At 45.5% G+C, this 106116-nt stretch overlaps 4 protein-coding genes across 6 annotated transcripts; 1 reads left to right on the forward strand and 3 right to left on the reverse strand.

Annotated features, from left to right (window-relative positions):
* The first annotated feature begins 772 nt into the window (after positions 1 to 772).
* PHGDH (phosphoglycerate dehydrogenase) lies at positions 773 to 4562 on the forward strand. Of its 2 annotated transcripts, none has more exons than XM_030496433.1 (12): positions 773 to 1038; positions 1287 to 1438; positions 1622 to 1687; positions 1767 to 1821; positions 1910 to 2008; positions 2112 to 2244; positions 2322 to 2470; positions 2689 to 2841; positions 2972 to 3104; positions 3446 to 3573; positions 3767 to 3998; positions 4271 to 4562. In XM_030496433.1, exons 1-12 carry the CDS (start codon positions 901 to 903, stop codon positions 4423 to 4425), a joined length of 1593 nt encoding a protein of 530 aa, XP_030352293.1. In that variant the 5' UTR covers positions 773 to 900; the 3' UTR covers positions 4426 to 4562. The 2 variants fall into 2 exon arrangements, with proteins under 2 accessions (XP_030352293.1, XP_030352294.1); XM_030496434.2 differs by having other exon boundaries at positions 776 to 1038; positions 3770 to 3998; positions 4271 to 4555.
* A 507-nt stretch (positions 4563 to 5069) lies between these two features.
* Positions 5070 to 8496, reverse strand: HMGCS2 (3-hydroxy-3-methylglutaryl-CoA synthase 2). Its single transcript, XM_030494644.1, has 10 exons — positions 8330 to 8496; positions 7636 to 8075; positions 7289 to 7414; positions 6822 to 6986; positions 6583 to 6751; positions 6327 to 6497; positions 5734 to 5840; positions 5505 to 5630; positions 5304 to 5424; positions 5070 to 5211 (listed from the first exon to the last, which is right to left on the reverse strand). The coding sequence occupies exons 1-9, from the start codon at positions 8440 to 8442 to the stop codon at positions 5318 to 5320; spliced, it is 1524 nt and encodes a 507-aa protein (XP_030350504.1). The 5' UTR covers positions 8443 to 8496; the 3' UTR covers positions 5070 to 5211; positions 5304 to 5317.
* Positions 8497 to 9423: 927 nt separating this feature from the next.
* Positions 9424 to 11281, reverse strand: REG4 (regenerating family member 4). The gene is made up of 6 exons (XM_030494645.1): positions 11205 to 11281; positions 10388 to 10475; positions 10171 to 10268; positions 9954 to 10091; positions 9773 to 9878; positions 9424 to 9610 (listed from the first exon to the last, which is right to left on the reverse strand). The coding sequence occupies exons 2-6, from the start codon at positions 10449 to 10451 to the stop codon at positions 9537 to 9539; spliced, it is 480 nt and encodes a 159-aa protein (XP_030350505.1). The 5' UTR covers positions 10452 to 10475; positions 11205 to 11281; the 3' UTR covers positions 9424 to 9536.
* A 2781-nt stretch (positions 11282 to 14062) lies between these two features.
* Positions 14063 to 100847, reverse strand: NOTCH2 (notch receptor 2). 2 transcript variants are annotated; one of them, XM_030494643.1, is made up of 33 exons: positions 100679 to 100834; positions 90535 to 90616; positions 80063 to 80322; positions 79030 to 79365; positions 72407 to 72529; positions 56790 to 57023; positions 55794 to 55949; positions 54515 to 54703; positions 53254 to 53367; positions 51985 to 52098; positions 48388 to 48621; positions 47759 to 47869; positions 45899 to 46091; positions 44196 to 44341; positions 43570 to 43689; positions 43307 to 43459; positions 40288 to 40516; positions 37672 to 37873; positions 34959 to 35112; positions 33735 to 33919; positions 32761 to 32893; positions 30484 to 30729; positions 28445 to 28557; positions 27354 to 27883; positions 26232 to 26579; positions 25870 to 26012; positions 24997 to 25207; positions 24302 to 24398; positions 23646 to 23814; positions 19218 to 19519; positions 18713 to 18860; positions 18113 to 18210; positions 14063 to 17806 (listed from the first exon to the last, which is right to left on the reverse strand). In XM_030494643.1, exons 1-33 carry the CDS (start codon positions 100758 to 100760, stop codon positions 16463 to 16465), a joined length of 7299 nt encoding a protein of 2432 aa, XP_030350503.1. In that variant the 5' UTR covers positions 100761 to 100834; the 3' UTR covers positions 14063 to 16462. The 2 variants fall into 2 exon arrangements, 1 of the variants encoding a protein (XP_030350503.1); XR_003992611.1 differs by lacking the exons at positions 14063 to 17806; positions 18113 to 18210; positions 18713 to 18860; ... (17 more) ...; positions 45899 to 46091; positions 47759 to 47869 and adding an exon at positions 49538 to 49695 and having other exon boundaries at positions 48534 to 48621; positions 100679 to 100847.
* Positions 100848 to 106116: the final 5269 nt, after the last annotated feature.

Here is a 106116-nt window from a genome sequence, read left to right on the forward strand (position 1 = left end):
GTGAGGGTTTGGCCCCATGAGCAAGGGGATGCCCTCCATCCCTTGCCATGCACAATGCTGGGCTGTGCCAGCAGCCATCCCCATGGGGTTCCCATGCTGTCCCACCTCGAGGGCCAGCAATTTCCCCTGCAAGGTCACTGGATGCAGCCACGTGGCTCTTGCCCCATGGAGGGCGTTTGCTGGGTGGCTCCCATGCACCCCACGTCATTGGAGCCGGTGGCCAGGGCTGACCCCCTGCCCTGTGCCCATTATCGGGGGCATTGCTCAACACTGGGCGCGATGTTGGGAGTGGGCAGGGGCCATGGCACTGCCTCAGCCGCGTGATGTGGGGTCCGGAGAACCCCTATTCCTGGGCGAGCTGGGGGGGCATGGCCGGGCTCGCCATGGGCTTGGACCAGGCTGCTCCCCTGCCAGTGACACCCCTAGCTTTGGAGTGAGCCATCTGCACCACCGCTCCCCTCCTGCTTTGCAGTGATGTGTGGGGTGGGGAAACTGAGGCAGGGCCGCGGTGGGGACAGGCTGCCCCCTGCCCCCCCCCAGCTTCGTGGCTCCGCGGCCCGGGGACGGCGGGGTCCTGACGGGACACCCGCTCCCCTCGCCCTGGGGCTCTGGGGAGCCCGGCACAGCCCTGCCCCTCTCCCCCCCGCTCCCCTCCTCCCTCTCTCCTCCCTCCAGGGGGTGTGGGGGCCCCAGGCAGGCTGAGGCGGGGAGGAGAATGGAAGGAGGTGGGATTATGGAGACGGGACCCAATGAGCCCGAAAAACGTGCCCCGCTCGCAGCCCTTTTAGCGCGGCGGACGGGCAGCAGCAGCCTCCCGACGGCGGGCGGAGAGAATCGGCACCCCCGGCCCGCCCCATCCCGGCCGGTCCCCAACCACCTCGGCCGGTCCCGGTCCCCATCATGGCGCTGGGAAAGTTGCAGAAGGTGCTGATCAGCGACAGCCTGGACCCCTGCTGCCGGGAGATCCTGCAGGCCGGCGGCCTCCGGGTGCAGGAGAAGCCCGGTCTGAGCAAGGAGGAGCTGCTGCAGGAGATTCGGGTGAGTGCGGCCGGGCTGCACCCCTGGGGGGATGAGCGTCGTGGGGGGGCGCAGCAGGGCCCGGCTGCCCCGGGTGGCAGCGGAACCCCCTCGGTCAGCGGGGCTGGTCCCCGCCTCCCGTCTGATGCAAGAGCCCGGCCGGTTTCGCGCGGCGGATCCCAGCCCCCGGCAGAGGCTGTCCCCAGCCCGCGACCACCCCGGACCGCCAGCCCTGGCGCTGGTCCCACCCGCCGTGTCTGTCTCCTCAGGACTGCGATGGGCTCATTGTCCGCTCGGCCACCAAAGTCACGGCCGACGTGCTGGAAGCGGCGGAGAGGCTGCAGGTGGTGGGCAGAGCAGGTACCGGTGTGGACAACGTCGACGTGGAGGCGGCCACCAGGAAGGGGGTCCTGGTCATGAAGTAAGAGCAGGAGCACGGGGGCATCGCTGCCGGCGCTCCTGGGGAGACAGGGGAGGCTTCAGCAGGGTGCCCTCCCCACCCATGGCACCCCCTGGCACCACCCTGGGGATCTCCATCCTCACGGGGTGCAGAGTGCCATCAGCACAGGGGCGACACACTAGTGACACTGCTCTCCATCCCCAGCACACCCACTGGGAATAGCCTCAGTGCCGCCGAGCTCACCTGCGGGATGATCTTGTCCTTGGCCAGGTGAGCACAGGGCAGGATGGGGGGACAGATGCAGGCCCCACTGCCCCTGGCCCTGCCCTGACTGCAGCCTCCCTTTTAGGCAGATCCCGCAGGCAGCTGCCTCCATGAAGGAGGGCAAGTGGGACCGTAAGAAGGTAGGAGGCAGGCACAGCGCCTTGGGCAGGACCGGGTGGTGGGTGCCTGTGTGGGGTGTGCTCGCTCACTCTCCACTTTGCACCCCAGTACATGGGCATGGAGCTGAACGGGAAGACACTGGGCATATTGGGGCTAGGGCGCATCGGCAGGGAGGTGGCCACACGCATGCAGGCCTTTGGCATGAAGGTAAGGAGCTGGGGCAGGGAGGAGCAATGGGGAGCATGGCCTCCCCTGGCCCGGTCGAGGGCACCGTGCCAGGCTGCAGGAGCAAGCACCCGCTCTGCCTCAGACCATAGGCTATGACCCCATCATCACCCCTGAAACCTCAGCCACCTTCGGCGTGGAACAGCTGCCACTGGAGCAGATCTGGCCCCACTGCGACTTCATCACGGTGCACACGCCGCTACTGCCCTCCACCACGGGTACAGGGCGGCTGCCAGTACAGCGGGGGATGGGTAGGGCCGGCAGCCGCTCACTGCTCACAGCACTGCTTCCGCAGGGCTCCTGAACGACAGCACCTTCGCCAAGTGCCGCCGTGGTGTGCAGGTGGTGAACTGCGCCCGCGGTGGAATCGTGGACGAGGGTGCACTGCTGCGGGCGCTGCGGTCAGGGCAGTGTGGTGGGGCCGCCCTCGATGTCTTCACGCAGGTGAGCAATGCCGGGAGGACCCCCCGAGTATGGCTTTGTCTCAGCATCTCCTTAACTCTGCCCAAGTCAGGCCAGGGCAGCTCAGCAAACCCTGCGGCACCGGGACCAGGCACAGCCCTCCCAAGCTTCCCTCCTGGCAAGGGAGGGGGGGTTGAATGCCCCCACCAGATCCTAGGTGGATGCCAGGGGCTCACAGTGGGATGGGACTGTGTTGGCAGGAGCCCCCGAAGGACCGCGACCTGGTGAACCATCCCAACGTCATCTGCTGCCCGCACCTGGGGGCCAGCACGCAGGAGGCACAGAGCCGCTGTGGCAAGGAGATCGCCATGCAGATTGTGGACATGGCCACGGGAAAGGGACTGGCTGGCATAGTGAGTCCCCCTGCAAGGCACCTGACCTCCGTGCCTCAGTTTCCCCACGGATGTAAAACACGGATGCACTGGGAACAACCACATGCACTTACTGGTGGGTTCTCATGGCTCTCCTTGCTCTTCCTCGCAGGTCAATGGCCAGGCTCTCAGCAAGGCTTTTGCACCCCAGACCAAGCCCTGGATTGCTCTGGCCAAGGCCCTGGGCACAGTGCTGCGCGCAGCGGGCAAGCAAGCACAGGGCAGCGTCCAGGTCTGCACCCTCGGTGAGGCTGCGCCCCGTGCCCAGTTGCAGGGACCCTGATGGGTGGACAGTGCAGCAGGGTGTGCGGGGATCCATTGGGCTGGGCGAATGGGAGGGCGGCCAGGAGAAGAGATGGACAGGAGGGTGGTTGATGATGGGATGAGAAGGTAGTAGGAGAATGGGGATGTAGGGGTATGGATGCGTGTATGTATGAATGGGTGCGTGGATGGGTGGGAGGATGGGAGTAGGGATGGGTAGATGGGTGGGTGGGTGAAAGGACCAGCCCCAGGCTCGCTGCTCCAGTACAGGGCTGACCTCTCTGCTACTGGCCCATTCACATCCTGCTTCCTCCCTGTGCACAAGGAACGTTCCTGCGGGAGGCTGGGAGCTACCTGATGCCTGCTGTGGCTGCGGGCATGCTGGCTGGAGGGGTGCAGAAGGAGGTAACCCTGGTGAATGCCCTGCTGCTGGCGCAGGAGGCTGGGCTGAAGGTGCGTGGACACCCTGGGCTCCACACGTCAGCCTGGCACACCCAGACCCTGTCCTTCCCCATCAAGTGGTGTGAGCCTAAGGCCGCCCCTCAGGGCTGCTAACGCAGCTCTCAGGCTGGAGTGTATCCCTTGGGATGCCTCCTGTGCCCTGCCATGCCCAGGAGCTGGGCACTGAGCAGCCACGTGTCTCCAGCAGGTCACGACCACACACAGCGACGTGGCCCCCGAGCCTGACAGCAGTGCTGGCTTGGTGCAGGTGTCCCTGCAGGGCACCCCACACTGGGTAGCAGGGACGGTGCAGGGCAGCACCCCGGTGCTACGGGAGCTCAATGGGGCCACCTTCAAGCAGGCAGCCCCACTGGCTGGACCCATCCTCATCTACAGAGCCAAAGCCTCCGAGCCCAGTGCTCTGCCGACGCTTGCTGGTGAGCCCCCACATTGGCCCTGAGCTGGGGGGGGCAACCTGGGGGGAACCCACATCTGCCTTGGAGCTGAGCCCCTGCAGCAGCAGGGAGGGGACAGATGTTGCATGGAGAGACTGGATGGGGGCAGGGGGTTGGGGGCTGTGGGGCAAAGGACTTGGGGGGAAGGGGGAAGAAACAACATTGTGAGTGTTGGGGTGGGCAGAGCCCAGCTCCCCACTGGGTGCTGGGGCAGTGGGCAGCCCGTGGCCCCTAACCCCTCTCCTCCTCTGCAGGGCTGCTGGGGAAGGTGGGGGTCCAGCTCCAGTCCTACCACAGCTCTGGCGTGGTGGCGGGAGAGCAGTGGAATGTTGTGGGGCTCTCAACTCCGCTGTCCGACCTCGGCGAGCTGAAGCCACATGCCACGGAGGTGTTCCAGCTCCACCTGTAGGCCCCGACTGCCGGCAAGGGCTCTCCCCCCAGCCACAGCACCTGGACCACCCCCCACAGCTGGGGGAGCATCACCCCCATATTGGGCTTGGGGTGGCCCCACGCTCAATAAAAGGTCCGGAAGGAGAGAGCATGTGATGCCTTGTCTGTGCAGTTCCTTGTCCTCAACCCAAAACTTCCCTCCACAAACCTCCCTCCCTCTGTCCCCTGCTGCCCCAGCCCCTCTGCTGTTTGCTCAGGGGTGCAAAGGTCTCCGTGGCTGTTGGGGCCCTGCCAAGGTCCCGTCTGATCACAGTCCTGAGTTGGGACACGGCCCAGAGAGCAGGCAGTGCTCCAAAGGGGCTGAGCCCTTCCATGAGGCCCCATGTCACCTGCCTCCTCCAGCCCTCTGAGTTTTCCTGTGGGGCTGTTGGCATCTTACCACTCCAAACTGGAGACTGGGGACCTGGGCTTTGCTTGGCTCCCCCAAACATCAGGGCATGCTCCCATCCTGGGGAAGTAGCGCGTACTGAGGCATATGTCCAACTGGGCAAGTGGCCATGTTGGATGCCAATGGGATAAATCCTGTAAGAGGCTGCGATCCAGTCCCAAGATGGGTTGAAGGAAGGGCCCCTGGGTGGTAGGGGACCACTTGTGACCAGGAGCCAGAGCTGGGCTGCTGCCCCCTCTCATCTGTGCCTTTATTCCCTCATGCTGCCTAGGTGTTTGCAGAAAATGCTGCCGTCTCCACCCGACCCGGGGCCTGAGGTGCTGCTGGCTGCTTCCCAGCCATCCAAGATGAGGTGTCCTGCAGAGGCCAGCCCCAGGGTGAGCAAGGTTTGCCAGTGGGGAAGAGGGGATGCCAGCAGGGAAGAGAGCATCGCCCTCCCCAGGGCTCACCATTCTGGCCCCTCCTAGATGGGCTTCCTGGCGTACTGCCGGCGGTACTTGGCATCCACTCGTGTCAGGTACCAAGTGCCGGGGAAGAGATCTGCCTGGGAGCCGTGGGGAGTGTGGTCGGCTGCGGGGAGAAGATGGTGATGCTCAGCGGGACCGCGGGATCCTGTCAGGGGGGTGTTGGATCCCCCCAGCACCACTCACCCAAGTGATGGGTTTCCTCCCGCTGCTTCATGATCTCAGCGAAGTTCTGAGGGGCCACACGCTTGCGGGCATCTAGGCGAGCCGGGAGATCAGCCAGGCTGGAGACCAGCTTGTCCAGGGGCGAACCTGCCGGCGGGCACCCCCCGGGTCAGATGGTACAGCCAGCGGCCCCGGCCCTGCAGCCCCACACTGCCCGCCCTTCCCAGGCCCCGTCTCCCACGAGGCTCACCCGGGGCTGCATCCTGTGAGACGCGGAAGGAGAACATGCTGGCAGCCAGCCCCGAGCCATAGGAGAAGGCACCGATCCGGGAGCCGGCCAGGTCCCGTGCTGAGGACCTGCAGTGAGAGGTTGGGGGGGTTAGAAGGGGTTTGGGGCTGGGGGTTGTGTAGGGTGCTGCCTCCTGCCCTGTTTGCAGGCCAGAGGGTCCTGGGACTCAGGACTGCATTGCAGAGGGTGAATGGCCCTGGACTGCAGTGGTGCCGGGAAGCCCCAGCATGAGGCTTTCTTCCCGACGGGTGCCTGGCTGTTCCCATGGCTCCTCTGCTGCTGGGTCAGCCATTCCGCCGGGCATGACAATGAGGTTTTCATTCTCACAGCACCAAAAGAAGGGCTTTATGTGAGCTGGGATGAAAGGGTTGGCAGGGAGTTGGCACAGAGTGGGACACATCCACACCAAGGGTTATGTGCAATGAAAGTGCCAGGTCTCTGCTGGGGAAGGGAATACGTGCTGGCACCTGCATCCCCAGCCAGCCAAGCCAGAAACTGCCCTCCCCAAAATTACACCCCCCCCCAACCCTGAGCCAGCTTTTTGGGGGACTCACTGTGCCAGGAGGGAGGCCAGGCAGCCATACATGGACGGTGTGTACATGTTGCCATTGCGGGAGGAGAGGAGCAGGGAGGGCTTGGTTTTCTGGTTGAAGATCTCCTGGCTGGCGGTCTGGAATGCCTTCTCCACATCCTTGCTGGTGTAGGTGTCCTCCAGCTTCACACCGCTGCCCAGAGAGAGGATGTCTTGAACCCCACATAGGCACGTCCCCAGCTGGGCTGGGTGATGGGGGACATGGCACGGGGACCCACCGAAAGGGCTGCAGCCCCTTGTAGAGGCCGGTGGCTGTGTCGGGGTTGGGGGTGGCCAAGAAGTCATTCAATAGCAGCCGCCCCACTGACTTCTGCACCAGCTTGCAGAAAGGTGTGTGGAAGATGATGAACTTGAAGTCATCAAGGGTGAAGGGACGCTGGATGCCGGCTGGGAGGCAATTTGTGGCCATCAGCATCCAGTGGGATGGCATGGGCACCCCAGGGGTACAACTGCTTACCCTGCTTCCACTGGCTCTCTGCCTTCCGGCGGTACACAGCATAGCAGCGGTCCAGCGCCCGCAGGTAGCACTGGATGGAGAGCTGCCCGTCCACCACCGGGTACTCAGAAGACAGATCTGGCTTGTAGAAGTCATAGGCATGCTCCATGTGGGTTCCCCGCAGGCCTGGGGGCATAGGGAGAGCCAGCTGTCAGGGAGCACTGAGGGGTCCCAGCCAGATGGCAAGCACCCATAGGTGCTGCCTGCCATGCCAGCCCAGCTATCCACCAGCCTCCCTGGGCTGCTCCATGGTGCCCACAGGGACATGGCTGCTGGGATCCTGGGATACCAAGCACCAGGCAGCCACCAGGGCTGGCAGAACCAGTGCTGCTGGAACTGAGCAGCTCTGTTGGGGTTGGGACATGAATGTATGTCCCCTAGGGACAGCACCCATCAGCTTGCCATCCCCAGGGCCTCACGACACCAACCTCTTTCCAGCACCAGCGGGGCATTGGGTCCCACCAACATGGCAATGGCACCGGCACCTCCCGTGGGCCGCGCGTTGCCTGTGGCGTAGACGGCGATGTCCCCACACACCACCACAGCGTAGCGACCTGAGGGAGGACAGGGGGGCCGGTGGGGCCATCGGTGGATGGAAGCCTCATGGCCAAGGTGGACAAACAACAGGCATGATGGAGAGCTGGGAGGGGCAGCAGCTCCCTTTGAGGCTTGCTGGGGCATCTCTGCGTTTTAGAACACCTCCTGCCCCCTTCCCATGGCACCCACCCAACATGCAGCCCCCCCATTCCCATGGCACAGTCCCTGCCACACGTACCATCCCAGGCGCTGGACTCCACCCAGGCAGCTGCATTGAAGAGTGAAGCCGTGCCCCCATAGCAGGCGTTGGTGGTGTCGATGCCCTCCACATCGGTGTTGCCCGAGTCATGGAAAAGCTGCATGAGGACGGTCTTGACGGCCTTGGACTTGTCAATGACGGTCTCAGTTCCCACCTCCAGGCGGCCAATGGCATCCCAGGAGAGGTGCCCGCGCTCCACCAGCCGCTGCACCACCGTCAGGCACAGGGAGTTGATGTCCTCGTGGGCAGCGCAGAAGCCCATCTGCTGCTGGCCCAAGCCCCGTGTGTACTTGCCAGCCTCCACACCATCGTACCGCTCCAGCTCCTCCTGCTCTACGTACTGGGCAGGGAAGTACACCTCCAGCGCCAGGATACCCACGTCCTTGGGCCAGGTGCCTGTCCCGGCAGTGCTGGAGAGACTGCGGGGCAGAGGGAGCAGTGATGGCCCCATGGCAACCCTGAGCCTTGGCTACAGGTGGTGACCCCAGGGAGGTGTCACCAATGAGCATCACAGGCCATGAGCACCCCAAACCCCTGCTGTTTCCCTGTGCCCAGCAGCCCTGCAGGGAGGAGGGAGAGCATCCCCTTTCCCAGCAAGGTTTAAGAGCACTGCCAGCTCCCTGACCTGCCCCTGGATGTGCCCCCAGCCCAGCCAATCCATGTGGGTGCTCACCATGCTCTCTGCACAACCATGGCATGCTGGGGTCCCCAGGGTGCCCACTCCGGCCCCGGTGATGTCCGCCTTGCCCCCCAGCAGCGTGCGGCACGGCCAACCAAGCGCAACATCTTCACCCCGCTGCTGCACAGACAGTGGGACGGGATGGAAGCAAGGATAGGCCTTGTGTGGTGCTTTTATAAACTGCGCAGGCGGCACGGCACAGCCCTCCCGGCCCTTATCAGCACACCGGACCCTGGCGCTCAAAGGTCACCGAGCGGCAGCCCACACAACAGGGACAGCCAAGCAAGTGCTGGCTTCGGAGGGGGGAACTTGCAAGATGTCTCTGTCTTGCACCCCAAAGCCTGACGATGTGCTCGACTGGAAGCAGGGCTGGGCAGTGGGACGGGCTCTCCTGCAGCCCCGGCTCCCCATGCCATGTGGCGGTGTCAGCTCCAGTGCCCGTGGCTCACCAGCACGGCTCCGGTCACTGTGTGGTGTGCGAGGTGCTGGGTGCCCTCCCCAGCTGCCCCGAGCTCCCAGGGCAGGAGCAGAGGGCAGCCGGGGCTGTGGTGCCAGCACCATCCCTGCCGCCTGGGACACTGACCACCTCCGTCACGTGCCACAGCTCTCGGGGGTAAAAAGCCCGTGGCTGGGTGGGGGCAGAGCCATCTTCAAAACTTCAAAACAGCAAACAGCCACGTGATGCCTGTGGCAACATGGTGTGACACAAGAAGGGACCTTTGGTCCCAGTGCTGCTGTCAACGTGGCCATGGGGCAGCATTGCAGCCCCCACACCCCTGTGAAGCCACCTGCACCCGGGGGGGTGGGCACCCATCATCCATCCCCCCATGTGCACACTCACAACAGCTCCGATCCTCACCCACATCCATGCCCTGCACCGCAGGGACACCTGTCCCATTTGGCACAGAACGGCTGGGGATGAGCAAACACTAGAGCCTGGCTGGGAGAGCCAACAGCCCTGCAGCTCCTGGGACTCACCCCCAAACATCTCTGCCAGCACCTGCAGTGCTGAAGCTCCAGGAAGCTGGGAAGCTCAGGTGGCAGCACCTCCCTCTCCCAGGGCTTTGCACCAGCACCAAGCTCACACAGCACTTGCACACTTTTTTTATAGGTGTATTTTTAGGAGTTGGGGAAGAGGAGCAGAGGTGGCAAGGGAGGAGCATTACTGGTGTGGGGCCCACCATGGGCCCAGGTGCTGTCCTCAGTGAAAGGGTGTGAACTTGCAGATGTAGGGATGCTGCTGGGCACAGTCGGTGCTGGACCACAGGGTGAAGCCTGCCAGAGAGATGGGCTGGGGGTTCGTGGGGCCATGGCAAGGACAGGGGCAGCAGCTCTGCCTGCCACAGCCCCCCAGGGAAATGGGATCCGGAGGAGGGAGTGGGAAAGATGCTGGTTGAGTCCGAGCACTGGAGGTGGATGCGGGGTGCAGGCACTCACCGCTGAGGTGGGTCAGCATGCCGCAGGTCCCCCCGTGGGTACCGTTCCCGGACAGCCCGCTGGTGATGCTGTACTCGTCCCCACTCACCCACTGCCAGGCCTGGCTCTGTGCAGGGGCAGGAGTCAGAGCCATGGCCCCGCTGCCCACTGGCCCCCGCCTCCCTGCTGCCCCCAGCCTCACCTGGTGCTGGTAGCGGAGGCCGAGCCAGACGGGCTGCACACGCTGATAGTAGGAGATGACCCTCTGCAGGGTGGCTGCTTCCCGGGACTCCTCCACCCAGGCCAGGTGGGCACTGGCATGGCTGGCCTGGCACTGTGTCTGCAGGGACAGCCAGGAGTGCCAGGGCATTCCCAGGAGATGGGGGCACCCAGCCACCTCCGTACCCCGGCAGCCTTACCTCAGCCTCATCCCAGCTCTGGGATTGACTGAAATACTTGAAGCAGCTGAGCTTGTAATAGTACCAGCCCTTGGGGCAGTAGCCTATGTACCGGGCACCTGCGGAGGGAGAGGCACATGGAGGGACGGGGGACAGCCAGCCTCACCAGTCAGAGGGGACCATGGTTCCCTCCTGGCCCCACTGCAGAAGTGGCTGCCACCCAAGTCATGGAACTTACTGGCTGGCTGCAGGAGCCCCACACAGCCCAGCAGCAGGAGGGAAAGTCTGATCACTGCCACCATGCTCCTTGCTCCTGGAAGCGTCCCCTGTAAGAGTCCAGAGGGTCACACCAGGCCCCTCAGGGACAGGGGATGCTGCCTGTGCCCAGAGGGTGCAACCCTGCCCTGCTATGGACTGAATCTGGCTCCTTTCAGCCCGCTGGAGGAGATGGCAGCCCTGGGGCTGTGCCTCCCTCTCCCCTCCCCGGCACAGCTCACTGCCCTGTGTCAGCACCCCATCCATCCACAGGCATGGCTCGGGGCCCCTACTGCAGGGCAGTGTCCTGGCCCACCAGTCCCAGCCTTGGCTGGGTGAGCCAAGCTGCTCTGTGGGGACATGGGAACATGCTGCCACAGGCATAGGTAAGGGAAAACCAGCCCTGCCCTGGCATCAGGCAGCAGCAGCAATGGCACAGGCAGAACCGCAGCTGGTAGGGCTGCAGGGACTACATACACAGCATCATTGTCACCCCCTGAGCTCACAGCACTGCCCAGGCTGGGAAGGCAAATCGACCACATCAGCACCATTCCCCTTTATCTGCAATAAGCTCTGGGCACTGGGGCCTATTTGCAGACTCAGCTCATTTTCCCCTCAAAGCAGCAGCGACAAAAGTCAATGCGGGGCTGAAAATTGCATTGTTGCAGCCTGCCCCAACCAGCAAGGGCAGCGCTCAACTCCCCTGGGAGCTGCCAGGGCTGCCACAGGCTCCTGCTCACCCACCAGCCACTGTGGAGCACCCCAAGGCCCCAGCCGCACTGTGAGGGTCCCATCCTCACCTGCTCTCTGGAGATCGGGAGGAATAACGGCTTCTTGTGGGCTGCGGGGAGCTGAGAGCTGCCCTTTATAGCCCAGTGCTCACCAGCACCAGTGTTTGCCCAGCTCAGGTGGTTCCCACCATAAAAATCTCAATGCTGACTCCCCTCCATCCCCCCTACTTTGCTGGAAAGATGCCCAGATCTCTGCTCTGTTTGCATTCAACTCCTCTCCAGAAAAGACAGGAAGAACCTCTCCTAGTTGGTCAATAAACCCCCTGCAATTAGCGTTGATCACCAACGTAAACACAGAGAGAACCTTGCAGCAGAGAGCAGCCTGGCACCAGGCAGGGATGCCCGCTGGCCCAGCTCTGGCTGGACTGGGGGCTGGCAGGGGTGAGCCCTGGGGAAGCCGGCGCTGATCCTGGCCGGAGCATCCCTGCAGCGAGCAGCTGGGCCGTGGGTACCACCCACTGGCATGGCCCATGTCCCTGGCCAAGGGATGGCACGTGGCCAGGCCCTGCGCCCTGCCATGTGTCACCTACACACCGCCCTTGTTTGAACTGCCTGGGAATGTTTGTCAGGAGGATGCAGGACACAGGGATGAGGGAACAGCCTGTGGCCGGGGGCTGGCAGATGCCATCAGATAGTGGTGGGGGTGCCCGGCCCCCACGCCCAGCAGTGACGCAGGGCTTCATCAGCCTGCGTCCTGTGGGAGGAAGAGGCAGGGCCTGCAGCAGCAGCCCCCCGCTGCCCCTGTCCCACAGGTACCTGCAGCCCTGGTCCTGGGGAGGCTGCTGCTGGCATGGAGCAGCACAGGGGGGCCACCCCTGCCCCAGCAGCCAGAACTCTTCAGCAAGGTCGGGAACAGCCTTCTCTGTCACTGTCCCTGCTCCTCACCCCAGGCTGTCCTCTTGCACCCGTGGGAGGAGGATGAAGCTCATACACCCTACTGCTTTGACCATGCTGCTGTGCAGCGCCACTTTGCTGGCTTCTAACATAGCAAAGCAGCTTCGAGAGCTCCTCACGCTGCCTGTCCTGCAGCCTCCTGCAAAGCTGCCCAGTGCCCTGCTGCTGCCAGCTATGGCCAATGCCTGTCTCTCCTTCCTCCAGCCCTCTCAAAGACCCTTGGAGGAGGCCACTTGGAGCTACTCAGGAGGTAGCTACCCACAGAGGATCCATCCCCAGAGCTGAGCCCACCTTCCCCCAACATGGAGGGCTTGCAGCAAGCTGAAGCTGTTTCTGCTGACTTCCCGGCTCAAGCCATATCCCCTGGGGATCTCACACTGCTCCTTTGTGGCAGCATCTACCAAAACACGAAGGCAGCAAGTACTGCTACACCCACAGGGAGCAGCTCCAAACCAGCATGCAGAGGCAGGTTTGGCTCTTGCCCTGGGGTGGGAGGAGGATCAGACCCATCTCCTTCACCCACACAGCCAGGCTAGAGCTGCTGCTGCTTCCCAAGACCACCCAAGGCTCAGCCAGCTTGCTAGGCACCCTCCAGCATCAAGGGGGTAAAAGCCGCCTTGTGTCCCAATGCAGCTGCTGCCTGCTACTTTTTCTCCTTGGAGACCAGCTGCTCTATCTAATGGGAAACCCTTCAAACACGGCAACCCCCAGAAGACAGGATTCACTCTTGTTTTGTGGAAAACCATGAAAATGTTCCCCAAAGGAGCCTGAAGCTACTCCATTACTCCTCAGTTAGGTAAGGAGTGCCCCAGCTCCCTGTTTGTCTGGTTCAACTAGGCTTACTTGGGTGCAACACAAGTTTTCACAAGCCCCTCGTCATCCTGGGCAGGGGAAGAGGCATGCGCCATCCCTGAGGAGATGCAGTGTCAAGCCTCGACCTGAGCATTGTCAAACTTGATGCACCTGTGCCAGAGACACAGCAGAGCTCGCTAAACTTTGGCACAGATGTGCAACCTGTGCGAGAACATGGATGAAAGCCTCCTGGAGGTTTGTACTTGCCAAGCCGGCTCTACTGGAAGATAAAGGAGATGCGTTGTTTGAGTATTAAACCTTTAAAATGCCCCCAGCAGCTTTATCCCTGCTAGGCATCGTAATTCAGCTACTAGCTCCATCCCAGTCCACTGTGAGAGCTGGAAACTGGCCAGGTGAGCACTAGTGGAGCCCAGGGCTTCAGTGGCACCTCCCTGCTCAAAATACAGGAAGGCAGCCATCGTCAGCTTGCTCTCAACTGTTCAAGTCAAACTTCAGTTCTGAAAACAGCATGCAGGAGCCATGATTCCCCGTTTCAGAGGCTGGGAATTGCGCATCTTCATGCACCAGCTGCCAAGACAAAGCCAGGGAGGCAGCCCCAGCTCCAGGGATGAGGGTCCTCCTCCCAGCTGGAAGAACAGCAAAGGAAACAAGCAGGACCTGGAAGGAGCAAATCTATGGCTCCACTAACCACCACCTGACCCACGCTTGCTCACCACCTTTCTAAAAGCCACACAAAAGCCCCAGCCCTTCTCCAGCTCCCAGACTCCCAGGCAAGTGAGAGCTCCCATTCAAAGCATCTCAAAAAGGCCACAATCCAGTCCTTCCCCATCCTTCCCAGTAAGCCAGCTGCTTGGCTGCTGGTTACTGTCCCCTTCTCAGCTAACCAAGACCAAGCATCCTCCAGCCCCAGCGAGGATGTTTTCAGCTCCCAGGCACAGCTCCCTTGGATGGAGCCAAGAACTGGGGCTCATGTGCTGCGAAGCCACAGCACAAGAGCACCCCTGAGGCCCAAAAGCTCTCTCCTGATATGGACTGCACAGGTGCGAATGAGCCTTCACTCGCCAGGGGTCTGAACAGCCATCGAACACTGATGATTCATTTATAATCCAGTGGCTGTGCCATGACAGCCAGGAAGACAAATGAAAACAGCAGCACACAGACACTGGGCACATACTCTTTATTCTGGGGATAAAAATTGCTTATACATTTTGCAGCAACTATTTTCATAAAAGACTTTATAAAAAATGTAAAAATAAGCAAATATTTTCCATTATTAATATAGGAAAATGCTGCTGTGTGAATGGTTACTCTACAACTTATGAGATAAAATACCACCTTAAGGAGATATTATCTTTACAAGTAGTTAAAAAAAAAAGAAAGGCAGAGGGCCATCGTATTAACATGCCAGGCATGAAGCCGGCTTCATTCCACAGAAAGCACTCATCTTGTAAAAGGTAGCCACATATTTAAAAAGGCACTTGGTTATTTGGGGCTAACAAGGAAAAGCCCTTTGTTTCTTTAGCATTGATGTAGCAACACTTCATTATTTGCAGTGAAACATGTACCTGGACAGAACCCCAGGAGCTCAGAGGCTCCTGCCTGGAGATCCGAGTCAGTTGCAGCTAAACTTCACAGGACGCACTGCAGCAAGCGTGCCAGGGAACACTGTGTGCATCGTAAAAAGCAGTAACTTCAGAGTTAAAAACTTCAGCCCAAAATGACGGCCCCGGGAACCAGCTCCTCCTGAGGCCCTGCCTTCATGTACCATTGAGTGGAATCAAAAAAAAAAGCTTTTGCTCTTGATTAAAGTGGAAAGAAGCATCGGAGGAAATACTGTACATGGTAGGATGCTGAAGGGCCACTGCTCGGAGGGGAGCAGCCTTCTCTGTCCTTTGGCGGCAGCCGACAGCCCTGATCTCTTTGGAACATGTGTCTGCAGGGTTCCCCTGAAGAGGTAGGAGCAAACCAACCCCAGAAATGTTCACTTCGGCTGCTGACTGGTTCAGAGCCCTTCAAGGAAGCATTACTCTTGTGGACAAAGCAGAAGGAGCGGTTGTTTTCCTAAGGTCAGTGACAGCTGGCTTCCGTAACTCCAAAAATCTTGGGGAAGCTGCAGTACAAATGGCACTACCGTCCCACAGAGCACATGGGGCATCTCGGTTGGGAAATCTCAATACGGGCTGAAGCTGAGAGCAGAGGACAACCCCAAACCTGTTAACTGAACTGCATCAGGCAACCGTTTCTGAGCTATTTGGCCTGCTGCTTAAGGTCAGCTCCTGGCTTCAGGCATGCTGCTCCTGCTGGAAGCCTGCTCTGGAGTCAGTGCTGCAACTTCCTTGATTAGAGGGGAAGACAAGGCAGCCCTGTCCCAAGGCTAGAGTGGACGGGACACTTTTCAAAGGGCTGGACATGGTTCCTGACACAGAAGGAGACACACTGCAAACATGTAATTACATCCTTGACACTTTTTGATAATACCATGACAAGGCAGCATATGGTACCTGGAGGACAGGGGACACAGCCACCCTTGGATGGAAGGGCAGCGAGTACTGTGCAAGAATGCTGGGAGCTTGTGTTACAAGGTTTTGAAACACTCATCCTCATACCAAGAGTTTCCCGAAAGGCCTGTATGGATTGCAGGGCATCTCTTTCGGCATGGGAGCCCGTGAAGGCAGTCATGGACACACCTGGCAGGACGGGGGCATGGGGAGGGTAGTGTGTCAAAATGGTCAGGTGTGTCTCAGGGAAGACATACAACACCGGAGAGATGTGCCTACAGGCCACCGCGGGGGGAAGACCAGGTCGGACCAGCGTTTTTGGGAGCAGGGTAAAAAAAAATACAACCAACAAAAAGACCTAAGAGAAGACTATATGTATATATAATCTCATAATACCCAGGGGGCAGGCAGTGAGAACGCTAAGGGGTGTTAGTGGGTCTGTATAAGACAAAGACTCTGGAAGAAGGCAGGGTGAAGCTGTGTGACAGAAGGTGTCACTTGACCTGCAGGTGTTTCAGGAAGTCCGGCTCACTTGCTGAGCAAGGGCAGCCGAGGGAAGGAGGGGGCTAGGAATGTGGGTGCAGCTCTGAGCTGTGTCAAAACAAGGCAACTTGAACTCGAGGAGAACTAGTAGAAGGTGCTTCAGAGAGAGGTTACATGGGTAACAGAAGTAGTAACAAAATAAGGATACACAGCTGGTTTTGGCTAAATTTCTGGAGAAATGACCACGAGATGCATTAAGCTGAAGAGCTGTCTCCCCAAAGAAATGGTGGAACATATTTAAAAGCAGACTGGAGAATCCAGTGCAGACAGCAATCACATCCAAGGTGCATGGGAGTTGGTTAGAAGTGACCCAGTTGGTCTTCTCCATCACCAGCTTCTACAGTTCTCTGTTTAGCATAAAAGCATACAACGCCTACAGTGACCACAGTCCCTCCAACGAAAGAACAGCCTAGGCTCATTAAGACTCTTGGATACTAAAATGGTTCTTCATTTTCATCCTGGAAGACCTTCATGAGTTCTGGAGTCCACTTTTTAATTGGGCTTTACTTTGGCCAGCCTTCAGGCATACACCTGCATGTTGTTCCGCTGCTGCTCCGTCATGTGAGCGGCTGCCGGCCCGCGCTGGTTGTTACTGGGACTGGTTGCCACATCAGACCAGTCAGAGGCAGAGTGTGGGGAGGAGCTGGACCACTGGTCTGGAGATTCAGGTGATGGAGTCAGGTATGGGTGCTCCCCTTGTAAGTGCCGGTTGTGGCTAGGAGTCCGTTCTGTGGCCGAGGAGTAGCAGCTGTGCTGTGAGGGCGGTGTGGGGTACTTCCCCATCGAGCTCTGGAACTGGTGGTAGGCCGGGAGGACTGTCTGAGCCACCTGCCCGTCCTGCTGAGGGATGGCAGCCATGGAGAATGAGGCACTGGGCAGCTGAGCTAAATCCGGTATCTGGTACATGGAGCTAAGAGGACCAGCCATGTTCTGAGCGCAGTTTGACTGGGCCTGCTGTGGCAGTGCTTGCTGGTTTATGCCACCCTTGGGAACCAGCTGGAAAGTCATGATAGGGGGCAGAGACTCCCTGGACACTCCCATGTGCTTTGTATCTGCTTGAACTAAACCGCTCTGCTGAGAAACAGTGGGGTGCGAATGCATCACCTGCGGCACCATGCCAAACATCTCGTTGTACTGGGACTCATTCACCTCCATCCGGTTCATCCACTCAGCAGAAACGTTGGCTGGCCGGAGCCTGCCGAGCCCACTGTTAGGAGGGGTGGTTCTGTGCTGTGAAAGCAGCTGGCTGACAGATGGGAGCACTGTGCTGGATCCACGACCTAAGGGCTGCATCTCATGGAGGTTGGAGAAGGACATTGTGTGTGCAGCCTGCACAGATGGAGCGGTCAGCAGTGAGCTGGGTGATGAATGCAACACCCCTGGTGACGGCATCACGGGAGACGATGTTGGTTCGGATGCAAAAGCATGGGGTGATTCTAGGGAATCAACTGGTGACAGGGTCACTGAGCTCTCCGAAAACTGCCCTTTGCCCTCACTGAGGGACTTCTTCCTTCTCCTCTTTGCATCTTTGGTGAGGTTTGTGGGCATGATGCCTTTGGCATTCGGTTTTCGTGACTTCTTGCTTAACGAAGTGTGCTTCAGATTGAGGAAGGACCTATTTGGGCCACAGATAACCGGGGAGAGAGCAGAGTTCAGCATGGCACCCGGGTGCCCAGCGGGGCTGTGCGCCACATTGTACTCGTTGAGAAGCTGCACAATGTCGTGGTGCATCCGGTCCTGGGCCACATCTCGGGGCAGGCGGTCCATGTGGTCCGTGATGTCTCGATTGGCAAAATGGTCCAGCAAGATTTTTGCTGCTTCAAAACTGCCTTCCCGTGCAGCAAGGAAGAGTGGTGTCTCCTCCTGGAAACACAAAGAATAAGTATTTTAGTGGCTTCACCGTGTGGGAACTGTCTTACAGCTAACAATCCCTTAATGGTGCGGCAACACCTGGAGGCACTGTTTAATGCAGTGTCACATTAATTGTCTTCTGGAACAACCAACCCACCCTCACAGATGCCCACTGAAAAAGGTGTATTACAGGAGATGATTTTATAAATGGCAGTGGAGCACAGAGGCTAAACTATTCCTCCAGGAAGTTCACTACCAAGAGCAAAGGGATGCTTTGAGTTAGGAAGCACAGCCAAGCTGAGCACACCCAAACCGTACCTTGTTATCCTGCATGTCTCTGTTGGCTCCATTTTTCAGCAGCACTAGTGTTGCTTCCACGTTGTTGACAGCGGCAGCCCAGTGAAGAGCAGATTTACCTGCAAGGAAATCCAACAACTTCAAGTGACAAACCAATGAGCTATTTTCTAAAGCACCAAGATGGACAGAGCTTACTGAGGGAAGAAAGCAACTGCAGTGCAGCTCACAGCACATGAACATGTCCTTAAGTCACATTTCCACTTTGGAAACCACCATGCTGTGACATACCCCTCTGTTACCAAGATGCAATGGGACTTCCAGCACTTGCTCTGGGATTTTTTTATCTTTTAAAAAACCTATCCAGAGAGTCATGTCTGCAGTCCAGAAAATCCCACACATCCAACCCCGTATTTCCGCTTCTCTCCCACGACTGTCTAAACAAGCCCCTGCGCAGCAGCCTGCAGTCTATTCCTGCTGGGAAAACTTCCACCAGAGAGCCCAGTATCTGATTTAGCCACAGAATTTATGAGCAGCCCACGCTCTGGGAGAGCAGAAGCCCACCCCTCCTTGCTCACACCATGACAAATATTTGCCCAGCCCAGTATGTCGTGTTCACATTACCATGGTCATCTACGGCGTTCACATCTGCCTGGCAATTAATTAGCTCAGCCACCATTCCTTCCACAGCCAGACGTGCAGCCAGAATTAACGGGGTTGTTCCATCATTCATCCGAGCATCCAAGTCCGTCACTCTGTTACGGATCAGGATCTGGACAACAGGGAAGACAGAGTTTTTTCAATACCACTATAGACCAAAACTAAGGATTAAGCAGAAACTCAAGAGAAATTTTATAATGCAAAAGCAGCCTGAGCACTGAAATGTAAGGACCCAGATAACAGATGACAGAGGCAAAAAGACCAAATAAATACATGCCAGATGGTTCACGCATGCTGAGTTCTTCGAGCTATGAATATCTGAAGAATCTGGATGTAAAATACAGTTTCACCTGGCCATCACACTGTGGAAGGCATGAAGCAAGGCTGTAAGTGAACAGAGTGCAGCTTGGGCTGGCTCATGTAATTACAGATCACAGCTAGTCCCAAGTGGGTTCTTTAGTTGCTGTACCTGGAAGACGCCCTGGGCGTCAGCAGCTACAGCTGCATGCAAGGGAGTCCGCCCCATGTTGTCCCGGGCATTAGCATCCGCACCAGCATCCAGCAAACGTTTCGCAGCATCTGCTCTTGAGTAACGGGCTGCTAAATGCAGCGCCATCTCCCCAGTGCGGTCTGTCTGGGCCTGCAGGTTGGCGCCCTGATAGATCAAATCTGTTATTATATTCGCTGAGGAATCTTCTGCATCCTCATCCTCCTCGCTGATATCGGAGCTGCCCACACGCAGAGATGCCAACATAAGTGGAGTACATCCATCTGCAACAGAAGAGGTATCATAGTAACCTGGTGACAGCAAAGGAAAGGAAACCATCTCACAATCCTCTCCCTTTGAGCACCTACAGCTACAGGCAATCTCTCCAGTCAGTTTAACCCAGACCTGTTCTCTTATCATAAAGCCCAATGGAGTTAGTGAGTTGTTTTCTTTCCAAGCTGGTCATTAATACCTACCTCAACCCCAACAGAACTAAGATACTTCTCAAGTTGAAAGATCATTATAAGCCAAAAAACGTTTGCTACTCAAAACATAGAGGCTAGCTAAATTCCTAGAGAGAAGCAAGGGCTATAAAATTCAGAGAGTTCAGATGGTTGAGTGTAACTATTCACATGGATGTTCTAATTGCATACCTGGGGAAAAGAAACAATTGACACAAATTATTGAACAACTAGCCACTGATTATTGGTGGCATTTTGTAGGTATTAATCTGAAGTGAAATGCAAACAAAAGCCTTCACATTTATTACACACCAAGGTCTTCATGAGAAGGACACTGAAGTTGTTGCTTTTAATAAACATCCATGACCAGAGCCCTAAAACTGATCAAGCACACTCTGAACCTTCACAGAAGTACACCATGTAGGAAGGGACCAGGGAACAGGACCCAGTATTATTCACTAGTGTACCAGTAGCATCCTACACATGCACAAGCACTGAGATGCTTCAGTTTCAGCAGACTTTGAACATTACAAAGTATTCACTACTCAAAACCAAAGACTTCAACTACAGATGCTAATGCTTGCTTACTGATTTTTACTGTTTTACTCCAAACATCACAGACATGTAGAAAGTAAGGCGGACTAAGATGGCAGCAAGAGCAAACCACTCTGTGCTAAGTGCTCCACTGGAGCTCTGCAAAGGTGAACACAAATTTTGCTTGTCCAATGTGGCTTGCAAAGCTAATGAAACTGAAGACAATCTTTTGGTAACTGCCTGATTTCAGTTGGACCTTACAGACACAGCTTCACTGCCTGCACACCTCTCAATCTACCACGCACTATCTGCACTGCGTGAAGCGTGTGAGCCTTGCTTCCATTTCCCAACTTCTGACCACCTAGCTTTCCCGGATCTCTCCTTTAGAGCAGTTGCAAAACTTTCTAGCAATCTATCGTTCTACCATAGGGAACAGTGTCGAGCAGCGGCAGAGCACAGGACTGCGGCCTGCAGGTCTGCTCTCAGCGAGGCTGTCATCAGCAGAATGCCCGCTCCTCCTAGTGGCTTACAGTCACAGCACACACAGGCTTTCACCGAGCTGCTTTCTCAGAATTTGTTGGACGGCAGCGAAGTGTTGACGTATGGGCCTGGGTTCAATTCCAAGATCCAGTCCTGTCTGTAGACCCTCTTGCCTGCTGTCCAAGGCTATACCTCCTTTTGTGCTTCTCCCTCCCACTGCTGGCTCTGCTTCCTTGTCCCAGATGAATACTTCTCAGTATTCAAGTCAGGCTGTGGTCTCCTCCGTACTGCCCTGACACAAAGAGCAGAGAGATGGAGCACAGAAAGGAACTTTCCTTTTCTCCAGCACTACAGCCCTGGGAAAACCACTCACAGGAAAGGTCTTGCTTGCTCCATCACTGCAGTTGTCCTGGATGATCATGCCTAGCTGCTCTGCAAGGACACAGCTATAGTATGCATTAAATCTTGGAAAAATTAGCTGCAACCCTCCAAAAAAGTCTCTCAGGTACATGCAGCTCTTTTCAGAGCTTTGTAAGTTGGCCACACATGGGTAGTTTTATGAGTCTAGCAAAAAGCACATTCAGCTAGACTGCCACAATTAAGTGCTTGATGGACTACTAGGAAAAAAAAAAATGCGGACACAATGTCTTTTTTTCTCCCTCCAGCTTGTTCTCTGAAATAGCTGGAAAAGCACCCAAAAGGATCCAGCTGGAGGCAGACACACAGCATGGAAAATTCCAGTCTGAACCACTGAAGTTTTAGTAACTGAAAAGAGGGGCATATAATAGGGACAGTTCATCAGTTTTAATTATAGGTGGTGTTACCAGTTATGTCTATAATTGCATTACTCTGGTTACACGCTCACAATAACTCCGGTAAAAAGAATGTCTTCACCACTCGGGGGGACACAGAGAAAGAACAGCATAGGGAGACAAAGGTGACAGGAGTATTTTATAAAGACTCTTCTGTTTGCTATCTTTCAAGATGACAGTCCTCGAGTAAATGTAAAACTCGGAGCCAGATGATAAAGGCAGAAGTTCACCATATAGATACAACTGAAGGACTTACACAAGTACAATATACTGAAAGCTGGGATGCAAAGAACCCACTGACAAAGTCTCCAGGCAATACTTCCATAGGAGATTGGACCTCTTGGATCCCTCTAAACTCGAGAGACCGCAAGAAGGTGCTGGATTAAGAGAGGGAACAACCCCTTGGTACTCAGGCATTTCAACTTGTCCCTCCTCTCTCTAGAAAATATCTACTGTTCTACCTGCCACCTGGACTTGTGGCCAGGATCTAACTCACCAGCTTCAGATGGCTCTAGCCCAGACACCTGCACCCGAATCAGTCAGCCTCAACACCCTTTGTAATTTGGGGCAGCAAAGCATTTCTGGAGTGTGAGACCTCTAGCCTTCAGGAGACTTCTGCTCCAGACACAGATGAACTGCCTCTTAGAAGTGCCTATTTCTTTCCTCTGCCTGCAAAGGAAGAGGAAGGTGGCCAGGGCAGATGAATAGCTACATTAACTGTGAGGAATCCTACCCTTCCTTACTAACCAATTACTCTAGCACGTCTCAGACTTTTTGAATGATTTCTTCCCCTGACAGCAACTCAGCTGCTTGCTTCTGACGCCACAGAGGGGGATCACTTACAGCAGCTTGCTGCAAGCTTCACAGTTGCATCTGAATGGCAGGAAAGCCATTCATAGGTCAGTATTATTCCATTGCTATTGTTGGACAAAGCTTTTGTGAAAATCTGAATGTGAAAATAAGCAGTCTGAAGTCTTAAGAATGTTATTGCCTGCACTTGGAAAGCTTTCACCTTGCCACACAACTAGAAGCTTCAATGGGGGAAATAAAGGAAAGCTTAAATTTGGCAGAAACTGCTGGTTTATGTTCTCACACTCGTTACACAGAAATCCCTCCTTCCCTGTGCTTTGCATTTAGGAGACCTAACGGGTCAATGAGCAGAAAAGACAATGGAAGGGAACTGAGAGAATGGGTCTAGTCATCATTAAATTGCATGGAAATATTCCCACAAAATCCAATGAAAAGCAATTGCAGCAATATAATCAGAATCACCTCTCCACGTAAGAGCCATGCTTGCAGCTCTTCTGACCAGGATAATGTTGTTGGTCAACCCTCTCCTCTCAGAACACAGGAATTGGTTATTACCAGATGACCTAGTCCCTTACCAGGTTACACAGCCTTAGTGCTACACTTATAAAAAGCAGCAGCGCATTCTTACTGCATCTAGTCATTTGAGATTGAAGAGACTGTGTGCATGTGCGCATGTTAAAGTTGTGTTATGACTTCAGTAAGCTGATCACTGTAAGCTGAAGATATAAATGAATGAATTTAAAAAGTCATTAACAATCTTGCTGTATTGCTGCTCTGTTCCAGCACAGATGTTTCACACACTGCAAATCAGGCTATACTGTCTGCCAGAAGTCATCTTATTCAGGAAAAGGCCATCCTGCTTCCACCCTAGAAAACAGACACCTCAGGTATAAACCCTGCTAACTTGGTCCTTAGCAGGCCGGCACAAATCTCTGCAGTGATCTAGCTGGAGAAGCTGGGCGTTATTTCTGGCACAATTATGCATTCCAAATTTCTGCCGCAATGGCATTCTGACAATATGTTTTAGGCATGCATTGTTATAAAGGAGAACCTATAGCTGAACTTCCTGCAGGTGCTTCCTAAGTGAACTCTTTTTCTCCTAGTTACATGATACTCCACGTGGTATAAACCATGACCCAATCTATCCAGCTTTCTTTTCTGGAACACACATGAGCTTTCCTTGAGTACCATAAAATTTCTGCTGATGTTCCTGTATACTCCACAAACTTTTTAAATGTTCACAGTCCCAGCCACTAGAGACAGGGAAAGTCGGTGCCTGGCTGGCAGAACACATGGGCATTCAGACTACTGACCTGGTCCTCTGACATTGACATCCAGAACATCCACTTCTTGATCTGCTTGAGGTGGTGTAAGGGCTAGTGACGTGCTCCCACAGACATCTGCTGCCTCCAAGTGCTGCTGTGTCCACTGGCGCTGATCTATCTGCTCATCACCTTCTGGGAGCAAGGCTTGATCCTCAGCCTGAACACAGGAAATAAGCAGTTACTTCAAAATGCTCATCAGGAGACCAAAGACACTGAACGTTCTTGGGGTTTTCTTAGTTTTGTTAGAGGTTTTGGTTTTGACTTGGTTTTCTTTGGGGTTTTTTTTTTGGTGGTTGTTTTAGGCTAATGATGGTCTCCATTTACCTCTGCTTGGCATTCTCAGCTACACTCCCACCATATGTTATGAAGCCTGAACTGCAAGACATTACACCACTGTTCATGTTCCCTTTTGATGCAGGAGGGGCTGGGTAGGGAGGGGACACTGGAACAGAAGTTATCTACTTTCTTTACTGGCCTGTGGTGGCAGTGTTAACCTGAAGATTTGCTCCTCAGATATCATTAGTTACCAATTACAAATGCCTGAGCATAGAGAGGCTTTGAGCAATAGGCATACTCTGCAAGTTAATGCAGCTATTTTCCTCACTAGCAGTTTCAGGTGATATTCAAGCTCTTGAGCTCCTTACCTTTGCTCTCTTTGGCTGAGGTCCACCATCACCCGCCCAGTGTTCAGTTGGTCCAGAATCTGCCAGGTTACCCTCTGGTATCTGGACTGACAGATTTCTAACAAACAAGAAGAACATATCACTTTTCAAACAGAGCAGGTGCTACTACTGATACTTACACTAGCCTACAGAGAGCAAGGATGGGATGCTTGCAAATTTGGTAGCTTGCAAATAGAGGGACTAAGAAATTAGGAATCTCAGGCAGACAATGGTGGCATTAAATGCACTTAGAACTGCAAACTTGGTTAATTCAGTGGAAAGTCAAAAGTGCATATATGGGATTACTCTTCTGAAGCTTTCCATTATTTCTGAGTTGTGTCTTTAACGCATTGAGCTACATGTAGTAAAAGTTCATTGTCACCTATCAACCTAAGAATGTCTCACCTATTATACAAGGAAATTAGGCAAACAGTACCCAGCTGCTGAACTAAAGAGTGTCAAAAACCCAAACATAACCAGGAGATCAGATTCCTTACCAGCATTTTATAGATTACAGTTAAAGTTCTTCTGTCCAAAACAAATGTATTAAAATTTAGAGAAACAAAGCCAGCTTTCTCTAAGGAGTTAAGTGCCTTTAGTGGAAAATTTATATACCATGTTCAAAAGCCTCCAACACACTAATAAACACACTCTCAGTGGCCTAAATGCAAACTTACTTGAGTCCAACAGCATCTTCCCCAACTGGCTCTCTGCGCTTATGATTACTAGGATCCCTGCGCAGAATAAAGCCCTCTGGGAGCCACAGCGAACCATGTTTGCGCTTACGCTTTGCCATCATCACACCCAAAAGAAGGATTAAGAGGATGATCAAAGCTGCCACAGCAAGTAGGTAAAGCAACTGGGTCTTCGGTGGTAACAAGGGTTCACCTAAAAATTCCAGTTAAAATACAATGAGATTAACAAAGTGGAGACAACGATCTTCAATCTACATACTTTCTTTTTTCACTCACTGTCTCTTCCCCACAGAGAGTACATTGTCTCTATACTGTGATGCATTTAGAGCAAAGGCTTGAGGAAGTTTAGGCTTTGCTGCAACTGTTGTAAGAATATACCCTGTCTTCTCAAAATATTTTTTAGAGTATATGACTGCTGAACTGAAGATCTTTCTCCTTTCACAGGAGTATTGCTGACTGAAGACAGGCCACACTCAATCAGTATAGAGAGAGCTGATCTACATAAAGATACATGCATGACTTAAGAGTACCTGAATGGCTTTTAGTGGAGACCAGATCACTGCAGTGTGTGCACACTGCTGTAGCACATGAGAGATTAATGTTTCTACAGGTGAACTATGACTAGGCTCCAAACTTACATGTCCTGCCTTACTAACCAGATGTCCACTCAGAGCAGAATAAACATACTGCACATATATACTTCTATAACTAGGGATGAACAAGTTAGCTTCCAGAAACTCTACTAAACAGTGAGACATACTAAGATGATGATCAATAATCTAAGTGTGAATTTTGCAAGCCCAGGTTTGATGACTTCCTTCCTCCACAAGCAATTTTCTCTCTGCAATTACTTACTTTGGACAGACACGAAAGGATATGGCAACATGCCCTTGATAGCCTGAGCGGCTAAGAGAGCTGCAGCAGCTTCTGTGTTCTGAAAGCATTGCTCTGAATCCTCTGCACACTGACGGTTGTCAATCTCCAGGAACACCCTGGTGCTGCAGAGACACAGTAAGAGGCCACAGAAGTCAGCAACATTTTTGCAAATGCACTAGGTTAAACTGCAGGTTTTTAAGTTAGTCTTTCCACCCCAGCACTGAATTTGTTCCCATAAAAAAACCAGACTACAGACCCAGAAGGTCCAGAATGCCCCAGACACCTAAAAGCAAGACCTACCAGCATAACAATGCTAGAGGAACACAAAGGCATCCACTCACCCAATGACCTCTTGCTCTAGTTCTCTGTGCTTGCGAACGACCACAAGGGATCGCCGACTCCGTGCTGCAGATTTCTCCCCATAGTATGGGAATACCATGGGATTTCCCTGGGAGTCCAGCTTGATTCTCAGATTGGTGTGCAGGAGAGTTCCCAAAGTGCGCAAGAAGCTGCGAACATCACCCAGCAGCTCGTCAGGAGGCATCAAGACCACAATAATCAGGGTCCCTTCAGCCAGCTTCTCAGCTTTGTCGCCAGCACAGTCCAGACCATCCCAGCCACACTCCTCACTATTACAGCCCTGGTCACAGCGGCCATCTGCATAGTGATCTGCACAATACTTGTCGTACCTAGAACAGTGAAAGGGTTACAGGCAGCATATAGGACATACACGTTCTGTACAGTGTATCTGCAGTCCAGGGACCAAAGCCTTACATTCTTCATAATAATTTGAGGTAAAATAATACCCATACTCAGGATATATGGGGAAGAAATACAACCCCGGACAAGCCCGCAATTTGGCAGGGTAGAATTAGGAAGCACACAACACCTCAAGAATATGTGGTTCAATTCTGGTGTCAATGGAAGAGAACTGCTTATTCTGTTCACTAAGATAAAGCTGTAACACCTCTTGCCTCACTACGGGAGAATCATCACAGCAAAGCTGCAACATTTATCACAAATGAGGAGAAAGAAGTGCCACGACAAACAAGCTAGAAAGCACTTTCAGAGGTAGCAAATACAGCTGGGATAAAAACAGAGGTATTGCTGATATGGAATGAAATTCAGGATAGGAGGCAGTACTATTAAAATCCAGTACCAGGTGAAATGTCTCCTATTTACATTTCCAAAGAAAGCAGAGCATTTCCATCAAGCATCAGCATTGCTTAGGCTACCAGCTTAGTTCATTGCATACAAATTCCAAAACTTCTTTCCAAAAATAGACAAAAAGTACACAAAACAGCAGAAACTCCCTTATGCCAAACTTCCAGCAAAAGCAAGGACCAGCAACAGAAACAATGGAAGAGATGGGAGCAGCAGGCACGAAGTGTACCAATTACTGAAAGTACTAGCAGGAGATATATTAATGACACAGAGAAACTGTTCTCAGGATCAAGCCTTACTTGCATGTTTTGCTATTTTGCTGACACTCAAAGTTGTCAAACAGGCACTCGGGCGTGTTGCAGAACTCGTCACATTGTCCATTGAAAAGCATCCAGCAGCGCAATGAAGAGGAGCAGTTGGCCCAAGGATCTTCCATTGTCAGGGAGCAGTCACCTCCATCCCACTGGCAGGCATGAGTGTTACAGTCTTCATCACAATAGCCATCTTTTGCTTTTTCCGCACACTGGGAATCCAAACATCCTCGGGGCTCTGGACTGAAAGTTACGGGCTGTTCACACTGGCTGCCTTGGGTGTGAACAGGGCACTGACAGTAATAGTAAGGAGGCTGAGAATGAGGGTGGCAGCTTCCCCCATTCTGGCAGGGGGCACTGGCACAACCCGTGTTTGTCTGGCATTCCTCTCCCACAGATAGCTTGGGGCAATAGCACCGTGGACCAGAAGATGTCTGGATGCACTGCTCCCCTTTCTTGCATTTCACTTGTCCACAAGTACTGTGGCTGCTGAATTCACATTTTGCTCCAGAATAACCCTATGGAGGGGAAAAAAAGCAAAACAATCAAGCTCGCAAACTTATTCTTCAACCCTCTGAGGGCTGGAGGCTAGAGGAAAGGGGCAAACCCTTTCTCCTCCATAATTCCTCTAGCCTTATGGCAGGAGCCATGATTTTCTGATCTAGCCTCAAGGATAAACTAGGAACTTACAAGGCTCCACTACGTTTTGAAATGGGCTTAGAAGAGCCATGAACAAGGTGAAGCTTGAAGTAAGCAACAGAGAACACAGGATAGCAAAAAAAAAAGGTCAAAATGTAATGCTATGTTTCAGACAGAAAAGCCAGCTGTCATGCCTCCACAGCAGAATTGCTGGGGGCAATGACAGGCAGCATCGCTCTCCTAGGGCACCTGGAAGCCCTGGGTTTCCCAGCTAAGCAGATAAACTAAAGGATATCCGTAAAGAGCATCCAAGGAGACAGCTTTGCAAGCAGTACAGAAAGATAACATTCACCTACAGTGGACCAGTGAAACTAATGAGACTGTAGCCGGAGAACTCTACAGCTGAGGCAGTCAATCCAGTTTCAGGAGATGGTGCTTACCGGAGGACACTGGCAGATGAACCCATCCGGCATATTGCTGGCAACAGCACAGGTACCTCCATTCTGACAAGGCTTCCGAGGACACACATCTATGACACTCTCACAGTGACGACCTGAGATGTGGACACACAGGGAGAAGAGAGCAGAGAAATGTGCACGTGTGCACATCAAAAAGCCATCACAAAGCAAAACAGGTAGGAAACATCTCTTCAGATAACACATGCTCTTTTAGTAGCTGCCTAAGTAGTGGTAGAGGAAAGCACAACCCAGAATCCACGAGGTGTATCCAGAGAAGCCCACCTTGTCTGCCTCCTAAAAAATGTGTGTGATCCACCATAAAGACAGAACCTGTTGCTGTCATCCCCAAAGTCAGCCAGGCACAGAGGTTGAAGGTGCTGTACCACATCAGTTTGGGGGTTCCTAAGATTTCTTTACTTTTTGGGGATGCGCAGTGAGTCCAAAGGGACATCACACTCTAACCATAAATGCACAACCCTCAGGACCAGATGCAACATGAGTGAATGAGACAAGCAAGTGGGCTCTCCTCAGAATTGATCAGCTAGACAGAGGTCTTACTGTACTGACTAGCATTTGCAGCAGCTCCCAGACTCAAACTCTGACATGAGACTTTAAAAAGATGAGGATGACTTAAGCATGACTTGGATCCCCTAGGAAAACATTAACAGAAGTCTATACACATGTGCAGCCAAGACAGACTGCTTGCAGACAGGAGCAGGCAGGGCATGATGGCCCACGGAGTCCTGGCATCCTATCAGTCACAAACCACAGCAAAGCCACGCCATCTCCTCCCAGGCAGAAGGGTCAATGTGGAATGCACTGAAGATGAACAGCTAGTGGAAGAAGAATGCTCCCCCTCTGTGCCTAACATTTCCAGACAGATTTCATGTCTGAGACACAGCAGCTCTCCCTGCTCCTCCTAAGGTGCAGCACTCTCCACACTGCAACTTCCAGCAACCCTTCCATGAAAGCCAGAACCAACATGAGGCATAATCCATAAAAGCAACCTTAAGAGACAGACTTAAATACAAATCTGTCTGATAACCTGCACTGGTGTCCCACTAGCTAGTCTGGCTCCACTTCCCTCATAAGTCACTCTTTTAGGAACTTTTTTAGTCAGTCTAGGTAATGCATTCAAAACTACTACATTAATTCTTTAGAAGTATGTCTTTGTGATTTCTTTGCATCTGACAATCACAAATTTAGTGGAAAATCATAGCAGCTTTACATTTGAAGGAAAAAAAAGAGTAAAAACTACTGGTAAAGCATGTAGAGAAGGTCACTGGTAAGCAGGGAAAGTGAAAGGTTTCAACAGAGGAAAACTGAATACACAAGAAGTTAAACTGACATGGAAACTGGAAAGCTGAAAGTTAAGACACATCTGGAGACTATTAGCCCAAGCTTACGCCCAGTGGGAGGCAGAAAGCAGAATAGCTGCAATACTAACAACGAAGAGACCTAAAGAGAGTGAGACATAAGTTTTCTCAGTGTGAAATTCTTGCAAAGTTGTGATTTAAAGTTGGATTGTGGAAGGATCACATCACTAAGCTAGGAATGTACAGTCTGTCTACGCGCACAGTATTCCATTCTGACCACATCACCAATGTAAGGAAGGAAGGGAGCAAGGAGCAGAAAAGGAGGCCAAAAGCTAATTATAGACACCATGATTTATAGAGAAAACTCATATGCTGCTTTGCAAAAGGAAAATCCATGGAGAAGCTGACAGTTGAACAGTTACACTTCAAATATTAGAAATGTGAAATTATGAAGGAGAGAAAAGTACCACAGAAAAAAAATCCCGGCAGCCAGGTGTCTCAGGAGATTCCTTTGTCTGAGACAGCTCTGGAAGCCAAATTTCTTAGAAGGTTTAAAAGATTGTTTTAAAAACTGAGATATGGTGTAAGGAAATCATCAGATATTGTAAGGGGAAGTGACTAGATAACATGACTGCCAGAAAGAAAAAGAATGACCATTCTTCAAGATATTACTCTGAAATTGGAAGCATGTTTACGACTACTCACCAGTAAAAGCACTACGACATATGCATGTATAATCATTTATCAGCTGAACACAGTCCAGACTTCCACGAGGGTTACAAGGATTAGAGAGGCATTCATTGATATCTCCCTCGCATCGCTCGCCTGCAAAGCCTGGGAGACAAATGCAGCTGTAGCCCCCGATCTGGTCAATGCACTGCCCTCCATTAAAGCAGCGAGGTACTCCTGAGTCTGAAACACAGTCATCGATGTTCTCTTCACAGAAACGGCCTGTTGAGACAGTAAAAAGTGTCATGGCTTCATTTCCTAAACTGCTCATCAAGTTTTAAGACCATGTCACACACAGTCCCTGATACAAACAGGTAAAGATCCCAACTTAATGCAATCCATACCCCATGCAGACAGACAGCCTCAGATCAGACCTAGGGAGCATATGCTTTAGATCCAGGCTGTTCTCAATGGTAGGTCATACTGGTATTTAGCAGCTTTCATGTTTGACTTAATTTAAGGATGTAATTAAAAAGAAGAAAACAAAGCAAAACCAAAAAAGATGCACTCAGTTTAGCCCTGTGACTGAACATAGCCAGAGCCCTGTGCTGTCCTCGCAAGGCTGTGAGCTTCCCACCATTCATTTAATGTGGCAGTAACCCCGTAACTTGGCAAAGAGCATCTGTAGCAACAGCATTAAAAAAAGCAACAACAAACCAACAGAAAAACGACTGTGATAAAACACAGATTGCTAGCCAGCATGCCATTCCTGCAGTTTGACTTCTGGGGATCTACAGTAAATTCTCAACACCATGAGAAGAAATGGAAGTTTCTCCCTTTCCCTACAAGGTTCCCTGTAAAGAGACAATGTCTTGTACTGGTTCTGCCTTCACCACAAGTATAACAGATGAAAAGGGACAGAGAGGGTAAATTGAGAAGTAGTTTTGTCTGTTAATAGAATTGATTTATCTGGAACAAGTAAAGTCATTCACCTAAATGCAGAATATGCTTACGCTGGCAGCAGTAAAGCACTCATTTCAAACTGGGCCAGGGATAAAAGCTAAGTCAAAAGTTATCCTAAGTTATTGTATCAATCTCTTCTAACTCCTTTCATTTACCAAAAACCCCATCACATCCAAAAAGTAATCCATCTCAACAAATAAAGAATGAACAATTAAAAGCAGTACAATACAATTAAGAACAATACATGAAGAATTGCTAATGCAATGATCTACAATGAAATAAACACTTATCCAGACAGAGGAGATGTGCTGACAGCCATACTGAAGTGAATGAACTGGTAATATGCATGGACGGGAGGCAGATAGATTGTTTTATAATTTTACTTAAACTTACTTTATGAACAAAGAATTTAGTTCTATCTGACACACATCTGGAGATTTTGCCTACCCTGAGATGACACACTTCAGAAAGAAAAAGTAAGTTCAGAGGAACGTAAAATTTTTAGCTGACTTGAGAAATAAACTTCAGAGAAAAAGCAAGAAATCATTCACTGAGGAGTTAAAAATGCACAATCCTGAATATTTTAAAATGGAGAAGTCAGGGCTGTCAGGTGAGATGTAGCAGGGAATGGAAGGTTAGGTTTCAGGAGACATCAAACAGGCTGTGGAATCATACTTACTGAAAACCACCATCATGTAACTGTGGACTTTTTTTTTTTTTTTTAAAAAGCTTTTAATAAAAGCCTGAATTTGCCAAAATAGTTTAAGCTAACTTAGAGGCACTGAACTTTGGTAGACTCATAGAATGGTTTGGGTTGGAAGGGACCTTAAAGATCATCTAGTTCCAACCCCTCTGCCATGGGGGCAGTATTTCCACAAAAGACTCCAGGACAGAGGACAATGCAAGATGAAAATTTAAACAAGTAAAAGACATTGGAAATGCCGTGAACTTTATGCAAGAACTAAGCAAGTTTTCTGTGTATTTTATAGCATCATAGCCAAAAAGAAACCTTGAATTTACTACATCAAAACAGATAGGGTTGGGAGAGACCTTCATGGTAATCTCATCCATCTCCATTGCCAAAGATGGATCATACATTCCCAAAGGACACTGTCATGACCTATTCCTTTAAAAGAAAAAAAAGAAGGGGGGGGGGGGGGGGGGGGAAGCAGGGAAAAAAAAGCTGTATTTATTTTTAAAGGGAAAATATGGATCTCAAGGGATTCAGTGCACTTTGGGAACATTCTTCAAAGAAAATAATGCATTCCCTTTAGACTCTGCGTTATGAAACCAGTAGTCAGAAAGGAAAATTCACTCTTGTAACATTCACTTAATTGCTGAGCTTCATACCCCGAGTTCCTGGTGGACAGGAGCACTTGAAGTGATTGACGAGGTCTATACATGTTCCTCCATTCTGGCAGGGCTGAAACTGGCACTCATCCACTTCATATTCACAGTTGACACCCTGGTACCCAGGCACGCACTGCCAGTATAAAAATAAGTGTGAATAATCTTCTTCTAACAGATACACTGGTAGACATCTTTGAAAGGCTAACACAGACAAAACAAGCCCTCAATGGGACAGATTATGACTGCCTTTGTAGCTATACAACTGCAAGTGATTTCAAGGGCTGCAAAGCCAGCCAGCTTAAACACACAACTTGACCATGTGACTAATCAACAGCACACTGCATGATTGAATTTGAGTGACTTTATTCCTGCAAAATATAGCGATCAAATCCTGACACCCTCTAGCACTAAGACTGGCTTAGTAGTTTTGACTTAAGGTTTACATAAAACTCATCCTTTCCTTCTGGGCATGAGCTTCCAAGGTGTTCTACCATTCTGAAAAGCTTAGGAATGTTGATATACCATAATCTCATGGCCTACACTGCTCTCTGCATCAGCTGTAAACAGAAAGCAGTGGAAGGCACCTCCCACCCTGAGAGACATGGGATACTTTGCCCACCCAGTAGGGAGAACACAACATTCCTTTAATGCATTCTACATATATTTTAATATAAATCACACCTCGGGCAAAAAAATCTTTCAAGATAAGAACTCCGTCTCCAAAGAGGCAAGGAGTTCAAATGCCCATCAACCACATCTGCTTATGATCACACCTCTAATTCCATTTTAAAAGCCTCTCAGGAGCACTGCTTCGGCCACAGCTAAATTAAAAATTTTTTCCAGGTGCAGGTTGCTTTTATCCCCTCTTTGAAGCTATTCTACCACTTGCATGTGTTTCTGATTTCTTTTGATTCCTTTGCATTACAATGCTCTTAAATATTTTGACCTCTTCCTACTAAAACACCATGCATTACCTCACACTGGTATCCACCCAGGTGATCCCGGCAGGTAGCACCATTCTGGCAGGGGCTGGAGTCACATTCATCCAGCTGCACCTCGCAGTAACTGCCAGTGTAGCCCACTTGGCACTGACAGTGGTGCGTGTTTCCCACATTGAGGCAATGACCAGAGTGCTGGCACAACTGGTCCACTGAGACTCCTGAAACAAAGTTAAATAAAGTGAGCAACCATGTAAAAAACACTTGCTGCCAATGTTGGTAGCTCAGCCAGGAATTAATATGGTTAGATCCAACAAATTGAAAAGTTGAAACTCAAAAATTGAAGAGTTACTCTTTAAATTACAGTGGGTCAGAACCACAACTGACTTCCAAATGAAGTCACTGCTCTGACCCCCTTGGATCATCAGCATCAACACTGGCATAAAGTATTTGTATTGGTGTATTACTTTAACACTGGCTGGTGAATACACATCTGAAGTACCACTGTTGCAGTACAAAGGTTCAATGTTTGTACCTAGAATGTCTGCAAAAAGGTATTGGAGCTTGATATCCTTCTCCTTTGATACTGAATCTGCTTGTTTGGATTTCCTGGACTGAAAACGGCATGACACAGTTCATCAGCCTGGGGTACAAGCCACCTTCCAGGAAGAAATTAACTTAGAACCTAAATCTTCTCCATGTATATCATCTGAAGCAGGAAATTACTACCTTGAGGCACCATGGTATAATAGCACACTTAGTATATAGCTAAATGTAGCTATATACTAAATAGCTATATATAGCTAAATAGCACACTTAGTAGCCAGTATTCTCTGTGAAAATACTTACAAAGGTCATGAGTTTCGAGATGCCTTTCTTGTACAGGGACAACATGTCTTAAACCTGCCCTGCCTGGGATTTAGCAGAAAGGTATAAATAGCTGATGTATTATCCAAAAAGGCAGTCTGTGTAAAACAGTACTACTGAAACTCTGAGACTTCATAAACTATTTAGTTCTCCTTTTCTAATATTTTTATGGTACAATTCTTACATCAGGAACAATCAGGAAAGCCTTGACACCCAAATACAACTGTGCAGAGAGTTTTTTAGCTTAGAAGTGATCGTGATCGACCACCTACAGACAAAGCTCTCTGGGACTTCTAATGCATGCTGTGTTCACAGGTGTATGGGGAAAGGAGGTGGAGATTAATTATGCACAGGAAAATGTTTTCAGTTAAAGCACAGACAATGCCTATTTACCCCTTTGAGAAGCTGCCACCTGACAGGAGACATTTGGCACATCACAGTAAGCACCAGTCCAGCCAGATGGACAGACACATCGAGTCTGGGCTCCATGTTGGACACACGTGCCTTTATTCTTACAGGGAGACTTGCTGCACAGATCCATAAGTGCCTGAAGAGAAAAAAAAATATGACATGATATATGGCAACTGCAGTAGGAAACCCAACTCAGAGTACAAGCTCAAGATGCAAAGAAAGGAAGTTTTGCGTAACTGGCTCCATGTGGCAATGGAAAGAAAGAGGCAGTACTTCCCAAGTCTAAGCCAGGTGCTTCACTGACAGTGTCAAGAGTTCATATGCCTAGGAAAGCGCAAATGTACAGAGAAGTAAACCCCAGATGGCAGCATCATTTGAAGAGTAAAAGCTAATCCTCTGCAGAGGGATCTTTGGCTGGGTTTGAGAAAATTCGGTTTTATCTTGGATTAGGCTTCTAGTTCCATGTAAGTAGGAAGCTTTCAGCTATCAGCAGTAACAAGTGCCCTTTCTTCTCTCAAACTCCTCCTGTCCTCACTGTTTATTGAAGATGACAGATGCGTTCCACATTTTGAGCTTTGTTTTTCCTTTTTGTCATTAGCTCACTCTACCTGCTTTTTGCCCCATTTGCTCTAGTATGGTTTCTCTGAGTTTCCCTATCTCCTGAGATCCAACTGAAACCCCAAAACTGTTTCATAACTGAAGACAGGGCAAAGCATACTGCTTTTCTTGATTCCTTATATTAAAAAACAAAACCAAAAACCAAACCAACAGTTTCCAAACAAATAGACTATAATTCAGTAAATCATCATATGAAAGTGGAGTGAGGACCCAAAATAACCATGTCTGATGTAATATAAACCAGCCACTAACCATCATTTCCTTTTTGAGCACTTAGCCTTCAAGGTAATTGATTTCAAGCTGACTTGAGGGAAGGATAAGGTTTTAAAGCGAGTAGTACTGGATTTTGGCTGTAAAATGCGATTTCAATTGCAGAAAGTTCTGCTTTTCAGATGCAAACTGCCTCCTCACACAGATTAAAGCAGAAAAATCTGTGCTTTCACAGGCAACCAAAAAGAAACTTGGAATTAAGTTTTATCACATGTAGTTGAGCGTGAAGAAGAAAAACACCAAGCCTCTTGCTTCTGCATTTGTAATGAGTAGCTGACTGTTTTACATGCAAATTCTATAACTTATGAATCATTGTCTGATTTTGTGCTGCTTATTTAGCTTTGCTAATTAGGTCAAGCCAGTTTACCACTAAGACAAGAACTAGAGTGTAGCTGTAATCTATAAATCTCGCCAATACAGCTTTGAATAGTACTTATAAATTTAGAAAGTTCTGATTCCTTGTATCAAATGAGTAATACATTATGATCAAGCTTCTCTGAACATAAAGCAAACTTTCTGAGAATCCCCAACATTTAATTTGGGGACAGGAAAATTAATCCTTTTCTCAAGTAAAAACAAAGCAAACATAACAGAAGAGGAACTACTGAACTTCACAGTACTTTACAATCACTTTCAATGCTAATTCTCCCAATGAGGCTTAAGTGGTGTGCCCAGAATGCATAATTAGGGTTGCAGAGGGGTTGCTTTTTTATATCACTTCATTACTTTGCATTCACTTCCTCCATTAGCAATACCTAGAAGCAGACGTGACAATTTAATGTCTAGCAACATACTTCAGGAAAAGCACCTCCCCCACTGCTACTAAAATGCTTCTTCCAACAACCACTGCTTTGCAAAGACACACTGGCATAAAAGACAGTTGCAAAATTCTTACAAAACTGTAGTGTTTGCCAGTAGTTTAAGAAATGCACAGATTTTTTTAATTTTTTTTAAATGGCAGCACTCTGACTGCTTATGAAGCCAATAAAGTGTTTATTGTTCCAAAGCTAGAAATAGTCTCAAATCATTCTTGCTGTTTTGATAAGCATAGAATAAGAAAAAACCTCTGATTTGAAAAATTAAATCAGCATTCTGTTTCCACTGTGATATGCCAAGTTTTTAATAGGTACTAGTCAGTCATTTACAGAATGGGTTTGCAGCTCTGATGCTCAACTGTGGAAAACTGTAAATTGCCTGAATTTAAGTCTGCAAGTAAGACTAGAGCTTTTTATTGAGGTTGTGAGCAGGACAATAGCATCAGTTACTGCCCCAAAACATTTTCTGGCCTCTGACAGAAAAAAAGTTTACAATCGACCCAGAATAACTACAGCTCCCTGTAAAAAAATAAAGCAGTTAAATCATGGTCCTGCTAATCAGACTGACATTCTGCTTTCTGGTTTGTGTTTATTTGACACTTTTTTTTTAAATCCAGGACTCTGCCTTTAATCCGGGCAATTTTATGTTTCAAATGAAAAGCAGTCATTTTCAAAGCCAGTAGCTGGTTTTAACAAGAAAATTAATCTAGAAAGTTCCAATGATGCCTGTTCTCATAAATAACCAAGCTTTTTTCTGCTCCTTGCAAACAGACACTTTCAATTTCCAGAGTGTTGAATGGGGGCATCTGCTCTGTCAGACAGAGACACTGGATTTACTTTTCCTGGGGCTAACAGGCCAACCACCTCTTACCAGAACTGAAGGAAGAAGAGCTCTGCGTGTTTAGTACTCCACATCTAACCCAGTCACTTCTGCTGCAGGACAGTTCAAACAACAGTGCCCTGTGCAAAATGGGCAAGAAAATGTGACCCACCTGACAGTTCTTCCCTGTATAACCCAAAGGACATATACATCGGTATGTGCCCAGGCTGTCCACGCAAGAGCCTTTGTTCAAACAAGGATGTGAATCACACTCATTAATTTCTGTGAGGCAGAAGGGTCCTGTAAATCCCACCGGACACTGGCAAGTAAAGGAATTGATCCCATCCACACAAGTACCTCCATTGAAACAGGAGCTGTAAGACAGTGAGAACAAAGGTAAGCTGAGACAAAATGCAATGAGCTTAGAGCCAAACCAGCACATAAACATTACTGAAATGAGAGAGAAAATCAGATTACAGGATCTTCTGACCACTGGTAACATCCTGATAAATGAGCACAAATCAGGTAACAGCAATTCCAGGGGACTCCAGCTCACTGTCTTTTACCTTGGCAAGAGAAAAAAGTAAAGCAGGGTTTCGATGACTCATTAGTGATGGAGGTAACTTATTTAGTGAAATCTTCTCAGCTTCAATCTGACCACAAACAGAACTGTACCAGGTAGGCGTGTGGCTTGCTCAAACTGATAAATTTTATACAAATTTTATTACAAATTACAATTGTATTACAAATTATGAGAAACAAAACAATTTACATTTTTTTAAAGCTTCAAAGGAGTCACAGGTATGTTTTCTCAAGGAAAAAGTTCATATAACATGCAAAACACAAGCATGTTCTTTACTGAAATTATGTGAAAGTATTGGTATTGCTAAATCCCCTTCTCCTCTTCTCATGAGAACCTTAAGTCCTTGATTAGTAAAACTACTTGTACATGCCCTGGCAGAATTCAGATCAAAGGAATTATCCCCCTCCCCCCAACCTTCTGATCATAAATTCTGCCAGATTAGGTGTCCTGTGGAGAAGTGACTGGGAAAGTTAGGAGAAATGATGCCTCATGCAAAACTGACTCCTTTCTCTTTCTAAATAAATGTCTGACAGGAAACTCCTGCTTCTCTGAAAATAACCCTAGATCAGACTCAAGATAATCAGTTTGATAACGTACACAAAACCAATTCATGCTTGTTACCTGTTTTGTGCACTCTCAAAGGCTACTTCCATGAGAGAAGCCACTGACTCATCCCTCTGAACTGCCAGCACAAGGGTGCAAGTTTTAAGTATCTAAATTCTGACTGTGATTACGGTAGAGATGTCAATGTTAACCTGTCTATCAGAGATAGGTTCCTCTGCCTTGTGGGCTGAATTATTTTTTACATGGAGCAGAAACTGCTGTTTACGTTCAAGGCAAAAGAAGGAAGAGAAGGCAGAGGAACTGTCAATCACTTGGTGTGTTTCACTGAGATCAGGTACCCGTCTCCAAAAGAAGATGGCACTCTCTCACAGGCGGTTTCTCACACAAGACATGGAAGAATTATTTGAACCAAATTCAAATTAGCCAACCATCATGGAGCTCTTAAGTACAGCTCAGTAAATTCTGATTGAGAAGGTGTGACTGGTTTAGCTTGGTGGAGCATTGAAAATTGCTACATCCTTCATTCATACCTGCAAGACTGGTTTCTGTCCTGACTGATATCGAAAACAAAAACAGGATAAACCCCAAGGAAGAATCCAGGCTAAACACCCAACATACTTGATTAAACAACTGTTGTGCAAATTAAACACACCCTCATCAGTGACACAATCCTGTTCTTATGCAAAAGATACTAAAATACTTCCTCCCCCCCAAATGCAATTTTATAAAAGATAAGAAAGATCTTTTTTTCATGTGCAGAAAATGCATGAGATTACCAAGAGCTTTCCATTAGGCACCTTATTTGTTTCTGGTACCTAGACTAGAACAGACTAGGTTTTAAAACTTTTCTTTAACCATTTCAAGCTTTATTATTAATTGTTTCAATTTGAGAATCTGACGTTACTTACATCAATCCTAACAAAGCTTAAAAAAATATGCAGGCAGATGATGGATACACAGGGTTAACTCTCAAAGAGCTTTTAAAACTACCAAGTCAACCATTTCTATAAGGACCAACTGTCGAGCATTTTAACTTAGTTCCACACCTCCCTCTTAGAATGACCTCAGGTTTTACTTCAGCACTGCTAAACCACATCCAATTTGTGAGCATTAAAATATCTCTGATGATTAAATCCTACTAGTACAGAATTAGTGGATTTAGTTTTCTTCCTGGTTGCTTCTTCATATTATTTGCTATCAAAAACTCAGGGCTAATTTCTTTTTCCTGTCTTTCTAAGAGTTGGTCATCGCTTCCATTTTTGCAGCTTTTGTAGTTCTCAACACAGTAACTGTTCATAACCAACCAGTTATTTCTCCTCTGATATATATATTTCTCCTCTTATAAAATTATGAATTATTTATGTTTTAATAAGCTAGCATCTACTACTGTCTCAACGTTTGCAAAACACTGTCATATTTGTCCTCTAATGGAATTAAGTTTCTAACTAGATGTGCAAACTGAAGACCCACCTTGGCAGGCAACTGTCTTTCAGCTGATATCCTGCACAAGGCAAGCAAGTTTTCCTTGCAGGAATCACAAGCATGTCCCAGTGACAAAAGGCAGGAAAACAGATCCTCATCATTAAAAACTGCTTCAGAGTAGGACTGACATTGTGCAGCAGCACAGTGAAGTTATCTCACCTCTCAGTGCATTCATCAATGTTGTTCTCACAGTTGGTTCCCTCGAACCCAGGCTGACATTTGCACGTGTAGCTGTTGACGTAGTGCGTGCATGTGCCTCCATTTCTGCACGGTTCACTGAGACATTCATTGGTATCTGTTTGGCATTTATCTCCATGAAATCCAGGTAGGCAGATGCATGAGAAAGAGTTTATCCCATCCACACATGAAGCTCCATTTTGGCAGGGATCTGAGACAGAAGCATTGCAGTAAGTATTACAATGGGCAACAGTCAAAGGCCAGGCCTAGAGTAGTAGCTTTTAGAAAAAAGTATCACATAGCATAGAGTGTGACAGACTACTGACAAGGTTTTCTCAGCCACTTTATGGAAAAGATAATTACAAAGCATTATCGATGACGAATTCATAATGTGGTATGGATCAAGACCAAGCTTCAGGGCCTAGAGGTTTCTCTGCTGGGATTTGCTCAATGAAAACCAACAAAACCAGACCCGCAGTCTCTTTGTTTAAAATTCGAACTCTGCTTTTTTGACAAATGTCTACTGATAAATACAAACAGCACAGCAACTGTTTCTTCTTCCTTACCAATTCTTGTTCATATGAGAACTCAGCCCATTCTCTTTTGTCCAGACACTGCTCAACACGAGAGAACTTGTGTGCTTAATTTTAAGCATGAAAGCAATCCAGTCAAATCAAATGTGTATATTAGTATGTACATGAGCACTTATGCATTACTGAGCACTTAGCACTTTTCCAAGTATCAAAGCTTGATTGGGAAAAGGGTGGCAGAAAAAAAATCACAAATTCATACACCACCTTGGGTTATCCTCACCTCTGCATTTTTTGCATTTTTTTTATCCCTACCATGGCCTTGCTACTTGTGTATCACCATTTTTTGGTCTAAGCCACTCCCTACTAGTGTATTCCTTCTATTCCCACAACCACCAATCTGCCTGAAAGCTCTCTGCCATTCAGCAGTTTCTTCCTGCTTTGCTCCTTTTACTTTTGGACTTAAGACCCACTTTCCTCTGCTGGATATTGCCTCTGAAGCCAGATTCTTTTTCTGCTCTGCATTCCCTAGACCAAAAGCCTATGTATATGAAGGCAGGGAGAGAAACTGGGAAGGGGAAGGAAAAGGGCAAACAGGAAGGCAATAAAAAAAAAGTTACAGAGCAGAGGTTTTTTATCTTTGACTATCTTTAAGTAATACTAACATACAAACTTGAAAATGCAAATAGAATCCGCCAAAACTCTGCAGTTCAACATAAGTACAAGATCATTCTGTTCACTGGTAAATGAAGGAAACAGATGTGAAAGGTAATTAAATCTCATATATTAACCGAGAAATATGCTCACATGATATAAATTTGTGTTATAAGAGACACACCTGCAGCCATTTAAAGGTCATCTGACTACTGGAGAGAAAAAGCACATTCAAAGTGAGACCCCTGGCAGCTATAAAATGTTGTGTCTATGGCAGTCAGCCATTTATGACTAAAGCCAAAAGCTGCACATTAATTTTCTGTGCCACACATTTACTGACAAAAAAAGGAGACTCAAGTATCAACTTTTCAATAAGTTCTTGTTATTGAAGGGTTTGTTTGCTTCACAGATTAAAGACAGTTGGCTCAAGCCATGGAAGGTTTTTGTTATGCTAAATGAAATCAGCTGTAGCAGTAATTTGAAATTCTTCTTCAACCTCATGGGTGTGCTGCCTAACAGACAACACAGGATAAATCTCACAGCTCTCAGAACACTTAGGAATAGAGAGAGATTTCCCAGCTGTTCAAGAGGGAAAGATGAATGCTTTAAAAATGTTTTTATCTTCAGACACCCACGTAAAAACTAACAGGACAAGCAATAATTTTGTTGGCTTCAGTAAGCAACGCTCTGGGTCAATGCACTGTGACATTTTTTGTACTCTACCTGTTTGCACAGAAAGAGGCAATCAAAAGCTCAGGCTGAGCCAGATGTTTCAGAAGTTCTTTCAGTAGTGTTGCTTTGGGGTCTCCCACGGTAACTTTTGCTACTATTAAGACTTGTTTGGATCCTACTCTACAGCAGTCACAAACTTAAAATTTTTTTCAATGCAAAACACAACTCTCTAAATTCATACCTAAAGTCTTTAAGGCTTTGGTTTGGTTTTAAGGCATTTGAATAAAAATTAGAGGGTTTAGGTTTTATTTATTTACTCGTTCATAAAAGAGCCAGCTAATTCAGAAATTATACCATTGTGAGCTCCAAGGTTTGATAAAGCACTTTTCAAATAGTAACAGATGAACTTTAAAACACATGACACTTCTCAGGAGACTCTGATTTTATCTGATGATTACACAGAATATGCCAGCAAGAAAAAGAAGTTACTATGTATTTAGTTTCCCTTGTAAACAGCAGTGTCAAGGCCACGAAATCAACATTTGCTTTCTCATAATTTAAACCATTTCAGTACTCATCTGTGTATGGGCTATCCTCCCACAACTGATAACTGTTCTGGAACAGAAGGCCTTCCTACTGATTAATGTGATTTCAAATCAAATGGATAACCAGAAGAGCAACAGGACCCATCCTTTCCAGAATATTAATGTCAGACAGAGACTTTTCAGGGAAGACTGCTATCCCCCAGATTCTCACCACACCTCAATCAAGGTTAATGTTGAAATACAGGTAAGCCCTGCAGTGTTACTTTAACTTGGTGTATTAAAATTTCAGGCAAATATAATTCTTCATTTAACAGTGCTCTTTATTGAAGTATGTAAATTCTAAGGACCTTTTCAAGTTAAGAATCTGGGAACAACTGCTATCAGTCAGAACACTGTAGCCCATTTCTAGCAGCTGATCATGATGGATTTTGACTGTTTCAAACATACAAGTCTTACAAAGCTAAGGTTTGGTTGTTTTTTTCTGTTTGGTAAGAGGTTATGAAAGAACTTTCAGTAATTGTCAAATAGCAGTCACCAACAGAATAGCAAAACTATTTCTAGGGAAAACTGGAAAACACAGAACAATCTGCTGATACTCACTTGAAAGGCAGTCATCAATGTTACTGTCACAGTCTCCCCCAGTGAAGCCTGGCCGACATTCACACAGGTAACTGCCCTGAATATTATGGCATAGAGCATGATTTTTGCAGGGCTTGGAAAGACATTCATCAATATCCACTGTACATCTCTCCCCTGAAACACGGAGAGTCCAGAAGTAAGACCCCTCAGAAGGCAATGGTCAAAAGGCTCATTGCCAATACCGCTCAGTGTTGAAAGTACAATATGTTCCCCACCCACATTACCTTCCCAGCCAGGGGCACACTGGCAGGTGTAGCCTTCAGAGTCAGGAGATTCTTGGCAAATTCCCGAGTTCTCACAAGGATCAGGCGAACAAGGAGCAACCACTACCTGGCAGTTCACACCTGGAGAGCAGAAGGGGAAAAACCAGTAGAATATGCTGGTAAGAGCTTGCTGCTTCTGGAAGAATGAATGAAGAGTTGTCACTTGCATGATTATCCTACACAGCAGTGGACAGCATTTCCATATTTGAAAAGTCTCAGCAGAAGGAAAAGGGGATTGGAGCACTCATCATGAGCTCAGTGGGTACAAAAAGACAGCAGCCATGGTAATTCCAAGTTTAATGCCCCCTCAATTCACAGTGCACTTACACAACTCAGTCTAACTTTCTTACAAAGAAAATTGAGCTGAGCTGCCACCAGGACATTTCTTGATGAATCCAAACAAGGCTTAGATATTAAGATACTAAGTATTCTACTATCATGTCTATATGAACTGACTGTAATCAAACTTTATACAACCCTGGCATTTTGCCTCTTGATTCCTATTTCCATAAAGTTTAATAGAAAGATTAAAGTGGTGCAATGAAGTGCAAAGATAAAAGAACACAAACTTCTCTTTGAATTTTCACCTTTGAATCCTTTCCTACAGGTACATCTATATCCATTCAGCAGATCCTCACAGGTTCCTCCATTCTGGCATGGGTTTGATTTACATTCATTCCCTTCTGTTGAACAATAATCTCCTATCCAGCCTGGGTCGCAGACACACTTGTACCTTTGAAGGCAGAAACAGCAGTAATTTTAGAACATTCTTAAATAACTCCTTTTCCAGTTTCTTCTGCAGATTAATTTTGGAGAAAAAAAGTAGAAGATCTCTCTTCAGGAGAGTTACGTTTAGTTTGCTTACCCCAGCTGTATAGTTTTGGAAACACTGAAAATAAACCCTCCCTTAAAACCACACTTCCCTCCGTTATGGTTTTCACAAAGTGCTCAGTCAACCAGCAATGTGTTTCTGCTTTGATAAGTCCATCTCAACGCATTTAAACAAAGACAGAAGAAAAAAAAGATTAAAAAAGTGGAGGGAACAATAGGTTCCAAAGATAACTAGACTGATTTAATACAAAGTAGTGGTTACAAATGAAAACAGCTGGCTGGGAGCAATCTTCTCCATCACATTAAAAAGTCTGAAGTAGAGCACTGCTCCACCCCATGACATAGAACCAAGGACTCGGTGAGTCACCCTGGACTCGGGACACACAACACACGCACTGGCCTCCCTCCCTGTCATGCAAACAAGACATTTTATCCAGCACCAAGCGTAAGGTGTACATGGGCATAAATATGAACGCAGAAGACAGATGACAGACAAAATTAACCAAAACATTTGTTTTACAAGTTTATACAGAGGCTGAATTACCAATAAAGGCAGCCTTCCAGCCAGCTCCAGGGAAAGTGCTGAATCCTGCCCTACAGAGCTGCCCGCAGTGGTAAATCACTTCCTTGCCCAAGTCCTGACAACACTTTCCAGGACACAGCACACAAGTGGGAGGCACTGCTATTCCACATACAGTTGAGAAGTTTCACAGACATAAGCCCTACCTCCCCGACCTGTTGACTCCACAGGTCCTGATCTCCCAGACTTATCATTACCAAAAAGAGGCCTGATCCAGGGCTCCTGAAATCAACATTTGGTCTTCCCAGATGGGAAGATTCAGAAGTTAACTACTGCCATCAAAATAGCCAGAAAGAGCTTTCCTTTCTCTCAGGCATGCAACGGTATGACTAAAGTTGACAAAATCTCAGCCATGGACAAACAGTTCTAAGTCAAATATCACTCTGTCTCTCAGTGTCAAAAGTTATCTGCCTGTTCCTTCATACAGAGTATTTGGGTAGCAAGAACAGCACGAGCCAACAAAAATAGTCTCCACACTTAACATTTTAAAGTTTGATGGGATAGCTGCTGCTCCACAAAGATTCAATTTGGAACTATTTCTTTATTTTAATTGCATTCACTCTACTCACTTGAATCGCCAAACCCTCCCTTCAGACCGTGGCAGTCCACCCTGCGCTACATGCCCATGCAAAGACAGCAAAGAATACAATGCAGGACAGAAAGACCTATGTTGAAACAGCACAGACTGCAGATGGTGACTAAAGGTCTACACCTTACTGTAATTATTTCATGGGCAGCAAATAAGTCTGGATCCTAATCTTAGAAATTTTTATAGAAAAATCAGAAACCTCAAATCAAGTTGGAACTCTGGGCAAAGCAAAAAAAAAAAAGAAAGTATAGAAGGCAGCAGGTAAATTTAACATGACAATAAGTACTTACCCACTAGCAATATGTGTGCAGTTGCCATGTACACAGGGATTACTAAGACAACCATCTGCCTGTGACTGACAGTGAGGATGATGGTATCCTTCAGGACATACACACCGAAAGCTATTGACTTCATTTATACATGTTCCACCATTATGACAGGGATTGGATGTGCATTCATCAATGTCCACATTACAACGTGGGCCTAGAAAAAAACCCCAATACTTATAAGGAGTATTTCTTATAAGACCATTTGCTTTGCATGTCTGTGAGAACATACATTCAGACACAAGTCAGCAAAGCCAATGCAGCGGGACAGAGCTTGCATGCCTCTGTGCTTTAACTGAAGCCAAGAGAAGCACTTTTTAAAGATGCAGCACTTTTCTGTGCCTGGAAAACAGCACTTACACTCAACAAGTATTTATAAGCCATTCAAGAATCTCAACAGAATTCCACTAAAAATCACTGGTTAATATTGATTAGGAAGGCAGAAATCACTCAACTGTATCATGCTTGAAACAAACCTCTTGAGCTCCACTTGTCATAGCCCTGCTCTTCTGCTTTGAAAGTACCTACCCTTTGAACAATCAATACTGCCATACTGTCGGCAGTAAATATAGTTCTTGTGGTTTATTGCGCAAAAGGGACTTTAAAAAACACCGTTTCCTGTTTTGCCTGCCTCTGATTACGACTGCAAGATTCTTGAAGTAGTGACCATAAGATCTTGTGAGGCTGGAAAGCTAAACAAAGTGAATGTTGTAGTAAGTTGAAAGCATTTTTAACATGAGGAAAGGACTAAGTAACGAGACCCCATGCAAGCCAGCTCTTTAAATACTGGAATATCCCAATTCATCATTACTGAATTATTTTAAGAGCATAACAGTAAGAAGTCCAGTAGAATAACAAATATGTTATGTCAGCAATAATGAAGACTGAAAGGCAAGAGTGATTAGGATCTGCCTCTTCCTGTTCTGAGGACTAAAGAGCACCATCATGCCAGAGCCAAAGAAGGAAGGAGCATCAGAAGTTTAAAAAGACGCCAAGAGAAAAGCAAAAGACACATGAAACCTCTTAGTGGTATTTCTAATACACTTCAGATCAATTCTAATTAGAATCATTCAGTAATAAACAGTAACAAACGTGATGAGAAAACTGTTATAAACAGTACCAACTGCTTTACAGCAATTATTTTATGAGTGCATTACCCTACATGGCTCAAAACATATTAAGTCCATTATAAACAGTGCTGAGATGTGCTTTAGTCATCAGAAATAGTCCTGATGTAGATCTACAGTTCTAAGCATGGATACACCAGTGCCTAAAAGCTGCTTTTTTCAGCCCTACTTTTAGTGTGTTAGATAAGTCTTTACAATTTGAAAAGGAAACAGAACAGAACACACTATGAAAGAGAAGCACTGAAAAAAGCAGGGTATTCATTTGGAGACTTCAGAGTGGAGAGCAGCTCATTAGAACACTGAGTTAGTAATGCTTTGCTTTCACAGAAAGAGAAATACCGTTCATGGTCAAAGCCCAAGGTACTGTCTAATCAAACACCTCTATATTGTCCACAGTCTCTCTGCCTGTGGAAAGAAGCTGTAAATAATAAACCAAAGTCACATGGGTTTATTTGTTATAAAACTAAGAACCATGAATTAGATGTAATTGCCTAACAAGAATGGCATTTCGCAGCACAGATTAGACCATTTTTCTGCTTGGTAGAACTTTCTGTAATGTAAGATGCTGACGTTCAAGGATTAGAAGGATTTACCAAGGTACTGAGTCCCTTACAGTCAGTATGTAAAGAACAGCTTCCTTTGATACCCGGATAACTATCTTCAAAACAACTCAAAGCTATTGGGTCACTGACTTTACCTGTAAATCCAGGTTTGCAAGCACAATTGTAGCGATTAATGCCATCAATACAGTCCCCGTGAATGCATGGGTTACTTGCACAGTCATCAAAGTTATTTTCACAGTTCACTCCTGGGAAAAAAAAAGTTAGAGGAATAAAAAGACCAATTCTTACAAAGATGACAACAAAACTATTTCCCAGAAATAGCCAAATTAAGAATCCCATCTGCTTCAAAGTTACATATACACTGGGGCAACTTAAACAGATGATGCAGAAGCATTGCGACACCAAGGAATGTCACCTGAGTCACTAGGTGCTGACTGAATATAGCCCTGAACTTGTGCTAAATGTTTAACCAAAAGAATAAAGCATCTTGAACACCATGCCTATTTTTTCCTGCATGCTTGAATTTTGGGAGTAAAGAGGAGGTAAATTCTTCCAAGACCAGTTGCAGTACCAGAGAGGTTAGGCAATCCACACAACCACACCAACATTCAGCAAGGAGAAGTAATGTGAAAGCCCAGGCTTTACTGTCATACCATAAGCCTATCTCTGTATGCAAATTTAGCACACACCAGAGCACACGTAAGAAATAATTAAATACTTGAATTCTGTTAAAATCCAGTACTTCCACTTGTGCTTTCTGTACCTGAAGTGCCCAGCAAACAGTTGCATTGGTAGCCATTCACCAAATCAATGCAGCGCCCTTGATGGAGGCAAGGATTGCTGTGGCATTCATCTATCTGCTCGCTGCATATGGCACCCATGTAGCCAGGATTGCATATACATGTGTATGAATCAATTCCATCTTGACACTCCCCATGGTGGCAAGGATCAGGATCACAGTTGTTGATATTCTCCTCACACAGGAGGCCAGTAAAACCTAATAGAAAATGATGAACAGGAGTAATTAAAAAGTTAACTGGTCTGATGCTGCTGTGAATATAAGCAAATATAGAAAGAATCATATTAAGAATCAGCAAAGTGGCAGACAGCACACAGGGTAACTGGGAATCTCAACTGCTGCCCATTTTCCAATCCTGGAAAACAACACACTTCCACTGCTCACAGCATTACAGAACAACATCTTGCATGAAGAATCCTGGCATTGGAAGTGGTTACCTTCAGTTTATTCAGAACAGCAGCAATGAGAGGAAACATGTAAATCTCCATGAGAAATATTTACTTGCATCAATATAAACTATTTTAAGGCACTCTCCTGTCATTATTTCCTCTCGACAATACAAGGGGGGGTGACTTTTTTAGAATGAGAAGTTATGGCAAGGATGCTGCAGAAATCTTCCCAAGGGAACTCCCTTGGCTCATGTCAAAGCTTCTGCAGCTCTCAGAAAGTTTCTTGCTCCTCTCATTGGGAAACCTTTCAATAACTCCAATCAAGCAGCAACTGCAAATTTATGAAAGACTGCATGCAACCTCTTCAGTTAGGAGCAATGAAACAAGCAGCAATTTGGCCGGTTTCATGCTGCTTCAGCTGAGAAACATCCTGAGCAACAGAGAAGGACAGTCTATTCACCAGAAGGGCTAAAACAATGGTTTAGAAAGATAAGAACAGCAAACAACTCCCTCAAAAGCCCTGTTTTCCATGATGGAGCAGAGCTGTATGAAATGGGAACAATTTAAAATAAGTGGTTCTCAGAGATGAGGTTTTAGAGCAACTGCTCATGCTGCCTTCCAGCAGCTAAAGATTAGGAAGACAGAACTTCAAATTTCAGACACCAGCTGGAGACTGATACAAACCAAGCTGCAGGGAATTTCAACAGCTGAAGTGTGATTCTCACCTGAGTATTATAAGTGGATAACAGGCTCCCCATTTTTCATACAGGTTTGTGGTTATTTCTGTGGTCAAACATACCAGGTGACGGCTAACATTTCCAAGTTCTGCGAACGTATGCATGGATGAATGGGTGTGGAGGTAGGTGGGGAGAGGGAAGGGAAGCTAGTTAGAGAGATGGATATAAAAAGATGTTAGGGAAGGAAGAAAAACCCATAAAGAGGACGAACAGTGGGGGGAAAAAAAATATACAGAGGCAAAGAAAAGAGGAAAGGCCTAAGACAACTCAAGAAAAGAAAAGCCATGATCTACCACTGGGAAGGAGAAGTGGAATAATGCCAGAAGGGAAAGAAAAGACAAAAAGCAAGCAGTAAATAGAGGTATCTGTACAGCATTTGGCCAAATATTTTGCAGTTTTCAATCACTTCGCAGCTGGCGATTACCATTCAGGGAACACATATCACTCGTAAGACGAGACTAATAGAGCAAGAACATACTCAAACATTATTTTCCAATAACTGACCTGCCCCAATAATGAATGCCACATTTCAGTCGTATAGAAGGCTGTCAATATTAAATAATATTTAGCATATATTAATTCAAAAGATCATTACCTTGCCTTCTATTGTAGCTCAACTGTAGCTTAATTTAAAAGATTAGATATATTTATCGATCTCTTAACTGAATGTACCTTACTGAGATATGATTTCCCTCTTTGCAGACAAGAGTGAGACTAGAAAAAACCCACTTGAATATAGAACAAAAGAATCCCTCAGACAGGATGGAAAAAAGCCCTAGTACAGAATACCTCTTCCATTTTCAGCCAACATACTAACCAAGGATTTTACTAAGAGCTGCCACTTCAATAACATTTGGTTGCTTTCAGCTTGTTCCTTGAAAATGCTCCATACATGGAATCATAGACTGGTTAGGGCTGGAAAGGACCTTAAGATCATCCAGTTGCAACTCCTTCCAGGTTGCTCAAAGCCCCGTCCAACCTGGCCTTGAACGCTGCCAGGGATGGAGCATTCATAACTTCCTTGGGCAACCTGTTCCAGTGTCTCACCACTCTCACAGTAAAGAATTTCTTCCTTATATCTAACCTAAATCTCCGCTGGTTAGGTGGCACATTCTGTGCCATCTGGGAAACCTACGATTTCTGTACTGAAGTGGTACCAGCAGTTTAGTGCTCAAATTCATGCTTTAAATGTCCTCCACTGCATGACCCAAACCCCACCTAGGCCCGATAAGCTGTGCACTCTTGGTGAATGAAAGCGACCATATACCAGCTTGAGAAAGATTTTCTAAGATAGTTTCCAAATTTGAAGATGATTTGATCTTTTTCTGCTTTTTGCAAATGTCAGATTGTTTTTCACGCAGTAATCAAAAGGAGAATTCTGACAAGAGTAATTATTCCTCTCCTGATTAGAACCACTGCATTCCTCTACTTCCAACAAATTCACTGTTTCTTCAGGCACTTTGGGGAAGGGTGAAAGGGTGTGACGATTCAAAATGAGAAAAACTGCACATAAGGCTAGCCAACTTAACAGCACATTTCTGGGACAAGGGTAGCTCCAGGAATTGTTCAGCCTCTTCCCTAATGGAAGGGCTAAAGCCAAGGCATTCTGAATCTGCATCGCAAGCAAAACATGAGGCACCATTAGTTGAAAGCAACCAAAGTTGTTCCTTACTGAGAATTAGAGTGTAACAGCTCTGAACCCTCTTATTTGACCACATGTAAAAATCTAGATAAAATATATCTATATCACTCCTAGAGGTCTGAAGATAAGAAAATCCCATAATTAAACCTGATGCTTCTAAATGTGTAATTAACCAAGCAGTAATGGAATGTAGTGCATTCAAAAAAATTCCACCTCAGTTCCACGCACAGCTCTGTCCATATTTCTGTATGATGCTTGACAAATCATTCTAACTGAATTCTGGCAGGCAGCTACTGTGTGGTATTTCTTCCAGTGGATGCAATTTTCACTGCATTTCAATCTTCCACTTTTGACATAAAATAGCCTGACACAACAGAAATCAGAATACACAGTAGTACTGCCCTGGATATCTCTTGCTCTTCAACTGTATACTATATAATCTGACTTGGAAGAAAGTAAGGTAAGCCACAGACAAAAGGCTTCACACTGCTGTTTCTCCACTCATGGATTCCACAGTCAATACAGAAGAAGATGTCACCTTCTGGGAAGAGAGATGGGGCTGAAAGAGGGAGGCCAGAACTCTCATTAATTGCGAACTTACTGCTATCACAAGTGAAAGGCTTAAAATACTTAAAATACTATTCTCTGCAGCAGAGGAGTAGACAAAGCTTTGCAACAAACAAGCAGTATTTCAGAGAAAGAAAGAAAGAATGCTGATGCTTCTTTGACTGCCTCTTTATGAATTTAGGTTACATGTGATCTCCAGTCCAGGGGCTCTGAACACAAGACTAACCTGTGGCACACTGGCATTCATAGCCATTGGGATGGTCGATACATTTGGCTCCATTGAGACATGGCGTGCTGGAGCAGTCATCTATATCAATCTGACACACAGCACCACTGAATCCTGAAAGGCAGAAAAAAGATGAAAATCCAGATGTAATTTGAAGTAGTTAATCTAAACAGCTGCACTGTCAGGAATTATTTGTTAGCAAATCCTTAAAACCACCCATATACAAGCTCAGTAAATCTAAACTGCACCATCAAGCACACAGACCATGCCCTGGGTGGATTGGTTCCTCAGGCAAACCACCAGCCAAAACACAGTTTCTATCCCTCCAGGTCAAAGGAGCCTCAGCTTGAAAAGTGAGATGGCCGAGTCAAACAGAAATAAAGCAGACAGAGCATACATAAGTGGTGTCCACCACTGGACAGTATGCCTGTCTACAAAACCGAGAGGCCACCAATAAAAACCTTCAAGTAAACAAAGCAAGTAACTTAAAATGAAACAACAATGCATAAATCACTAGAGTATTTAGACTAGAAATACTACAGCAATGTGGAATGTGGTACAATACAGCTCTGTATCTTTCAATACGCTTCTTGAAACACCAACTATCAACAGGTTATGTCAGATAATGCCGAGCCTTAGGTACTTCAACAAAAAAACCAAAACACTCTAGGAATGTTTCTTGAAAGAAGGAACCAAAGGAGGAGCCAGAACATCATTAATCAGTAAGAAGGGATGCAGAGCAGGCTTTCGTCAGGTATATTTTGAACTCAAGACTATTTGTAAGCCATCAGGAAAACAACTGACATTTACCCTACAGCTAACATTGATCCCTCAGCTCAGCATTTATCCTTCTTTTCTAAAGTGGAGTCCCAATCCACCTCCCTCCCCATGCGCGCAAACAAATTATGCCAACAGAAAAATGGGTTCTGCCTAAAAACCTCAGAAAAAGACATAAAGCACACAGAGGTTCTGATTTTTAAAATATATTTAGAATTACTCATCTCTATCTCACTGCAATACCCACAATAACAGAAGTTCATGCTGCTAAGTACCCTTTAAGACAAGACATCCAAGAGTATGTTTCTCAACACCTACCCAGTTACAGGCACAACACTATTGCAACCGATACATGTCTACTCTCACTCAAACAGATGCTGCACTAAGAAAACAGAATCTCACAAGAAACACATCACCTGCAATCTCTCACTGGTTATCTATGCAGTTCTTGGTAAGGTGAAGCAGGAAAAGCTTCCAGAAATAAGTACTTACCAGGAGGACAGACACAGAGGAAGCGATTGACTTTATCAAGACACTCTCCGTTGTTCACACAGGGATTACTCAGACACTCATCAATATCTTCTTCACAGTGAACACCTTTAAAACCTGTTGAAAAAAAAAATAAGTAAGAAGAGGTGACTGAAGGCCTTAGAAGGTGCCTTTGGAAGTGTGACTGCCTTTTATACCAGCGCTGAAAGTCTAAGCCTAGATTCATTGCAAGTTTGCAGTATGGACAGAACCTATGAGGTAAGAATATACATCAGAGGTTAAAAAGGGATGTTGAATGTGTATTTTTCACTGTTGTTGAACATGCCAACTTAACCAGCGGTAACAGAAGTTTGTACTGAATTCACATCTAATATTTTCTTCCACTTGATGAGACAGGGTTATGTTTTAACACTTTGGAAGAGATCAATATATTTGGGTATGCACCAACATAAGGTAAAAGGTAAAGAAACGAACACAGCAGATAATTTTAGCTTAAAGATTTTTAGCTAATGACAGAGTAAAATAAAAATGTTAAGAAGGGTGAAATACTTGGGACTAGAGTTCCACATTTCAAAACAGATTAGATATTAATAAAAACTCATTCTAATTTTCATGATACCAACTGATCACCTGCAGGGGTCACAATTCTTTCATTATATTTTATAAGACTCTGCAACTTGCACCTTTCTCTTTTTTTACCACTTTCTATTAGAAAGCAAAATAGCAGACTACATAGCTCATTGGTATGCTGGACATGTACATTTTACAAGCATGATTTCAATCAAGTAATGTTCTTCAGTTATTTCTTCAGGTCAATAAGAGCTTGCACCATCTAGGGTATTTTAATCAAAGAAAAACCCCAAACACTATCATCCAGAATCACCACCTACGTATCTCTCAAAACACAGTCACTCTTTCAAAGTTTGCACCTGCTTTGCTTTCACAAACATAAGTTTCTGCACATGCACTTTACCAGGTATAGTAACAGAAATGTTCACATATATGCCAGCTCAGAATGCTAACTTCCTTTCCAGATGTAGAGATTGGTTTCTTTCTCAGTCCTCTAATTGCTTTCTCCCTCCCACACACAAATGCCAAGTCCTGGCTGGTGCTGCCATAGCAGGCTCTCTCTCACCATTTCATTTAGCCTCACCCCTTTGCAATTTTGTGTTCCACCTCAGCATAGCTGGCAACCCTTCCTACGCTCAGCCTTCCGATTTCTTCCTTTGCTGGAAACCCCATCTTTGGCAGAAACTCCTCTTACCTGGCATACAGAGACACGTGAATCCTCCGATCTTATCCAGGCAGGTGGCATCATTTTGGCATGGATTCGAATGACATTCGTTGATGTCCATTTCACAGCGAGGACCTGTGTAGCCCTTCAAACATTCACAGTGGAAAGAGCCTTCTGTGTTTACACATTTCCCAGCATGTTCACATGGATTGCTATTTGCTGCAAGAAAAATATACACGTGTGTGTCAAAACCTCTCCTTGAAGCTGGAAAGCCACAGCATTCTTTATTAGTCATGGTCTTTTCCAGTGGTCATTCCTTTCTGGCAAGTAATACTGGAGAAAGACTGTTCATCCTTCTTAGGAAAGGCTATTGTGATTGAAAAAAACATGTGGCAGTTACTTGCCTGTCAGAGGTAAAAAGAAAGATTGTTGTCATTATCAATGGACCAAAGAAGCAACTCCATTCCGTATTACTAATGACAGTTCTTAAGAGGAGAGTATCCACTAGCAGGGATGAGAAAATGAATGATGCTTTCAAGGCCTTATCTAGATCATCTTTTACGTTTACTTCACTCCTAAGGCTGACAAAATGCCACCACAGCCATGAAACAACCAAACTAGTTCTTCGTGTGCTGTCCAAGGCAGACTGAGGAATGAAATTCAAAGAAGTGCTTCTTTCCAACACTTCCATGAGTATTGGTCAGGCATTACCTTCATGCATCTAGAAGCATGAACTAGCACTCACGAAACTATAAGCAAGTCTGTGGGATTCCAGCTAATCCCTCAAAACAGCACAACAGCATGATATCAGAGAACTACAGCTTTAAAAGCCCACATGGTCACCAGTCTCGGAAAGCATTCAAAAGATCCAGCCATATTCTGGCTGTCAAACAGCCTTGATATATTTCTACTGAGGCAGGAGCTGCAGCAACTCCCACACGAATTGTGGTAATTTCATTGTACACTGCGGTTCTAAGGGTCAGCTTATCACATTTGTTTTCATGCACTCCTCACACAATGCTAAGGCCCTCCTGCACAATGAAGAATGGTTAAGCATCTTGCTGCTTTTCATATTCCAGAGGCTAACAGTTCAAACATGAACAGCTATCCTGTCTCAGCCCTTTGCCCCAAATCTCAGACAAGATTTAAAACTTGTCTAAAGACACTGAAATGGAAGGAGGGGAACACGAAAGAAGGTATTAAGTTGAGAAGCTATGACAAAATTCATATTCTTGCCCCGCTGTTAGTTCATAAAGCAAACAATCCAATTCCCTATCCATGTACTCACAAATAACAAACAGAAACTCACCCATTGCACATTCGTCCACATCCTCAGTGCAGTCTGCTCCCTTATGGCCTTGAGGACACGTGCAGATATAGTGTCCGTTCACAGGATTGGTATCACACAGAGCACCCTTCTGGCATGGATTGCTAACACATGCATCATCCAAGTGGCACAGAAGACCTGGAGAAGCATCCGAAGAGTTTATTAAAAAAGAGATATAGCAGTCAGACTATGTTACACAATCAAACCCTCTGTCCTGATGGATCAAATAGAGACTCCCTCAGCCAGAAGCTTAAGCAATATTTAACAGGCTTCAACCTATAGACTACCACAGAGATCTCACCACACACTTAAAAACCCTTTATATTTAAATGTAGATTCTGTAACTTCAGAGGTGACTCCAGCACTGCTGGAGGAATACAATGGCTTACCATTACCAAAATCTTCTCCTTGGAGCAGTTAACTATCTCTTCTCTCTAACAAGCATGATGATTGTTCTGACAGCTGAAAACACAGCTGCACATAAATCTCACATTCTTAATTCAGATATCCTGATCACTTGTATTTCCAGGTAGTAGTACTTAGGAGAACTTCACCTTTTTACCCACCCTACAACAGCAAATTTTCCCCTATACCAGTAAGGACATCCTCACTCACACAAAAATATTTAAGTTTGCCTTCTAAACTTTTAAGTACAATTATCCTAAGTGGCACAGAGCAAGTCACCCTCACGCATAACTTCTCAGGCAAATGCAGGTTCTGCTAAGGGCTAGAAAGAGATCTGCTTTCCTTGCAATCTAAACTGTAAGAAGTTTGTCTTCCAGCCTAATACAAATACTTCTTTGTCCCAAGCTACAGGGTTTTAAAAGGTCTCTGCTCATGCATAGCACATGTTTCCTTTTGTTCTTCCTGGTTTGGTCACAAAGTGTGTAAAATAAACACACCACTTTAAGCAAATGCATAAACTTCAGGAAGTATCTTCTATTAAGTGTCAGACCTATGCAAGTTTTCTGCCCTTACCTGCCTTTCCTTCTGGACAAATGCACGAAAAAGAAGCCACTCGATCAATGCAAGTAGATCCATTAGCACAGGAGGCAGTGAAGCAATCGTCAATGTTCTTACTGCAGTCATCCCCGCTCCAACCATTGACACAGACACAAGCATAGCCTCCATTGTGGTTGGTGCAGGTACCTCCATTCTGACAAGCGTTGGGCTGGAGCTGACATTCATCAACATCTTCAGTGCAAAACTGGCCTGATGCACAGAAAGAAACAAGTTCAACAGAAGTTCAAACACTCGGACACAAAAAGATTCTGTTACAGAAAACACAACCAAAGGAAGCACTGTAATCCAACTTGATTGACACGTTATTTCTAGAACACTCAAGCTTGAAACTTCCAACAACACTGTTGTCAAATTACACAAAGACAACCAGCATCCCTAAATGACCCCGAAGTAGGAGCTGAACTGCAAATAACTTTAAAAAGGCACAGTGTGAGAGCCAGCAGGTAGCCTGTAGTATATGAAGGTAGACCTGCGAGGATGTACAAAGCAGAAAGAATAAACGCTGCGTGCAGCATGGCCCGAGGGATTACGAAGAGAGAAGATGGCCTCACAAGAAAATCTTGGCCAAAGCAGTGTCAACAGGCCAGCAGTGAAGTAACTCTTGTCAGGAGAACTTCATTATTTTCTCTATAATTATGCAATGAAGATTACTTGATAGGGAAGCACAGAATTCTTGAGACTCTTCTACCTAAAATACTCCTTTTCCTTCCCCCAGGTATTTCCACAGACAATGCTAAATATTTTGTGTTTTCTTGGTTGTTGTTTTGGGAGGGTTTTTGTGGGTTTCTTTTTTTTTTTTTTTCAGAGACAAAATAAATATTCTAATAAACACTTTAATGACTGAAGATACTGGAGAGAAGAGAATAAAACAAATGTACAGTGTCTCAGAGAGTTTTAAGGAAAAGGACCGCTGGTCCACTAAGTATGAAATCAGTTTCATGGGATACCGAATTTCACAGTCACTTCTATAGAAAGCTCTTCAATTCATGTTTAGTAAAGTATTTATCCAAATCTATCTTGCTTTGACATCTAGATCTGGAGAATTTATCACTTGCAGCAATATTTTAACACTTATTCATCTTCCCAATTAAAGTCACATGGTTTACTTTAACGCTGATTTTTTTTTTAGCATAAGTTTGAAGTAATTCATTCTTATTTTGAGTTTCTTGAGCAGAAAAATACCCTAATGGCTAAGCACCAGCTAATTTCTTCCCAGGCTGTCTACAATCTTCTTCCCAATAAGCTATTTCTCCCCTTTCTGTTTTGTTAAGAACTCTATAGCACTGAAGCTTGAAAGCTTGCCTTTTTTTAACACTTCCTTATAACTAACTTTTACCACTCTTCCTAAAATGTTGATATGATGCACATAGCACCAAAAGATCATCCTTCATCAGAGACCAAGATTAGATTTGTTTGATGTGATCTTTTTTTCCCCACCCTCTCCAAGTGACACCATCACCTCCCTCACTAGCTTGCAGCAGTTTTCCATTATTTGAGTCAAGACTCTTAAGTCGCTGTGTTGCTACTACCAAGATCCTCCCATTTGTCACCTCCAGCTACTGTATCAGCTGCATACTTACATTTCCCTGGAATTCCCCCATATTCCAATAGGAAATCCAAGAACGGGCCAGAGATCTTCCCTGACAGTTTGCCTGGAATCCAGTTTATTTAGGTTTGCCAATTTAAGAACACTTATTAGATGCTGCTTAACAGCCACCTTGTTTACTAACAGCCTAGGAATTCTGACGCAAGAGCGCACACCCATTCTCCTCTCATACACAGAACTGAAACATTTATTGTTGGCAGGAATGTAAGAAGGTTCAGTCTTCACCATCTCCACCTACTATACTCAAATCATGATCCCTTTTGTTTTCAAAGTACTTAAATAAATTGTAGCCTTTGGTCCCAAGAGCCCTGGATTATTTTCCCTTAGTGGCAAAGAAATAAAACTATTAAGAAAAAAAAAAAAAAAGTTGCACAACTGACTTTGCTCTGTGCATGTGTTCCTTCCTCCAGCAGGACTACTTCAAAACAAGGATTGTATCACTTGAAAAAACAGTAAAATTTTAATAACAACTACAATAGAGTTTTCAGAATTAACCCTTGCTTCCCAGTTTACTTAGAAAAACAGTTGGGGGAAATCTAACACTTCATACTGTTATCTGCAAAACATAGCGCTCTTCATTATGACAAAACAAACCCATGCATTTGTCATAATAGAAGTCATTTCTTCATTAGCTTTTGATATTAGCTTATCAGTAGCCAAACTGAAAAGAGACAGTTATCTCAAACTGGTTCCTAGCAATCGTGCGTATCTCAACTCAACACAACTGACTTCCTTTTGAAAAAAATTACCAAGATGTTATTTGCTTATTATAAAAGTGATTTTCCTTCATTTCTTGGAGGGGCCCCAACTCAGATCAAAGAACATACTCTGACAAACAGAGAGTATGCACAATCATTTTGCAGAAGCGTTCCTGCAGCATTTACATCCTCCTTTTGATTGCAGCCAATTTCAACTCTGTACCACTAAAGTGTGCAAGGTTTTCAGCACTGAAGTTGCCACGCCACTCTAGATTGTTATGCCTCTCTCAAAACCACTTGCCTTGTGATTGACTGAATAAAACTCCTGAAATTTGGGGCCTACAAGGATACCAGACAGGGACTCTTCATTAGGGACTACAGCAATAGGACAAGGGGTAATGGGTTTAAACTTAAACAGGGGAAGTTCAGATTAGATACAAGGAAGAAGTTCTTTACTGTGAGGGTGATGAGGCAGTGGAACAGGTTGCCCAAAGAAGTGGTAAATGCTCCATCCCTGGCACTATTCAGGGCCAGGCTGGACAGAGCCTTGGGTGACACGGTCTAGGGTGAGGCATCCCTGCCCATTGCAGGGGTTTCGAACTGGGTGATCTTAAGGTCCTTTCCAATCCAAACCTCTCTATGATTCTACAAATACAAAGTTTTGTGGATTTGTTTTGGTGGGCTGGTGGAGGTGGGGTGTGTGCCCACATTTTGTGGTGAGTTTTATTTTTATTTTTTTGAGCAAAGATAGGAAAACTCCTCCCTCATGCAAACTCCCAGTGTTGGTTTTTAACTTCCCACTTCAAGTGTCACTAGTAACACCAACAGCTAGGATTTTTTAAATATTTTTTCTTCCTAGCACTTATTCTCCACTGCCAGAAAGGACATTTCCAAATAACATCACTGATGTCCTTGCAGTAACCCTGTGTCCTAGGCTATTCCATATTTCCACACCCTAAACTAAAACAAACTTTTAAAAGGTGTATCAAATGTCTCTCAAAGAGGAGAAAAAAAAGCAGAGCTTAAACTTCTTTGAGCAATTCAATTGTATTTCAAGAACACACATTTGAGCTCCTTAAATTTGATGTTCACTTAGCTTCTCGGATTACTAATACTCTTCTTGCAGCTACCAGATTACAATCATATATGCATTTAATTATGAATATGAACCAAACAGAGCTCCCTCTTAATGGAGTATGTTTTAAAACCAAAGGAAATTCAAATCAACACTAGCGGTGTAAATGAACTACTAACTATTGCATTTTACTATTGAATATTTTAATTAAAAACCCTTGTTATTTATTGAAACTGTAATTGAACTTCTGGGCAAAAATATACAAATCAAAAACAACATAAGGCAAACATTAATAGTTAGATTGATATGCTCGAAGTACTCAGTCTCATCACCACCAGGCAATGTAAGCGCAATAGCTTTTGAAAGATTTTGGAACTATGTTTTAAAATACTATAAATCCCAGACTAAAGTCCAAGGCATTTCTTCACCAGAGCTGGTGAATAGGCTGAAAATGCTTGGACCCTTATTGCTGAAGTAGGGCGCGACTGGCTTGGAAATGCATTCTGTAGCCCAAAGAATTCCAAAGAGAGAAATAAAGTTTTCTTAGATGGGGTGGTCTGATTGCTTATTTGGTGTTTTTGAATCTTTAGGTGTTAACAATATGGAATTAACTGTCCATACTGTAATTCATCAACATAAGTTTTGCAAGGGGTTTTTTGTTTGGGATTTTTTTGTTGATTGGTTGGTTGGGGTTTTTTGCTGTTTGTTTTATTGTTGTTTGTGTGTACCCATCCCCCCATCCCACTGTGTCCCACCCTCTCCCCCCCCAAACCAGCATACACATTTATAAATGGCTTTCAAGACTGCCCTCCCTCAAAGCATCATCATCACCACTTAATTCTTAGTGGAATTGCAGGATGGCCACCTCTCATTCTCTCAAAAGGGCTGATCTGCCTTCAGTAGAGACTTTAACTTCTTGTGCAAATGAGAGAAATAGATTAATATTTTGGGCAGGTGCTGCAAAGATTTGACACTTCTGTTGTTAGTGGCCTAGGTTTTCAAGGTAGTGTCTGTCCTGAGAGCTTCCTGAATGACTTTTTCACAGCAGACACAGAAGTTTCTTTCAGTGTCAGACATAAACTAGGATTTAACTCTCAAACTTCTCAGTGAACGTTCTACAGAAGACTTCTCTCTGCCATATCAGATGAAACAAAAGATCTCCAAAACATTTTACTTAAGGGATGCTGTTTCACTTAATTGTAACTGAACCAAGTATATTTATTTGTAGCCATGTACTTGGTAGCTTGTTTTCTGCTCATAAAGAGTTTTAGGAAGAGTCAAGTCTTTCATTCACAGAACTGAAATTCAGCTTCCAAGTGCAAACTCCATTATGAATTGTACATTCTAATACACATCTCCAGAACCCCAGTCATTTTGAATGCCACAGCTTCTTTAGCTATATGTTAATTCATTTAGCTGAAAGATTCTGTATTTCTTGTGCTCTTGCTAGTTTCAATTAAATTTCTGAAAGAAACATAGTAAATATAGGGTGAGCTAGTCAAAGCAAGCACAAATACACTACCTGTACAGTATTTTAATGGAAATGTAGAAACATACATACAAAAGACAACAAAAAAAGGAAACACAAATTACTCTAAGAAGCTAATAAAAGCCTAACCTGACCTTGATATTTGCAGAGCCTGGGAAATCAGCAAAATGCCGACTCAGGTTCTAAGTGACCTTGTACAAAGTAAACAGCTAGTCCATGTGCTATTTCAAAATTGAAAACTAGAAGTAGAAAAGGGGAACAGCCTTTGACTTTTAGCTCTTTTTGCCCACTATGAAACTAAGTTACTTCCTGCATATTTCCCCTCAAAAAAGCCATTTGGAGTAAGACAGACATGTTCGCTGCTTTGATTGCTCCCATTTTCAGACCAGCAGGAACTGGACAGGAACTCCAGGAGCTTCTCTTTAGGCAGAGGATGCAGTGGTTCAAGGGAAGTGGTGGAATCACCCTGGAAGTGTTCAAAAAACATATAGATGAGGCCCTCAGCGATATGGTTTAGTGATGGCAGTCCTGGGGTAATGGTTGGACTTGATGGCCTTTAAGGTCTTTTCCAACCTAGTTGATTCTTTGATTCTAAGGCCCCTCAAGTAGTTGTACCAGATTTCATTGATGAGAAACAGCCAGCCCCTTCTCCTACAGGTCCTTATGTTAAAAAGAAAATAAAGCCTGATTTATACAGGTAAGGCAGATAGCACATAAAATGAGTAGAATCCTACACTGAAAAAGTAGAGCATTAGCTTGAGCAAATAAGAAACCAAAACAGTCACCCTGGGAAGCAGCAACAGACACCTCCAAAAGCTGATCCTGCTGAACTACAGAGGTTTTGCATAAACCCCAATTCCAACAGCACTGATCCTGCAGCTGAACACAGGACCTTCAGTCAGTTCAGAGGTCTTCATCTTTAGCAGAGCAGCCTTTCCATAAAGGAGAAACTCTTCTTGGCCTCTTAACAGCTGTCCAGCAGGAAAGACTGCTGATGCACAGCTGGAGTATCAGAGGCTAAAGTCCCTGAGAGATCTCACACTAAGTTTAAGCACTAAAAACATTTAGTAGGACAAAGGATACAAATACCTTCCTGAGCCTTGAAAAAGAATTGGTTCCTTGAAAACTGAGCTGGGAGGAGACAGCAATGTCCATTTCTCTCAAAACCACAACAGCATTGGGCTCGGACTGAACTGGAAGTGAGAATATCTTAAAAGTTTAGTGATGCTGGACAAGAAAGATATCTCAGTGAGAATCACAAACTGGTCCTAAAGGTCTTAGGAGACTCACTGTAAGAGGAGCTCAGGTTACCAGAGGTTCTTATGCCTCCATTCTCCCAGTACCTCACCAGAAGTTTGTCATTTATCCCATACTAGTGCTGGAGTATACAGGGAAGAGCTGACTAGCTCTCTTGCAGGGGTTATCTAGGAATCTATAAACCAGATCTAGACAGAAACTCTCTGAAAGAGTACTATAATTCACAAAGTATTCCAAAGATTGTTGTATGTTTTTTGAATACCATCAGTATAGCTGAAGAAAGCATGGCTCATTAGAACTGTTTACATTTTTTCCTCCAAGTTTCAAAGGACTACTAGGTGAGAAGGTGAACAGCATCTTATCAAGACTCAAGAACAGGCTAAGAGATAAGAAACAGTATTTGTACAAATGAACAAATCTACTTGTGGCAGAAGGTTAGCAATGACACACTGCAAGGGGCCATGCAGTTTCTTCCCCTCCCTAACCACCCGTGTGTACATTCAGGATGCCAGCTGGCAGACTGCATCTGACTGGGGAAAGACATTTCTCTGTCCAGTTCTTTCTCCTAACACAAGGAAAACATCTGCATTGACAGCATAACCCAACGCATGTTGGTCAGTCAGGTCAAAGCTCTGTTTCCTCAAGCTGCTGTGTGAGTCTCCTCAGCAAGTGGAAAAGTAAAGCAAAGATCGCATGGAGCTATATGGCCTTCTAGTAAAATGGTGGTTACAAAAACTACTTTAGCTCCTATGGTTTTGAATTGTGTATTCACAATGTGAATGTAAAAACATTCAATTGATCTCTAACTCACAGAATCAGCCATATGCCCTTAAAAAAAAAAAAAGTTACAATTTATGAATACATACAGGCACCGAAACATTTAATTAATGGCCTGGAAGGAGATGAACAGTAGGCAGTGGTATCTTTAACAAAATAACACTTATATTATCCAAGGGAAATCCAGGGAATTACAAACTCACTCAACCAAGCAAGATGGCTGGGTAGTGCAACAGCAGACAAGGCTTGATGCACAAATGCCAAATAAAATACAAAAGTAGACTTGTTGCAGAAGGTTTAGGTTAGGCACTCCTTGAGGAAACACTTCAGCTTCCCTGGAAGAGTTCAGTGGGAACCTCTGCTCAATCACAGCTTTAATCAACAAATTAAACATTGCTGACAAGACATTTGACTACAAGGAAGAATAACCAATGCAAACAGTTGTTGAGCAATAGCAATGGCATAGCCTCAGTCTAGAATACATTTTGCAGTATTGAAGCCACCACATTTGAATAAAAACACTGAAAAGGGGTAGAGTTCAGAGTCCCGCAGACTGATGGAGAGAAGAATTCTGTAAGAGACTTACAAAGCAATTGTACCCACAAAGAGAGAAAGATAGATGATAAAAAGTATAATACAACGATTATTGCAGGGAGGATAAAGGAAGAAACAGATATTACAGGGACATATACAAAAGAAAAATATTTGATCATTTACATAACTTGCTTTATCGACACAAGGTATCTCAAAGCAAAGAAATCTAAACTTCTCTAAAAGAGGCAAAACCTTTATACAGAGAAGAACATCCAGAGCAATAAACAGATAATACTGAAAGGGATCAAGTGTGATGTCCAGATCATATCCAAATTCCAAACCCTCCGACAAAGCCATCTCCACAGCTCCCTGCAAGCAATCCAATGAATACGAACACAGCTTACAGCTCCAAGGATGGCTTCAGGCACACATAGAATTCAATGGACTACACTGTTTACATCTGCAAAAAGCGACCCCAGTTGCATGTGTGTTTAGTAAAGGTTTTCCTTGCTTAAGTATTACAGTAGTTTCCCCTGAAAATAGGACTGAAGCCAAATATTTTTTCCTTTGCAGGAGTTCTCTAACTGAAGTGAGAGCCATGACAGCTCTCAAAAAATTGCTCCTTCCCCAGAATCGCACAGCATCTTACTGCTGCTTGAAATATAGGACTACAGCGCAGCAAAGCAGTAAGCAGCCATTCTCAAACCTCAGGTGTTGGATTTTTGGCTTTAATAGATCTATTGTATCTTGGGCAACGTCAAATGCCATCCAAGATATCATAAAATCTAAGAGCTTAATATAGAAATTGAACAATTGAAAATGAAGCTTCCGTTGTAGTGAGAAGAGTAAACATCTGTGTTTATTTTAGGCTAATATGGAGGAGAAAAGAGTTTAATTTCATAACCGCACTGGGAAGCATATAGTGGAACTAATGGGCTTTTACAAGGGATTTTACAACCCCCAAATACAAAACTCTGGGCTTTAAGAGACTTACACATGCCCTGATCCATTAAATACTGCCCTAAATCACTCCCCACAAACCACTGGCTAGCGCAGGCAGTTCTGATAGAGCTCTTCAGAGGCAGTAATACAAGTGAACAGAACAAAATTCATTAAAAATTATTAGTGATGCACTAACAACAGACTGCTTTAATATGGTGGTGGTAAGTGAAATGACTGGGGACAGCAGCAGGATAGAGAAATAACCAAAAGGAAATACCCATCACCAAGCTACTCTCTATTTTGCCCTTCTCTTTACCTCATCTGGAAAATCCAGTGAATCAGAGAAATACCTAACAAGTGAAAAGGTCTGCAAGGCAAAACTGTAATAGCTGGAGCCAAATCTTACAAAAAAAGCTTCATATTCTCAAGCTATCTCAGCAGCACATCTTTAGTAATTATCCAAAGACAAATCACCTCATTCTAAGTACAAGAAAAGGGACAGAAACTGCCAGAAACAAGTTCGCTGCAGATAAAACAACTGTTATCTATTAGCCTGGTCTTACAGCACACATCCACCAACCCAGCCTCACCAGAGTGGTCTAGCCTATTTTGTTTTAGTGCCAAACACATGCAAGATGTACTGAAAACTTAAAGACAACTTCACAAGAGATTATTTGGCACATTTGATCGCAAAGAGTATTTCCCAGTCTGGAAAGTCACCAAAGGCACAAGGGAAAAGGCAGGAGCATAGTCTAAATTGGATGTTGTCATTCTGTCATCAGATCGGGTTCAGCTATTAACACCTCAGGTGTTTTATTACAGCTACCTCCTATCCAAGGCTTGCTGATGGGAAATGGAAAGCAGCACAAAACAAGTGGGAGGTTGTGGCAGGCGTTCCAGAAGCCATACTGGGTATAAAGGTACTGACTAATGGTGTAACTTTTAATGCCACTGAAATATATGCTCTGCACAATGCTGGAATCAAGTATCACAAAAGAAACAAACAACATCCAGGATAAAGTTTATGTCCAATGCTTCAAATAATTTGTACATTCAAGCTTAGAGCTGCCAGCTCCAGAGGCTGCCACATGCTCCCTGCTCCCTTTGTATCTGCCAGTTCAAACATGAAGGAAGAAAAAGAGTCATAATCCCTTTTGGCCTCTTTCAGAGAACTGTCTCTTGGAGATACTACTGTATGTAGTGACAGCAAATCACCAGCAAATCATTTGCCAAGTTTGGTGTAGATGGATCTCAGCCAGTACCAAAGAGTCTACTATGCTTTTTAGTAAAGTCTGGAAAGGCACCAGAAAGCCTACCATTGCTACACAACTGGGAAAGATGACTGCACTTCTTATGGGAGTCTGACCCAGCCTCCTTGTGCTAATACAAAGGTAAAGACTGCTCTTGGCACATTTTGTATGTGCCAAGAACCAGAACCAGAGTGCAACCCTGACAGTATGCTCTGGTAGGTAATAATCAATACTCTACAGAAAATAACAGGATGTATATTCCTCTCATTTAGGAGACTGGCATGTTCAACATTTATGGTCCATGTCATCTAGTGTCAGTTTCTCTACATTTCAAGCCTCTGAAGTATTTCGGCAAGGCAGTATTTTTTTGAACACTAAGTTAAAATGGCTTATTACTGTATACTTGGTGATATAGAAGCTGAGGAAAGTGGTATTTGGCAAAGAAAGTTTTAAAAAACAAAATACCAGAGCATACAATCTTACATTACAATGTTAAAAGTTAGCCTTTTGATGTTTATCCTTCCTTCTTAGCAAAGAAGGGTCACATTTGCCCAGAGTTTAAGGCAGGGATTTTGAAAGAAAACCAAGGTAGGGAGCAAATATTACTCTAATTAAATACAAATCGAACTCTTAACTCCACCCTTTGAAAATTCCTGCCTAAAGCTCTGCAGGAAAAGTAACCCTTGTGCTAGTGTTTAAGAGCATATGACCAAGCTAACAGCTATTTTAATTAAAAAGCATGGCCTTGCTGCCTGAAGAGCTTTTCTACTCAAGACAAACATTTGCTTCTTAAGCTAGCTCCCGATGCTGGAGTTATTTGGTGGAGTCAGCTGTTAGCACACTGTGCTTCCCTTGAGACAAAGGTCGCCTAGATTTTAAATTATACAGTTCACTGGAGCCCCCTTTTCAGGGGAAACCAAAGCCTAAATAAATACAAGTGCCATGGGAGTCTTGCCTTCCCAGCCACAGGGGTAGAAATAATGAAAGGAGGCAAGTAAGCCAAACCTGCAACTGAAGCACTGTAATGTAGGTCTTCCAAAACCCACTTGAGTGTGGACAGTGCGTTCCCCAAACCCAGAGACTCATCCCACAACTCCTGATGCAGCACTCCAGGAGCAAACCATGCAAAGGATTTAACTCAATGGAGGATACAAATCTTAATCTCTGCTGTGTGCCACTCCTGATTTGGGCCAAACAGACTGACAATGATCCTCTAAACACTGCAAGCTTTCGACAGTGTTTAGGAGTGAAGTAGGAGTCTTTCTCAGCCAAGAAAAACAAAAGCATTTACAGCATTTTATATTATGAATCACTTTAGTACCCAAATTCTCAAGTCACTTTTCTTGACACAAAGCTGCATATGTTAGGTCAACAGAGTGAACAAGTGCATTTTAAACAAAGCCTTGTTTCTTTATATGAATTGTAGTCTGGAATGATTGAGCAGCCTTGAAATTCTCAGATGGTTTCACCGTGACCTGTGGAAGGACACCTTAAACTTCCACATGACTCTGCAGCCGTGGACTGCCATCGCTTCCTCTGCATCCGCTCACCCATGAGACTGCTCTGTAAATTTTAATTCCTGATCCCACACACAAAAAAATAAAAAGCAGCTGGACAGGAATTTTTTACTAGATTAAATGAGTTAAAGTGACATGCTCCAACAAATACCAGAGCCAGCTTAGGGGAAGGGGGACAGTGGCTGGGAACAGTGAGAGAAGGCAAAGATACCTTCTTCCTCAGACTGCAGGGAGCCCATCAGGCTGGTTTAACCACTGCAGAACAGCAGCATGAATTAGAGCCTTCACAATGGCACAGTCATTAGCAAGGATTTTTAGTTAATTTTGACTCAAATCACACTTAAAACACACCAAATTCTCTGACCTGCCATGCAGAGAAGAACAGACTTGAGCCTTTCACAAAAGCATCCTGACCTATTTCCAAGAAGAGGTGAGCTTTGTTACAAAGCTGCAATATCATGCCTTGAAAGGACCCAACGCACAATCATTCTGACAAAGGATTTAGCCTGGGACAAGATAAAATCATCCTTAAACAAACAAACAAACAATCAGTTAACACTCAGCAACAGGAAAGATCTGGGGCAGTTTCACCAAAACACATCCAAGATCATCTTGCCGTTACAAGTTTATGAGGTTGACAATCACTATAACCATATGAAATAAGAGAACTTGGAAGGTGGCAATAACATTAGTGACAGCAGGAATTTCTCATCATTGTTACTGAAAGGCAAGATTTTATCTTTCCGGAAAAATCAGCAAAATGAGAAAGAGAAGGCAAGTGTTTCAACAAGAAAGGAGCAGTGAGCTCTGCCTGAGTTCAGGAAATCCGACCGAAAGCAAACAGTGTCTCCAAAGCTGGATTCTAGTGGCAAGCAGAAAAAGTATGGGTTTTTTTAAAATGCATAGTTCTGTAGTCCAGCCCACCACCTGTCAGGGAATTCCAAGAGGCAGGTGGTTACCAAAAGGAATTGGGACAGATTCTGTTTCAGTAAAGGATGCTTTGATATTACTTTACACAAAACTATTCTTCATCGGATGCAGTAGTCTCTTGATTTTTCTAGCAAGGAATGGGACTGGTTTTTCTATACCATGAAGCACAAACTATATTAACAAACATGCTAGATCATCACCCACAGCACAAAGATCAAATAAAGACTGAAACTGCAAACAGACCAATTTAAACTTCTCCAAGATTATCTGACAAGTAAGTAGCTCAAAGAAGAGACTGTAGAAATGTTATGAAGGCAGCACATCTACATTGTTAACTATTTTTAGAAAATTTAACATCCTTTCATTTTTGGCTGATGTTTACTTAGAAACATGTGCATTTGGGCCTTTTTTTTTTTCCCAAGCAGCACACAACGTCCTCTAACCTCAAGGTCTCACTGGAAACTTTTGATTTCCTGAAGTATTTGCTCTCACAGTTTGACACTGTCGTGCTATAAGCATTTATCAGGAGAGACTTGGAAAGAGTTGTTTGCTCAGCTCTTCGCTCTTCACTTACCTTAGAGATGATTTATAATGCTATAACCATGTTTGTGCAAAGGACGGGCCTGCATTTACACAACATTTCCTTATTGCTGAGTAACTCATTTTTTTATTATAGGTTACTCCTGTCAGCATCAGCTGCAGTTTCACCTTGAAAAAAGTCATGTCTGTCTCCAAACTATTCTAGCAGTTCCCCATCTATCCTCCCTATTTTGTGCCCTGCCTCAGTGTCACCCCTCATGTCTCCAAGCTGGATGTGTACTGTTATCCTGCACTTTCTTGGTGTCTAATTGAAGATGCAGAAAAGGGACTGAACTCTATTCAGAGAAACAAGCTTCTCCTAAGAAAATGCTACTGAGATGGCAGAGCAGAGTCACTGCTGGGATGACCTGCAGGACACGAGAACAAGAGGCATTCAAATGACTTGCAAGACATCTCTCCACTCACACCACATGGCTGCATTCACTGTGCAGCTGGAGAGGATTTCAGGGCATCATGAGATGTCAACCGCACACACATTTATTGGGCAAGTGAAATATTACAGATACAATAAATGAATTCTTAAAGGCAAGCTGGCCAATATCATTTCACTGCACAGGCACTGGAATGGCTATAAATAATACACCCTGTGGATGCACAGAGCTACTGCCCTACATGTGTCAAACACTGGCCAGTGTGAACATGCATAGCTACTTCTGAAATTACTCATGTTTTAGCAGGAACACTGAAACCAGCACTGTTCATTTCAAACAAGACAGTTCAGTTCCCCAAAGGCTCTAGCTCTCATTGTACAAACAGCCAAGCTGCTGTTTCCTAAAAAGTGAAACAAGGGGTAGTTCCAAAGTTACCTCATTCGTAAGCCTAGAAAAAAATCAATGACCTTGAGAAGCCATCACCTAAAACTGCTGCTGTGATGATAACCTTAACTTCACCATAAACAAAGGAAATTCTCAGAAAGCCCATTCCATTAAACTGTTTTAGAAAGCCATGGGAACACAAGACTTGGCTGTCTTTCCAGGTCTTCACCGAAGAGAAGCATCCTTCATGCACATAAGGTTTTCTGAAGAGACTGTCCACACAGAACAAAACGGCACAAGACTATGCCACAACACAGGTCTAACGATTTCTCCCAATGCTAATCAGTCAGAGTCCATAAGAGCTACAGAGAGGGAACTGCTACAACTGCATTGCAAAGAACTTCAGTGGTTAATCAAAGAGAAAATCCAACACAAAAACAAACAGAATCACAGCCTATTACCACCAAGGTCTCTTCCAGGTGAGTTGCAGAACTCATCCTTATCTGACAGCGGCTATCCACCCAAATCCTGTAAGACAAGCTAAGCTTATGATACCTCTACAAAGCAAAATAATCCCTTGTAGATTAAATACATGGTACACGCTCATGATCCATCATATCCTCTATGCTTCAGGAATAAGCCTGAGATTAATTTACTACTGACAGTTTATAATTTCTGTGGCATGGAGCAAGATTTCAGGGGTCACTGAAGACCTGTTGGCTCCACAACCAAGCCCTGTTTTCTTTCGCAGGTTTCACTTTCTGCAGGCTTTAAAGGCATATAGACACAGAAGCAGCATAGAAGCAAGGGTACTTGCTCATTACAGAGAGGATTCATTTTCTCCTATTTACATCTAGCTTCAAAGAGCAAGCAGTGGTGAATTTCACTCTTATGTGGTTTTAACTTCGCTGAAGAACATATAATTTTTTTAAGTTAATGAGGGCTCTTAACTGGCAGCCTCCTTTGCAGTTAGTGACAACCAGTTTATAATGAAACTGATGCTCACTGAGGAAAAAAGCTAGAATAACATAAAACCTCTGTCTCCAGTAGTCAAACTCCTCACAGTGTATTTGTCTGAACTACACTTGTAGTGCCACTCACTGCAAGATATTCAGGTTTCAAAGACAGTATTTCCTAGATACAGAGAAAAATGTGCTAAAGTTTCTTCGGAACCTGAGAAGACAGTTCAAGCTTAGTTCCAGAACAAGTACTCCCACCTACTTTATGAAAGGAAAAATGAAAGTTGAGTTCATACCTCAGTTTTCCAGTTTTAGGGCTGTTTTTTTGGGTTTTTTTTACCTACGATTTTTGAAAGAAGGGCAAAATTATATGCAACTGAAAAAGTGTGCCAGCTAAGAATGCCTAGTATGACTCAAAAACACCCTCCCCAAAACTGGAGGTATTTGTTTATTTTTGAGGTATGGAGACATTTTGTGACTAAATATGACACTGAATTTCCTGTAAGTTGCTTCTTTATATCATGCATAACACTTTCTTGAAATTCACACTTTTCTCCCCTACAGAGTCAGAGTAAAGCAGACTCATTTATGAAGCAAAAGTAGCTGTGCTAGTCAGAGAACTCTAGATAAAAATTAGTCACAGCAGGAAAACAACCATAGCAAAAACATAAAGCTTCCCATACATACACTTCTCTTCCCTTTCTCCCACCTATGTTTCCTTTCAGATTTGCCCTGTTCCTCAGCAGCGTTACTATTATCTACATGAGGATCATTATTCCAGGTGAAAAATACCCCCAAACATATCAACAAAGCACAGCTATATGCACACCCCTGTAATAGCAAAGCCATGCTTTGCTCTTTTGGAAAACTATAACCCTCTTACAAAGCAATCCATACAAGAAGCACAGCTCTGATATAGGCACTGCACTGCAGCTCACGAACCACGGTACCTGTCTGTCAAACACACACGCACATAAGCCTGTAATACTGCCTGATGCAATGGGAAATTGCCCTCCATTGCGGTAGCTTTGATAAAAGCAGTTTTCTTTAAAGGGTTCCACTGACATCTGCCCCCCAGACTGCAGAAGGCGGCACAGATGCGAGCAGCCTTCAGTTGTATGCAACTCCAGTTGTACACTGGCTGAAGGCCAGAAGTCCTGCATTTGTTTTCTGTAGTACGTACCTGTCCATTGCGGTGGGCAGCGGCAGTTGTACGTGTTCACACCATCCACGCATATACCTCCATTTTGGCAGTTGTGATTTGGGCAGTCATCAACATTGTGCCCGCAGACGCTTCCCTCGAAACCTGGACAAAGCAGAAACACAGCAGACTGAGAAGGGGTTCCAGCCTCTTTTGAAGAAAATTCACCTCTCTTACAGCTTCCCCCCCTTTTTTTGTTGAACACTTGCACTGTTAACCTAATCATGGTGAACCTCAATGTAGCATGCTGACCACAGACTTCGTTAAATGCCTCTGCTGACAGCATGCAGGTCAGATTACACACTTAAAACACTACTGTCATGGATAGATGGCCTAATAGGTTTTCACAACCAAGACGACAAGGGTTTGGTTTTTTTTTTAAGCGACTAATGAGCACTGTCATTCAAAGCAAACAAAGTGAAGACCAAGACATTTAGTTTACTATGAGGTAAGCTCATCACTGCCCACAATGCAGCAGTTAGAGCATGAACCAGGACAAGTTTTTCCCATGGCAAAAAAAGTGCCTGGCATTCACTTTATGAATACCTCAGCAAAGTTCACACACCTTAGCTATGTCACAGAAAGATCTTCTACGCTTTGAAAATGAGCTTCCAAATTCCTGATCTGGACCTCTTCAGTGTTAGACAAGTCAGTCAATCAACAAATCAGCCACCACCCAAGTGATACTTATACACTAAGCCCTGACTGAAAAGCAGAAGAAACCAAACATTCTTCCTCAATGAAAATCAAGGCTTCTAATGAACGTAGCCACAGTGGCAAAATACCCTTGGCTAGATCTCCTTCTCCTTTCAAATAAGGAGAAGTGGGGACACTAGGGAAGGGAATCATCAATAATCTATCTTCCCCTCAATTTCCCCTGCTGATTTGCTTCATGCTTCATTAAATAAACCTGCCATTTCTGCTGGATGAGAGTGCTATTTATCAAAGCACAAGTGGATGCATGCAAATGTGGATGAAATAAATGATTCCAGAACACACACATTAATTTAAAACATCAGCTCTGCCTCTTCACTGGTTTGGAATGTAATATTAACATGACGCAGTCCTCTCATCCAAAATTATGCTTTAACCCCTCTACTTTTGATGCCCTGTGCCAAACGCTTCCATAACATCTGTGTCAAGTCACATAGACCCTTCTAAGCAACATCTGGTCCAACGCAGATCGTGCTGTGTGGCAGATGAGGCAGACTGTAAAGCTCCGACGCAGCTTCTCCAGACTACCACTATTTTCAAGAGATTTGAGATGATTCATATGCATTCCCACCTCTTAAACTTCTCCAATACTACAGGTAAGAGCCAGTAGAGTGCTGTTGCCAAGTTTTATCAAGTGCATTAGCATCTTGCACCAGCACCCTCTCCCTTCAAAGCCCCTTGCACCTTCACCCAAGATCCTGCAAATGTCATGGGAGTAGGGAAGGTTAAAATGAAGAAGAAATGTAACAAGGTTAACCTGAGCCCTAATCATCACGACAGTACCTTCCTGGCAAAAGCTGTTGAGGATCAACTACCAAGGAACACAATCAGTATTAGACCACTATGTTTAAAACTGTATAAAGCTACCATGCACGACTAAAAGCTCAGCTGTAAAACACAGAGGTGTCCTATCGGCTTGCTTCTCAGCTTGAGAAGAGACATCCCACTCACCACAGATGGTACTCACATCACCAATGTGATCAGCATGGAAATACACCCAGAACCACAAACACAAAAGGTTTGTGTTCTTATCCTTTCATCTCAGACAATATGAAGACCTACCCTACATTCTAGTAAACAAATTCCTGACAGCAGGCATTTATTTAAAACTATCTTACTGTATTGCACACAAATTTGGAGCAGCCCAACAATAATAAATAATAAAACACGGAAGTCACCCCAATACTAAAACCTCAGCAAGCCACTGCACATTTTCACGTTTTAACCAGCTATACTATCATTTAAGAGCTGATCATCAAGCATCCCGTGCAGATGTAGAAAACCATTAATCCCACACTAAAAGCTGGAGGATAACATTAGTGACAGTAGACTAGAAACAAAAAAAAAAAGAGCTACAAAAAAACCCCCAAATAATAGGCAACATAGTAAAAGGTTGAGGAGAAATGACCCACAGCCAAGTGTGCTCAGTCAAAAGACACCTCCAAGGGAAAGAGAATCAGGAAGGGTTGAAATGGTGAAGATGACACTATTTTGAGTGCACAGCTGAAGAAAACACACGTTTCATTTTTGGTAACTTCCCAACTCCCAGTCTTCCTTTAAACTTCTCTTACTCTGAAGAACGACTCTGGTGTAGCTTCAGAACATATAAAAGCTGTAAAGGCATGATTTTTGTGTCCTCTTCAAGTCCTACTTACACCACAATACTGCAATCTGCTTAATTTGTAAATTGAACTGTCCTAGTGAAGTTTAGCTCTCATTTTTAAAAATCAGTCCTTTAGTCACAGTTGTTTGGGCCAATGCACCTACATTTGAGCACAACAAGCATGAAGCTGCTGAAGGCTTTTCTGAAGCTGGGTCCCAGAATGATTTTGCAGTTACATAACCTGATTCTTCCACAAAGCCAGAGTTCACTGTTTTGAAGTATTTGGACACCTGATGCCGTTTCCTGTTCCCTCCTGTGCTGGGACTCGCATGTTGTCCTTTGCTTTCTCCTTCCAAGAGAACAGTTTGCAATACATATCCTGACTTTTGCTCCATATCTCCAAGCACATCAAACTAAGGAATGAGAACCTCAAGGGGAAAAGCGTTCCCACTGCTAACAGCATGTTGTTCCTCTGCTAGTGCACAGACTGATACAAGCCGATATCTTTACTCCTATGTCATCCGAAATCTCCAACCCATTCCAGAGCATGATAATCCAATTACTTCTAAATCTTAATCCTTAGCCTTATTTCAACCTATAAATTACACCTTTCTGCAGGACCAATAAATTATGAGGACAGGAAATTATACCTTCATGAAAATGTCAAGTTATTGCCAAACTGACAAGAAATTAGAGATCTCAGAGTACTAAAACTGACCTATATTATTTCAACACAGAAGCAAGGTTGTGCATACCAGGTGCCCAACAGCAGTTGCCTGCGTGCAACTCCAACGATTCAGCTTCTTGAAACCAATGTGAGATGGGCCACTCCATGTAGGAGAGCCAGCTCACCCAGAGCAGAGGGGCACCTGCACCATCTGGTACCCCAAGACTGCAGCCATGCAGAACCTCACACCCCACAGGAAGCAGCTCATCTCTAAACCTCAGAAAGCAGTCTTCTCCACCACAGGAATTTCAGTATTTCAGTATGTCTGCTAGACCCCATCCATGATGCTCACTGCACAGTGCCGTGTAACGCTCTGCTACGAACTGGCGTGAGGTTACTTCCTCTTCCCAGGAAGTGTTCCAGCTCTCATAAACAGCCTGCTCCAGCCTGACAGATCGTTTCCTGAACAAGCCCTTGGAATTCCCTAGGGTCCTTATCTTAGTTAATGGGTAATTATTTTGATGGATAACAATGAATAATCACTTTCCCAGCTAAGAACTTCCTCTATTGACTTGTTTAACATTCCATTAAAAGGTTAGTTGCCAAATGAACTCCCTTTTTGTCAAATATTTATAACTACAAGCTCATTCTTATATTTAAGGGAATTGCTAATGCTTCAGGTTAAGTCATTCACAAAAGGTTTTGGTTTTTTTTTTTTTTTTACTATGACTCTGTTATGATTGACCTAACATGCTCACCTGTGTACCACCTTGTTTTTACCTAAATTACCAAAGCCCAGAGAAAAAAATGATTATGCTAGACAAATAGAAAATATGAAGTTATCCTTCATACAGATGTAATACTTACAGTATATAACTCTTCACTTACACTTGCCTCCAAAAACTGACTTCTAGCACACATGACTTCATGAATTACCTAATGCAAAATTTGTTTGTGTAAATCCACAAGTGAAATGGGAACCTGAGAATTTAAAACAGCAGCTTGACTACACTCTACATAATCACTTGTCCTAGCGTAGAAAAAGCTGCCCTGACATGTAAGTCCAGGTTGCGGGGTTTTACATTTTCAAGCTTTCATTATCATGTATCTGTATTTACAAAAAATGAAATTCACTCAAAACCCAAGAAAACATCTACAAGAAACAAGAACCCATTTCAAGGCCAGTCCAGGAGAAACCTAATTATGCCTAAATTGCTGCTTGGGCACAATCAGTTTATTCAAAGCAGTTTCACAGATCACAAGATGCAAAATCTTAGCAAAAACCATTCCAGCAGTTCAAGATGTAACTGTCTCCTGCCTCTATGGCCATAATGCTGAGAGATGGCAACATCTTAAGGCAGTCCAGAAAGAAGGGCTAGAGCAATTCCATTTATAGTCACAGTATCATCGGCATTGCTCCAATTCAGAGAGGGAGTCTAAAGAGGAATTTTTAGTCCATACTCTTGGAACTCTCTTCCAGATGAGCAGGATGCCTTCACATCTTCCCTGGGTGTGACAGATCACCATTTTTCTTCTCTTTCTGTTGACCTTTCCTTCCCAGGCAAAACCTTTTCTAACATTTCAGAAATTTTGCTCTGCATGCTTCACTAAAGGGAAGAAATGGCTGTGTGCCTTGCCTTTATCAAAGGGTTTAATGTAAGCATTTTGGCCTCTCCAACCTCTCCCTTTTTTTGCTGTTTTTCAAATTACTTGTTTAAAAATAAATAAAAGAAAAATCAAGCCATCAAAACAACATGGCCAACTTAAACAAATACAGGAAACACAGAAGCGAAGGCTCTCAAAGCAGCATTAACCCACCCCCACTATAAATGTTGTGTAACAAGTCCAAAAAAGCAGCTAATAATCCAAAATGTGTGTGAGCAGTGTAGGTGTGTAGCTGTTACTATAGCAATCTCATTTTCATTTCCTGACCATAGCTTAGCCAGCCCACACGCTTGTCTAAGGGAAAATGTGCTCCTACCCAGTCTCGCGCTCCTGTAAGAGCATCACGAAAGCTAACTGTCTTATCAGCTTTACAGGATCAGGTCCTTCAAACTTCGTCATCTTCTCCTCTTCCCCCAACCACACTGCTTCTGCACGAGATCTTGAACTCACTAAACAGATCTGACTAAAAAACTTCCAAATTTCTGATCAAGCCTGTTAATCATGAGATACTTAGTTTGCCATTTCATTTTAAAAAGATGAAGAGCAGAAAAGCAATAAATTCCCCAAGAGCAACCATTAGTTAAGATACAGCATTTTCAAAGACCCTGTAGGGTTAAGCACAGTTTCCTCAAGCACGTCTAGAAATGGTTGCTTTCACACAAAAATGAAGTTGATACATCCTTCTATTTTAAGATCAACTTTCCCAAATTCTTCAAAAGCCACGTGCTTGCTCAGAAAACCCAGAAAGTTGTGCAGGCACTAGCTAAAGTTGGCAATGTACATTCAAAGTCATTTGAGCCAATACTTCAAGACAAAGGTCTGCAAAAAGAGAGTATTTTTCACAAGTTCTAAATGCTCTTTCTGCACATACCTGCTGCTCCAGATGATCCTCGTGAGAATGCAGTCTCTCTACATTCATCCTAAACAGTATATGGCAGCTACATCTTTCACATAAATAACAACAGAGAAATGCTTAAGGGAAGAGAATTTACTTTTCCAGATTACCACACACCAAGTGCTCATGTGCCAAACTGCAATACGCTTAAGTAGGAAGTCTAGTCAAAAGCATTTCCAAACAAGCAGTTTCCCATGGAGTTGAATTACTCAGTTTAAAAAAAAAAAAAAAAAAAAAAAAAAAAAAAAATCAGCCAAAAAAACCCCAACCTGATACTCAAAGACGACTAGTACTGCCCTGTGGTCCATATGCAAGTGGATGGGGAGAAGCAAGACAGGATGAGACCACCAGGGTCCCAATCAAGTGACATATGGTCATTTATAGAGATGGGTCGCTCGGTGACTGGAGGCCAGCTTGACACACAAACCCCATACAGCCCATGACCCTGAGTAAGCCCATCACCCCTGCTGTGGGTGAACTCAGGGCAGCTAACAGCATCAGAAAACAAGCAAGCATCATTTATCTGGTGATGTTATAGGACAGAAAGGGTGTGGTGAGTTGGAAATAATATCTCAAAATTTGGAGGAACTGGAGGAGAAAAGGAAGAGAATAGAACCTAGTATTTTTTTTAGGGGTAAAGACTGAGAAGGAGAAAGACACATCCGTCTTCATTCAAGCGCTGAAGTTAACTGTGGCCTTTACTGACACAAAACTATGCATTCGTAGAGGTTCATGGAAATTTGCATTCCAAATGGGCATTAGGAGATACCACCTTAAGCAACTTGCATCTACCTCATAGTTCTCACACCTATTTGTTCTCCGCCTCTAACAGGGTTCTAAAGAAATCTGTCATTTCTAGCCTTCTTCCTTTCTTCCTAGCCTTCCACATTATCAAATCCTGACGCTCAGAAATTAACATCCTGCCTTGCTGAGATTTCTCCCTTGAACCTTACATTACATGAACATCACACAGAAAATCCAAGAGAAGTTTTCGGACAAATACATCCATGAATGCAGCGACAAAACCACAAAACCAAGCACTTTGAAGCATCATCATTTACCTGGCAGACAGTTGCACTCAAAAGCGAAGTCACTTGTTTGATGACAAGTTCCTCCATTCATACAGGGCGATGGGGAACATGGCACATACACGCTCTCACAGCGATGCCCTGTGTAGCCTGGCTTGCACTGGCATCTGTATGAGCCAGGCAAATTGACACAGGTCCCACCATGTTGACAAAGGCCTGGTGTGGTACATTCATTCACATCTATCTCACACTTCTGGCCCGTGTAGCCAGGCAGACAGATGCAGGAGAACTTATTTCCAGATACAGTACATGTACTTCCATTGGCACAAGGTTGAGATGTACAGGCATCAATCCACTGACAATCCTTCCCTGTAGAATTAAGACAGAGCACTGCATTAATAAAATGTTATTTCTGCAGAAAACAGTATTTCCTTCATGCTGCCTCAAAGTGATTGGTGTACTAAATCCTAAAATTATTAGAGAAAAATTTATGTCCACATTTTACAGTGTTATATTTGAAACAAAAAAAAAAATCAATTTGTGGTTACAGTACGCAGTCATTTTATTTGCAAAGTAGCAGCAAAATATACAATGTTGTGATTTATAAAAATAACCCATGTCCTGAAATCATACTACACACTGACAGTCACTCTGCTATGTCCCCTTCAAGAACGAAAAAAGTGAGTTTCCATGCTTCCCCTCAGGCACCCAATTATAGTTTTCCCATAGAAAGATTCTGCTGCCAAATTTACTTCACTTTGTCTAGAAGCTAGACTCTGAATTCAAACCCTAACAGCCACCCCAGAGCAGCTTCTGCACTCAGTTTTCCCATGTGGACAATGACACAAGATGTAAATGTCTTTCTGCTTACGTGTAAAGGGTAGGGAGGTTGATTCCCTAACCCCTCTCCCCCTTTGCTTTTTTTGGTCATGAAGTCATTTAGACTTTTTCTCATTTCCTGTGCTGGAGCTAGTAAATTTGAGTGTATTGTGACTGCCCCAGAACATTCCAGGATAAAGTAATTCTCTAAAGAAGAGAGTCTGGAGGTACAAATACAGAACCTCACCTGTATAACCTGGAGGACAGACACACTCATATGTTTCCTGGCTCTGGGGATGACAAGTTCCTCCATTCAGGCAGGGCTGGGACATGTAGCAGAGGTGCGATTCTGAATACTGACAATCCTCTCCTGTGAACCCCGGAGCACATTTGCAGGTAGCCTTTCCTATCAGAGACGTAGTTTCACAAGTTCCCCCATTCTTACAGGTATTGCTTTCGCAGGGGTTTCTGTACTGACAGTAGTCTCCAAGAAAGCCTTCTCGACACCTGCAATAGAGAAGAAATTATTCACAGCACATTCACCTGAAGCCTTGCCATCCTGGGAAGATACCAGGAATGAAGTTCCATGACCCCCGAAAGTCTTGGAATTTGCCATAACTAATGGTAACGCCAACAGACCTAAATGCTAACGTCATAAGTGCAACAGGGCCTTTCTCTGGGATTGTCCCAAATGAAACCACTGAAAACTTAAGTTCAAATTGTGAAATAGCTCATTATAAAATGAAGAAATACTGCATACAGTCAGAGTTACATCACATGCAGAACCTTATTCTTGCATTTCCCTTCCAAACTTCAGTAAAAGCCTAGGTGTTAAAAGAACTGCCAAGTAATAATTCCTTGCACCCACTCCCATTCTAATAAGCATCCTTTTTAAGAAGAAAAGTAGTTTAGATAATAGGTATTAACACTAGGTATTATCCATCTTCCAAAATATTTATAAACCTTGTACAAATGCAGTGTCTGAGGGCCTGAGGATCTGTAGCAGATCTTTCCCCACAACACTCCCGTGAGACAGGAATATACTGTTATCCTCATGTTGATAAGTGCCTCTGGGACTGTGACATGCAGAAGTCTGCACTCAGCTAGCAATGCAAGCACTGAAGTCAGGTCTCCCACGCCCCTGGCTAGCACCCTAACGACAAGGTCATTGTTCCTCTCTCTCCCACAGAAAAACGAGTACACACACACTATCTACAGCTAGGGCAATATTTTATACAAAGATCTGCGATTGCAGAATAATTGCAGTTATTTCTCTCTAACCTAAACTTATGTCAATACAGTCTGACTACACTTGTCAGCTGTAATCCATCTTTTAAATGGCCTTTGTACTACAAATTTTCCATTTAACTTCCAGCAATACAGGACCCAGACAAGCAAGCCTGCAAACCCCACCTTTGTGTCATCCCACAGTTCTGTTTTCTTCTTCCAGGTAGCAGAAAGCTGCAAGAGTATATGCTAGATAAAAATAACACCTAACACACAAAACAGGACTGTCCACTTGTACTTTTTCTATGCACAGCTGCATGCTTTAACTGGTAAGTAACCCAAAATACACACAGTCTGAGAGAACATGTATTTCATCGCAGAAATTCAGAGGTGAACGTTAGATACACTTTGTTCCAGAAGAAGATACACTTATTAAATTGGTGAGTTACTCAAATCCAAAAGGAAGAGATTTCAACCGCAAAAAATACACAAGTCTCTACTTAGCCCCCAGACAGGAACATAACAGTAAAAAGACTGCCTTTTACTTAAGCACTGTAAAGTGTATGGTAGATTGAAAAACAAACAAACAAAAAACTCTCACACCTAACTGGATAGGCCTTAAAATTCAGTTTAAAAATCAAAGAACAATCATGAAGCTGTGTTTTAAACAGAATACTACAAGGATCTGCCTTTTTTCCTAGGCTATTCAACACTTCTAGCAACGAATAACAACTGAAAACATCAATGCTGGTCAAACACGTAGGTAAGACTGAAGACAAGTTCTTGATAGAGAGTAATAACACGAACTGCTTAACAAGGCAGCCAGCACATAAAGTGCACTTTAGCATAGTGAAGTCATACATCTAGAAACAAAACATACACAGCACTGTCCTCAGAACAGGAGGCCGATCTAGGAAAGTCAGATTTGCTCTGTGGGTTCCTAACAGTCAGCTGAATGTGAATTCCTGGCATGACAATTCGGCCAGGAATACTTTAGATGTACAAACAGCAAATATCAGGTAGCAGGTAAATGAGTTTATGCTATATCTGATATTTTGCATGGCACAACCATTACCACACCATTACATCAGTTCTGGTGTCTGCTCCTGATGAAGGAAGAGCTCTACTGAACTCAAAGTGAGCAGTAATGATTAATAGAGAACTCTTGATACAATGAAAAGCTCAGGTGTTTCAGTCTATTCATCAAAGGGAAAAGGGAAGAAGACAGTTAATCAAAAGCTCCAAGTACCCACAAAAACTCTGATTTAACAATAATTCCCAATCTAGAAGGTACAGGGATAACAGAACTGAGCATCAGAAGTTCAAACTAGACAAATTCAAAATAGAAATAGGGTGATATTTTTATCTTCAAGCACAGACTTATACACAGTCTCTCATGAGTGGAGCGAAGCAACTGGAACAATGCGTTTAAGGTCGCAGTGGAATTTCTCCATCACTCATGCTTGTTTAAAAGAACACCAGGATTGGCTGTCTCAGAAAGTGTATGCACGCTAGTTCAAACACAGCTACTCAGAGAGGTTATTATCCGAGTTATGCAAGGGGTCATTACTAGATGACCACAACTGTTTTTTCTCATGTTAAAATTTATTAACTAGCTTTAGCCATATGTGTAAAGCAGGAAAGTCATATAATAGATGTGCATAATTGTAATTTACCTTTCCCCACGCCCAAATTAGGCTCCTTTCACCATACCTTAATACTTTCAACTTCGTACCCAAGAACAGACATGAAAGTGTTTTTCCAGGGCAAGGCAGGATTAATAAAGTTACAGAAAGCAAATCCTGAGACAGTACCATGTGCAAAATGTCCTCTATGTCTTGTGCCATCTCGTTGTAACAGCTGAAGGCTGTCAGCGTGAGGTGCTGCCACGTCACATAAGAGGCAATCTTCGGGTATTCTGGGCCTAAACCACGGCAGTTCTATACGCTTTGTTTAATATCCCAAATCCCTCCTTGATACGGGTTAGAAATCAGTCCAAACACCAGCAGGCTACAGCAGAGCTTTGTAGGAGCTCGATCACATAGAAATCTGGCACCCAGCAAAGACAGCTGTGCCAGAAGCCGGAGAACTGCTCGACTCCCACGGCATTCAAGCCTGCACACGGAGCACTGGCTAGCTCTGCTTAGAGACTGTCTGGCTAACTACAACTAAATCATGTTTCTGGACATCTATATGCAGCTGATGAATGTGTAGAGTCAATCTGAACTTTAGTCCCAGAAGGCTTACAAGATTTTGTAATAGGTATTTCTTCTAGTTTCACCCCCCCCAGTGATGGAGGGCTTTGGGCAGCTCAGCTGCCTTCACTGTCAGCAGTACACCAAGCTCCCCAGACTAACAGCAGCTGGCACAGGCCATGCACTTGAACTCTCTATCATGAAAAAGTGAGCAACAAACCAGAAGTTCACAGAACCCCACCGAGGGCACCTCTTCAGATAAACAAGAGGTCCTCCAACATCATCTGCCACTCCAACAAATACAAAATAAACCAAAACACACATAAAAGATAAGTCCTAAAGTGCTTTTTCATTGAAAGGCTGTAAAACAAACTATAAAGTCTAGAGGAACATCTCATGTGTTGTCCACAAGCAAATGAACCACCAAACACACTCCTCTCCCCCTGCAACATTCAGCTATACTGGAAGATACATTTAACTGTTGCCCCTAGGTAACTGCCAGGAGGGAGCCTAAACACTGATTAAGAGTATAGCTGGTATGATTTAAAAGGAAAGATGAGACCTGTGCTCTAAGACAAAACGCACAACCATCACCCACAAATGGCCCAGCATTTTGTACCCAAATGTTCTGGTACAAAGTTGAAGAGCACTCCAAGACCAGGCTTGTTCCGGTATCTTCAGAGGCTAATCAGGAAAACATGAGGGAGCACTCCAACAGGGAACAGCAAAAGCTCTTTCAACTTTAGCTCTTTATATTTGGAAGGACAAAGCCTTACAGAATACACCAGAGGGAACATGCCTGCATGTGGAAAGATGGTAGGTCAGGTATCCACCATTTTGTTCTCCTCCTGGAGAAGTGCTTGGTCACACAGTTATGCAATTTTCCCCTCCAGCAATCCAGTGCAATCTTTTCTGAATGTTAAGGAACAAAAAACCTACAGTCCAGATTTTCAACCATGTCTCCTGTCATCAACATTTCTAGGCACAAATACTAGTAATTTAGTTCTAAATGTTGGTGTAGACAAAACTGCAAATATTTGCCCCTGATTCATGTTGGGTACCACATTGTGTCTCTAAAAACTAGAGGCAAACACTGAAAAAGCGGGTCTAAGTCCAGACTTCTTTAAAGGATATAATTATCCTCAACAGCAACTCCAGCTTCCCACCACCCCTGCTCTGCTCTCATCCCAACCTACTCTTTCAAGTTTTCTTTAGGAGAAGGGAAAGGGGAAAAAAAAAAAAAAAAAAAAAAAAAAGCCACTTGTCTACAGAGCAGCTTAAAATTGTAGCAGCTTGTGTCAGCTCCAAATGACATGCTCAGAACAGGAAATCGAATCTTTTCCTAATAAAAGCCACTGTTTCTCCCTAGTTTTCCCTCTAACGCTCAAACGGCAACAGGAAGATGAAGTTTGTTCTGGCACTTTCTGGAAGCACATGAGGTCTCTTAACCTACTTCAACAGGAATTTAATCTTTTAAGAACAAATTTCACATACAACTTAATTCAAATCACGATTACTGAAAGCTAGAGAGTTTGAAATGGGAAAATGTCCTGTGGGCTGCATCAGCTATGCAGCTGCTTCTAATTAAAGCTTCTCCTTTACTCTCTCTGGGCTACTTTCCAGCTCAAATACTTTTGAGCTCAGCCCATTTTTTTTTTCCCCTCCTCCTTCTTGTCTCCAGCCTGCATTTGCCTTAGCTCAGGCTCTCATGGAGCTAAACAAGAGACAAAAAACAAAACAAAGGTATTTATCCAAATTTGAAGTATCCACAAACCCACAGAGCTGCATTCACTCTAACAACCTAACACTATGAAGTAAAAGTAGAAGACTCACAAAAGCTGCACTCTTGGCTCTTCTGCCACAAAAGTAAACTGAAGTTACCTCCCAATACTTGGTTCTCTCTTGCTTTCAAAAGACCTCTGGAAAATGTCTGGTCTGTTGGAAAAACTTCCTCATCTGCTGTGCTATATTTGCTTGGGCACGCTCATAGGACAGTCTCTTCAAATGCACCTTATAGACTGTTTTAACCAGTCTTCCAGATGTTTGATTTTCATGGGAGTTTCCTATTCAGGCCCAGTGATATCATCTGGAGATGCACAGAAGGAAGCAGATGGTTTTAATTTAAAAAGCGAGGGGAAGAATTTCCTAGTAGTTTTGCTTCTCCCCCTTCTCAACCCAACACTCCCTTCGCTTTGATTGGAAGATGCTTCAATGGAGCAGGGGGAAAAATGCAGTCTGATGACTAACGAGAGAAGGGTCTCAGTTACTTCACTACAGATTTTAACCAGACTTCCCTCTGGCTCCCGGGTTCTGACTCCCACACCTACACCTCCTCTCAGGAGGGAGAACAGGATTCTCTGGTTAGCTTTACAAACGCTCCTTCCCATGTCTCAAGGCTCCCATTTATGCGTCATACTTTGAATGCAAACTATGGGATGGCCTCTCTGTTCTGCGTTTAAAGCAGTACACAGCTATTGTTTCTAGTCTACAGAAAGTGCTCCTACAGCATACCACTCCACAGTACCCCTACCCAAGTCTCAACAGGGAAGGTTCAGTACAGCTTTTTCTGACCATCAGATCTCCGAAATGCTTTTTGGTTTGCACTGGTAAATCACAACACAAAATTTTAACCAAGTAACTCAAATCACCATTCTGTTCCCAGATTTGAAGCTAAATGTGTGTGTACTCTTCCCCTTCCCCTCCGCTCTCGTCTCAAGGGTCTCCTTTAACTTCTGAAAGGAGACAGAAGGAAACAGGAAAGGGCAGCCCATTCTCAGAAAGGGACAACTTCTGCATTTAGCTGCTTCTGGAAAACTCTCAGGCCTCATCCTGCTACAAGGTCTCCTATGGGTATTCCCCATTGACTGGTCTAGGAGTGATTAGTCTCTCAAGATAGATCCTGAGAAGATATTTGCTGCGGTCTCAGACGCAGTTCTGCAGTCTAAGATCTTGCCTTCAGCCACAGAAGTCTTCTTAAACCCGAGCTAAAATTAATTTCTAAAGATCTGGCTGGAAAGAAAGGTAGGTCAAAAACCTGACAAAGGGGTTGGAGTTACTGGGGGTTAGAACTGGGAAAGAAGCCCCTTGCTGCCAAGCTGTTGCTGCTTGGAGTTTGGCATGCTTTGTGGTCCTCTTGTTGCCATTCTGCAGGTAAGAGGTAAAAATTGTATCATGCCACGTAAATTGGGCACAGACTTCTGCACATGGTGATAAAAATGCTGCTCACTGAAGAGGCACAGAAGCACACACACAGCTGCACAAACCATGACAGCCTTGGGCATGAAAGGATGTGCTGAAGGAAGCTGTCCTTTCAGCATCAACCTACTTCAGCAGTCTCTCCATCTGACTAAGAACCGCAAACAGGCCATGGCTGCCACTGCCCTTTTTATTTTTATCATCATGACCAGATGAGAGACACTGGTGTTAAAGAAGTACTTTGGTTCATACAGAGGTACTGATATCCCTTCTGGAAACACAATATGCAACAATCCTAAGGTCAAAAATCCAATCTTAAAAGCCTACAAAGCACGAAAAGTAGCAAGGCCCAGTTTCCTCCCTAAACCTTGGTGCACCCTACCCCTAACTCCCTTCCTTCTCACTTCTGCTTGTCTCCCTGGCACAGTTTTGCTTCTGTTCCCTGTCACTGGGGCACCAGAGGGAAGCTGGGAGAGACCACAGCTGCCAAACATGAGGAAACTCTCTGCTTCAGGGCCCTGCCCCACATCAAGCACAGACAGAATTCTGCATCCACCTGCAGCAGACTCTTGCACTCAGAAAACAGCGAGAAGTTGCTAAAATCTATGCTCTGCCTGTCCTTAAAACAACTCCTGTACCTTAGATCTCATAGCAGCCTTCCAATATCTGAAGGGGGTTTACAAGGGTGCCGGAGAAGTACTCTTCATCAGGGACTGCAGCAATAGGACAAGGGGTAATGGATTTACACTTAAACAGGGGAAGTTTAGGTTAGATATAAGGAAGAAGTTCTTCACTGTGAGGGTAGTGAGGCACTGGAACAGGTTGCCCAAAGAAGTGGTAAATGCTCCATCCCTAGCAGTGCTCAAAGCCAGGCTGGACAGAGCCTTGGATGACATGGTCTAGGGTGAGGTGTCCCTGCTCATGGCAGGAGGTTAGAACTAGATAATCTTAAGGTCCTTTCCAACCCTAATCCATAGAATCTATGATTCTATGATTCTACCCATGCCTTCCCAGCCTATCTGCGACTGCAGAATTACCGTAAATTAGCAGTGCTATCCCCAGGCTGTATAAGCTACCACTTTCCCAGTCATTTAGCAGCAGGGAGATGAGAAAGGGTTTTCTTGTGATGCTCACAATTAGCGTTAAGCAACAAGCAACTGTTACCCTGCTTCTCTGCTGGATATAAGAACATGGAAGATGACTCCTCCATGCTTAACACCTCAGTGTCCAACAGACTGGCTAGAGATGCTTGGAGGGACACATAACAACAACAAACCACCACCACAGTGCAACACAAAGCCAAACCCCAAATTGAAACTGCCTTTTCTCAAAGCAGGACCCAGAAAGCTTGGAAGAACGAGTCCCCTTTGCATTACTGCTGCAGATACAGCCAGATTCCTTGGAATAAGGTCTATGGTCCTCAGCATGCTAGTCATTGAATGAGCGCAGAAAGATCTCAAATAAAAAATTCTGACCTTGGAAGGCTCAAACACAGGAATGTGTAATTTTCCAAATATAAAATCAAGGTCAAAGAAGGTCAGTAATTCTATCAAACAGTGCTACAAAACGACAGCCATGGGCCAGCAGCGTCACCAGGGGAACGGAGCTACTTAAAGGGTGCCTGCAAGAGCAGTCTGATAAAGATCCAACTCCAACTTTCTTACAAGGGTCACAATCACTGTTCCCACAACAGAAGCCAGATGCACCATAATAAAGGTCTCTCTTTTAATGGAGTAGATGCTACATGATTTTCTGACAAAGAAAGCTGTTTCAGCGCTAAGCTGTCACTTGCTGCTTTGCCAAACACCTAGACTAGATGTTTTGCTTATCAGTGCTTATGTTACTCATGTTTTATGCATCACATCTTATTATCTCTGATGCAAGTTCTCCCTCAGCTGTTCACCTGTTTCTTACAGACAGCAAGATTAGCTAGATGGACTGACCACGCACTAGAACAAACAACTTGGCCCAGAGGAGGCACAGAAAGAGGAAGAGAGCCTATTATAACAACTTATTGCCCAGCAGAGGAAGTATTGCAGATAACTTGAGAAAAGTGGAAGGGGTGGAGATTTAGCTAATCAGTGAGTGATCCTCCAGAGCTAGAAGCCAAGTCATTTCCTTTAGTAACAAGTTCAGTTTACTGAACAAAACATTTCACTCTTAAAGCCATCAAAAATTCAAAAAGTCATTTAGGTTACTACACCAGATAGAAAGTTCCCCTATTCAGAGTTCCTCATAGTGTAATAAAGGCAAAAAAAAAAAGTTAAAACCAAAACAGGATGCTAAGAATCAGACTGCTAAAGGTAGAGTCTCCAGAATTGAGGGGGTTTTTTTGCAATTTTTACCTTCTTTTCTGCAAAAAAAGAGTTCTTGAGCCAGATCTAGAAAACAGACACAGACTGATCTCTGTATACGGGCCTCTATTAGCCTTTCCAAATATCCTGGCACCTTCAAAGGGACCGAGATGTTACTTGAAGGAGGGTTTGGCTTAAGACCTGCAAGAAGTCCTTGCACAAAAAGGAAGAAGGCAACATTAGAATTATAAATAACTCTGTGTGCTTAAAAAAATATAACCGTGGTCAAAGCTGAGACTGCAATACGGGAAATGTGTCAAGATCTGGACTGAACTACAAATAGTGAACCAACTAATTTTATTTTCTAAACGATCTAAGACACGGTTAAGAGGAACATGCAAGTTGCAGAAAACATCCTTAGGAAAGCACAAGCGACACCAGCATCAACACCAGTCTTGTTTATTACCTCCATTGTGACCCACATTTTTTGGCTCCAGACTAACACGCTTAAGTATGTGTCAGAAAGGCTACTAACATCACACCCTTTCTTGTTTCAGTCTTAAAATACAGGCGAAAAGCAGGAAAAGTTCCAGCTTTCTTTTCAGAAGGGCAGCTTGTTTCTGTTGACAGCAATATAAGGCCAGGGAAAGGGAAAGACGAGGAAGCAATAATAGTTAAAAATTTGAATTAAAAAACCCAATAGGGAATAACAAGTTATATATTTGCCTTTCTATGGCCTTTCCGCACATCAGGTATTGATTTCAAACTGAGAAAAATTTCAAATTAGATTATGATTTCCCCTTTGTGTGCCACAGGTGCATTTTAAGTATATTGAGTTTTATGTACCACATTAATAGAAAGAACTAAATGCTGTGGCTAGGGAAGACGGATGTGCAGAAAAGGGTGAAGAGCTGAGCTGTGTGTTAGCCAAGCTAAATCAACAGGACAAAATTCACTAATATTTAAAGAATGTTGGCATTAAGAGGGATTTAGCATGCTAGAAAATGGCACAACTCACACTGATGAACTAAACAAGGTTTAGAAAATAATCTATTCACTGTAAATGAACCCTGCCAAACAAGGAGGGTTTATCTTCTCGCAAAATACCACTTCATTTAAAAAGAAATAATCTAAGTATTACAATTTGAAAGGTGAATTGCATTTAAACAGAATGCTGTATCTTCCTTCAGATACCACACACCGTCAAAGCTCCTGCTGATCAGCTTTCCATGTGGGAGCAAAGTAAAGGCATCACTGAAGAGGGTGTCAACATTTACCAAAATCAATTACGCAATAAAGACAAATGTGGGTGTTTGTTTGGGGGTTTTTGTTAGCTTGTTTTTGCAACTCCCACATATTACTTGCTCTCCAGCATGTAGAAGGGAACTGGCACACTTCAGAGTGCAGAGTAGTTAAGAAAAACTTCATAAAACTATTCAAACTGGGTCTGAAGCTCTACAAAGCAAGGCAATTTATAAAACAGAGAACAAGTGCCGACTTAACTTGTGGGTCTGGAAGCAACATATAGAGTTTACCTCTATGATGGCTTTGGCCTTTCTTCCTAACCTAATGCAAATAAATCAAACTGACAAGATCCAAACCCAAAAAATCTGAACAAGAATCCAGATTTCTGACATTATGAAAAGCTAGCAATAAAAACTAATGCGATACCAAGAAACACCAACTCTGCTAAACCTGAATGCATTGAATGTGTCTGATAAGAAAATATTAACAATTCACATTTCCTTTCTGGCTAGGACCTGAATGAAAGACAAGTGGCAATTAAATTAGAAATTAAACCAACTTACTTGCAATAGCCTGTACCATTCTGATATGGGATGCACCTTCCCTCATTAACACATGGCTTGGAATCATCCATACACTGCAAAGCTGAAAGAAAATGACAGTCAAATCAGTAGCCATACATGTCAAGTCAAAGCTTCATTAGCATATTTTGAGGAATTAAAATCTTATAGTAGAAAATTTTGTATGTCTGGAACAAAAACAAAGACATTATCACAGAGTTTAATTTAATCTCTGGCAGCATCACAAGAGCCAGACTGAAAGAAGAATCAAATATAGATTTGTTCATCAGGCAACTAAATGTTTTTAGAATTTCTTTTAGGTAGATTTTCAAAGCAAAGCATGCAGTAATTTCTACAAAGACATTCATGTCAGCACTTGTGTATTTTGGCTTAAGCGTCACCAATTACTACGTTCTGATCAAAATTCTAGACTGAAATTCACCAAAACAACGAGGCAACTACTCCTAAGCCTTCTTTGAGAAAATTTTGTCTCAAATCTTTCCTTCTTTTCAACTACCTCTAGGGACACTAGGCACTCAAACAAGGGCATCTGTCCCTCAAACTCACCTACTGTACATTTCTAGCAATCCGGAATTTGCTGTAACATCATTACTGTTGTGGCACTCTGATATCCATCAGGATTGTGTTTAGGAGTAAGTGAAAACATCGTAGATGTTAAAGACTTGCAGAAAGAATTTGTTTTTTCTAAGGAGGAGATACTCTGTAGCTCAAACTGACATTTTCGGTGTTACATTTTAAAAAAGGGACTAGGTATGATACAGTTCAGGGCTGGTCAATTTTTACCTAAGTCTACTGGAAGCTCTACTGGGGTCTGTTCTGATCAGCTCTGACAAGTGGCTTGTCTCTTCACGGAGACCTGAAGCAGCACATCACAGTTATTTCTGAAGTGAGCAGAACAGTGAGAACTATGGAAAAGCTGCAGGAGCAGAGGGCACTCTAGAACCACAAAAATTTAGCCAGCCCTTCTAGATCACAGCCTGCCATTTGAATAGCACCAAACTAGTGGGTAAAGCTCTCAGAACCAGAAGATCTGGGCTCCATCCTAAACTTACCCACATATTGAGATATCACAAGCTCTTCCCAGCCTCCAGTTCTATCTCCTGGCCCCCAAACACACACACTTCTGTGCCATTACGGAAATAGGGTCCATAACCAGTCTTAAAGGCCCCTAGAGGCATCAATGACATCCAACCACCTAAACTGCCTGCTTGTGTACCAGCTGCTGAATGGCAGATTGCCTTTTTGATTTTTCAAGGATGGCTTTCCTTTCCTCAAGAGGTATTAGATTTTCAATATAAATTCAGCAAGGGGCATCAGGGAAGAAAATGGTCCAAACCACCACCAAAGTTTATGTACTGCTCACTAAGGAACAGCGCTCAGAAAAAGAAGAGTTAACTCATCAATCCCACTAAGCTCTCCCTGCAACCAGCCCAAATTCAGTCCAGCAATTAGACCTCTTGGAATAGACTCCAGTTACTGCCACCCAGGGCTTGAAGTGTTATTTCTCAATAACCCCGTAGCATGCAAACAGGTCACATGCACTATAAGGTACTATAGGAGCATTTCACACTTGCAATCCCTATGCAGAATACAGTTAAATTAAACACAGTTGCCCAAGAAAATTATCAGTATTTCCCACAATATGAGTACAGCTGTTTCTGTTAACTCGATTTCTGAAAAGGGGGCACTTGGATGGCGCTGCTTCTGCAGAGCTCTCAGGAAATGAACAAAATTCCACTCTGAGCCCCTTTCAGATAACCCCTGAGGTCAGGGTTACCAAGCGACAGAAATATTAGCACAGATTTTGCATGGCATTCCCTCCCACAGCAGTCAAACACACACTGATTTGCACCTGTCTGAATTTTCACCCCATTTAACGGCAACATCTGCAAGACTTCGACTCCAAATTTCATCTGCTTCTGTCTAACACTACAGCAGCTTGTTTTCACAACAGAGATTAACTCCAGTTAGCATGGTTCGGTTACAGTGTGTTCAAGAGAAACTGCAAAAGAACCTGTAACGATTCGGACTGCTCTTACCTCCTATGCTACTCCAGGGAAACGGAGGAAGGTTAAAATGAGCCTTGCCACATTTCAGAGAACCAGGAGGGGAAGCAGACTTGGTACTCTCATCTTACTACCTTGAATGTTCATTCTTTTCACACCGATCAAGCCAGGGAAGCAAATACTCGGCGAATTATTTCTTTTGTGCCTATACTTTCAAACACAATTTTGTAAACTCTTCAAGTACCCATGTCCCCAGTGACAACTGAGCAGCCAGTTGATTTTGTAACCCACATAGTAAAAGCTTAACTAGCACTTGGCCAAAACCACCTCCCAGCACAACTGCATGGAGGGGAACAAGAGAGCGGTGGCTTTCAGGGTCACAGTAAGGATCCGAATCAGTGATTCCAGTTTAGCTCAACAGGCCAAATACAGAAAGAGCAAAGAGGCTTTAGCAAAGTAATGATTAATTTTCTCCTGGTTTTTGACAAATTATTCCTGCCTTGAACTGCTGTTTAGCAGGTCATTAAACCACTACTAGTCCTTAGAATTCTTTAACAGAGGCACACAGCGAATGGGGCAACACAGGCAGCTAAAAACATATTTTGTATATAGTAATTTACAAGTGAAAGAATCTGAAAAAAACAAAAGCAAAATGACTCTTTTGTACTTTTTCAGCTTAAGACTAAAACAGGCTAAATAGAAACACATTGAAATGCAACTAAAGCTGAAGTGCATGTAAATGTAACCGTATTTTATATTAAAATGAGTATTAAAAAGTAACATGACCACTTCTCTTTAAAGAAAGAAATCACAAGGGAAATTGAAGACTACATTTCTCACAGTAAAATTAGCATTTCTGTGCACAAAGCACTGTCTTCCGGTATTTCACGATATCTTTAACAATTTCACAATGATACAAAACCAAGGCATTTCAACATGACTTACTTCAAAAGCTACTTTTCTGCTATTCTACCATGTTGTGCACAGGAGTTAATAGTATCAGAAACTTTACCTTCTACCACAGCCAGCATTAAAAGTATGCCTCGCTACATCCATTAACTGGAAACACTTTGGTGTGTACAGCATGAGAGAAGACAGCCTTGTCTTGAAAAGATAAGGCCACTTTTCTAGAAGCCATATATAGATAGATAGCATCAGCACGCTGTCAAGGCTTTGAGTAACAGGCTGCTTTTAACAGTTTCTTCTGTGTTTTAAAAGCCAGCAATGGTGAATTATTTGTTGTTTCCTGGACTTGCTCTAGCTCGCCAAAACCACCAAGACTATCAGAAGCTGGGTTAGCCCAGATCAAGCACGAACAGCGATGTTTCAAGTCCTTGCGCTCTGGCGCAGTGGAGGGCTCGCTCCAGTATGCCAGCAGGTCTTCAAGGGGAAATCCCACAGCTTTTTCATGTGCTGAACTGCCTCATGATCTTTGTCAGTCCCTTTGGGCATATTATGGGAATACTGGGAAAGACCCCACAATTATCAAAAGGCTGGCTTTTTATGAAGTAGGCAGGCTATCACTTATGAAAGGTGGTGGCCTCAATTTCTAGCACGTGTTATAGCCAAGTTTGAAAAACTTCCTGGATGAGGGCTCTAAGTGCATGTGAGATTAATGTTTTTAGGTATACTATGTAGCCTTGTGTCCATACAAATCCTTGCACATGCCTTCATTTAGAAACAAATACTAACCTGACGTTTAACTAGTCTACCAGGACTATTTTCCAAAGCCAGAGCGGAAAACAGGTAGCCACCGCTGTAAAATGAGCACAAGCAGAAAGTGTTACTCACAGAAATGCTATAGGAGCTGCTGCGATTCTCAACATCCAAATCCACTAAAGCTCATGCTTAACTGGAGTACAACTTCACTGAATTTTTTGGCTAAAGAGACACTTAAAGCAAACCTAAGAGGAAAAGTTGTGTTACTGCACAACTGTTCTTTAGAATGTTGTGCAGTACATTCTGCACAACATGTAGCAGTTGTTGTGCATGCTACATGTTCTTTAGAACGCCAAGATAACAGGGAAGTTGTGATTTGGTTTCTATGCTTCACCTACCTACTTTAAGTTCAGATACTTTCCAGGCTACAAAATTAGAAGAAATGGTGAAGGATTAAGATTAGAAGCTGTGTCAGAGTTCAGCTTTTAAGAGAAAAGGCTGCTATAGGGAAACAAAGCTATAATCAGAGAAAATCTGAAAGGGCTTTGTTATAAATACTAAAAGGAAAGTAATTCCAATAAACTTCTCACCGACAAGTTCAGAAAAAGTCTGGCAGAAATAAAAATGTAAAATACCAAAAAAAATTAATGCTCTGAGGAAGAGACATTACAAAGCTGGTTTCCTGTAGCTTTGTGGTTGATTATTCTGCATCTAAGAAGGTACAGGGTCTGACCAAAAGTTTTACTTTATTTAAAGGGAGAGCAATAGACTGGCAGAGAACATTGCTGAGCTGCTGCTACAGCCTTCTCCTTGGGAGGACACTACATGGGTCTCTCTCTCCTCTTTCTGCCCATGAACTTTCCATTGAGTTCATAGAAACTCAGTATCTTTCAAGAACACAGACCTCTGTCACATTGGTTGAAACCTGTCCATAGGTTCAAAAGCTCTCTTGTGGGAGAAGGTGGAAAACAACCTTCTCGAACATAGAAGAAAAGTCAGGCTCAAGATACATTAAAGACTAGAAAGAAAACTAAAAGACAAAGTAGGTTTCAATAACCTTTATGTAGTCAGTGGATTTTGTGTCTTGATTGACATTAATGAGAAACAGCCTGTCATCTCAACTGTGTTACCCATTCTACATGAAGAGAAAGGAGGAAAAAGGAGTCAAAGCCCTCAAATAGAAGCAACACAGGACGCATGGGGAATCCTTATACAAGCTCAGGCTGCTTGCCAAAGGTGGATCAGCTCTGAATAGGATGATCATCAGCATGGTCAGAAACACCATGCTACACTACAAATCAAGGGGTCTCAAATCCAAGGGAGTGAAAAACAGCTTCTGGTTCCCTTCAGGAAAAATAGAGCATGAAAAAGGAAGCTAAGAGAAAATGCTGAAACATGAGGTGCAATTCTGGAGGAAGAACAGCAGGTCCTCAATATGCAGAAAGGGACAAAATCCTTCCACAGCAGCACCTCACAGCACACAAACAGCTGCTGGTAAGGAATAAGCAGCACTGCACATATGGAGAGAATACCCAAAGATAACCAAATTTGGAGGGAAACCACAAAGCACTAATTATGCTATTCACTAACCTCAACAGATTACGGTTCCAGTGAGATTATGTACCAGGGAAGAACCCACTAGCAAATAAGTGCTAGCTGAAAATATGAAAATAGCTTTTTCTTTTTTTCTGAAGAACAGATGACCCCATGGCAACCACACAGAGGGTCTAGGAAATAAACTAATATAAATCTTTACAGTGAAAAAATGATAGTGTCTTATATTCAGCTCATATTTAGCAAACATTAACATTTGGGGAATTTAAACAAGCTGACCAGTTTGCACTTCACAGACAGCAGTAGTTACGGACAAGGCTTGTAGACAAGGCACGGAAATAGTCTCTAAGGTAAAAATGCTTTAATCAGATTATTAAGACATCTCCACTGTTTTTACACACAAAAGCCTGAAATCAATTGGATAGTGCAAAACTCAACAACTGAGAAGCTAAAGCAAAGCTCAGAGGAGTGTGAAGGCACTCAGCCAACATCCTGCACCTTTTGGGAGAGAAAACCCCAACATCTAAACTAGTTCCCTAACTTCTCTAGACAAGAATTAAAATAAATAAATAAATAAATAAAAATAGTGGATTTCAGAAGAACAAGTTTGTAAGAAGAAGAAACTTTGCTTTAGAAGTTCACCAAGTTTTTCTGAATCTGAGAATGCTTAACAGCAAATCCGACTACATTAAGCTGAAACACACAAACTGCATGCCCTGCAATCGTCTGTTTCTAATCTCTCCCCCAAACACCCAGGAATGAGCAAAACCTACTAATTGGCCTCCTAAGAACAGAGCTGGGAACCCTCGTGCAAATTCACAGGTAGAGTTGAAGTCCTGTCATCAGGGTCTTGGGCCCAGGAAGCTGCAGGAGGACTGTTATTTCTATCAGATGCAGCTACAGTTCACGTGACACTGTCCCTGTTGAAAAACTACTGATAAAAGCTCAAGTTATAATACATATTGAATTCCCACTGAACTTGTAATACAGTTCCAAAGTCTGTCAATCACCATATTCTCCATTTCCTTACACAGCTACTGTTCCCCGCCTTCCCCTATTTTCAGTTTTCCCAACAAAGCCAAAACGCCTGAAATCCAGAACGGCCACATAAAGTATTTAGTTAAGGGAAAAAAAAAAAAAAAGTTTTCAACACAAAAATGTAAGGAAGGCGATTAAAGAGCTGAAGAGGTATTGGTGTTTCCATGGCAATCTGGCAGACAGGAGCCATGCTCGCGTCTTCTCCCAAGCCTTCCGTCATTCTCCAGCACTAAATCTTTATTAATCTGAGCACTAAGCATTTGCTGTGCAGAAACGCCAGCTCGCTCCTTGTGCTGAGCAGTGCTTCCACAGCCGTCCAGGAGGAGGTCAGAGGAACGAGATGAAGATTTGCTGCATGGAACAAACAGCAGACGCCCGTGCCATTTTGAGACACAAAGCTCTTTTTTCATCCTCACAGCAGTCTAAAAAAAGGACTTGTGCCCTAGGAACAGACTATTTTCTAAACAGAACGAACAATTATTTCTGCAGCTCTCAGAGGACTGTGTTTAGAATCATATAAGCACTGTTTCTTCTAGAAGGGCACTGACAGCCCTTGACTTCTGTTGGCGAGATAATTTCAGAAGGCATTCATAGAAACTAAGAAAATAACCACAAAAGGACTTTTTAAACAAAGATGCTTAGAGAAGATCTTTTTTTCCCCCAATATGGATGACATCTCCCTTAATATGTCCCAAAAGAGAGGTGAGACTTAATAATCACTGTATCACTCCTCCACTTCACAACCATTAGCCAAGAGTACAAACTTAGAGGAAACGATGTTACTTCCAGGGTTAGAAATTGTGACTCTGCTTTTGCTGTTAAGTAACATCCCCAAGTCCAGAAGACACAGGCTGCCAGAGTCCCGGCGCTGCTTTTCACCTATCCCTTGCCCACGTTCAAGCCCCAGCCACCGGTCCCTGCTCTGATAGCAATTTACTCTTTACCACTTTTGAAAAAGGAAGAAGCTGAACAGGACCAGAGCATACTGAAGAGAATTACCCACCTATTGCAACAGCAGCAAGACACCTAAAAAAAGGGAGGTGGGGAAATAGCTGTGGAATCTTCAAAAACCAAACCCACCCACTGTAAGAGATTCGAATGCCAAATGCCACCAGAGGCATGAGTCTTCTTTTCCCAAGGATTCAAGTCCTGAGAACATCAGCAAGAGGATCTTCACTTATTTCTAATCTGACTAAGTGATGCCCTGCAGGAAGTGATGCGAGTTAGCCAGATTCTCATCACACTCTTCTGAAAGTCTAAATCAGCATCTTTGATAAGAACAAATTTGAGAGACAGTAACACCTTCAAAAGATCAAGTAAAACTTGCTCTTCCTTAAGCAAACCTGTATCAAGCAGACCAGCATTGTCAGCTTTACCTGAAGTCCTCAAAAGTTTCACTGCTTGAATACTAAAGATCTTACACTGCAGTCCACATCAGCACACTACCTTTGTGCTGGTCTAGATTAAAAACGTACTGCAACCTGTTAGAAATACAGGCAGATAGTCAATAGCAGCCTGGCAAAGCTGGGCTTAGTGAAGCCCAAGTGTTAATCATGACAGTGGGTAATTAGGGTGGGCTTTACTAGCCAGGATTCCTGCTTCTCCCGCTGCTATCTGATGAGAAGAGGAGCAAATCATTCACAGCAATTATCAGGAGTATCCTCACCAAAAGTGCAGGTGTTGCTGCCCCACCCCAGCTTACTGCACCTTCAACTGCAGCCTTGTGCAAAACTAAACGGCTCAACTGGAAAAGCAAGTTGCTACACCATTGGGCTTGCATGATGAGGCAGAGTTGAGTAGTCCAAACCATAGCACTTAGTGCATCCAGGAGCCTCCTATTTATTGACCAAGAAGGCTGACATCAGGTACCTGCCCTCTCTTGCACAAGAGCATCAAGACAGTAGAATATGCACCTGAAAAACACCCTTTCGGTGACTTCATCTTTCCCATTAACTCAAGCCACAGCTCCCACTCCCAAGCACCAGAGGCAGGTCAGTATCTCACGAACAACAGGAGTCACTTTCAGTCTAGATTTGTCATCTCTGACAACCAGCCTTTGTTTAGCACTGGGAAGAGATTTCACCCACAATGCCAAAACCTTCTGCAGCATGGGAGGACCCCGACCAGCCTGGTAGGTATCCCTACCCAGTGAAATGACAAGTGATACCACAGCTGCTTCTCCTCTCAGCCCTGCCACAGAAGGAACTGGCAGGGCTAGTATTAAGCTGATAAGGTGCTGGTATGAGGGAAAAGGTAACTAAGTGGACGTGACATTTTGTCTTTGCAAAAATGGTATTTTGCTGTCTTACTGGACTGTGTAAGCCGCCTTCAGAAATAACAGTCCTGCTACGCACCACACCTCTACCCTACCAAGAAAACATATTTCTGAACTTTTAAGGCAGCTACCCTTGAAAGACCTTTTATCCTCCCAGTCCCTTTTGAGCAAACCTGACCAAAAGACATTCAGGAAATAGCTCTTTTTTTTTGTTTGTTTTTTTTAACTTCAACCATCTTCTTGCACCATATTAGCAAAACTAAGTCAGATTTCAGAGGGGGTTACTGCAAATAAAAAGAAAAAAGCAACAACATTTCTCCTGGGAGACAAATACTGACCATTTCAAAGCCAAAACAGATAGATTGATTCACTCTATATCCAAAACAGCAGCAGTGGTCAAAACTGCAGACAGCAGTTTCCACTCCTAACCATAACAAAGAATAAAATTGCTGAAATTATCAGCGTCTCAGACACACACTGAACAACTTCCACTACCACTTTCTCCCATTGCTGCACTCTTCACAAGTCATCTGAAGAGCAATCCAGCCTCCCAACAGGAAAAAGAAAGAAAGAATGAGCAGTCATGTAAGTAATCCAGGTTGGACGGGGCTTTGAGCAACCTAGTCTAGTGGAAGGTGACCCTGCCCATGGCAGGGGGTTGGAACTAGATGAGCACTGAGGTCCCGTCCAATCCAAACCATTCCAAGATAATGAACGACTGCTGGCCCTTGAAAGCTTTAATGTGCTGCAAGGCTTGAAGTGCTTTAGGAGCAGGGCTGTTGTTGGGAGAGGCATGAAATCCACCGGAACCCAACAGTTAAGGCTGTGGACCATGTTCTCCAGCCCGGCTGTAAAACATATTGCAAATACCAACAGACAACGGGGAACAGTGACAAAAAGCAGCAGTTTCTTCAGAGGTGCGCACATGGCTTCACGCCTGAACTGATTAACAGTTAAAGCAGAAGGATATGTAAAAATTCCTTCTGTGTGTGCAGGTATGTCCCCAACAAAGAGGCTGGGACGAACACGATGCATGGGTATTTCGAGCGATGGAAAGCAGCAAACCGTTTCCCCCGTGTTTTGAAACCAAACTCCTCAAGCACTCGAGCCATTTTTGCAGGAGCACATCCATCACTGCCACGCACTGCGGCGAGGGACGGCTGACTTCGCCTCAGTGTTCCGTTACGCGTGAGCTCCCACGGGAGAGCGGCCCCCGCTGCCCCGCACGGAGCCGCAGAGGCCCTCCGCGCCCCGGCTTCGCGGGCGGCCCCGCACACCCCCGGCCCGGCCCCGCGGCGTGGCTCGGGCGTCACCGCTCCTCACGAAGCGACGGCGGCCCCGCGGGGCCACCCCCCGCGATGACACCCCGCGGCGGCCCAGGCGACCCCCGCACCAACCCGCGCCCCCTTCCCCGGCCGGCCCGCGGGGAGGAAGGGGGCACCGACGCCGGCCTGGCCGCGCTGGAGGGGGCGCCGGTGCTCCCCCGCGGCGCCGGGCCGGGCAACGGGCGGCTCCGGGCAGCCCCTCAGCCTCCCGCGCACCGCCTCAGTTCCGCCGGCCCCCGCAGCCCCTCGCCGCTGCCCCCGTCACTCACCGGCCGCGGGCTCGGCGCGGCTGAGCACGGCCAGCACCAAGCCGAGGAGGGCAGCGAGCGCCGGCCCCGCTCCACGGGCCATGGCCACAGCCGCTCCCGCCGCCACTGGCACGGCGCGGCACGGCACGGCGCGGAAGGATCTGCCCGGCCACCGATGGCGCCTGCGGCCGTCCCGCGCGGAGGGACACGTCCCGCGCGGAGGGACACGTCCCAGACGCACCTCCCCCGCTTCCTCCGCGCCGCGCCGCGCCCCGCCCGCCCGCCGCCAGGGGGCGCCCGCTCGGGGACCGCGGGGCGGGGCCAGGACCGGGACGGTGCTACGGCGGCGAGGGGCTGGGACGGGGGGCACGGGGGAGGAGGCTGGAGGACACTGGGGCTGGGGTAGTGAGGGCAGCGGGACAGGGGATGGCGGGCAAGGGTAGCATGTCTCCCTCCTGTAGGGCGGCGGCAGCGGCGGCGAGTGCCCACGGGGAGGACAGCGGGGTGCTCCGCCTGAGGTGCTGCCGCGGCGCTGTCCGCCCTGTGCTCAGGCTGTGGTGCAGGCAGCCGCCGGACGGCGTGACCGAGCGTTGCCCAAGGGTACGTACCGGTGGGAAGGGAAGCCCCAAAACAGCATCGGCCGGCGGAGGCTCGCCCCGTGGGAAGAGGAGGCTCTGGGGCGGTGTGGGAGCTCACCGCCCCACCGTGCTGCCAGAGCCCAGGACCACACACGGGTTCCCACGGAAGAGGTCTTGGGAGGGCAGCAGCTGAATTCAACCTCAAGATCTCTCCTTGTCCTCAGCCACCATTTAAAGCGTTAAAAATCCTTCTGTCCTGGCTCCAGCTCCCCGCTGACTGAGAGCCCTTTGTGTGCGGTGCTGACATGGCAGACCAGCCCGTGAAGGCAGGATTGTGCCGGGTTTGGGGTAGGGAGGAGGCAATGAATAAACCTCACTGTTTTCCCCGTGTTGTTCACCAGATCCCAGAGCTCCTCACAAGCATGGAGCTGGATGGTCAGTGCCCTACCACCACCATGATTTTTCCTCGTATGCCAATGCAACCAGGGTGACAAATCCCTTGCCATCCTGCATGGCTGCCAGAGGTTCCCATTGCTGCTCCGACAGCCGCTTGTGGGCAGATGATGCCTCACAGCCACATGGCCATCCCATGGCACTGCTCTTGGCACACCTCCCTCCCTGCAGCTCCTCACCTGCTGAGGTGGAGGCCAGACCCCAGCATGCCCAAAACTTTCGACATATAAAATGTTGGGTGGTGGAGACCAACACTTGAGTTAAAATGATCATGAAGTCAAGCTGGGAGTTGAGCAGGGACAAGCAGGAATGTGACTGGAACAAGGAGGACTTGGGGATGCTCTCCTGAATGAAGCTAATTCAGGAGGAATCCTGGTGTTACACCAAAAGCCACCATTTCCAGCTCCCCTCGGTGATAAGTGTTACTGCTCCTGTCCTTGAAGCAGCCAGTTCTCCACTGTCTGTGTTTGGCTTTAGCTGAGCACAAGCTACTCACCGCAGCACAGGGACAGCCTCTGCAGCCCCCAGTGCAGCTCTTGGAATGTGTCATGAGGACAACCAGCTCCACCTGACACATGAAGCTCATCAGGGGAATCCAGCCCGAATGAGGGCAGGAGTCACTTTGCTCCTGCAGGAACCTGCAGGAACCTGCTGATTGCTCCCAGCTATCCACTCTGACCCTGCTCTTGTGGGTGCACATGGGCTCAGCTGCCCACGAGGGAAAGCATCCTGCGACGGCCCTGTCAAAGATGTAAGAGCAGCCACCAGCAGGCCACCTACGTGACAGAGGCTGGTTGGGGCTGGACCTGGACTGGCAAAGCAGATTTTGCAGCTGGGAAGGCAAGGGCCAAGCTGCCCACAGCTGCTCTGGCCAGACGGGTTGCTTGTGCCAGGAGGGAACGTGCAGGGCAGAGCGGGAAGGGGACAGGGGCAGGCCCCCATGCCAAAGCTCCTCAGTTCCCCATTGTTCCCATGGATCTGTCATTAAGAAATAAGCTGTTTGCAGAGGAGTTAAAAATATGTTTCAGCGTTGCTTCATCTTACACACCCCATTACAGCCCCATTAACACCACTGTATAGAAACAAGCAAAGGTGTTCACCACGCAGGCCACCTGCCAGCACTACACCATGCCATCTCACCACCAGTTTCCCACCAAGAAATGGCCAGCAGCCAGTGCTGGAACTGGAGGGCTCTGGCAAGGTTTTCCATAGTTTCCATCTGGTTTCTGCAGTGCCTTGCCCCCTTTGCCTACAAGTGTCTTGCCCAAGAGCTGAAGCCAAGCCCTGGCTGCGCGGGGTAGAGAGGGGAGGTGGGGCAGGGTGCTGGTGTCTGGCAGAGGGCTGGGTGCGCTCTGGTGCTGGAAGTGATGCCAGCTGAGGGATTAGGAGAGCTGAACAGACTCCATATCCACGGCATTGCTAGTTCAACAGCCCCAGCAATTAGCAAAATCCTGGCACTTTGGCTGACAAAGGCAGGGAGATCAAGCCCTCTCTGTGGCTCCATGGTAGGAGTCTCACCCCACAATGATCTCAGTTGCCTGCTCTGCAGAGCAGTGGCATACTCGTTTTGATCACAGCGTGTGCAGACTGCTCGCCAGCCCCAGCGCTCTTCAGGCTTCCTGCCCCACTGCTTCAAACCCAGCCCTGTGTGCTGGCCCTCGAGCTGTCACCAGTGACGTCGGGGTCTAGGTCCCCCCATAGCAGGGACCCCCCTGGGTGATGGCAAGTGGTTGATCTCTGCAGATGGCAGTGAAAGGGGGTGAGGGTGCCCTGCACACTGCTCAGGGAGGAAGCCCACAGCACCTCCCCACGCCCTGTATGCCTCATCGCTCTGCAACTGGGGGATGCTGCCAGGCAGAGACATGCCTGGGGTCTCTGCTGTGCTCTCTCCAGCTCTCCTGGCAGAAAGCAAAATGTATTTAAACACTCTGAGGTGCTTTTTGAATATTTCTACCTGGTCAGAAGATGGTGCAGCACTTCTCCCCTGTCCCTCACCTTGGAGGAGCAGCTGGTTTCACGAGCTTTGCATTGGCTCTCTCAGAATAAATTGTGTTTTCTTGCAATAACCATTCAGTGATATTGCTGGTGGTTCAGGCTCAGCCCACGCCCAAATGCCTGCCTTTCATCTCAGCATTTTACACACCCAGTTAAATGTTGCCTCATTTTTACCTGCCCATGGTCTGGGCATCCTTAGGAAACACTTGAGTCATATATCCCAGCTTTTTCTTCTGCAAATAGGAGAGCTGGAACTCCGTTAAAATGGAAACTGAGGGTATTTCATAGTCACAGGATGTCAGCAGCCAAGAGGCTTAAGAAAAACAGGACAGAGAAAGGCGTCCAGTAAAATCCTCAGGGCTGGCAGCCTTGTGCTTGCACTACAAATAGCTTGTCCTGTAGCTCATCTGCTAACTCTTAACATTCACATGGCTTGGCTTACACCATGATTACCTTACCTGACAGCTAGTCTCCTCTTAAAGAGAAGCAGAGAAGTGCAAAGGCATTCCTGCATCAAGCCCTGCAGGAATGCACCGGATGCCCTGAGCTGCCTCTGCTGCCTCGCTTAATCACTTGAAGAATTTGTACCCTCTGCCTTCCCTGCCGCTGCCCTAGTTCTCAGCAGCCCCTGGAGTATTTATACTGCAGACAGAGCTGTGTAGCTTTTACCAAAGTTGGTCTGATGTACAGGGTGGCCATCAAGCTCCCAAATGCTCCTGGCTCTGGGCATGCAATGGAGCAAGAATTCACTGATTCGTGGTCACCCTCCACGTAGCAGCAGTGCTGTAGTGATGGCTGGTGTGGTGGTATGGCCATGACTCAAGGAAGGGGCAGCTGCTCAGCACCACTCAGGTCCATCCTTCAGGTGCCTTTTTTGGGTTTGTACCCATGACTGGCTGCATAGATGAAACCATGCAGCTCTCCCTCTTGACCAGCAGCCATGGGAGCGCTACAGTGGGGATTTGCAGCAGACGAGCACCCCCCTCCTCTCCCAGCTCATGCACGGCCCATGCAAGCCACTCCTCTGGGCACCTCTCACTGTGGGCTGACCACTCAGGCATGGCCCCCATCATCTGTGGTCCCCATGCAGGTAGGAGCACAGGAAAGCCAGAGGCTTTTTTCTACTGCTATGGGACCCAGAGCGCAGCCTCAGTCCCTGGCTGTGCTGTTACAACCCTTCTGGCACCAGGAGGGAGCCTCATGCTGCTCTGTGCAGCCTGCTCCGATCCCATGCTGAGCCAGAGGCCAGCCGTGTCCCCTTTCGCCTTGATGGTCCCCTCCACCCCCGAGGTGGGTACTGGGGTCAAGATGCCAGTGTAGCTGTAGCCATGTCCATGCATGAGGGACATGGAGGTCCAGGAAAGTTCCTGGGGAGACACACACACCAGGTCTTGCAGGCTCCAGTCCCATGGGGACCGATGCAGGTCCTAGTGTGTGGAACTCGGGGTCACCATGACTCCAGCAAGCACATTTAGTTATGCTCCTCTATGCAAATCCCGTGTCTGCTGCCATTTTCGGGGGCTGTAGCCGCAGCTGATGGGGAGGATGCACTTTCCACTCCAGGTGCAGTGCCACAACAGGGCTGGAGAGTCCTGCTTCCAGCAAGCGCAGGCAGCATGCCAGGGGAGTGGAGCGTGCTGGGGAGCACCCGAGGGCCGGGGTGCTGCTGGTGGGATGCTGAGGGAAGGAAAAGGAAAAGCAGTGGCAGAAGAAGCAGGTTTATCAGCTCTCTGCAGAGTGCCGGGGCTCAGCCACAGGGCGGTTTCTGAGCCATGATTCAAAATAACGCTGGGCTCCTCCATCAGGCTGTCAGCCAGAGAAAGCCACATGGCAGAGGTCTGGCAGGCTGCCAGGGTGGGCAGAGAGAGTGGGGACTCCCCAACTTCTGCTTTATCCCCCCAAGCAGGTTTGCGAGCTCAGGCACGACTGCAGCCAGCCGGGAGCAGCTATGCGAGACGCCGCGAGGCTCCGTGCTGTGGGCACAACCCCAGGCAGACCCCGGGGACCCCTGTGCCTGCAGGGGACCCAAAGAGCACCCAAGCCAGGGAATAAGGAAGGAGGGGAGGTGGTATGGCTGCCCGAGGGGAAGCAGAACCAAGGACGTGGGGAGCTGGGTCAGAGGAAGCACAGGCAGAGCATCTGCAGTGGAGAGGTCATACCCACCTCTCCTGGGTGCTGGCTGCAGGGGCTTGGGAGCAGCCAGACCCCAGAAACCCTCAAAAAGCTCAGGCCAACAGGGACAGTGAGGAGGCTGTCAGGGACCAAGCGGTACCCCAAGTCCCGCCTTTGGGCTTCCTGAATGCTCGGGGCTGGGGACCAGCCCAGCTGCATCACCCGGGTCTGGTGGAACAGGAGGGTTCAGGGGTGCACTGTGACAGGACATGGTGTTGACTGAGGCCCATGTGGGAGGGCTGGTCCCGGCAGTTGGCTGCC

Source organism: Strigops habroptila, chromosome 8, assembly GCF_004027225.2.
Source record: "Strigops habroptila isolate Jane chromosome 8, bStrHab1.2.pri, whole genome shotgun sequence".
Lineage (NCBI taxonomy): Eukaryota > Metazoa > Chordata > Aves > Psittaciformes > Psittacidae > Strigops > Strigops habroptila.

What these genes read in the sequence shown, in the direction of transcription:
- PHGDH (XM_030496433.1), top strand. Translation starts at nt 901, where the DNA reads ATGGCGCTGGGAAAGTTGCAGAAGGTGCTGATCAGCGACAGCCTGGAC. An exon ending in ATGATCTTGTCCTTGGCCAG is followed by an intron (nt 1,688 to 1,766) that starts GTGAGCACAGGG and finishes CCTCCCTTTTAG; the next exon opens with GCAGATCCCGCAGGCAGCTG. An exon ending in TGCTCTGCCGACGCTTGCTG is followed by an intron (nt 3,999 to 4,270) that starts GTGAGCCCCCAC and finishes CCTCCTCTGCAG; the next exon opens with GGCTGCTGGGGAAGGTGGGG.
- REG4 (XM_030494645.1), bottom strand. Translation starts at nt 10,451, where the DNA reads ATGGTGGCAGTGATCAGACTTTCCCTCCTGCTGCTGGGCTGTGTGGGG. An exon ending in AGAGCTGGGATGAGGCTGAG is followed by an intron (nt 10,092 to 10,170) that starts GTAAGGCTGCCG and finishes CTGTCCCTGCAG; the next exon opens with ACACAGTGCCAGGCCAGCCA. An exon ending in GCCTCCGCTACCAGCACCAG is followed by an intron (nt 9,879 to 9,953) that starts GTGAGGCTGGGG and finishes GCCCCTGCACAG; the next exon opens with AGCCAGGCCTGGCAGTGGGT.
- NOTCH2 (XM_030494643.1), bottom strand. Translation starts at nt 100,760, where the DNA reads ATGGCCCGTGGAGCGGGGCCGGCGCTCGCTGCCCTCCTCGGCTTGGTG. An exon ending in CTGTCCACCAGGAACTCGGG is followed by an intron (nt 30,730 to 32,760) that starts GTATGAAGCTCA and finishes CTGTCTCAACAG; the next exon opens with GCCGTTTCTGTGAAGAGAAC. An exon ending in TCCTTTCGTGTCTGTCCAAA is followed by an intron (nt 25,208 to 25,869) that starts GTAAGTAATTGC and finishes TGGAATTTTTAG; the next exon opens with GTGAACCCTTGTTACCACCG.
- HMGCS2 (XM_030494644.1), bottom strand. Translation starts at nt 8,442, where the DNA reads ATGTTGCGCTTGGTTGGCCGTGCCGCACGCTGCTGGGGGGCAAGGCGG. An exon ending in ATGGTTGTGCAGAGAGCATG is followed by an intron (nt 8,076 to 8,329) that starts GTGAGCACCCAC and finishes TCTGCCCCGCAG; the next exon opens with TCTCTCCAGCACTGCCGGGA. An exon ending in AAGGGGCTGCAGCCCTTTCG is followed by an intron (nt 6,498 to 6,582) that starts GTGGGTCCCCGT and finishes CTCTCTGGGCAG; the next exon opens with CGGTGTGAAGCTGGAGGACA.